The sequence below is a fragment of the Papio anubis genome, chromosome 11 (genome assembly GCF_008728515.1).
Source record: "Papio anubis isolate 15944 chromosome 11, Panubis1.0, whole genome shotgun sequence".
Classification (NCBI taxonomy): Eukaryota; Metazoa; Chordata; class Mammalia; order Primates; family Cercopithecidae; genus Papio; species Papio anubis.
The window spans coordinates 118,534,611-118,678,789 of NC_044986.1; the positions used below are offsets into that span (position 1 = coordinate 118,534,611).

A 144,179-nucleotide genomic window follows, 5' to 3' on the forward strand; every position below is an offset into this window, starting at 1 on the left:
AGGTTAAAGCCCAGAAAACTAGGATGCAACTTGTTGCTCTGGCATCTTCCCCGAAGAAAATAAAAAGGATTCTTGAGTTTGGACTAAGATTTTTTTTTTTTTTCAGTATTTAAGTATTTCTGTAGAAAGAAATCATCGCTCAGCTGATAAATATTTCTTCAGAACTGTTGGCCTGGCACTGAATTACACATTAATTCAGAACAGCAAAGGTGAACCCAAGTGCTGGCTTTGTGTGTGTGTGTGTGTGTGTGGGTGCACTTTTAGGAAATAAGACAAAATTAATGCTAATTGTGCCTTCTGATGACTTCAGGAATATAATAAACATATTAGTACATATTATGAACCTTAAATTTTTTCAAGGGAAAACTATTTTTAGTGTGTTTGGAGGATGGTTGTACCAGTTTTTAAGAGCAGACTTTTCAAAATGGGGAGAACCTTGAAGAGGCGAGGGTTTGGGATAGAGAAATAGAGAAGAGGAAGGGGAAATGCATGGATTGGAACTTGCTTCTTCTGCCACATAGAATTCAAGACCATGGGAATCCAGTACTCTAAGAAAAGATTGAGCATCAATATAGTATTATATCTAGTGTCTAAAATTCAGTTGCTTTTTTCCAGTTTTCGTAATTATAATTCCCTCTAAATGAATAAATAAAAAAGAGGGATGATTGTGTCCTAACATGTTTTTGGCAATGGAGGAGCCAATATTCTGCAGCTCTTTAAAAATACTCCCCTTTAGAGACGTACACACTTGGTCCAAGGTCTTGCATCCAGTCAATGCCTTTGCAGACTGATGCTACAGGAATTTCAAAGGAAATCCCAACATGAAAAGCATACTAAGTAAACTAAGCCTAAGTCTACCGTACTAACTAAGTTTCCTTTATTCATTCAACAAACATTTCCCAAGCTCAGGTACATGCCGAATGTGGACAAAGCACACAAAAGTGAAAAGAAGATAGCTAGGCGTATTGGCTCATGCTTGTAATCCCAGCACTTTGGGAGGCCAAGGCGGGTGGATCACGAGGTCACGAGATCGAGACCATCCTGGCTAACATAGTGAAACCCTGTCTTTACTAAAAATACAAAAATTAGCCGGGCTTGGTGGTAGGCGCCTGTAGTCCCAGCTACTCGGGAGGCTGAGGCAGGAGAATCACTTGAACCCAGCAGGTGGAGATGCAGTGAGCCGAGATCATGCCACTGCACTCCAGCCTGGGCGATGCAGCCAGACTCCGTCTCAAAAAAAATAAAATAAAATAAAATAAAGGGAAGAAGAAGAAGACAGAGCCCTCTGCTGGGTCTTGGTTTAGTGAGAGAGAGACACGCAAACAAACAGCTGGGTGCTCTATTGGAGGCGTGAGTGGCATTTATCAACCTGATGAGATCTGGGAGACACCCTGCTGGAGGAGGTGACATTTGCAGGGTGGGGTGGGAGATAGAGGCAGACATTCCAGAAAAGAGAAGAATCCATGCAAAACAAGGGGCAAGAAGGAATGGGGGTGCTGAGGAAACCAGAAAGAGTTGAGCATGGCTGGTGTGTGTGTGTGTGTGTGTGTGTGTGTGTGCGCGCGCGCACGCGCACACAAATGAGCCCAGGAGGGGAAGCTAGAAGAGGAGAGTGCAGTTCCTTCCCGCTGTGAGCCGCTGAGTTTTGTATCTACCCAGCAAACCCAGGAGAGATAAAGTCTTCAATAAGAGAGACCTGAGGGGTCAGCTGTTCTCCTCCTTCTCCTCCTCCTCCTCCTCCTCCGCCTCCTCCTCTTCCTCCTCTTTCTCCTCTTTCTCCCCTTCTTCCTCCTCGTCCTCCTCCTCCTCTTCTTTTGGCTGTAGTTTTAAATTAATTTATTAACCCTGAATATGTAGTACATTCACTGTGGTCAAAAATAAAGAATCAAATATTTTAAAAATACCGTAAACATATAATACAGTAACAAAGCAAAACCCATCCCTTCCTGAGATCAAATCTGTCCTGTTCCCATCCTCTTACCATCCCGTCCCCACAAATACTTTTCTTCATGGTTCATGTTTCCTAGAATTTCTTTATGCAAAACATGCAAGCAAATATGATTATGCTTTCTTATTTTCTTTTTCTTACACTAAAGGCAGCCTGCACTTTGCTCTTTCTTCCCTAATTGCATGATACTGGCTATCTTTCTGTAGCAAGACATAGAAGCTTTCCCCATTCTTTCGTACAGCTTCACAGTATCACATTGTATCTAATCAGATTTCAGAGTATCACGTTGTATCTAACCAGACTCTTGTTAATGAACTTTTTGGGTTGTTTCCAATCTCTGGACATTACTAACGAATTCATGCTGTAATGTGTAATCTCGTACCTACACCTTTCTGTACATGAGCAGGTTCGTTCATATGATAAATTCTCCAAAGTGGGTTTGGTGGATCAAACAGTAGATGCACGTGCAGTTTTGATGAGATCGCTGCCAGAGGCTAGGGTTCCTTTGGCATTTCATGTTAGGCATATCACATAATCGTATAGAGCTCTTGACGTATATGACTCTGGACAGGTGTCACAGTCTGGAAGAATACTGGAGAGCCAACAGCACTGATGTCATTGGAAAAGTACTCGTGTTCAACTCCTCACTTTATAGTATTGGCAGTGGCAACCAGCATGGGGAACAGAAATAGTAATAATTGTTATAAGTTGCATGTGTATGCTACTACATCTGTGGGATGTGTTAGCAGGATTTCTATATTATCAAGAACGTTATTCTTTTCTTTCTTTCCTGCTTTCTTTTCCTTCTTTCCTTACCTTCCTCCCCCTTTCTCTCTTTGTCTTTCTTTCCCTCCCTTTCCCCCTCCCCTCCCCTTCCTTCCTTCCTTTCTTCCTTCCTTCCTTCCTTCCTCCTTCCAACCTTCCTGCTTTCCTTCCCTCTCTCTCTTTCCCTCCCTCCCTCCCTTCCTTTTTTCTTTTCTTCCCTCCCTCCTTCTCTCTTTCTTTCTCTTTCCATCCCTCTCTCTCTCCCCCCCTCCTTCCTTCCCCCTCCCTCCCTCCCTTCCTTCCTTCCTTCCTTCTTTCCTTCCTTCCTTCCTTTTTTTCTTTCTTGACGGCGGTCTTGCTATGTTGCTCAGGCTGGTTTCAAACTCCTGGTCTCAAGTGATCCTCCTGCCTCAGACTCCTGAGTAGCTAGGATTACAGGAATGAGCCACCATGCCCAGCTAACCAGGTTTTCCACTGTCTTCCTGAGATCTTGGTTTACCATCCCCTTCCCAATATACATACCTCCCATGGGGACATACATTTTTCACTCTCCACCCCACAGGCTCACAGTGAGGCAGTGTTATCAATATTGTTATTGATGAAGGAGTAACAAAAACCTTAGAGCACAACAAAGGATAATTCTTTAAAGTAAGAAGTTGGTGGGGCATCGTGGCTCACACATGTAATCCCAGTACTTTGGGAGTACTTTGGGAGGCTGAGGTGGGCGGATCACCTGAGCTCAGGAGTTTGAGACCAGTAGACATGGTGAAACCCCATCTCTACTAAAAATACAAAAATTAGCCGGGCATGGTTGAGGCTGAGGTGGGAGAATAGGTGGGAGAATTGCTTGACCCCGTGAAGCAGAGTTTGCAGTGAGCTCAGATCGCACAACTGCATTCCAGCCTGGGAGACAGAGATCTTGTCTCCAAAAAAAAAAAAAAAAAAAGAAATACCACATGATGACTTCAGTTTTCTCCTTCCACAAGCAGATGGAGAAAATGGGGTCAGGAATCTGCACTGGCTGGCAGATTTGTGTTTGGGATCACTGTGTTACACTTTCCCATTTTTCAGCTCCCCCTTCCCCACCAAATTCCACAGGCAACTGCCCAGACTTGAACCTCAGAATTTTATATTGTTCTTTCCCCAATGTCAAAGTCTTTTCCTCTGGTGTTCCCCCTCCTTCTCTGTCTCCTTGATGTTTTCTCTTCTCCACTTGGCTTTCAAAATCAAATTCATGCAAATATTAACTTCCACGTCCTTCATGAAGCCTTCCAGACCACAACTACAATCACAATCTTGTCCCTTCTCCTCTTAGAAAATCACTATTGAGTTCCAATTTTGTCCATTTTGTTAGCTCCATCTTCATATCTGAATGGTAATTTCTTCAAGGTCATGGACTCTGTCTAAAACTTGTCATGTCATACACAACTAGCACAGGGTAACATAATGGCAGATATACATTTTTTCATTCATTCGTCAAACATACAGCATGTCTACTCTATTCCAGGCCATGTGTCAGAGCCTGAGGATGTCAAAACAAGAATGACATAATCCTTGACCATGAAGAAATCAGAGTCTAATTTGGGTCTCAAATCTGCAAGCCAATAATTAAAACATGGTAAGCGTTACATTTTGTGAACAGTTGATGAGTTCAGCAATCACCAATCATAAATTTGAAAACTGCATTCCCTATTTCTTCCTTCACAAATCTCTGTGGACAAAACTCAGTGCTTGGTGAAGCAGATGAAAAGTGGGTATAACTAGACTCCTGACAGGCCGTAACTGGGCTTCTGAGAAATCATCAAGTCAAAGTCAAAAGGAACCCATTTCCTCCCTAGTAGTCCCCTCTAATCAAGAAAAAAAAAAAAAAAAAAAAGGCAAGGTTGTAAAAAACTGTAGCCATTCTACATAGTTGTCAGGGGGCCAAGAGAAACACACAAGGCCATATAAGTAGATAAAAAAGGAGCAGACCAAGGATGGGGAGAAAGAGCTGGCCCAGAATAGAACAGTGGCCTTACAGAGGCTCAGAAGGGAGGATGGGAGAGGGAGAGGAGGTGGAGACCAAAGGACTGGGTGGTGGCTTGACTCTAACCATAGCTGGATTTAGGAGCTATGGGGTGTCAGGATGTAAAATCAAGGGAGAGGTTCAAAAGAAAACAAATATGCAGCCTGCTTTCAACTCTTTAATCTCTTTAAGTCATGGTTGTTTTGACCATGATTTTGGGCCCATCCGTTGGTAGTCTCCAGTAGGAGACCAGGATAAAGGGATAAAGCTCAGAAGTGTGATTCGACGATTCCGGAATACTTTGGCCCATCGTTCAGTTACTTGTGGGAATCATTTCCTAGAAGTGGCGTGGACAGAGCAGCATCTCTGGCCCAGGAGAAACAGCTCCTATTCATTTTTGGACTCTGAATTCCTTGTCACTGAGCTCTGCATCTAGATCCTGTCTGTGAACACCAGGTTCCTTCCCTGTGATGTGTCACTCATGGCACATGGTCCTGGTGAATGAATTGAGCTAGACATCCTGCAGGGTCTTTTCTAACTTTGAGACTTTATGTGTTCAGTAACCAGAAATTCAGCTCCTCCTGGAGGTAAAATGAGAAACGTGGAATCAAAGGACAAATGTATGTGGGGACACCTTGGCCCTTATTTATAAGGCTGATACAAATGACTGCCTTTGTTTGTTGGCAATCTTGGAAAACTTTCACTAGGTCTTATTTTTATCACACCTACCTAGATTTTAAAGATCATCATACAGATACACAAGTGTCACACAGAATACTGAACTATTACAGCTTGAAAATAATAGGAAGTTCAGAAACTCTAACAAGTCATACAGCTAGGTAGCGGTCAAGTTTGCACTCTAGCCCAGCCCCACCTCCCTGGCACAGCCTGGCTCTACCTTCCACACTCATTCCTGCCATCTACTAATCTCATTCATCAAAAGGCCGTTAAGTGCTAACAATATATTTAGCACAGTACTAGAAGTTGGGGGAGATGCTTGTCCTCAAAGAACTGATCCAATTGGAGAAACTGGCTTTTTATTAAACAAACAACACATTAGCACTGCAGTCTAGGGTAGAATCAGAGGGTCCGCCCAGATGAAGAAAATAAAACTCACTTTTCTTAACGTTAGACTGCTGTAAAACCCAGTTAGTATGAATTTGGGAAAAAAAAAAAAGAGAGAGAGATCAGCTATAAAGGCAAAAATAGTTTAATATGGGCGCCTTCAACATTTCAAGAGAGAGGGACTGTAGGGCAGGAAAGATGATGGAGTCTGTTCTGTTGCAATCATGGATTGAAATAATGGCAGCTGTATGGTTCCCCACTGCAAATAACCTGGCCTTGTCCATTCAACTTCCGGTTCACAAATAGTTACTTTCCTGGGAAAAATAACCAGCTACAGTTGTTTCCTATTGGTTGCGTGCTGACTAGTGGTTAGGCTACTAAAGGATTAACTGCTGATGACAATAATTTTCCTTCCATTTATTTCACAGTAGCAAGGTGTTTGTTTGTTTTTAACCTCTCCTAATTTGTTAAACAAACAGCATTTCAGCAAGAATAAACGTTTTCAAGGGTCTCACCACAAACTAACCTACCCACTGTTTTTATTTTTCATGTTTTTTTTCTAGTTATGTCCATTCATATGTATTTCTACCTAATTGCAATCATACTGTTGATACGATTTGGTGATGTGATTTTCTCTTTAGATCACACTGTCAACGTTCTCCATGTTTGTGGAGGCGTCGCAATGATTATTTAACGGCCCCATAGTTATCCTACATGGAATAATATTCTCTATTCCATGGTCCAAGGTTAGCCACTTCCCTGTTTTTGGTCCTTAAGGTCTGTCACTCACCTCATCCATTTAGATGAAAGTGTCACAGAGACATAAAAAACATCCTTTGCAAGATGAAATGAACAAGTAGCCCCAACTGCAATGTGTATCACCAGATAAAAAAGGCGCACTCAGCCTATAGAAGAAGGCCAGGTGCAGACGACTTGTGGGTAAGAATTCTTCCAAAGGCAGATGGAAGTATCACCAATAGTTTGTAACTAAGACACATAATGGCACTCACTTTCATGATTAATAACCAGAAACTCTGAAACACTACACGCTGCCAAGACACTTCCCTCGTCTCGTCTTTTTCTCCTTAGTCCAGAACATAAAGGCCGGCAGCCTTGCCAGTCCCTCCTGCGCTAGACTGCAGGTAGCATCCTTTGTCCTGCCTGCTAAGCGACCGTGGCCAGTGCAGAGGGGACGATCTGCTGGCTTCAGGCTGGCAGGTGCGGGGTGGGCTCTGTGCTGAGGGCCAGGCTGGCCTTCCCGCGTCCTCTGGCGACAGAAATTAAGCAAGTCCACAAAGAAGCATCTGCAACAGGGAGAGGATTGCAGGGCGGGGGAGGAGCAAGGCCAGATGGGGAGGCTCGACAGAGGAGACTGGTCCTTAGCAAAGTGTCACAGCTGCAGGATGGGAGGGTGTGTGGGGTGCGAGGGTTGGCAGGTGGCTGCGGCGCGGCGAAGGCAGGCGGGTGACAGGAACAGGCGGTGTTGGGGGCTGGGGGCGCGGCGCGGGTGGGACTGGGGCGGGGAAGGCGGCGCCGGGGGTGGGGGCTGGGGAGGCGGCAGGGGCCTGGGGTGGGGGCCGCACAGGGGGAGGTGGGGGTTTCGGGTTTAGGGTGGCAGTGGGGGATCCAGAGAGAAGATTAACCTCAATTAAAGGACAAATTTCTAGAGGTAGAACCAGGACAAGAGGTAGAGGCGATAGAGGCAGGAGCTTGAGGTTGGAACCACAAAGAAACTAAGGTCGAAGCCAGGGCAAGGGCAAACAGCAAAACAGAAATCGAGGTCAGGGAAGAGGTCGGGTCAGCAGGCAGGAAAATGAAGGGGCTGGATTGGAATGGGCGTGGAAGGCAAGGGCAGATTGAGGCAGGGAGGTGGGGAGTCTGGAGCTGAGGGAGTGGGAGGATTAGGTCAAGGGGACTGCAGGGTGAGTCCAGGAGGGGACTGCGGGGTGGGCGGGGTCCGGACTGGGACCGTGGGGTGGGCGGGGTCCAGGAGGGGACCGCGGGGTGGGCGGGGTCCGGACTGGGACCGGGGTAGGCGGGGTCCAGGAGGGGACCGCGGGGTGGGCGGGGTCCGGGCTGGGACAGTGGGGTGGGCGGCCCCGAGCGCGTCCCGCAGTGGCAGGAGCCCTGGGCGCTGCAAAGCGCGTCCCGCCGGGTCCCCGAGCGTCCCGCGCCCTCGCCCCGCCATGCTCCTGCTGCTGGGGCTGTGCCTGGGGCTGTCCCTGTGTGTGGGGTCGCAGGAAGAGGCGCAGAGCTGGGGCCACTCTACGGAGCAAGTAAGTGGAGCCGCAGGGAGCCGGGGCCCGGGCGCGGCCGCCCCCTTCCCTCCGCCGCCCCGGCCTCGGGGCTTCTGCCCGGGCCCCCTTCGACCGCAGCCCAGGCCCCCACCGGAGGCCCAGGGGTCCCCCTCTGTGGGTCACTTGTGGGTCACCTCTGTGTGAGCCGCGGTGCCTGATCTGGCCTGAGGCTTCCTGCAGAACTGTGCCCAGGACTTGTCCTGCGGAGCCGCGTTTTTCTTCTTGGCTCCTGTTCATTGTGCAGATTTCTGTTCGTCGTTGTTAATTTCTGAGGCAGCTCCAAAAGTTATTATAATTACAAGGTTTTTTCCTTACCACGCGTGGGGGGCAGTCTGCTGTTATCATCATTCCGGGTTGATCCAGGGAGAAAGGCAATCTGAGAGGAGTTCTAGCCTCCTGGCAACCTCAGCTTTTCCCATCTGAAAACGGGGAGAACACGACTTTCCCGTTTAGTGACTACGGGTGATTTAGCATTTAAAGGTGGCCAGCACCGAGAACCAAAGCGTCTGAGTTCCTTGAGTTGCTGGTCTGTGCGTTTGTCAGGATTTGTGTTTTAAATGTCTTAACCTCACAGGCGAATAAAACCTGCAAATATGAAACGTCAATAAAATGATGAATAGACAGGCAATTTGTCTTTAAAAAGTATGAAACGGGTTCACACAAATAGCATTGAGATATAATGCGCAACATGACCCTGTCATGAAGTAGAAGTGCTGTTCACACACATGCCATTGAAATATTTAGGCCGTTTAGCTTCCAGCGTGTTCGTGCATGGTGGGAGGAAGATACAAGTAGGCGGACCTTTTCTCCCTTTTCTAGGCCCTGTTTTGAAGAGCAGTTTTGAAGACCAACTGCCTAAGCATGAAGATAGTTATCTTCATGCTCTCTGTCTTGTGAATGTGCTTAACAGTAAAGTGGTAGTAATGATGCTTCCCTCTAGGGAGGGAATAGCTGATGAAAATCCCAGGAGGCATCGTAGTGGTGTTGGAAAAGTGCAGGCTTTGGATGCAAAGAGACAGGCTGGGCTCTACTTAGTTGTGTGTTCTGGGCAAGACCTTTAATCTCTCAGAGCCTTCATGTCCTTGTTGGTCAGGGCAGGGAATGCGGCTCTTTTTGAGCAAACTTGCAAGGACTCCGCTAGTTTGTGTTAAGCACCTGGTATACAGTGGGCACTCAATAACTGGGAGATGTTTTAGTAGATGGCTGAAGGCATGGGCTTGGTGCCAGGATGTCTGGGACCACTTGATTCTTGATCCTGTCACTTATCAGCTCTGGGACCCTGGGCAATGTCCTTTCGGCCTTACATTCCTCTTCTGTGAAATGTGGAGAAATGATAGGGTTGTGAGGACTGAATGAATTATGACACCCCAGTGCTTAAAACGTTGTCAGCACTTAATGCTGGCCATAGTCTTAGACTCCTGCTGCTGAAGTGCTGAGTGAAGGAATTTAGGGTAAAGATCTTGAAACTTTGTTGGGGGCGTGGAGATAGGAGAGTGTGGGACGGACTGAAACAAAGATTCTGTGTCTAAACTAGAAAGACCGTTTAAACTCTAACATCTACAAGCTCAAGTAGGCTTCACAGTCTCTGGGCTTTCCGTCATAGAAAAACATGGCTTGGACTTATTTTAGTGATTTCATGCTGTCTTCAACCCAGCACAATATCTATTTATCTTGGAAATGACTAAATCAGGAAAAAAAATCCAAGGTAGAAATTTCTATGAACTTGCAATTTTATCTTTTATCCCTAATCCATTCTTTTTTATATTTAGTTTTTGTGATATAGGGTTTGAGGGCATGGGCTTTGGCACCAGATTTCTGGGTTCAAATCTTGGGTCTGCACTTACTGAGGAGTCAACATTTGTAAGCCTCTTTCTCTGTATGGGGGTGATGCAATTACTTAGTTAGGATTTTGAAAGGTGAAACAATTAATATACTTACATCTTAGAACAGAACCTGAGAATGTAATGAGCGCTCTATTCTCAATCATTATGGTCTTTAAAATTGTATGTAAACTTAATTTTTAAAATGTAAGTCTATGCAAATCTTATGCAAATGTTCATATAGCTGAATATGACTATTAACTTGCATTGCAGTTATTTGTCATTCACCTGTAATTGGAAATATACCAGTAACACCTTAGATTCAAGTTCCTTCACCTCTCACGCTCCACCCCATCTGTAGACAATGGGCACTTAGTCACCCAATGGGCACTTAGTCACCCGTAGTGGAATGACTCCTAAAAGCAATGGTTTTCACCCTTCGGGGGGGAAAAAGTCACATGGGGTGTTCATTAAACATTCAGCTTCCTGAGTTCCACTTCCACTGGTTTAGATCCATTAGGTTTGGGATGGGACGCAGATGATTCTGATGCAGGTGGTCCATGGACCACACTTTATTTATTTATTTATTTTTGAGACAGAATCTTGCTGTGTCACCCAGGCTGGAGTGCAGTGGCGGGCTCTCTGCTCTCTGCAGCCTCTGGCTCCCGGATTCAAGTGATTCTCATGCCTCAACCTCCCAAGCAGATGGGATTACAGGTGCACTCTACCACGCCTGGCTAATTTTTGTATTTTTAACAGAGACGGGGTTTCATCACGTTGACCAGGCTGGTCTCAAACTCCTGAGCTCAAGTGATCTGCCTGCCCTGGCCTCTCAAAGTGCTGGGATTACAGGCATAAGCCATTGTGCCCAGCCGCACACTTTGAACAGTAGTATTTTTAAAGGATATTTTGGGAAATTAGTATTTAAAAGAAAGTCCCTTGTGTAAAAACTGTCTGCTACAGAGTCATCTGTTTTGTTAGCTGACATTTATATGGTGTATTAAAATAAAGATAGAGTTATATTCCCATTATTATCAAAGCAGTTTTAGATTGACAAAATAGCAAAAGCCACCAGTTATTGAGTATCTGTAACGTCCCAGTGTCTCAGGGAGCTTGCTAGGAGCATTATGTGAAAATAATAAGAGGCAATAATGTTTTCTGGTTGAGCACTCCATGTGGTGCCAGACTGCCTGGGTTCTAATCTGGGCCTCATCACTTACAGGCTGTGTGTACCTGGGCAAGTCACTTAACCTCTCTGGGCCTCAGTTTCATCATCTGCAAGACAGAATTGTTAATAATTCCTACTGCATAGGCAGGGATGGATGTAGGCTTTGGGAGGAGAGTAAAGCACACAATTTGCAGGACCCTCTTGAAGGAAAAAAGTATCAAATTATGACTACAAAATTAGGTGCTAAAAGGACCAGTCATTTAGAATGATAAAGCACAACAAATTACACATTTTGACAATCTGACAGGCACCACAAATACCACTCATTTTTAGAGGCTTGCACAAGTGAGGGGTCCTGGAGCTTATGTTTTATTAGCGTCTAAATAACAATTACATTTTTATAAAAATAACACACTTCTGCTTTTACAGTTGTTTGAGGATTAAATGAGTTAATTCAGCAAAGCATTTGCATATAGTAAACACTTAGGTAATATTAGCTGCATTTATGCACAGCCTAGTTAAGTCTCTGACTACCGCTGTAACGTCTCAATGTACTTATTTGACAAAGGACAACCAGGAAGTCCTTTCTGAGAAGTGACAACCTACTACGTGCAAAGCCTGGATTGGAGTGCAGGTGTGCCGAACACCAAAGCTGGTGCTCTCAGCAAATCCTTCAAAGAGCAAGCCACATTCACTTTTATAATTTAGTTGAACTTGTTTAAATGTGATTTATATTTGTAGCTCATGGCACAGAGGTGGGGTGCAAAACATGCTAGTTGTAATTCAAACATCTATTGTGGTGATACATTTCTCATTCCCTGAATTGGACATTTCCAGATTTTTAATTTCTTATAAATTCTCACTCAGAAGCAAATCTTTGCATTTTTTGGAGGGGGGGAAAGCAACAAAAATCAAGAGAGCTATTTTTTTTTTAACTCTTTAAAAAACAAAGCCAGTGAAAGATTTTGTAAGCTTCAGGCCACTCAATAATGCCTCCCTTATGTGCAGGGCTGGATTGTTGAAATGAGTTTGTAGGGCAGAGTGCGGAAGGAGTATGCTGTGGGAGAAATTCCAGAGATTTGGTCACTCCCAAAGCAGCCATTTGCCATTTCTTAAGGGCGGAAAGGAAGGGTGGGGAAGTCCTGAGAACTGGGTGATGAGCTGTGTGTGACTTGGTGTTCGTAACTAGCACTTTCCCCAGTCCTTGGATGCTCAAATATAAGGAGATCTCGCTCATCATGTCCTCAGGGTCGCTGCTGGGAATGCCAGGCAGGTGTTTCTGGATGTGAGGAACAGTAGAGTAGGTCGATTTAGGAAGATGGGGGCCAGAGGATGAAGACCTGAGGTTTTTTTTTAGGAGGAGGGTTCCAAACGACTTATTATTTTCCCACAAGCAACATCCAGTTCCCTGATTTTTCTTCTCTCTCTCTCTTTTTTTTTCTTTTTTTGAGACGGAGTCTCGCTCTGTCACCCAGGCTGGAGTGCAATGGCACGATCTCTGCTCACTGCAAGCTCCGCCGCCTCCTGGGTTCACGCCATTCTCCTGCCTCAGCCTCCCTAGAAGCTGGGACTACAGGCGCCCACCACCGTGCCCGGCTAATTTTTTTTGTATTTTTAGTAGAGACGGGATTTCACTGTGTTCGCCAGGATGGTCTCGATCTCCTGACCTCGTGATCCACCCTCCTCGGCCTCCCAAAGTGCTGGGATTACAGGCGTGAGCCACCGTGCCTGGCCTCTTTTTTTTTTTTTTTTAAGACAGTCTCACTTTGTTGCCCGGGCTGGAGTGCAGTGGTGTGATCTCGGCTCACTGCAACCTCTGCCTCCTGGGTTCAAGTGATTCTTCTGCCTCAGCCTCCCAAGTAGCTGGGACTCCAGGCATGCACCACCACGCCTGAATAATTTTTGTATTTTTGTAGAGACGGGGTTTTACCATGTTGGCCAGGTTGGTCTCGAACTCCTGATCTCAGATGATCAGCCTGCCTTGACCTCCCAAAGTGCTGGGTTTACAGGCATGAGCCACCACGCCCGGCTCCTGATATTTTATAGGTAAAGAAAACAAGCAGGGTGACTTGTCTAATGGCGGTTGCTTTTAAAAAATTTTAATCGGGCGGGCACAGTGGTTCACACCTGTAATCCCAGCAGTTTGGGAGGTTGAGGTGGGCAGATGGCTTGAGCCCAGGAGTTCAAGACCAGCCTGGACAACATGGTTGAAACCCCACATCTACTAAAAATACAAAAACATGGTGGTGTGCACCTGTCGTCCCAGGTACTTGGGAGGCTGAGGTGGGAGGATCACCTGAGCCTGGGTAGTCAAGGCTGCAGTGAGCCATGATCACACCACTGCACTCCAGCCTGGATGGTGTGAGTGGAAACTCTGTCTCAAAAAAAACTTAAAAAAAATCTTCCTGGAAATTGGAATTTTAGCTGGAATATCAAGTTTCTTCTTCCATTACCAAGGTGATAGGCACCCCAAATTGCAAATGGTTAATAGCTAAACAACTGACAGCAGCATTACTTTCAAGGAAGAAAAATTTTGGGTGGGTGATATAGAATTACCCAAACAGGAATATTCTCAGACTGACTGTTCTCAGCCCACATGATAAATGGCATCTCAGTGACTTTCCAACATCTAGCCCTTGGTTCCGTTCTAGGTCCTATAGCAGATCTCTAAGGTAATTGGCTCTTCAGTTTCTCGGTTTTGGTTTCAGCATTTCAGAATGCCCTCAGACGAATGGGGCCAGGTGGTGGATAAATTCCTCGTACAGATCCCTCTAGGAACTCGTGACTTCAGTCAGTTGAAGGTGTTTGGCTGAAGCTGGCCTCCGTGTAATGGCTCTTGAATCCATTATGGCAGCAGTCCCCAACCTTTTTAGCACCGGGGACCGGTTTCGTGGAAAACAAGTTTTCCGTGGACTGGGGGTGGGAGGGATGGTTTTAGGATGAAATTGTTCTGCCTAAAATCATCAGGCATTAGTAAGAATCTCATAAGGAGCACGCAACCTAGATCCCTTGCGTGCACAGTTCACATTAGGGTTTGCCTCCTATGAGAATTTAGTGCCTGAAGCATTAGGAGGCAGAGCTGAGGCGGTAATGCGGGCTCGCCCACTGCTCACCTGCTCTGTGGCCCGATTCCTAATGGGCCACCAGCCAGCACCTGTCCACACCCCGGGGACGCCTGTGTTATTGGACCCAGAGTCACAGATACAATGTTACAGCTCAAAAGGAAGAGTGGATGATGTGAACCTTGCCTTTACCTCTCTCTTTAAGTCAGCTGGGTCATTAAAGCATCCATACCAAAGGTGGAGTGTCTATACTCAAGAATTAGGTTTAGTTTCTCTCCTCCTGCCTCCCATTCTTTCCCATGGATGGACTCTTGAGATGACTCAAGTACCTATCTCTCTTCCTCCCTCAGTCATGATCTGATGCTCTGATGGATTCTGGGACGAAGAACAGAACCTCTCTCAGTCAAATTATAAACACTTAAGCAGCACTGGCAGGTTTCTTTTTTCCACCTATAGTTGCACTAGTTGATAACGGGATAGGTTTGGAGCTTCCACCCTCCACAGCTCTGTTGATGTTACTGCCACATGCTTGTGCCAAGGAAGCCTTTACCTCACCTTCTGTTTCCTGGTGGTGACGTTGCTGGGTCCATTTGTGGTAGAGGCAGGTGCAGGTCTATGAAGCTGATTTTCTGAGGATTGTTCCTGTGTTGAATCTGATTCTCTTTAACGTTCTTCTTCCTTTTCATCCCACTCCAAGACACATCTCCACAGCTAAGCTCTAGCCCTGTCTCCTTCATAAATCCTTCCATGGTCACTCAAGAGCATAGTGATCTCTTCTTTCATCTATTTCTTTTGTAACTTATAAAACTTACTTCGTCTATGGTGCTTTTGTGAGTATATATATTTTTGAAAATTAGATAGTATGGTCCCTGGTGGCAGAGATGGTGGCTTACGTTTTTCTTAATAAACGTTGTGGTCTGGATAGCTTCTGTTCTGATGCTGGAGAAATAACCACAGTTGGGTAGCACCATCTCTTAAGTCCGTGATTTGGGGCCTTCAGGAAGTCAGTGGAAGCTCTAAGATGACTATTTACGGTAGTTTTGCCCTGAAGCTGGGAGTCAGTTACTTTTCTGTACCCAGACTCCACCCCTAGTTTCTTAAAAGGCACCGGGAAAACACTCAAACAATAAAAAGGATCGGGAATTCTTAACTGAAAACAATGATGATATTAATGTCATTTGCATTTCCAATCCTAGCTTGCACCAGCAACATATGTGTACTGGGAAGTTTTGATTCTGGGTCAAGCTGAGTTGAAACTTGGACTGAAGTGTGGCCATAGTGATACCCTGAGACATCAGATAGTCGTCTCAAAAATGAAAAACCAGCTTCTCTTGTTCTCCTTGAAGCATGCTTATTTTCTTGGAAAACTTATTTTACAAAAGAGAAAACTTCAAAGAAAATACTTTAGATCAATCAGGGAACTTAATACCTGAGAGGGGCTGGGCTTTCCTTCTGACCATAGTTATTTTAAGTGGTCCCCAGGCTATTCCACAATTTAGGGAGGGAAGGGCCAAAGATGATCCTATAGGACTGATAAAGAACTTGCCCAGGGTCCCTATGACGGCCTTCCTTTCACAGTCTCTTGTACATCTCACCTCATTTTATTTTATTTTATTAATTAATTTACTTTTACTTTTTATTTATTTATTTTTTTGAGATGGACTCTCACACATTGTCACCCAGGCTGGAGTGCAGTGGCATGATCTCGGCTCACTGCAACCTCCACCTCCCGGGTTCAAACGATTATCCTGCCTCAGCCTCCTGAGTAGCTGGGACTACAGGCGTGCGCCACCATGCCCAGCTAATTTTTGTCTTTTTAAAGCAGAGATGTAGTTTCGCCATGTTGGCCAGGTTGGTTTTGAACTCCTGACTTCAGGTGATCCACTCGCCTCAGGCTCCCAGAGTGCTGGGATTACAGGCATGAGCCACCGCGCCCAGCCTCACCTCATTTTAGAATTCCAAAATCAATATACTCCTAGGAAGTGTTTGGTTTGTAAACCAAGAATAAAATTTGACGGCCCGATGACCATCTGGATGGACTTCCTCCTCTAGGCCAGGGCCCTCTAAGTTTAACCTGAAAGACTGGTTCAGACCAACACGGGAAGTAGGGGTCTGGGAAGTGGGGGTTCGACATGCCTCCTCGTACCCCGCCAGCATGAACATCAACACAGACCTTAAGTCTGATAAGAAACATTCACAGTCGACTCTCTCTGAAGCCTGCTACCTGGGGGCTTCATCTGCATGATAAAATTTTGGTCTCCACAATCTCTTCTTATAACCCAGAGATTCCTTTCTATTGATAATAACTCTTCTAACCAATTGCCAATCAGAAAACTTTTACATCTAAGTATAACCTGGAAGCCTCCACCACCTTCAAGATGTCCCGCCTTTCTGGACTGAACCAATGTATATCTTACATATATTTGATTGATGTCTCATGTCTCTCTAAAATGTATAAAACCAAGCAGCTGCGCCCTGACAGCTTGGGCATGTATTCTCGGGATCTTCTGAGGGCTGTGTCATGGGCTGTGGTCACTGCTATTTGGATCAGAAAAAATCTCTTCAAATATTTTACAGAGTTTGACTCTTTCATTGATAGGTTCTTACTTAGAGTCAGGGTGCATGTCAGCCTAAATCCTGTACTATTTTTCTCCATCCCATATTCTGTTGAAGAGTAGACTCTATAATGGCTTAGAATGGCAACTTACAATGTATGTATATTTTTGGGTGGGGAGATAAAGCAGGGAATGAGGTTAAAAGAGTTTCTCTTATAGTTTAGTCTTCAAGATGGAAATATCTGCATTTTGTTAAGACTTGAGGTAATACAGAAAAGTTTAAAGAACAAGATATCAATCAAAGGTAACAGCCATTGATTAGCACTTTGATGCACATTCTATGCATAAAAACACTTACACTTAACAAAAATGGGATCGTGTTACATATAGTGTTTTGTTACCTGATTTCGTCACTTAAAATTGTGTCAGGAACATATCTCTCAGAATAGACTAGGTTATGCTGTGGTACCCAACAATCCCCAATTCTCAGTGTCTTAAATAACAAACTCTATGTCTTGCTTATACACCTTGTCCATCTTGGGTCAGCAGTGGAGCAGCTCTGCACCTGTTGGTCACTGTGAACTTGGGCTTCATGGAGCAGCCATTACCCCAAACATTACTAATTACTGTGCTGAAGAAAAGGCAGTTCTGGAACGCTGAACATTAACTTAATGCTTGGCTCAGAAGGGACTAAAGTTACTTACATTCATAACTTATTGGCCAGAACTAGTCACATGACACTATCTAGCCACAAGGACTAATTCCTCTGGCAGAGAGCTAGGAAGATATTTGGAGAACAACATTGAAGTCCAGTAAAGTGAATGTTGACTCATGTTAATAAATGTAGGTGCAGGTCCTTATTTTCAGTAGCTGTGTGGTCATTAATCAATGTATCATAGTCTACTTAACTGAACCACATTTTCAGGGCATTTTAGGCTATTGGTAATTATGAGCAATTGTTTTAAAAGTTGCCAAGAATTTTCTTTTGTGTTCATTTTTTTTCTATCAGTATTTTCCTCCCCTATGATGCTTTTCTGTAAGCAGAATTTATAAATTAAAAGATTGCATACTGGTGGGAATGCAAAATGTTACAGCCACTTTGGAAAACAGTTTGGCAGTGTCGTAAAAGTTAAACTTGGCCGGGCACGGTGGCTCATGCCTGTAATTCCAGCACTTTGGGAGGCAGAGGCGGGTGGATCACAAGGTCAGAAATCTAGACCATCCTGGCCAACATGGTGACACTCCGTCTCTACTAAAATACAAAAATAAAATTAGCCGTGTGTGGTGGTGCGCATCTGTAGTCCAGCTACTCAGGAGGCTAAGGCAGGGGAATTGCTTGAACCTGGGAGGCGGAGATTGCAGTGAGCCGAGATGGTGTCACTGCACTCCAGCCTGGGCAACAGAGCAAGACTCCGTCTCAAAAAAAAGAAAAAAGAAAGAAAGAAAAAAAAAAGGCAGGGCACAGTGACTCACACCTGTAATCCCAGCGCTTTGGGAGGCCGAGGCAGGTGAATCACGAGGTCAAGAGTTCGAGATCAGCCTGGCCAAAATGGTGAAACCCCATCTCTACTAAAAATGCAAAAAATTAGTGGGGCATGGTGGCAGGCACCTGTAATCCCAGCTATATGGGAGGCTGAGACAGGAGAGTTGCTTGAACCTGGGAGGCAGAGGTTGCAGTGAGCCAAGACCGTGCCATAGCACTCCAGCCTGGGCAACAGAGGGAGACTCTGTCTCAAAAAACAAACAAAAAACATAGACATGAAGTCTAGGCATATTTCTTACGTTTTTGATCTACATTGTAAAACTGCTCTCCAGAAAGGAAGGAAAACTTATTACTCCCAGCAATATTAGTTTACACTTCTATTAGTTAATGAGATTTGCCATGAGTGACGTCCATATAACCAGCTAAGACCTTTAAATTAGTCCAGAGGGGCTAGTTAATTAATTATTAATGAGTTTTTTAAAATATAATTTTTGGCTGGGCACAGTGGCTCATGCCTGTAATCTCAGCACTTTGAGAGGCTAAGGTGAGAAGTTCGCTTGAACCCAGGAGTTTGAGACCAGCCTGTGCAACATAGTGAGACCCTGTCTCTACAAAAAATACAAAAGTGAGCCCGACATGGTGGCTCATGCCTGCAGTCCCAGCTGCTTGGAGTCGGGGGATGGCTTGAGCCAGGGAGGTTGGGGCTGCAGTGAGCTATGATTGCATCACTGCACTCCAACTTGAGCTGTAGAGCGAGGCCATGTCAAAAAAAAAAAAAAAAAAGATGATTTTATCACTTTCCCACATCCCTCCCCTGCATGCGGAAGAATATAAGAAATCATCCAGAAAAGACACAATGAAGAAAATTCAAGATAAGTTCAGTTTTGCTTCCAGAGTTTCCTGGAGTTTTAAGTTGAATAGTGAGCCCATTGGAATTAAGACTGAATACCTGTACTTATTGTAATAGACACAGTAGCAAAGAGTTTAACTTGAAGCCCCAAATAAAATGAAACAGAATACAAATACTCAATCTTTTTGTTCCTGTCATTTCATCCATCTCCTCTTACAGAGAGAAGAATGAGGTGACGAGGTAGAGTGATGTTATGGATTAAGAGTCAGCCAGATCTGACAGGGCTGAATTCTAATTCTGGCCTGGAAACAAACTCCCTGAAAAAAGTCAAAACTGCTTTTCAGGATAGATAGGGCTTTTGGTGAATTTGAATAGATTTTAACCCCCTCGAATAACTCATGTAAGAATGACCTCACAATCATATTTCATGTCTCTTCTCTTTTTTTTTTTTTAAAAATCACCTTTTTAACAGTCTCTTCTCTTTTATAGGATGGACTCAGGGTCCCGAGGCAAGTCAGACTGTTGCAGAGGCTGGTAGGTATATTCATGGTGCATCTTGAAAGCCCATTCCCTCATCCTTCTATTTATTTTGAACCAGGTATCCACTTTGCGTGCAGATCCTCCAAAACATATAAAGCTGCTTGTAGAAAAATTCTGAGATGAAGCAGCATAGCTGACTCTTTTATAAGGCTTTCTTTAAGGGGATTTTTTTTTCTTTTTTCTGGAAGGAGACCTGATTATTTCGGTAGGACTATAAACACAAAGGTCTTTGCAGGCTTATTTTTTTTAAAGCCTAAATATAACTTTTATTTATTTTTATGACATCCTTACCCAGGAAATAAGAGCTTTGTTGTGAAGTAAACAACTAAAGCAACCAAAGAATTCACATTTGTAGGCTAAAGCATCACGTGATGAAAGTTGGACAGGCTCTCAATGCATGCTGGAGGCTAAGAGATTGGGACTTGGGCAAAGGGTCAGTAACTCTAAGAGCTTATTTGAAACGACCTCAGTTCTTCCTTACTGCTGTGCATGGAGCGAAATATCAAAATGTAGAGACATGCCTTTAGACTCTGCTGAGGCATTTACCCTAGCCCTCCCTGCACCTGGCTGGTGTTTGAGTGAATTCAGATTTCTTGTCATTACCAATATCACGATCATGACCATCCTTGTTTGGATTGAGATTTTGGATTTAAAAAAAATTTTTTTTTGCTTGGCTTTCTTATCTCCTTTCCTTCTTCTGATCCTCCCAATCTTGCCTCCTGTTACCCCAAATTCATTAGCCTAGTATTCCTTCTTTCACGTTTTCTCCATGTTCACATAATCCTAGACAATCATATATGTACATAAACATGTCAAGAATTGTTGAGGGGCTGAGATTAAAGCTACTTACAAGCTAATAAGCTAGTTTGTTACCATTTCATGGATGCCAGCAGAAAACAGGAGACTCCTGGATCAGAGACAAAGGACAATTTATTACTCACAGTAACAGCAGTAGTCAAAGCATGTGTGCCATTGCCCCAGCCCAGTTCCCAGAAGGTGATGGAGATGGCCAGATGACATCTGCCATGCAGTTGGTTCTCATTGTGTGAAAGGAGCCCTTAACTTAGGGAACTTGACTCTTTAATAATGAGCACTAAGCCTGCCTGGGCTTTGCTCCTGGAGGGAGATATTTGCTTTATTATTCTGCACATTAAGCCAATCTGTCTTCTTTCCTGAAGGGGGAACCTGTCTTCTGAGGCTGTTCACTATACGTTTGTAAAGGTAGTTCCCAGCAAAGGCAGCTAGAGTCTCTGTTTGCAAATTGTGCAGAAACACCAGAGATTCATGGAGAATAGCCTCCCAGCAATATGTACATACGTGTAAATTGTAAGCATACTGATAATTGAGATGATGACAAGTACCACTGAGAAATAGAATGCAGCAGGGGAACCCGAGGTACATTTGCACACGAGAAACCTCTGATCATTGCTCTAAAACCATGGGTGCATGTGACAGCTCATGCCGACCGAATGCTTACGGAGTCTCACTCTTGTCGCCCAGGCTGGAGTGCAGTGGCGTGATCTCGGCTCACGGCAACCTCTGCCTCCTGGATTCAAGAGATCCTCCTGCCTCAGTCTCCCGAGTAGCTGGGATTACAACCATGCGCCACCACACTTGGCTGATTTTTGTATTTTTAGTAGAGACGGGGTTTCACCATGTTGGCCAGGTTGGTCTCGAACTCCTGACCTCAGATGATCCCCCTGCCTTGGCCTCTCAAAGTGCTGGGATTACAGGCGTGAGCCACTGTGCCTGCCCCTCAATTACTCTTATAACAAGTACTTGAGGCATTTTACAGATGAGAAAACAGAGTCAGAGAGAGTGAGTAACTTTCCCAAGATGACACAGCTGGGAAGAGGTGGTAGAGCCAGGATCTGAGTGCAGTTCAGTGTCTGAGTCCATGCTCTTAACTAATACACCAAATGGGCCTCTCAGTTGTATGTATTTAAATCTGTATTTATATTTATATGTATTATAATTTACTAAACATTCTGCTACTGATGAACTCTCAATTTTATTTCCAGGTTTTTTCACCCTGTATACAATGCTTCAAAAAACGCTTTCATTTCTTCTTTTATGCGGGTACTTTTAATTGTATGACTTTTATTTTCAATAGGAGGATTACTGATTCAAAGTGCGTATACATTTTAAATTTTACCGGGCTCAGTGGCTCACGCCTGTAATCTCAGCAGTTTGGGAGGCTGAGGGGGGTGAATCACCTGAGGTCTGGAGTTTGTTACCAGCCTGGCTAACATGGTGAAACCCCGTCTCTACTAAAAAATACACAAATGTGCCAAATGTGGTAGCGCATGCCTGTAATCTCAGATACTCGGGAGGCTGAGGCAGGAGGATTGCTTGAACCTGGGAGGCGTAGGTTGCAGTGAGTTGAGATCGCGCCACTGCACTCCAGCTTGGGCAACAGAGCAAGACTGTGTCTCAAAAACAAACTTTTTTTTTCTTTTTTGATAGATGTCAGATTAATTTTTGAATACAATTACTCTTAACACTATCTGTATTCATACCATATCTATGAGCAATGATGAATACACACATTTCTGTAAGCAATCGATATAATTACTCTTTTTTTTTTTTTGAGATGGAGTCTTGCTCTGCCACCCAGGCTGGAGTGCAGTGGTGCGATCTTGGCTCACTGCAAGCTCTGCCTCCCAGGTTCATGCCATTCTCTTGCTTCAGCCTCCTGAGTAGTTGGGACTACAGGTGCCCACCACCACGCCTGGCTAATTTTTTGTGTTTTTAGTAGAGATGGGGTTTCACTGTGTTAGCCAGGATGGTCTCGATCTCTTGACCTCATGATCCACCCGCCTCAGCCTCCCAAAGTGTTGGGATTACAGGCGTGAGCCATGGCGCCTGGCTGATATAATTACTCTTTTTAATTTGTCAGTCTCTTACTTAGGAAGTGATATCTCATTGTTCCTTTAACTTGCCTTTCCCTGACTATGTACGAATTTGGAATTTTTTTCTTTTATTGCTCAAACCATTCTCCATAACAAGGATTTGGACATTTTAAATTATATTTGTTAGCCATTCAGAGTTGTTCTGTGAATTGCTTTTTTTTTTTTTTTCAGGTCCTTTGCCCATGTTTCTATTGTGTTTTTTTATCTACCTCATTGTCAATTTATCAGAGACCTTTGTATGTTATAGATACCTTCCATCTTCTAAATTGGAAGATTTCCTCTCTAAATCTGTCATTTATTAACTTGCTTTCTGGTATGTTTGCCACGTAAAAGTGCTCAGTTCCTAAGTAATAAGCAGTTTATGTTTTCCTTTCAAAGGAAAGGAAAAAGAGGCTTTGTACATTTAGCCTCTAAGTGTACAAAGATTTTCTTAACTCCTTGGCTTAGACCATTTATACAACCTCTTAGGTTTTTCTTAGAAATTTCTTAGAATTTTGAAAGTGTTACTTTTACAAGTATCATGAATTTTTGACATGAACTTTATTGACCATCCAGTCGGTACTAGAATGATCTTTCCAGTGGTAGACCTGGCGCATCACTCTCTTGCGTGCACGTCTCCAGTGACTCCACATCACCCGTGGGATAAGCTCCAAGGACGTGTGTGACCCTGCGTGATGCTCCTCCTGTTTGCCTCTGGAGCTCAGTTCATCCTATGAGTCTCCTTCTAGCCTGCATTCTTGCCATCTCCCTCCAGTTGCCATTCTCTGAGTGTTCTGTGCTTGAATTAATGAATAGAATGTGGATGGCAACAGCCGGTACTCCCGTAACATTGCCAGGACCGCAGGAATTTGTTTGATTTTATTCTGAATTAATTAGATACCCTTTTTATGAAGCTCCCTGGCATCACATACACGCAAAATATTTACTCTTTGGAAAGCAGGGGCATCTTTGTGTGTGAGTTTCCACGGTGCTGAACGGATCCTGGCCTGGGTTTCCCAAGATGATTCTCTGCCATCATTTAACCTCCTGACTGCAGGGTCTGTCTTGGCGTCTGCTGTGCAGCGGGTGTTGTACAGTTTGTGCTCAGGGCTTGTTTCTGTCGAGTGTGGTAAGATACGCAGACACAGAAACGACTGACGTGAAGGAGGATTTTCACACTCACAGATCACTGGAGGCAGGGGCGACAGCGCACCATCCCAGGACGCATGGGGAGGCGCCAGGGTGGGCCAGGAGCAGAAGGTGCAGAGGAAAGTATGTGTCTCAGAGCCTACATTGGGGTTTTCATGGGAAGAAATGGGCAAGGCGGGGTAGTAGGTAGGCTGAGGAGGTTTAGGATTGGCTGTAGGGATGATCCCTAGTTGTCAGGTACTTCATCCTGGAGAGATTTAGGAAAGGAGGAGTATTGGCTTTGTACATAAGTTTTATTTATTATTATTATTTTTTTTTTTGAGACAGAGGCTCACTCTGTGACCCAGGCTGGAGTGCAGTGGCACGATCTCGGTTCACTGCAACCTCCACCTCCCGGGTTCAAGTGAGTCTCGTGCCTCAGTCTCCCGAGCACCTGGGATTAGAGGCCTCCTGAGTACCTGGGATTACAGGTGCACATCACTGCGCTGGGCTAATTTTCATATTTTTAGTAGAGACGGGTTTTGCCATGTTGGCCAGGCTGGTCTCAAACTCCTGACCTCGGGTGATTCACCTGCCCTACCCTCCCAAAGTGCTGGGATTACAGGCGTGAGCCACCGCGCCCAGCCGAGGTGCGTGAGTTTGCTATGGGAGATGGTTGGATGTGTGGCTCTGGATTGGTCGGTTTATGTATCAAAGGTGTGCTTGCAGCAGGGTTGTCTGCTGTTCCTAGGAAGGAGCCAGCCCTGGGAGGGACGGTCTTTCCAGGATCAAAGTTCCAAATGCCAGAGCGTCAAGAATATCGACAACAAGAAAATATGGTCAGTACAGCAGGTAGCATGACTCTGGGCGTCATACCTCACTGAGGACTAGTCATATGTGTGTCTGTGCCTGTGCCCAACTCTGACCATTGTGGGGCATCCTGTTCAGGAAGTGTATGGAATGGGGTGGCGGGGGGGGGCGCCTTTCTTATACAAAAATAAAAATGGCATTTTGTTTTCCTTCTCCTCTAAATATAATGAAACATCACTAAGTAGACTATATTAGCACAAGTAGGTGATTCAGAACCGATGCCATTTCCTGTCTACAGAGGGGTAAAATGATTTCCCCGAGGTGGTAAATCCAGCAGTCAGGAAAGTACCTTTGTCTTCTGTTTCATTCAAAAACAACATGGGCTGTATTTTTTTTTTTTGAAATGGAGTTTTGCCCCTGTCACCCTCACCCAGGCTGGAGTACAATGGCATGATCTCGGCTCACTGCAACCTCCTCTTCCCGGGTTCAAGTGAGTCTCCTGCCTTAGCCTCCTGAGTAGCTGGGATTACGGGTTCCTGTCACCACACCCAGCTAATTTTTTGCATTTTTAGTAGAGATGGGATTTCACCATGTTGGCCAGGCTAATCTCAAACTCCTGACCTCAGGTGATCCACCAACCTCAGTCTCCCAAACTGCTGGGATTACAGGTGTGAGCCACCACGCCTGGCCCTGTATTGTTTTTCTTAGAAAGGAGAAGCATTAAGGGTTAGTAGAGATTTGGTGTATGGAGTCAGCCAACTGCCACGCTCCAGCCTTCTGAGTTCTCTCCCACCTCCATAACGACTTCTAATGGTTGCTAAAGAATGGTTAGACTGAAAGAAAACAATGAAAGGTTAATATTCTAGGAAGAGGCACTGTGGCCTGAGTGCTAGCAAAGGCTGTCCCAACCGTTCCTCCACCACATTTCCAGATGGCATCTTGGGTGACTCAGGACGTCCTCGGGTGGCTTGATTTTAAGTGCCTCACATGAGTCATACCCAAAGCTTGGATCCCTTGAGCAATTAAGACACTCCCTGCCTCAAATGACTTTTCCATCTGTGTTGCCTTTGTAGGAAAAAATAATGAAGAAATTATCTTATGTCACAGGAAGATTTTTTTTGCCACTATTTTCCAGCGGACATCCCAAAACAAAGTTATGACTGAAATAGAAATATGGAAAGCCTGTTGGATTTTTAAGAACCGTGTACTGGGAAAAAGTGAGGCCACTGTTTTATATCCTTCCTTTCATGACACATTTTCATGAGCCTCTGCCATGCAAAGGCCTTGCTTGTTTTTTAGTGTTGTCCATGTCCTGTGTTACCTGCCTGTCCAATATTCTTCTCACAGCATGCTCTCCTTTCTAGTCATTGATTTGGGAATGTGCTGTGATTCATTTCCATTTCCATGTCTTCCGTGTTCTTAGAATGTTCTTTCTGTTCTTTCACCACATGTAAATACTACGTCTGTTTTAAAACCTTTTCTTACTTTTGCAGACTTCACTGATTTATCTTTCTTCTCAACACTGGAAGGTCTTACAGTCAAGGTATTTATCTATCTATCTATCTATCTATCTATCTATCTATCTATCTATCCATCCATCCATCTATCCATTCACCCGTTCCTATATCCCCTATCTCTTTAGACATAAAAGATTAAATTTCATATATAGTTTTCCTCTATCTTGAGAGCTGTAGGTAAAAAGAGAACACCGTGTTAAGCACTATTATATCTCATGATCTAAATAGAAACTCCTTCTAATGCAAAGAAGAAGAAGGAGGAGGAGGAGAGGAAGGGAAAGAAGAAGAAGGAAGGAAGAAGAAAGAAGAAGAAGAAGAAGGAGAAGGAGGAAGAAGAAAGGAGGAAGAATAAAGAAGAAAGATGGAAGAAGAAGAAAGAGAAGGAGGAGAAGAAGGTGGAAGGAGAAGGGAAGGGGAAGGGGAAGGGGAAGGGCAACAGGAAAAAGTAGTAATCATGGCTTCTGTTCTCTGTGTTTATAATCCCATAATCTACCAGGGCAGGGGTAAGGGTTGGTAACTGGGAGGGGGATAGACTTGTGCCTAATTGAATCTAGTAGATTCTGCACCAAGGGAACTGTAACAGAAGGGCCAGGCTGTGGTATGTCAGTAACAGCAGGGGCTCCTGGGAGAATTGTAGCTGGGCAGAAGCACAAAAACTAAAATAGTTTCTTGAACCTTTTTTCAGCCTGTCTCTTGGGCCCATAAACTAAGTTTCATATTCTTGATGTAATATTGTGGAAAATTCTACTAAATCTATACACTTAATTTAAGGTATAAGAAGATACCGTAATAAACTTAATATTGTCAGGTGTCTTCTAATTTTCACATTTTAAATTTAATGAAATTATTTCTTATCTCATAAATAAGAACAAATCACCACGACATTAAAAATAGTCTCAAGCATAATCAGCGAAGAAGATTTTGATCTATTTTAAAAACGCTACTGAGCAAGAACTATTAGCAGAAGGAGCTGAATTTTACTTGGAACACTGTGCAGCTAGAGCTGTAAACTTCTGCTTATTTAAGATGTGAACTTAATACTCTCCCCCGACTAGTATTCTACTTTTATGTAAAAGAATTACATGATAGGCCAGGCGTGGTGGCTCACACTTGTAATCCCAGCACTTTGGGAGGCCGAGACGGGCGGATCACGAGGTCAAGAGATCGAAACCATCCTGGCAAACACGGTGAAACCCCGTCTCTACTAAAAATACAAAAAAAACTAGCCAGGCGTGGTGGCGGGCGCCTGTAGTCCCAGCTTCTGGGGAGGCTGAGGCAGGAGAATGGCGTGAACCTGGGAGGCGGAGCTTGCAGGGAGCCGAGATCGCGCCACTGCACTCCAGCCTGGGCGACAGAGCCAGACTCTGTCTCAAAAAAAAAAAAAAAAAAAAAAAAAAAAAAAAAGAATTACATGATAAGTTGACCAGAAGAATTTTTGAAGTGTCAGAATATGACTACAGTTCAGAGAATACATTCAGTTTAATGTCCTCTATCTTCAATGTGTACAATTTAATGGATGGTAACTGAGGCTCACAAGTAACTTTTGAATTAGCACCAAAGACTGAATTATATTTAGTATACCTTTGGAGTTCTATATTTTATGGGTTATCAAACAATTATCACTGTGAAAAGCCTTGTCATTAGCCAAGTGGTCTCTGTGTTCTTTTTTGAAAGAGGGAGGACTGGGAATCGGGGCTTTGAATGGCTACTGGGGATTGACTACCTTTTACCTGTGTGATCTGGCAAAGTCACACAGTAAATGACTTTGGCCTAGACTGGAAAAGTGAAGAGTTTAGATTTCAGAAGCTCTTTTTCTTTACAGCTTATCTTCATAATTTAACTTTTCCAAAAAATTTTCAAGGATATTTTTAATATGCTGAAAGTCTAGTTTACAAAACATAACAAAGTGTGTAAAGATCAGAAATGACATAGAGTTGGAAATAACGAATAAAATAACTAAATATCACTCACCAGCAAATCACACTGAAGTGGGGTTGCAAACTCAAATGTCTTCAGAGACTAGACAGGTGTTCCAGTTTTCTATTGCTGCACAAAAATTTTCCGCAAAGTTCAGTGGCTTAGAGCAACAACCATTTTATCACATCATTTGGTGGGGAAGAATTTGGATAGGGCTCAGCTTGGTGAATCTTCTGGCCTGTGGTGTTGCTGGAGGTTGCTCTGGGCTGTTCAGGTGGCAGATGGCTGCTCTGGAGTGGGCAGTGCAGCTTCCTTCATGAGCTGGGCTCCTTGGCAGGAGCAGCTGGGCTCAGCTGAGTTATTCTCCATGTTTTTCCTGCGATTGTAGCAGAAAAGCAGCCATAGACAGTATGTAAATGAATGGATGTGGCTGTGTTTCAGTAAAACTTTATTTACAAAACAGTGTGGCCTGCCTGACATAGCTTGCCTACTCCTGCTACAGATGAATGAGAGCAGGGACATCTGAAAGGACTTTCCAAAAATGATGAAAAATGATTACAAATGGATGATGGATGATGGGGGAACTGGTTAACTAAAATTTAATGCATCCACAAAATGTAATACTATGCAGCTATTTTTAAAAAGGAAGGAGGTAGATATTTTTTGTTCAGTGGCAGATTGCATTTTCCAAAGATGGCAACTTGGATGTGCCATTCCTCCCGTGGAGATGGGGGCCTGTGCCCTCCGCCTTTGAAACTGAGTGTGCCTTTGTGCCTGCTTTGACCAGTAGAGTATGATAGAAGTAATGCATTGTGATTTTTGAGGTCAGTGTGTGACAGGGCATCTAGCTTCCACCTTGCTGTTGAGAAAGCTACCAGGTGACCAGTAGAGCCTGTGGCTACCAGGTGACCAGCCTGACTCATGTGCAGTGGCCCATGCTGTGAGTTCATCTACACTCGCCCATTTGGAAGGACTATATAGAGGAGATTGAGGGACAGCATGGGATGGAGAGATGCCAGCCTTGGCTGCCTCAGCAACTCACAATTCCAGCTTCAGCCACCCTTTGTAGAGAAGCCAGACCTCCCAGCCAAGCCCTTCTGGAATTCGTGACCCACAGAAACCCTGAGAGAAAACACAAGGATTGCTGCTGTTTTAAACCACTGAGTTTTAGAGTGACTTGTTAAGCAGCATGAGATAGCTAAAACACAGAAAAGGAAAGATGAACTAACTATATCACTAGGTGAGATTAAGCAAATTAGTACAGTATATATTTATAGAAGGATATACAAAAGTTGTCAAACATTGTCTCTGAGAAATGGAACTGTGAATCTGGGGTGGGAGGGAGACTGCTATTTTCATTTTATATTCAGCATAATTAGAAGTTTTTACCATGTGCATATGTTACTAGATAATTTTTAAAACACTAGTTTAAATTTTAAATAAAGCAGAGAATGATAAAGCTAGAATATACCGAGTTCATAGGATTTTTTTTTTTTATAATGCATTGATTCCTATTTACTTTCCAATGCATCTATAGAAATCAGAGCTGTGTGCAATGGTATTTTAGATGCTTTGCAAAATCACAAGATCACAGCCATGGGGCATTTCTTATACACCAGCTCAGATTTGGAGATAAAAGAATATATTTAATCATGGATAATTTAGAAAGAAAAACTCTTTCCAGAAATAACACAGATCAAAGTAAACACTTCATCTCAATTCATGGTCTTATTAACCTTGGGGTTCTTTTTTTTGAAAGATAATGAGATACAAATTTTAACTTTAAAAAATACCCCTACAGGTTGTCATGTTGTTAAGATCATTATCATTACCATCCCCAGCCTAATCCTCATTGCCTTTACTGAAATGTAAGAAATGTTTTTAATGAGATCATTTAACAGAAACATTTGGTAAAGCTACATGCTGGAGTCTCTTTTCTAATCCTAATTGCTTTGGAGGAGAGAGACAGATTTTGTCCTGAAGAGACTAGATTTCCATAAAATGATACCGTATAGTCCACCTTCTCAATTCAGACATGATTTCCTAAACCCGAAGGTTTTATTCCTCAGTTTTAGCTTTGCCTTAAATCTGTGGATCACAGATGTGGATGTAATTTTGGTGATTTATTCAAGCCCTCTTCACTTGCAGATGAAGAAATATATATTTTAAAGTTCAATTACTTAAAAGAGTCATTCTCAAACTTGATCAGGCATTAGAATGACCTGAAGGGCTTGTTAAGCCACAGCTTGCCGGGCCCACCCTCTGAGTTTCAGATTCTGTGGATTTGGATGGAGTCTGAGACTCTCTAGCAAGTTTCCACCTGATGGTGATGCTGCTGGTCCGAGGACCACACTTTCGAGAAGCACTAATTTGAAATAATTCCTTCTCAAACTAAACTGGAAGGTTTCTTTTCCTCTTTTAGGCAAACATCTTTCAACTATGCTCAGATTTTTTTTAAACTTAATCATTACTTAAATGAACTGTAAATGTTTATCCCCTGTATCTCTTTAAGAAAGATGCACATCCCCCTAACATTTTCCTTAAGCTGTTCCATTTGTCTTTGGCTTTTTTGAGTTACCAAGACTGGAAGTTCTTGCACAATCTGCCACGAAGATGAACGGCCCTGACACCTTTGCATGGAGTGCTTGCCCATTCTCTCCTCTTGCTCATGTGCTTGGCTCCGACCCTTGCAGCTCCCTGTCTTGTGGGTGTTCGAGTCCATCCTCAGGTGTGCTTGAGATATATATATATATATATATAAATAAATGTGTGTGTGTATATATATTATGTATATATAATATGTATATATACACACATATATATGTACATATATATATATTTTTTTCCTGTGACAGGGTCTTGCTCTGTCACCCAGGCTGTAGTGCAGTGGCACAATCTTGGCTCACTGCAACCTTTGCCTCCCTGCTTCAAGCAATTCTCCTGCCTCAGCCACCTGTGTAGCTGGGACTACAGTCATGCACCACCACATGCAGCTAATTTTTGTATTTTTAGTAAAGATGTGGTTTCACCATATTGGCCAGACTGGTCTTGAACTCCTGAACTCAGGTGATCTGTCCACCTTGGCACATCAAAGTGCTTGGCCTCCCAAAGTGCTGGGACTACAGGTGTGAGCAACTGCACCCAGTCAGTGTGTTTGATATTTATAGCCACTTCTCTAATACATCATAGAAAATATCTCTCAAGGTTTTGGTGGTTTGCATGCAGATCATGATTTGACACAAACATTTTGAGTACGTATTTGTTTAAATAGAATAACCCTCTGTAGTAACCTTTTTGAAGCAGGGTTTATGATGACCTTTGTATGTCACAGCAGGAATATGTCTTTGATAGCAATAGGTCACAACCTTATATCTGTTTTGCAAACAGGCCTAGGACTGTAAATAAATTAATAAAGCACGTGAGGGTTGAAAAAACTTTGCCCAGTTAGGTCACAGTTCCTGAAGGAGAGAGTAGAATCTTATCAGAGTAAGCCAGTTGCATTCAACATGTTCTGAGAGCCATTGTGTGCCCAGGACCAGGATAGGGGTTGAGCACACAATGATGAGTAGGACGTGTCTGCAGAGGGCAGCCAGACAGTCTCGCATAAGAGTGGCCACTGCAGACTTTGAAGTAAGTGGGATTGGGTTCAAATTCCACATCCATTACTTGCTGGCATGGACCAATATGTGCCCTCATGAAGCTTGACTTCCCTCCATCTATGAAATGGGAATAAAACACCTACTGCATATGTCTTCCAACACCGTCATGGGGTATTGTCTTGTTTTAGCTTGCTCGGGCTTCCATAACAAAATTCTATAGACCATGTGGCTTAAACAACATACATTTATTTTCTCACAGTTCTAGAGGCTGGAAGTCCAAGACCCAGGTTCTGTAGGGTTTGGTTTTTGATGAGGGCTCTTGTCCTGGCTTGTAGACGGCTGCCTTCTTAATGTGTGCCCACATGGTCTTTCTTGGTGTATGCACATGGAGAGAGAGAGACAGAGAGAGCTCTCTTATGTCTCCTCTCTTAAGGGCATTAATCCCATCATAGAGACCCCACCTTCATTACCTCATCTAAATCTAATTTCCCCCAAAGGCACTCATCTCCAAATACTGCCTTCCCCCCAACCCCACCACCTCCCATAGTGGGTTAGGGCTTCAACATGTGCATTCTAGGAGGACACAGCCCATAACATGCTTATCAATTGCTTGGCCAGTTCCTGGAGTTAGATAATCACTCTGTTAGTAGTGGCTTGTGGCTTTCCTTACAAATGTTGTCTTCCTTCTTCAGGCCTCTGCTACCAGCTATCACCAGATGTAGCTCTGTTGTGAGGACTAGAAAAAACCCTGAAGAGTTTTAACAGGCTTTTCATTTGCACCTTCTAGTTACTGCTCTCATCAGAGGCTTTTGGGATAAATTTAGTTAGCACAGACTTAGGCGTTTCTTTTTCTGGGTTCTAAATTCTCCAGATACTCTTCTGAGTTCAGTATTGATTCCTATTTCACAGTAATGTGCCTGTAATACAGATAGGGAAGCTCTGGTGTATTGTTTCTCTAGGTGGACATTGAAAGTAATTTTAAAATATGAGATTTTTGTTAGTCATGTTCCGGTTTTTGGAACATTTCAGTAGTCCTGTAAATGTGAAAACAGAAGAGTATTATATACAGCACATACTTTACTTTTAAAATTCCAATAATTGATTGAACTATTTAAGGAATGTGTATTTTCTGCAAAATTGGACATCTTCACTGTGTTCTCTTGTTAAAGTTAGGTTAAAAGATTTGTTTATGTGTTACTAATTGTTTATGCAAAACAATCAAGGTTGTTTTAGAAATGAAGGGAGTTAAAAATGGGGAAATCAGGACAAGATGAAGAAAGGAGATAGGAATCACATGCCAAAGGCTCCCAAACTGAAGATTACTTCCCTTGTAGAAAAAAAGACGTTCCCCTACCACCAAAATGCTTTCATGCATCACCGATAATACTGTGTGTTTTCATTCCTACAGAAAACCAAACCTTTGATGACAGAATTCTCGGTGAAGTCTACCATCATTTCCCGTTATGCCTTCACTACCGTTTCCTGCAGAATGCTGAACAGAGCTTCTGAGGACCAGGACATTGAGTTCCAGATGCAGATTCCAGCTGCAGCTTTCATCACCAACTTCACTATGTAGGTGACATGCTGGTCAGGGTCGAAGATTTCTGTGTTGGGTGGTCAGGTTGAGCCTGAGATGATGTGAGGTCCACAGCCTTGTAGCTGGGAGGATTTATATTCCAGTAGGTGGTATATGGATTAGAAGGTCAATTCTTTTGTTCAAATTCATTGGTTGGTTCATTTATTCATTCATTCCTTTTCTTCTTCTCTTTTTCCCTCCCTCCCTCCCTCCCTCCCTCCCTCCCTCCCTCCCTTCCTTCCTTCCTTCCTTCCTTCCTTCCTTCCTTCCTTCTTTCCTTCCTTCCTTCCTTCTTCTATCCCTCCCTCCTTCTCTCTCTCCCTTCCTTCTATTTTCTTTTTATTCAATTTTTTTTCTTTCTTTCTTTCCTCTTTCTTTTCCTCTTTCTTTCTTTCCTTCCTCCCCTCCAACAAATGAATGACCATTATGGGCCAGGTACTTTTCATGGGAACTGGTGCACTTCTCTGAGAAAGACAGCGTCACTTTGCTGCACAAATTCCAGTGGGGAGAAACAGTCAATAGATAAATGAACAAAGAATAAATGAGATGAATTTCAGACAGTTGCAAATATGATAAAGATGGCAGGTCAGACCGAGAGGGCCTTCCTCAGTTAGGGAGATCTGGGAAGAACTTTCAGGAGGCTCTTCCTCCTCCATGGTGAAATTGAGGGCTGAAAGACGAGGCAGCATAGAACCTTTGATATGCTAGATTGGATATCTTTCCTCCTTCTCTGAGCCAAGAAGTAAAGATATGTAAAACGGAGTAGGTGTTGGGTTTAATTTTTGGCCCAGGTCAGATGATAGTTGGTTAGTCTTCATGGAAGTGTGAGCAGATCTTGTGATTTTTCTCCTAGAGAATCACAGAGGCACCATGGGTTGGGTCTTGCTATTTGGACCTGTTGAAAATTGCCCTAGAATAAAATGAATGATTCAAAGGTAGTGCCCTAGTCTGGAATGTGTTCTTTATACACATCCAAGAGGCAAATAAAAATATTTCCTGGGGTTGTCATGGTTATAAGATCCATGTCTGAATTTGTCTTGGAACTGCAAGCTGGTAGCACAGCTGTCTCTTGTGTTTCAGGCTTATTGGAGACAAGGTGTATCAGGGCGAAATTACAGAGAGAGCAAAGAAGAGTGGTGATAGGGTAAAAGAGAAAAGGAATAAAACCACAGAAGAAAATGGGTAAGTATTGGTTAATCAAGGAATTAAAAACCCATTTTAGCAAAGTGTCAGGTTTTCTATGCCTTTGCCTACTCCTCTTGTTGTCTTACTTTCCTCCAAGTATTTTTCTTTCTTTTTATTTTTTATCAAAATAATAAATATATCTGGTGAGTAACATAGTCGATAAGTGTTTGTAATAAAAAGGAAAATTTTACCTTACCTATCCCTCATTCTCACTTCCTACACATATCCCTTTCTAATATTTCTATATGTAGTTTGTAGTTTTCCTTTTTTTTTTTTTTTTGAATGAGTTCTCACTCTGTTGCCCAGGCTGGAGTGCAGTAGTGCAATCATGGCTCACTGCAATCTCAACCTCCTGGGCTCAAGTGATTCTCCCACCTCAGCCTCCCAAGTGGCTGGGATTACAGATGTGCACCACCACATGCAGGTTATTTTTATTTATTTATTTATTTATTTATTTATTTTGTAGAGATGGGGTCTTGCTATATTGCCCAGGCTGATCTTGAACTTCTGGGCTCAAGCAGTTCTCCCACGTTAGCCTCTCAAAGTACTGGGATTACAGGTGTGAGCCACTATGCCTGGCCTGTACATAGTTATTTTGTGTGTGTGTAGTTACCTCCCAAACTCTAAATATTATGATAGTCATACTTCAAACATTTTTTTTGATAAAAATAAAACATTATCTGTTGACTCTTTGCTATAAATAAATGGTATATGGCAAATTAACAATATTCCTACTTTTACTCTGCATTCAGATTTTTATATTATTATTTTATTTCTTCTTCCATCAATCCAACAGTGTTTAGACTATCTTGGACTATCCCTACTATCTTAAATGATGATATTCCCTCTCTCAACCTCCACTGTCTCTCTCCTTTCTCATTTCATAATGTTACCTAATCATTGTTTGAGTTATTAGCATCTTGATTCTGACTTGTAATACTTTTATTCTTTCTTTTGTCTATAAATTGAATCTAAACATTGAAACCAATACATAGCAATTGCTTTTTAATGACTATAGAAATAACATGAACTGCATGCAGAGCCACCTAGTACACTAAGATTATTTTTTCCTCTCCACCAGCCCAATGTGTAGGCCTTCATCCCCTTGGCAGAAAAATGATCTTTGTATCTAGATAAAATGGTGTGAACCTGGTAACCTGGTTTTCCTCATGAATAAAAAGACACCGTTTTGAGAAATTTAGTTCTCTAAAATCATAGACTGCCAGAAACTTTGCTGTTGGAAATTTTATTAGTGACAAGGGAATGCCTCACTCTTGTCTGGAAGACATGAGCCATGGGTTCACTTTGATACAGAAAAGCAACCAAGGTCCAGAGCTTCAGATAAGGGATTTTCAGGCACAAAATTCCCAGTTTATCTTAATGTCATAGTTTCTAAGGACACAGTGAATCTTTAGTCTGCTTGTCAGTCCAGGCTGAAATGATGGTTTTACACACAGCCTTTGCTTTGAGACTGTCCAAACCCTGCTCTATTTAAATTTAACCTATACTCCATCCTTCCCGTAATTCTGTAATAGTCCTGTCTCTTCTTTGATGAGTCACCTCATGGTGCCTCTGGTACGTGGTTTCCCTTGCTGTGACAAGTTATTCAAACCTCACTCTGTTAGACTGTAGATTTATCCCAAGTGGTCTTTATCACAATTGTTCAGAGTCACGCTACAGATTAGTTTAGTTGAATCATGACATATGTTTCTGTTTTTCCTGGAGTTTCTAATTGCTTTTGTTTTTTCTTATGATATAAAATGATATAACATCTAGCAACACACATAACTCATTTCAAATCATAACAAAATGAACAGCTATGACCAAGTTTCTGCAAGCAGTGACATCCTTATCACCCTTGATATCTGGCCAACAGCAGTTGAAAGACATCACTGATTGGGAGACATTCTGATTTTCAGAGCTGTTGAAACACGGATGTCTTTATATCCATGAAATACTTTCATTGCTTTTCAGCCTTGATGCAGAACTTTTACCCTGGTATCTCTTTTCATTTTCTTCTGGGTTGATTTTTTTATTTCATGTATTCCACATTTTCTTCTTTTTTGACTCTCACTTTTACTTTGCAGAAGTTATATTCTGAAGTAACTTTCTCAGAATGGGTGCATGAGAAGTAAATTTTCTGAGACCTTGATTAATATTTTGGCTGTGTATGACTTTAAGGTCAAAATACTTTTCCTTTAGAACTTTGAGGCATTGTTCCAATGTCTTATAACATCCAGTATTATTGATGATACATCTAATGGGATCAGGTAACGTCCCTTTCACGTTTTCTCTACGTGATGTTCTGAAGTTTTACTACGGTGGGTTTCAGTGTCAGGCTCTTTTCATTCATTCTGCTCAGTGCTCGAACTTTTCCATTTCAATACTTGTGTCTCTTTCCAGTTCTGGGAAGGAGGAGTATAGAAAGCCTATCAGCTTAGTCATTCATTCACATTGGACTTGGAATTACCCTCTCTATACTGGGTCCCGCTTCTTCCTTCCATCTTGTGGTGTCCTGAATTCAGAGCCTTCACTCTCTCTCAGATTCTACCACAGAGCTGGGTTCTCTTTGCTGCACCCCTTCGCTGCATGTTCTGAGCTATAAAATTCTTGCTCTACTGAATATCCCAAGCCTTCTGGAAACTCCTTGAAATGTCTTACCTACTAACGGTTGCCACTCCCACTTATTCCTCTGGTGATGAGTCTACCATTTGGAATAAGAGAACCCTCACTCCAAGTACTGAAAGCATCTGGAGTGTGTTTTTATCACCTTTGGAGTCCTTTATTCCCTACCTTTCCTGCTAAACATATCCACCAAACTTTACCAAGATGTGAAAACCTAGTATGTCAGCTATTTTAAAGTTATGTAAAATGCCAAGATTCATTGGCCATCCTTGTAAAGGGAGAGCACAATTTACAGCTTCACTCCAAAGCTCTCTCTTCAAGCAGTTCACCCACTCCACGTCTTTTCCCATTGCTCCCTTGGGTCTGTCTCAGTGAGAGGTAGGACAGTATTCTTAGAATCCTCTCCTGGTCGGTATTCTTTGAACCTTGGTGACCTACCTCTAGCACGGGGTTTCACTTCTTCTAATATTAATTTTTATTTTTCCTTTCTCAGGACCCACACTCACACCCACTGGTCTCCCTGGCAGGCTGGTTGGGAGGGTATGACTGGTGCCCTGTGGGGACTGAGGGAACCCGGCTCTATCCTCTTCTGAACCTCCCTGGGGTCCTTTTCCTTTTTCCTGACAGAGAGAAGGGGACTGAAATATTCAGAGCTTCTGCAGTGATTCCCAGCAAGGACAAAGCCGCGTTCTTCCTGAGTTACGAGGAGCTTCTGCAGAGGCGCCTGGGCAAGTACCAGCACAGCATCAGCGTGCGGCCCCAACAGCTGTCCGGGAGGCTGAGCGTGGACGTGAATATCCTGGAGAGCGCGGGCATCGCATCCCTGGAGGTGCTGCCGCTTCACAACAGCAGGCAGAGGGGCAGCGGGCGCGGGGAAGGTGAGTCCTGCGTGCTGGCTTCACGCAGATCAGTGGTGAAAACGCCCAGCTGGTACTTGGCTTCAGAGAAATCTACGAGAAATGGCACCCCTTCCTTTCAGCGAAGCCTTTACATTTTTGTAGAAATTGGAATGATAGCAATGAAGCTAAGACAGCACCTGGTACTTTTTTTTTTTTTCTTTTTTTTTTTTTTGAGACGAAGTCTGTCTGTCGCTCAGGCTGGAGTGCAGTGGCGAGATCTCGACTCGTTGCAACCTCTGCCTCCCGGGTTCAAGCGATTCTGCTGCCTCAGCCTCCTGAGTAGCTGGGATTACAGGCATGCGCAACCACGCCTGGCTAATTTTGTATTTTTAGTTGAGACGGGGTTTCAACATGTTGGTCAGGCTGGTCTCGAACCCCTGACCTCGTGATCCACCCGTCTGGGCCTCCCAACGTGCTGAGATTACAGGTGTGAGCCACTGCACCCGGCCCATATTTTTTATTAAAGCCATGCTCTATTAAAAATGTATGAGTTATTGACGCAGTAATACCACTTCTGGAAATCTATCTTAGGTAAAACATCTAACATATTGGGAATGTCATATGCACAAGCTCGTTTGATAATGTTTGTGGTAGCAAAACCATTCCATCAGCCTAAAGATTCAATTCTATGGAAGAGATTAGTAAATTACTATTATAAGACAATTCAGCGTGTGGCAGAGAAGAAAAGGCAAATTGTATATGTACTGTAATGTTAAATATGAAGCTGATAAAATACTAGAAAGTTATAGAAAATAATCATTTTGTATCAGGGGTATGAGATTGTGAGACCATTTTCTAAAAATCTGTTTTTTAACGTTCAGCAATATGTTATATTCTTTCTAAATTTAAATAATGAAAAATGCTTAGTATAGATGTAAGATACAGGCAACCTGATTCATTAGCAGAATCATTCTGATTTTTAAATTTTCTCAAATTCTGATTTTTAAAATAGCTCTTCATTTATTGAAATGAAAAATTACAGTGTAATCTAGTTTTAATCACCGTATTTTTTTTCCCCTTTTTTGGGAGGGAACTTTCTGGTTTTCACAAAGTCTAAAAGAGCGACTTTAGTTACTATATGAATTTCAACTAATAGTATATGTTAAATATTTCCTTGTGTTGGGCTGTATACTTAATATACCAGTAAGCCTGGTCAGTGTTGAATTGGATGAGACAGGAGAATGTTCAAAAGTTGCACCAGGGTTAGAATTTCAAGATGTCAGAGAATCGTGATATTGAGGGTGGAGAAATGGTAAATGACGAGCAGAGAATGTCGGAATCTGTATTCAGTGCCTGTGGCTGCACAATCACAGAGTGACCCAGGAAGGCTTCTTGGACCAGGATATTTAGGGATGAGATCGGCGGGAGAAGAGAGATGCCTCGACAAGTGGAATCAGAGAATGTTGGTATTTAACAGAATACAAAAATAGCCAAGGCCTAGAGCTGGTCTGTGGAAGGGCAAACAGTGTGGAAAATACGCTTCCTCCCCCAGCATGCAGTTGAGTTAATGACTTCGTGAGAGGCGGTTCACTCTCACAGACTGAGGGTTTCCTGGCTCTGCGAGAGACCCAGGTCCTTTGTTATGTGTTGGACTCAAGTCCTTTGTTATGTGTTGACTCCAAACAATGAGCTTGACATTCTTAATCCAGATCTAGCTGGTATCTAGAAAAAGCGAAAATATTGTCAAGGTACCTGGCATTTAGAAATGGCGTGAGATCCAATACACCATTCTTAGGTCATGCAGGTGGTAGTTATATGGTTAATGGATTTTAGTTCAGTTGTTAATTGTAACCTTGTAAAAAACGCAAGGCTGTAAGACTTAGCTTGCACATCTGGGAAATGGGGGTAATAACTAGTTCATGGGTCATTGTGAAGTGCTCATGTATGTAAAGGGCTGGCCGCAGAATGAGAGCTTAAAAATTATTATTACTAGTTATCACATTATATTGACTTTTTTTTCCTGTGCAAAACTTATCTCTGTAATAAGATCATCAGGGCCTTTGAAAGCACTGTGTCTGATTAACCTGCATCTCCTTAGCACTTAACACAATGTTAGGTAGGTAGCTAATTGAGTGTCTTCGAACTGCAGAAGAAAAGCAGGCCAGGGATAGTGGCTAACACCTGTAATCCCAGAACTTTGGGAGGCCAAGGTGGGAAGATCCCTGGAGCTCAGGAGTTCGAAACCTGCCTGGGCTACATAGTAAGACGTCGTGTCTATGAGAAAATAAATAAATAAATAAAAAGAAAAGCAGACACAAATGACTAAGAATGTTTTAAAATTTCATTTCTCTCTAACAATACCTCGGAAGAAAATTTTCTCATGTGCAACTGTGGGAAAGAAGTATTTTCTCAGGGGGCAGAGTTGTCAGGATCTGGTAAGGAGGGTAGAGTCTCTGTTAAGTGTGTCTGAAATGAGAACACATTCAGTAGCTGTGTCGGTAGAAGGTTCAGAGGGGAGTCCTGTTGCAGTAATGAAATGTGTTTTGCCCGATTTTCAGAATCATAATGACTCTTCAGAGATGCGTACGTGTTGTGGGGTGTGTATGTGTTTTGTTTGGAGGCAGTATGAATTATGACTGTTAGCTAAAAAAGTTGCTTACTGTTTATATTTAGGGCCTGTTAGTATCTCAGAGGAATTTTTCCAAACAGTTGATCTCTTGGGATCTGTTTGTTTTTAAGGAAATTGTTTTCCTAGCTCCTTGTACCAAAGCAGATACTTTGCCGTCCAGAACATCAAGCTTTTACAAACACGTCCCAGAGCCAGGTGCAGTGGACGGATTCCCTTTTTGCTGCTCCCCACTCCCGTCTTTCAGAGCTCAGTGGTTATTATTCCTGCAAAATGGCAGCCTTAGCAGCTTGAAGCACAGGATGTTGTGATTTTGTCTGGACATCGCTGCGTGTTTCCAGAAGAAATCCAGGCTAGAGATCAAACTGGAACTGGGCTTGTACCAGAACTATGATTGTGCGAATGAGGTCCAAGCCAGTACATTCCACTGACAGATCTGGCTGTGTTAAGAAACCTAACTTCTGGAATTTGTCTAAGTAAATCTCTCACCATGGACCCATTTTCATCTTTAAAGATGCGATTCTAGATAAGGATTACTACCGTGTGCTAGATACTAGACTAAGTACTTACAGAGTGTATTATCTCATGCAATTTTTCTAACAACCCTCTTAGCTTGTATTTTTCAATCCCCATTTGAATTATGAAGAAGTTAAGAAACCTTACTTACTTATGGAAACAGAGGTTCAGTAATATGGACAAGGTCTCATATTTAATTATGGATAGAAATAGAACTTAAGCATAGGTCTATTTTATTCCAAGTTATACCCTTAACCACTGCACTATCTACCTCCTCATTAAACAGACTGTACATTACTGTGGGTGGAGTTCAAATTCCAACTCTCTCCCTAAGTATAAAAATAAAAAGAAAGACTAAGAGCAATACAATCCACCTTTGCCTCAGTTTACTTTCTGGTGTATCAGGATGGAACCCACATCAGTTGAATTATAAATTAATGGGATCTTTCCCAGTGGAAAAAGCAGTCCTGTGAGATGTATTTTGGAAGATGAAACATTATAATTTCTGTTTATTAAAATAATTAACACAGGTACGTGGTTCAAAATCTTAAGCATTACAACTTGGTATACAGTGAAATACAAGACCCCCTCTCCCTCTGTCTCTCCGTTCTCCACTTCCCCAGTTCTTATCCTCTGCAATATTCTCATGCTTTACGAGCTCAGTGGAACAGAGTATTTGAAATGAACGCTTTCCTGTAACATGCCTGGGATGTGTGATTTCTGAAGGTATATTCTGACTGATATTCCGAGACAGATATTCCCACTGTGTGATTGTTTTAAGGCTGGTTACTCTACTCTCTTTGTTAAACTCATAAGTTTCCTACTCTCTCACTTATGGCACCTAAATTGCTACCCTTGCCATGATTCTAATACTTTTTTTTTTTGGCAGAAAATTTTCATTTATGACAAGATCCCCAATGACTAGGGGTAAAATAAAATGAGATAAATCAAGTGATAAAAAGGATACCTTACTTATTTTATTATCATTGTGGTTTTACCTCAATGGCTCTCAATCCTGACTATACTCTCTAGTAACCTAGAGGGTTTTAGAAAGAATTCCAGGCAACCTATTCTAGACAAGTCCTACCCTGGCCTAGAGAAGTGATTTTAAATTTATTAGGGTGGGGCTAGGGAGCTGTACACTTGGGTGTGATATTCTATAAATGTATATTAAACACTTAAAAATCTATGAGTGATTAAAAATTTTTAGTTATTTGTAAAGTTAAGAATGATGCTGACTATTTTTTCTGCCACTTGACAGGGGTGGTCGTATGATTTTTCATGGTTTATCCTTTCTATTCCTTGCTTTTTAAAAAGTTTTAGGGAAGTTTAATTTACACACCATAACATTTGCTCATGTTAAGTGTAAAATTTAGTGATTTTTAGGACATTGGCAGAGTTGTACAGCCATCATCATGATCCAATTTTGGAACACTTCTACCACCCCAAAAGAATCCTTGTACCCATTTGCAGTCACATCCTGTTCCTACCCCAGCCCCAGACAACCACTGATCCACTCTCCATCCCTGTAGACTTCAGCTATATTTAAAAAATCACCACAGATAATTCAGATGCTCAGTAAAAGTTGAGATCTATTCCCTTGGATTTTCCAGCAGACCTTAGGAATATTAACTATGTCAAAATTTTGACCTACAGAAGCAACTTTTAAATTAAACAAGATTGGTCCGGGTGCAGTGGCTCATGCCTGTAATCCCAGCATTTTGGAAGGCCAAGGCGGGTGGATCACCTGAGGTCAGGAGTTTGAGACCAGCCTGGCCAACATGGCGAAACCCTATTTCTACTAAAAGACAAACAAACAAACAAACAAAAAAACCCAAAAATACAAAAATTAGGCATGGTGGCATATACCTGTAATCCCAGGCACTTGGAAGGCTGAGGCAGGAGAATTGCTTGAACCAGGGAGGCAGAGGCTGCAGTGAGCTGAGATGGTGCCATTGCACTCCAGCCTGGGCGACAGAGTCAGACTTGGTCTCAAAAAAAAAAAAAAAAAAAAAAAATTAAACAAGGTTGTTTCTCAATTTCATGGGGCCCTCAGATTACTCTGACTTTGGATCCCTGTTAAAATGTATTTTGTTCCTCTTTCCACCGACAAGTTTTCACTCTCAGATACAGGCCAACATAGAATTATGTGGTTGGTTGAAACAACCTCTTCCCATCTCCTGCTTCTCCTCTTCCACATGGAGACCTGAGATGGAGAAATCCCAACAGGCAAACTCAATGGGCCGATGCAGTCTTTGTAATACAGTCCAAGCTCATTAAATTAGGTATCTCATCTTCTTTCGGAGAAAAGCATGATCGTTTAGGACATTTGGGTGTCAAAAAAGAGCTTCTCAAATGTACTCGATTCCCTCTCTGGCTTCTTGGACTTGTGGGACTTGCCCCTCCTGCAGTCCTCCTGCTCCAACCCCCACCCCACGTTGAGAAAAGAGGCTCCAAGTCTGGCTTAGCGTCAGCCTTCATCCCTGTGGTTTGACGACTCCATTGCCAATCTCAGTGGCTCCCAAACTTTGCTGCCCGTTAGAATCCACAGGGAGCTTTTATAAATCCATTGCTCAAGTCTCACCCATGCCAATGAAATCAAATAGCTGCGGATGGAAACTAGGTGTCAGTATTTTTATTAAAAAGATCCCCTTGTGATTGCAACGGGTAATAAAGTTTGGGATCTAGACTGTGATGTTCTGTTTTCTAGCCATATTCTGCTTTAGTTCCTAGCCCTTTGTTTTCTAAACTCTTTTTTTCCCCCCTGGGCTGCTTGACCCCGTTTCCAAGCTGTCACCTGGGGTTCCTGGGTAACCTCAATTCCTCATGTCTGTCAAAACTGAGGGATTTACGAGACGTTGCGCTAACCTAACATTAAAAGGAAATCTTAACTCTAGGAATGGGGAGACCTTTGTAACTGTTTTCATGTTCTCCTGCCATCTGGTTCATCACCAAGAAGTGTTTGGCACTTAAGGACATGAAAGAAAGAGATAAAGTATCAGGTTATGCTCTTAAAAAAATACATTCTAAAAAGACAATCTACAGAATAGGAGAAAATATTTGCAAATCATATATTTGATAGAAGTCTAGTGTCCAGAATATACAAAGAATCCTTACAACTCAACCACAAAAGGATAAACAACCCAATTAAAATATGAGCAAAGGGCTTGACCAGACGTCCTTCCAAAGAAGACATACAAATGGCCAAAAAGCATCAGAAAAGGTACTCAACACAATTAGTCATTAGGAAAATGCAAACCAAAACCACTTCACACACATTATAGGATGGCTATAATGAAACAAACAAAGGAAAGTGACAAGCGTTAGGGAAGACGTGGAAAAATTAGAATCCTTGTACATTGCTGGTAGGAATGTAAAATGGAGCAGGAAAACATTTGAAGGTTCCTCAAAAAGTTAAAACGAGCAAGAGATCTAGCAAGACCTGAGATCGGGCAAAATTTCCCAATGTAAGTCAAGAAAATGCTGAAAACCTGATAGCACTGTCACCACCAACAGCGATTTCCCCCTCAGTTCCTTCAACAAACACGTACTGAGCACCTATGCCAGGTACACTGTAAACTGTACACTTAAAATAAGTACATGTTATGGTGTGTAAATTAAACTTCCATAAAACTGTTTTTTTTAAATGCAAGGAACAGAAAGAATAAACCATGAAAGTCATATGACCATACGTGTTGAGTGCCAGAAAAAGTAGTCAGCATTATTCTTAACTTTACAAATAACTAAAATTTAAAAAATTACTTATAGATTTTTAAGTGTTTAATATACATTTATAGAATATCACACCCAAAAGTACAGCTCCCTAGTCCCACCCTAATAAATTCACATTCACTTGTCTAGGGTAGGACTTGTCTAGAGTGGGTTGTCTGGAATTCTTTCTAAACCCTTCGAGGTTACTAGAGAGTATAGTCAGGATTGAGTGTCATTGATGTAAAGATGGAGCAAGTCCTCTGGGTATATATTCAAAATACCTGAAAGCAAGTACTTAAATACTTGTGCAGGAATGTCTACAGTAGCAGTATTCACAGTAGCCCCAAAGTGGAAACAGCACAAATGCTCCTGAACAGGTGGATGGAAAAACAAAATGTGGTCTGTGCATACAATGGAATATTATCCAGGCATGAAAAGGAATGAAACAGGGATACATGTTACAACATGGACACATGCTACAACATGGATGCATGTTACAATACGGACATGTGCTGCAAGATGGACACATGCTACAACACAGACACATGCTACAACATGGATACATGGTACAACATGGATATATGCTACAATATGGACACATGCTGCAATATGGACACATGCTACAACATGGACACATGCTACAACATGGACAAACTCTACAACATGGATGCATGTTACAATACGGACACGTGCTGCAAGATGGACACATGCTGCAACACAGACACATGCTACAACATGGATACATGGTACAACATGGATACATGCAACAATATGGACACATGCTACAACATGGACACATGCTACAACATGGACAAACTCTACAACATGGATACATGGTACAACATGGATACATGCTACAACATGAACACATGCTACAACATGGATGCATGTGACAACCCGGGCAACATGGACACATCCCACAACATGGATGCATGCGAGAACATAGATACATGGTACAACATGGACACATGCCACAACATGGATATGTGCCATAACACGGATATATGGTATAACATGGACACATGCCACAACGTAGATACATGCTACAACATGGATACATGTTATAATACAGACACATGCTACAGCATGGATACATGCGACAACACGGATACATGCTACAACATGAAGGAGCCTTGAAAACATTACGCTAAATGAAAGAAGCCAGACTGAAAAGGTCACATGTATATGATTCCATTTAGCTGAAATGTCCAGAACACACAAATCTATGGAGACAGAAAGCAGATTGGTGGTTGCCTGGGGCTGGCAGGAGGGAGAAATGGAAAGTGGCTGCTGGATGGTTGCAGAGTTTCTTTGGGGTGATGAAGATGTTTTGGAACTTGATAGAGGTGGTGTTTGCACAACATTGTGGATATACTAAATGCTATTTGTTTGTATACTTTAAAATGGTTAATTATGGCTGGATGCGGTGGCTCAGGCCTGTAATCCCAGCACTTTAGAAGGCCGAGGTGGGTGGATAACTTGAGGCCAGAGTTTGAGACTGGCCTGGCCAACATCGCGAAACCCCATCTCTATTAAAAATACAAAAATGAGCTGGGCGTGGTGGCGTGCCTGTAATCCCAGCTACTTGGGAGGCTGAGGCAGGAGAATCGCTTGAACCTGGGAGGCGGAGGTTGCAGTGAGCTGAGACTGCATCACTGTACTCCAGCCTGGGTGACACAGCAGCGAGACTCTGTCTCAAAAAAAAAAAAAAAAAAAAAAAAGGTAATTTCATGTTCTATGAGATTCACCTGGACTTTTGTTAAAAATGAAAAAATTACATTCTTGGTTGTCAGAATCCCACTCCCTCCACATGCCCTGGAAGCCAGTTTGCTGTGTTCTCTGGCAGTTACCTGTGGGTCCTTCACATGCATGGGAAAGCAAACAGCAGGACTGGGTGCCACCCAATTTATGGCTTGCTTTTTAATCATATCACTCCTATGTTAGTGTCCAATAAAATGTCAATCTTCAAATAATCCTAAGAACTGCGGAAGCGTCATTGGAAAGAAGAGAACCTCTGGAAATACAGCTTTATGACCTTTTATTTGGAAGACCTGGTGGCTGACACTGCAGCTGTCTTTGCGGACAGGTTACTGACCAGCCACATATCCCGTAAGACCAAGTCCCCTCAACCACAGACTAGCACAGTGTCCTCCATTTCACTTGATGCCCAAGAACGGCTTGAATTGCATCCGTTTAAATTTTTTTTTTCGCTTTTTTTTTTTTTTTTTAACTTTATGTTCTTATTTTCTTTCTTTCTTTTTTTTTCTTTTACTATAAGTTCTGGGATACACGTGAGAACATGCAGGTTTTTTACACAGGTGGACATGTGCCATGGTGGTTTGCTGCACCTGTCAACCCGCCATGTAGGTTTTAAGCCCCGCATGCATTAGCTATTTGTCCTAATGCTCTCCCTCCCCTTGCCCCCCACCTCCTGTTTTTAAAATTATTCTGATGTCTTTCTTTGCTCTGTGAGCATCATGACTCTGCCTTTGCTGTGAAGGCTTCGGTTGTCTTCGCAGCCACTTGATGTGGCTCCTGGCATGGAATGGGTGCTCAGGACGTGTTTGTTGAAGGAACTGAGGGGAAATAGCTGTTGGTGGTGACAGTGCTATCAGGTTTTCCGCCCTTTCTTGGCTTACGTTGGTAAATTTTGCCAGCTCTTAGGTGTAGCACTTATGTTGTCATGAAGCAGGGATTCAGAGACAAAAGTAATAACTAACTTTGGTTCCAGAAGACTCTGGTTACAGAAAAATCTAGATAAATCCCCCTTAGCTAGGGTTTCCAGATGAGATATAAGATGCCCAGTTTCATTTGAATTCAGAGAAACACTATGTCCTGTGCAATATTTAGGATATGCTTGTACTAGGAAATTATTCATTGTTTATCTGAAATTCAAATGTAACCAGGCATTCTGTATTGTAATTTGCTAAATGGGACAACTCTACCCGTTAAAGGGCTGCATTGTGACTGGCTGTGAAACCCCCGGCTCCAGGGTCCCGGCCAGGGTTCAGTCTCTGCTCTGCGGCTGGAAGGGCAAGCCCCTGTTTGGCCTCTGCAAAATCTCTGTACCTTTGCCAGGAAACAATCTGGTTGTTATGTGAGGGTTTCCAGCATTGTTCACACAGAAATTACTCAGGTATGAATCATTTGACCTCATAGTTGGTTGTGTTTTGGTTTTTAGTCCAATATGAAAATCCATGTTATCTTGTTTTGATGTTGGCTGTGGCTCGGTCAACCCAAGAGTATGGCACGGAGGCTTTGGCTTTTCTCTGTAGCCCAATTACCGGTGAGCCATCCTCCTCTTTACTGTGAGGTTTCACTCCTTTTCTTCCTTTTTCCTGCTGCCTTGGCTTGCTGTGGGAGGTGGATGTTGTCAGTGTGTATGACCCGGGCCACCACAGCTGTGGCTGAACCAGAGGTGGGTCGGGGGACGTGATGCAGATCACCAAGAGCATCGGGCACACCCCTGAACCCTTTCGGGAAGAGAAACATCAGTTCCCTTGAAGCGCTCCTCCCTCCATCTGCCCAGCTACGTGCTAATGCGTTTCATCATTTTCATCCTCAACGTTCCGCAAGCTGGAAGTGAACTCTCACATGTTTCTGGCGCTGTGCGAGGTTCCTGGAATCTACAGACGTCTAAGATGTTGTCGCTGCCTTTGCAGAACTTAGAATTGGCAATTAAAAAATGGCAACCTGTCTCCTGGGTTCAAGCGATTCTTCTGCCTCAGTTTCCCCACTAGCTGGGGCTACAGGCTCACGCCACCAGGCCCGGCTAATTTTTGTATTTTTAGTAGAGACAAGGTTTCACCCTGTTGGCCAGGCCGGCCTTGAACTCCTGACATCAAGTGATCCACCTGCCTTGGCCTCCCAGAGTGCTGGGATTACAGGTGTGATCCACCATGCCCGGCCCATCTTAGTCATTTCTAAGTGTTTGGCAGTGTTGAGTCTATTCACACTGGTGTATTGCCAATCTCCTGAACTTTTTCATCTCCCAGACTGAAACTCTGTACCCATTAAACACTGACTCCCCATCTCTCCTTCCCCCTGGAGTCCCAGATAACCACTGTTCTCCTTTGTGTCTCATCTATGAGTTGGACAACTTTGCATACCTCATGTAAGTGGACTCATACAGTATCTGTTCTTTTGTGTCTGGCTTATTTCACCTGACCTAATGTCCTCAAAGTTTATCCCTGTTGTATCACATGTCAACATTTCTCTTCTTTTTAAGGCTGAATTATATTGCACTATGTGTCTGTACCAAGTGCCACTCCACTTTTCTCGGTTATTAGCCCCTGCTCTGCCTGCGGGCCAGAGAACACTGTAAAGGCGTTTAACAAAAGTCTCTCAGTCTCATATTCCTTGGCTGCTGTACCATTGTTTCCGGTGGGCTTCCATTTGGTTGAGTTTCAAATGCTTGGAGCAGCTAGTATTTGAGGTCTCCAATGGACACAACGTGATGGCAGAAAGGGATAATGCATACATATATATATATATATATATATATATATTTTTTTTTTTTTTTTTTTTTTTTGAGGCAGAGTCTCACTCTGTTGCCCAGACTGGAGTACAGTGACACAATCTTGGCTCACTGCAACCTCTGCCTCCTGGGTTCAAGCGATTCTCCTGCCTCAGCCTCCCTGGTAGCTGGGATTACAGACATGCGCCACCATGTCCAGCTAATTTTGTATTTTTAGTAGAGATGGGGTTTCTCCATGTTGGTCAGGTTGGTCTTGGACTCCCGACCTCAGGTGATCTGCCTACCTCGGTGTCCCAAAGTGCTGGGATTACAGGCATAAGCCACTGTGCCTGGCCTGAGAATGCATGTTTTTAAGGATTCACTTTTAGAATGTGTGCTTGCTGGGTGAGGTAGGTGGACTTGTTTTCATGCATAGTCTCTCTTGGGAAGTTTTTCAAACATGGAAACTGAGAGTTGGGAATCTATTGTTTTAGGAAGGAAGAGCATTGAATAAGCAGTGAAGAAAGCTGATTTGCTAAGAAACCTGGGCAAACATCTACTTAACTATAGAATACTAGAGTTGAGTTTGAATCCCTTCAGCTATAAATTTGAATTAGTAGTCTGTGCTATGTGTTGCTATCATATCTATATGACACTGTTTTCCAAAAGGATTTAAAATAGCAAACATTCATGTAAGGGGAAGAAAAATCCTTTCCCAAAAGAAAACTGTGGATAGTGAGAGACTTATGAAGGCATTTAACCAAATTCCTTCTTGTCATCATTGCCTCTGTGTTACCAGTTTTTCTTTCAATCCTCTGCTGATTTGCTTGAATTTTGTCTTTATTTGCTACCCTCAGAGCGTAGTGCTCCAATTATTCACAGTATTTTTGACCTCCATATATTTAAGAAATTGCCTCGTTGGATCCCAGGTGAGCAGGGCTCAGAAACAAACATAGACAATTTAAGGTTCTTTCTAAAGAGGAAATGAGCAGGCAGTGTGTGTTGGGAAATCCTTTTGTCAATGCACCAGGTGTTGGCTGCTTTTCTCCCACAGCAGCCAAAACCCAGACCCTCAGGAAACAGAGGCCAGGAAATCCCTCTGCCCGTCGACCCAGAGGGTGGCGCTTCCAGCCCATGGTTGTAAGCATGGGGCTCTGCTCCTCAATCTTTCACCTTTAGACATTTTACACAGCCGTTGGCTGCCAATTTTCCCCACGTGATAATTGTCTGGGAAAACATTGTATGTTTGTGACCAACATCTGTGTATCAGGACATCACTAAGGACATATGTTTTGTTCTCAACTTTCTCTTCAGCTCTGATGCACAAGCTATAAATTACTTTGTCATCACCCAATAGGATCAGTCAGAGGAATATTTAATGGCACTTATAGGCATGGTTCTTAACTTTCTTTAGAGTCCTTGGAGAATGTGGCAAAATTAATGCATCCTTTCTTCAGAAAAAAATGTACATTTACGCTTACGTGCAAAATTCTGTATATGATTTTAGGGGACTTTCAGACAGCTACTGACTTCATTATACTTTGTAAAGATTTTTTTTTAAAGATTATTCTTTATGTAAGTATATTGACATATGTATAATGTGTATATCTATTGAATTTCCTGTTATGAATGTTTATTATGTGTCTGTCCTTTTGAAATATGATTTGTTTTTATCAAGCTTTCAGTGGTATAGAGAAAACTCTCATGACAAAATGTGAACTGTATGTTATCAAAGAGCATTTTTTTCTTTATAAATTGCCTTTCATAATGGACAAAGAGTACAAGAAACTACTTCTGAAGGGGAAGAGGATGGAGCTAGTATGTATTGAGCACCTGCTGTCTGCCAGGTACCACGCCGGGCACCTTACATATGAGATCTCACTTCATCTCAACAATGATTCTATGACTGTGGAATTGTTCCCATGTAACAGACATGGCACTGAAGCTCAGGAATAGTAAGTCAGTCGTTTTGATTCAGTCACACTCTAGAGCCCACTAGTTTGCAAAGATAACACAAAGCTTCTTGCTCAAAAATACTGGGTTTTAGAAAAGAAGAGCGCCCCCTGGGAACCCTGGTGGCCTGAGAGGCAGGGAAGAGTCGGTGAGTGGAGGAAGAGCGTGAGTGAATTTTCCCAAGGGCAGGAGGGGCAGTTGTTTATCCCTGGGGTTTTCTTGTATGGGACCACCAATGCCTGCATGAAGACAGGAAGATGGCATTAGAAGACTCTGCCTTCCCCAAATTGGGGCAGCTGTTCCAGCTCGCCCTAGACGTCGGCAGGAAGGAGAGAACACGAAGGAGGAAAGAGACATGGGTTCTCATTAGACAAGTGTGTCAGATTCTTCCTCTTTTTTGGTCTGCACCAATCTCTTTCCTTGTGGTCTTCATTAACCTGCGACTCTGAGGACCCTGCGGGTGACACTCATTTTTGTGCTTAGGAAATATCTGTGGCGGTCAGCAGGGTGAGCCCCCATTCACAGCAAGGAAAAACGGAGTCATGTTCTTCTGCTCTGGAATTTTGGTCAGTAACGGTGGAACAGCCCATACGAACCTACTTAACAGATTTTTTTCCCCCTTAATAAAAAGATGATTCTATTTTCCAGAGATGCTCCTCTGGCATTGCTCCCAGTAAACTTTAAAAAAACAAAAACAAACAAACAAAAAAACAACGTAGTGAAAAATTTTTTGGGTCACATTTACTGTCTGATTCTTACTGGGCGGTGGTTGGCCTCAGGAAGCAGGCTCCTTGGTGAGTAACCAAACTGAGAATCAACCCACTCTTTGGGTGTGTAAAATAAGCCCATTTAGTTGAATCTCATGAATTTTCATCATGAACTAGTAAAACCAGAGGTCACTAGGAAACCAACATAATCATACAGTATCCTTCCTCATGGTCCACATCAAAGAGCCTAGTCAAGTGAATGATGAAGAGAGAAATTATACTTTCTAATCCCCAGTGCTTTTACTCAGCCATGAATGGTATTGATTCAGGGAGCTTGTGAAAAGCATTTTCACGAGACAGATTGGAAGCAAGACTAAGTAGGTACATGCTGGCAGCATAGAGTCTAATCTAATTATTGTAGAATCTTAGAGATAATCTAAGTGCTGCCTAATTGCATATAACACATTTTATTGACTCTTTTCTATGAGTAAGGCACACAGACTGTGTGTGGGGTACATACCTATTTTCTGTGGGCAAAAACCAGAATTACCCAGAGGGCTCGTTAAAACACAAATGGCGGAGTCCCATCCCCAGAGTTTCTGACTTCGAGTTTCTGGAGTGGGCCTGAGAACTGGCATTTCTAGCAAGTTCCCAGGAGCTGCTGCTGATGCTGCTGGTTCAAGATCACACTGTGAGAACTGCTCTACACCCTCATGGGGGGGATTATTCCAGGGTTCGCTTGAGCCCTTCTAATGGGATGGGTTGTGAAAGCGGCCGATCCCAACAGGACAACTTTCTTAGAGTTTACCAACACTGCGCTGAAAAGTGCCTCCCGGAAACTCTCTCCCTGGTCCTAACTCTGCCGGCCGGAATTGCTCTGGACACACCTAATCCTCATTTAACAAATGCCCATGCACGTTCCTCCTAAGGAGGGCAGAGAGGGGTCGGTTTGGCCAATAACATTGTTATGTTCCATGCCTGTTTAATCTACTTTGCTAACAATAAATTTAAATGTTAATAACTGGGGTGTACATACACCATAAAGGGTACAAATGTCATGTGTACAGCTTGATAAAATTTTACATAGGTATACACTCATACAACTGCCTTCCACATCAAGACATGAAATATTTTCACCCTTCCTCAAAATTACCCTGTCCTGTTTCCCGGTCCGTAGCTGGCCCTCAAAAGCCAGCACTGTTCTATTCCAGTTGCCATGGATATTTCCTGCTCCTCTTGAACTTTATGCAGACGGAAGCAGAGAGAACATGCCCTTTTGTATCTGATATTTTCAAGAAGACTGTGAGGTTTAACCATGTTCTAAATAGCAATATTAGTTCTTTTGTTTTAATTGCCTTGTGGTATCCCAAGTTTGGCTTGTGTTTATAGTTGTATATTTAATTGCTCTTTCTATTTTTTTTTGCGGGGGTGGGGGTGTTGTGGGATGGAATTTTGCTCTTGTTGCTCAGGCTAGAGGGCAATGGTGCAATCTCAGCTCACTGCAACCTCCGCCTCCCTGGTTCAAGTGATATTCTCCTGCCTCAGCTTCCTTAGTAGCTGGGATTACAGCCACCACACCCACCTATTTTTTTGTATTTTTAGTAGAGACGAGGTTTCTCCATGTTGGCCAGGCTGATCTCGAACTCCTGACCTCAGGTGATCCACCCGCCTCAGCCTCCCAAAGTGCTGGGATTACAGGCATGAGCCACCGCGCGTGGCCCCTCCTTCTATTCTATATAGTTAAGGTTGGAAATTGATATGGTTTGGCTCTGTGTCCCCACCGAAATCGCGTTTGGAATTGTAATCCCCATGTGCCAGAGGAGTGGCCTGGTGGGAGGTGATTGGACCATGGAGGTGAATTTCCCCGTTGCTGTTCTCGTGATAGTGAGTGAGTTCTCACGAGATCTGATGGTTTAAAAGTCTGGCGCTGCCCGTTTCTTTCTCTCTCTCTCCTGCCGCCGTAGCGAGGTGGTCGCTTCCTTTTTGCCTTCCGCCATGATGGTAAGTTTCCCGAGGCCTCCCCAGCCATACGGAACTGTCCATGCACTGTCTGGATTTTCCCACCTCCTTCAGATGAGCAGATCTGTGGATGCATGTTCTCTCTTATGTAACTGTCTCCCTACAAAAATAAACTTTTTTCTTTGCTGGCTCTCTGATCACTTCCAAAATCCCTGTCCTTGATAAGTGCGAATAATAGAAGAATCGGTTGTACGTTGTGGTTCCTGTTAAGGTTACACCAAAATTGTCTCTGAAAAATAATTGTCTGTTTTGTTAAAGGAAATGTTTAAACTTCCTTTGACTTGTGTCTAATAAACCCTCAGCAGAAGGAAGTTTATTTTTAAATACAAATTACTGTGGCCACTTAACGCCTCATTTCCTTTTTCATTCTGCTAATTGGAGATGGGAAATTGCTGGTCAGCCTATTTCATGCTATCAACTTGAGTACGTTTAAAAAGATAATCAGAGGCTTTGCAGCAGTTTTAAGTCTGGCTTTGATTCAATATCTGGATAAAAAGCCTCCATATGCCCTTATGATTAAGAATTCTTGTTTATGTTTTCATATTTTCCATGGTGCATGCAGACTTCATCCTTTGGGTTTTTATTGCTAAGTACGTAGATATAGTGTTGTTTGGGTTTATAATAATTCTCTGGATTCTAACAGGAAATGAAGGTCAGGAGTAAAAGATGGGATGCCCTTTGCTTAATCTGTCATCACACTAGGTTTTCATAAATTACATAACATCCATTTATCTGTTTATCTTTCTGTAATTCGAATTTATATCCTAAATTTCATGTTAAAAAGCTTTGAGGTTTTTTTTTTTGTTTTTTTTTTTGTTTTTTTTAACTGAGCCACAGGCTGGGCATGGTGGCTCACGCCTGTACTCGTAGAACTTTGGGAGTCCAAGGCAGGAGGATAGCTTGAGCCTAGGAGTTCAAGACCAGTCTGAGCAACATAGCAAGACCTTGTCTCTACAAAAAACGACAACAAAAAATTATCGAGGTATGCTGGTACGTGCCTGTAATCCCAGCTACTGGGGAGGCTGAAGTGAGAATCACTTGAGTCCAAAAGTTTGAGGCTGCAATGAGCTGTGATTGCACCATTGCACTCTGGGTGACAGAGTGAGACTCTGTCTCAAAAAAAAAAAAAAAGGAATACAGAAAAAGAGAAATCCTGTAGGACAAATGACCAGCGAGTTATCACATATATGTAGCATCAGAAAACAGGTGGAGGCAGACACTGGAGATTAAAAGAAGCAAGAAACAAAAATGGAATGTGATTGGGGACTCTGTTCTAATCTTGATTCAAACAAATCAACCATACCAAGACCCTTTCTTTAGGGAATCAGACAAATTTAAATACAAACTGAGAATTAGATAATAGGGCATTGAGCATTAATTTTGTCACTTGTGATAATGGTTTTGTGGTTATGTTAGTAAAAGAGTTCCTACAGGTAAAGGCATACTGCAGTATTTATGGATGAAATAATGGTGTCTGGAATTTGTTTTTAAAATACTCTAGGAAAAAATGGTCAGGGAATAGATAAAAACAGATACTAAAGATTGGTAACATGCTGATGCTTGTTAAAGCTGGGTGATGGATACAGGGAATCATTTTACTATTCTCTCTACTTTTGTGTGTTTTAAAAATTTTCATAAGAAAAGGTTCAAAAATAGGCATAAGAGGGAAGCTACATGATGACATATTTGTCACATTGTGATATATGAGTACAGTCTTAGGAGTTCCTGTGAAATACAAGCCTGTAATAAAATGAAATCTAAAACTCTGTGTCTGCCAAACAGTTCTTATTTCTTTTTGGAAAAAAATAAGTTATTAATTATGTTTCTGCTTTGTTTGCAGATGATTCTGGGCCTCCCCCATCTACTGTCATCAACCAAAATGAAACGTTTGCCAACATCATTTTTAAACCTAGTGTAGTACAACAGGCCAAGATTGCCCAGAATGGAGTTTTGGGAGACTTTATCATTAGATATGATGTCAATAGAGAACAGAGCATTGGGGACATCCAGGTAATGAGATTGTTGTTGCTATTTCACATTGGTTGGTCGATACTTTGGATAGACTCAGACTGTAGATTCCAGTGTTTACCTAAGGGAGAGAGAACTTTCTGCTTCTTAGTAAATTTGTTGTAACCTAAAATATTTCTTCAAAGAGACTAGTGGTATTTTTTTGCTGAGCGTACCTATTTCTGGCTTCAGTAATCTGCAGAGCAAGTGAAATCTGTAATGTCAAGCTCCCTGTGGTGTTTTAGATGAAATTAGAATTTTAGTTCATGCTCCATTTGATTTTATTTTTGAGACCGAGTCTCGCTCTGTCACTGAGGCTGGAGTGCAGTGGCCGATCTTGGCTCACTGCAACCTTTGTCTCCCAGGTTCAAGCGATTCTCCTGCCTCAACCTCCCAAGTAGCTGGGATTACAGGCACCCACCACCACGCCCCGGTAATTTTTGTATATTTAGTAGTGATGGGGTTTTGCCATGGTGACCAGGCTGGTCTCGAACTCCTGACCTCAAGTGATCTGACCGTCTCAGCCTCCCAAAGCTCTGGGATTACTGGCATGAGCCACTGCAATTGGTCCATGTTCCATTTTAATTAAAAGAGTCTGCTTATTTTCCTTTAGGTCTTACTGTTCCAGAGACAGGGTGGGGATATTAAAACCTATTAATTGCATCCAGAATGTAGAGAATCTTCATGTCTCAGCTTGTAAGATGCTTGGTAAAAAAACAGATAGCGAAGGAAGCCGAATTCTCAAGTAGCAAAGGTCCAGGGGATGGATAATTAAACTTGAACTGGTAGTCATCATTGATCAATTTTAAAGGGAAGAGTCTACCCTTATACAGATTAAATTAGCAATTAGTTCTCTTGGAGGGATCAGGGGCTTAGATAATTTTACTCCAGGTGTGGAATCTGACCCTCAGCTCTGTGTCATGCTTTAACTTTTAGAAATTCCATAGAATACGCACTTCAGGTATTTTTCCTCCCTACTCTAGTTACTACCGTTTTTACTTTCTTTTCTCTCCACCAGGTTCTAAACGGCTATTTTGTGCACTACTTTGCTCCTAAAGACCTTCCTCCTTTACCCAAGAATGTGGTATTCGTGCTTGACAGCAGTGCTTCTATGGTGGGAACCAAACTCCGGCAGGTGAGCGAGTGCCAACTGCCCATTTATTCCTCTCTCGCTTTTGCCTGGGACAAAGACTTGCTTTGCGAATAAAGTTCAGTAGATGCCAAACATCAGCTTTACCATCCAACGATTCCTGCCTATGGAGAGCCTTCCTGAGCAGATTCAGTGAAGTCATTGACATAAACTGTCATTTCAGCTTGGTGGTTTTAAGAGAGCAGAGGGATGTGCTAGAGAAATCCCTTGAAATAAAGGACACTGGCAGAGTGGATAATGTAAGTGAGACAGGAATACATCGACAGGGCCAGTCCTCAGCACGACCATTGATGGAATAATTCTGTTCAGTGATGAGTCCTCTGAGAACAGTGGAATAGAATCACTGGAAGCCTCCTTAGAATAAAGAACTCAGGTCTCAGTAAATCAGGACTGATGTTGTCACAAAATTTAGGATGAATCTTAAAATTTCCGGGTGGTGGGGAGACATTCAGGGCTCATGTAGTTTATGTTGAAAAATTAGATTCCTGAAAATATGACTATTTATACTTTTCTTGCAAACCGCTGGAAAAGACTGTTTCTTATCTTATTTTGGTATCATAAATGTCAGAATCTTGCATTTACAATACATTTCAAACTCACATAATAGAAAACAGAGCTACTGGTTGCCAGACCAGCTAATATCTTTACATTCTTCGAAAACATAAATCTCTTAGTTTGTCTTTTAAAATTCATCATCTGTTTTATTTATTTTTTTGAGATGGAGTTATGCTCTTGTTGCCCAAGCAGGAGGACAATGGTGCGATCTCAGCTCACTGCATGCAACCTCTGCCTTCTGGGTTCAAGGGATTCTCCTGCCTCAGCCTCCTGAGTAGCTGGGATTACAGGTGTCCACCACCACATCTGGCTGATTTTTGTATTTTTAGTAGAGACAGGGTTTCATCATGTTGGCCAGGCTGTTCTCAAACTCCTGACCTTAGGTGATCCACCTGTCTCAGCCTCCCAAAGTGCTGAGATTATAGGTATGAGCCACCACGCCTGGCCTATTTCATTTTTTTAATCAATTCACAATGCTTTTATGATTTAATGAGTGAGATACTATCTTAAATCTCATAAAAACTCTCTATCCCACCTGCGTCCACCTCTAGGTCCCACCTCACATGCTGTTGAACCTACTCCTATCTGATAAACTATTGCAACTATTTTTTTTCTCAATCTACTACTTTATAAATGGCTTCTTTGGCTATTTATGTTTTACAAATCCAGCAGTGAAATCTGTATCTTCTACATGGCATCTGGTTTTCCTACACTCCGATAGAGCAAAAACATATTCCAAAATATAATGTGAGACTAGGGTTTAACTGTTTTCTTTCGGAGCAGGGGTATCCAATCTTCCGGCTTCCCTGGGCCACACTGGAAGAAGAAGAATTGTCTTGAGCCACACATAAAATACACTCACACTAACAATAGCTAATGAGGTAAAAAAAAAAAAAAAAAAATCACACAAAAAACCTCACAATGTTTTAAGAAAGTTTATGAAATTGTGTTGGACTGCATTCAAAGCCGCCCTGGGCTGCATGTGGCCCGCGGGCCGGGGGTTGGACAAGCTTGTTTTAGAGGATAGCCAAATATAATGTCTAATTAATGTAGGGGGAAAATAAAATAACCTTGCTCTGTGAATCAGCTTTTAGTGGTTCTTTAACGTCATGTGCTTGTCCAGAGCGCAACGGGAAAACGGCTCCATTTTTGACATTTTCTTCCTTCTGCTTTCTTGACTTTCCACCCCGGAGTTCCTTTTTTTGCATGAGGAGCGTCATCCATGAGCATATTTTTTTTTTTTTTTTTTTTTTTTTTTTTGAGACGGAGTCTCGCTCTGCCGCCCAGGCTGGAGTGCAGTGGCCGGATCTCGGCTCACTGCAAGCTCCGCCTCCCAGGTTCACGCCATTCTCCTGCCTCAGCCTCCTGAGTAGCTGGGACTACAGGCGCCCGCCACCTCGCCCGGCTAGCTTTTTGTATTTTTTAGTAGAGACGGGGTTTCACTGTGTCAGCCAGGATGGTCTTGATCTCCTGACCTCGTGATCCGCCCGTCTCGGCCTCTCAAAGTGCTGGGATTACAGGCTTGAGCCACCGCGCCCGGCCCCCATGAGCATATTTTTAAAAAGAATTCTCTATCTTTGTCTGAAAATGATTTATTTTACTTTTATCCTTTAAGGATAGTTTTTACCAGGTACGGTATTTTACATTGGCAATGATCGAATGATGAATATAATATATGAAAATCTGCTTGTAGAAATAGTTTGAGGCCTAGGATGATGGTCTGTTCCTCTAGAGAAGGTCTGGGCTTGTTTCTGTCAGGTCCCTGGGAACCTGGGGGGGGGATTAAAATCTGGAATTACTTTAGTCCAGTTTCAGGGGTGGAGGTGTTTGGGCAGCCCAGATGGCTCGAAGCTGGACCGCAGTCCTTTTAGGAGCTGGTGTATTTCTGCTTTGCACACAGTGTAGAAGGTTTGCTAGAGCATCCCTAAACTGCAAAGGGGATGCGCAGCCTCTCAGGTAGCTCTTTGGCCGTGACAAACATCCTTTAGACACAAGTGGTCCCAAATGCTGAGCTTACCTCTTAAAATTTGCATCTTCTCTCAGATATTTTTTTCTCACGGTTTTGTTTGCTGTCTGCTCCTTTAAAGATTTTTTTAAAACCCCGTTTGTTTAGCTTTTTTAGTTCTTACTGGGAAGCTAAAGAAATTGTTTGTTTAAGTTGTTTTTCAAATCTCCTCTGTGATGTTTTAGGATTTTCAGTTTTTTGTCTGTGTCTGCGAAATCCAAACTGTAGAGTCCCTAGGGCTCAAGTTACTTGTAGGTTTCCCAAAGATTTTCCCAAAGTTTTCGTTACACCAAAGTGAAGCTTTCTTTTATAGTGGCTGATATTTATTGACGTTTTAGAGGCCACACAGCCTTTCCTTATTTACCAAATACCCTGTGAAGTTATTTGCATTATGTGCTACAAGTTCTTTTTTTTTTTGAGACGAAGTCTCACTCTGTCACCTAGGCTGGAGTGCGATGGCACGATATCGGCTCACTGCAACCTCCACCTCCCGGGTTCAAGCAGTTCTCCTGCCTCAGTTCCCCCAAGTAGCTGAGATTACAGGTGCTCGCCACTATGCCCAGCTAATTTTTGTATTTTTAGTAGAGGTGGGATTTCGCTGTGTTGGCCAGGCTGGTCTCGAACTCCTGACCTCAGGTGATCTGCCCGCCTCGGCTTTCCAAAGTGCTGGGATTACAGGCTTGAGTCACCGCGTCCGGCCCTAGGTACTTACAAGTTCTTAAGTGCCATTTGTTGATCAAGTTGTTTTGTGACATTGATGACTGTATGATAGATGCTGACAGAAGAATAATCATGGCTTCTTTTAAGACCATTGTAGGCCACAGAATACAGTGTTAATTAGGCTGACATATGATCAGTATGATAATTCTCATTTGGATTTTGAATCACTAAACAGTTACTGAGTGGGTGCCCTGTACTAGGTTTCCCCAGGCATCTCATTTAATTCCTAGGTACCTATGGATCTTCAGATGTTCTTTCTTTTGCTTTCTAAAAAAAAAAAAAAAAAAAGCTTTTTTCGGGCGGCGGGGTTTGTATTTCCTCTGAACAAACATACCTTGCTGAAGATATTTATGATTAAATTAACCAGTCTGAATTCCTGTGACTACCGAATAGTTTGTATTCTGATGTTTTTATTCACCCCCATATCATGAATATATCTTATGGAGTTAAATATTCTTTAAAAACCTGATTCTAATGGCCATAAAGCAATACTGTTCACTAGAAGCTTCTGTGAGAATGGGAATGTTCTACACCTGTGCTGTCCAATGCAATAGCCACTAGTCACATATGGGTGTTGAGCTAGTGAAGTATGGTTAATGCAAGTGAGGAACTGAATTTTTAATTTTATTTAATTTTAATAAATTTAAATTTGGATAGTTATATGTGGCTAATAGTTACCATATGGGAGTGTGTAGCTGCAGAACATTTATTCACCCTACCACCCATTAGAGACTTTTCAGCCGTTTCCATTTTTTGCGATTATAAACCCCATTGGGATGACTATCTTCATGTAGAAATCTCTGACGCATGCCATGTCAGTTTCTTAAATTAGATTCTTAGAATTGGAATTACTGGGGCAAAGAATACCAGCTAATTTGTGGGTTTGGTACATTTTCCAAAAACATTTTCTAAAAAGTCTGTGCCAATTTATAACATTTAAAACTGTTACCAGGCTAAGAATTCCAAATGGATTACGAGGCTAAAGGTAATCAATGAGCCACATCCAAAAATATGTTAAAAAAAAAAATACAGGTGCATATTTAGCTGATTTTCAAGTGGGAAGAAACTTTCTAAGCCTAAAAGCAGTATAATCACTTTTAAGCCTAAAAGTAATTACAAAGGGGAAAATCAGCAACTTTAGCTACATAAAAATTTTAAATTTTTGTTGTAAACAAAAAAAAAGTAAGCAAAAGACTAGAAAATTGCATGCAGGAAAGAGACAGAAGTGTATCATTAATATGTAAAGAACTGTTCCAGATTAATGAAAATTAATCCTGTATAAGAAAATGAGCAAAGGTTATAAAACAAACTACTAGAAAGAAATAAGAAGATTCAATAAACTTATGAAAAAATCATCAAGCATATTAGTAACTAAAGAAATGCATCTCAGGTACCAGAGTCACTTCAGGGTTTGACCCCAAACCTAGTCCAATCCACTGCCCCAGGGTTGTCTTCCACTTCCTGTGGGAGAATGATCAAGAATCTTCTTGCCAAATAACCCTCAGAAAAATAAACCCTGCCCCAAATTGTCCAGAGAAAAACTAATGAACGAAATCAGGGTCTCCTAAATGTACCTTTAATCATAAAATAATTCGGGCACTTCTTAAAAATATGGCATGGGAGATTTCCAAAATAGCTAAGAGTATTATGTGAATGATCTAATACAAGAATCTTTAGTCTTTAAAATAATTTGGTTGTTATCCCCATTTTACTGATGGAGAAACTGAGGCTTTGCAAAAGTAGATGAGTTGGCTAATAAATGGTGTCGGCAGCCTTTAGTCCCGGGTCTGAAGCCTGAGAACCAAGCCGTGCACCGTGCGAGTAACAGTGTGGTTGCGGTAAGAAGGCACACATGTGTGCAGCTGGCAGAAGTGCAAATGGATATAAGGTTAAGGCAGTCTTACATTTCAAGACCCAGTTGAGAAGGCTGCATTGCAGAAGGCAGGGATTTCCTTGCATGATGCAAGAGCAATGTAATAACAGATGTCAGATCATTTGTTATTCTCCCCTCTTCCTTCATTCCTGGATATTAAAATTCCATTCCTTGCTAGCCGCTGAAAGTCTGGCATGCACTCTGCTGGCTTCGAAGCTTCAGCGTGGCCTCTTTCCAGGAGAGCCACCCTAGACCTGCCAAACACGTGTCTGAGCAATTTCGAAAGCCCCTCGCTGCCTTGAGTGGTTTTGAAAACTGCCGACTATTTTTGCAATTCTCAGCTTCTCCAAGGCCACAGTACTAAGTGAAAAGCTTAGCTGGCTCTTCTAAGAGTCTTGTATATGATGTTATGTCTGTTGGTGAAGAGGACAATTATCCCAAGCACAGGGCTTTCATATTGTGTCAACAGGCTTGGCAATGTGGGACATTTGTCATGCATCCACATGGATTCTATTAAGAATCATTTGCTGTTATTCCTGATGTTCTTGACTCCTCTCATGTTGGACGGGCCTGAAAGACCTCGCTGCATTTATTGCAATGTAGGACACATAGTTGGCATTTAATAATTACTTGAACCATTGGTTTAGAAAAATTTGTAAACACCATTCAACCTTAAAAATATATACTCGGTAAGGGGTATATTGGCACCTTGGGAGCCCCCAAAGCTGTGTGCCTCTGGCATTTTCTGGTTCTTGCTGTAATCCCAGTGGGAACGTGATCCTGGAAGCCAGGACCTGCCCGGCTTGGGAACAGCAACAGGGCTGCCTGAGGTTTGCTAGCACGTGGCTTTGCTGTTTTCCCTCCCGGGTGCTTTTGCAGACAAGTTTGTTGAGAGATGGCTCTGGTGTCGGGTCAGGCAGGGTTTCTGCCTCCCAATTTGAGCTAAAACTTCTTGGTGAGAATGGGAGCTGAGAAGAGCCAAACAGACAAACAAAAAAAAAAAAAATAGGGGGAGAAAAATGTAATCAGGGAAGGCTTCTTTTTTTCTTGTTAGTTGCATGCTTAAAGCATTGACATTTGCAGACAGACATGTAGTCCTTGGGAGCATTAGAGTATGTTTTTCCTTGACCATGGTGTCCACTTTCTTGTCTTTCCTTTTCCTAATCTGTAGAATTCGATCTACTACTTTCACATTCATTTTAAAGAACTTGGCTAACGGACCTTCTTTGGCAACCAAGCAGTGACGAATGGATCACTTACCAGATGTTTTCCATACTTTAATGGTCTCCAAACCTGTTCCCACACTCTGTGTCCCTCTGTGCCAATTCTGGGTTCCCACATAGCCTTGGAAGCTTGTTTTCGTTTCTCCATTTTATTTGGTTGACAATTTTAGAGGGTAAAGAACAAGCATGTTTCTTATCTGTAATTGTCAAGTTAAAACGAGGGCAAACATGAATTAGTCCAGTTAAAATGAGGGCAAACGTGAATTAACAAGTAGGAGAACTGGGAGCTGCATGTCGATTTTGCTTCACTCACAGGCTTGCTTTCTGCTCTAGGACGTCGGTTTCTCCCTCACTGTCCGAAATTGGGTTCCCAAGAGCTATTTGGATATTTCATATGTAACCTTATGGGTGAATAATTTGTAAGCTCCATGGACTTGGGGAGCATCTTGTGTTTGATCATTACAATATGCATTCCCAACTCTTCACACATAGTGGGTAATGACATTTGCTGCCAAATTACCAGCCCACAAACAATAAATGTATCCTGCATTTTTCTGAGGCATAGTAGTTACCATTGAGCGATCAGTGCGTATCAAATGCTGTGAGGGTTTTACGTACATTTCTTCATTTAATCTTTCAGCCATCCGGTGAAATAGATATTGCTATCCCCATTTTATACATGGGAGGGTGGAGGCCAGGAAGATGATGTCATTAGGCTGAAATACACAACATTATAAGTAGGAAAGTCAGGATTCAAGCCCAGGTCAGCCTTACCTAAAGCACTTCACCATAACATCGTATGTGGACCATAACACAGTGGTGGTCTGTAGACCACTTCTCAAGCTTTGAGGCTCTGTTTTTGTCACCAAGTAATGTGAAGGACAGTGCTGCCCATCTCAGGTGAGTGCACACAGATGTCACCTACTCAAAGAGGTGCCAGCCAGCAGGCTGGTATTGTGAAAAACTCACGAAGCTATTCTGCTTTGATTCATAGAATTACTGAGCAACATTTTATTATTTAACATTAAGCACACCTTAGGCGTGTGTAGGGAGGCAGACTTCTTGCCCTTTTATGATGTGGATTGGGCAGGTGCTGTCCGAGTGTGCGTGCAGAAGGCAGAAATGTAGACTGAGGCAAGGTGGCTCGGGCAAGCTGGGTGACTGTCAAGTCCAATGATGTCCAACAGTGTGTCATTGTAGCTGCCCTCTTCAAACTATGTGGATCTGCCACATTTCAAAAGAGAGGATCCAGGTCAGGTGTGGTGGCTCATGCCTGTAATCCCAGCACTTTGAGAGGCTGAGGCGGGAGGATGGCTCGAGCCCAGGAGTTCGAGACGAGACTGGGCAGCATAGTGAGACCTCATCTGTACCAAAAAGAACAAAATTAGCCAGGCATGATGGCCCACACCTGTAGTCCCAGCTACTTAGGAGACTGAGGCAGGAAGATGGCTTGAGCCCAGGAGGTCGAGACTGCAGTGAGCTATGATGGCGCCATTGCACTCCAGCCTGGGCAACAGGGCAGGACCTTGTCTCAAACAAACAAACAAACAAAAATTAAATGATGGAGATCAAAGAAGGCAGTCAGGTTCACTGAGCAGCCTGGAGGAAAGCTCAGCATGAGCTGCGGGACCCAGAGGGCCTCTGAGGGCTTGCCGTCTGGTTAGAGGAGAGAACTCCCCGCACAAATGGAGGCACTCAGAAAGCAGGAGGATGCAAGCTTGCCCCATGAGAGCCTGCCTGAAAGACTGGGGGAAGGGGTCTCAGAAGGCAAGTGCTATGTGGCTATCATGCAACTAAAAGTCGACAACAGAGAACATTGGGTCCACTGCTTTGCCTGTTCAGGTCTAGGCCTTGTTTAAGCACCTGAAAGCAAGGCCCCAGGAAATATCAGAACAGCCTAGCTTCCCTTTTTGTCTTTCTGGAGCCAGTGTCGTCAAAACTCTTTTGTAAAGGGGCAGATGATAAACATCTTAAGTTTCACACACCAGATGGTTTTTTTTTTTCTTCTTTTGAGACTGAGTTTCGCTCTTGTTGCACAGGCTGGAGTGCAGTGGCGCGATCTCAGCTCACTGCAACCTCCGCCTCCCGGGTTCAAGCAATTCTCCTGCCTCAGCCTTCCAAGTAGGCTGGGATTACAGGCATGCGCCATCACACCTGGCTAATTTTGTATTTTTAGTAGAGATGGGGTTTCACTATGTTGGCCAGGCTGATCTCAAACCCCTGACCTTGGGTGATCCACCCGCTTCAGCCTCTCAAAGACAGGCGTGAGCCACGGCGCCAGGCTGAGGATTCATTTTTCTCCCCTCTCCCCCTCTTTCTTTCTGTAGAGACAGGGTCTCACTATGTTACCCAGGCTGGTTTTGAACTCCTGGACTCAAGCGATCCTCCTACTTTGGCGTCCAAAGTGCTGGGATTATAGGAACGAGCCACCGCGCCTGCCCGGCCCCAGATGGTTTCTGTTGTAACCACTCAACTCTGCTGTTGGAGATCAAGATCTGCTGTCTTCCTTGTGAAAAGAGCGCAGCCACAGGCAATATGCAAAGAAATGGGTGTGGTTGTGTTCCAGTGAAACCTTATTTACTAAAAAAGCAGGCGGCAGCAGAGGCCCCTGAGCCACGGTTTGCTGACACCTGTCTAGAGCGAGGACTCATCAAAATGACCTTGAGTTACATGCCAGTTGATTGTGTTTATTCTCATCTACTGGGCTGCCCTTGTCAAGACATTGCTACCAACAGATGTGTGTTTCAGGAAAACATTGCAAAACGGAGATTTGAGACTTGAGGCAGGAAGCAGGAGACAGTGGGGAAAACTGGTTTTTGTCCCTGACTCACAATATGAGGTAATAAATGATGGACAGAGGGCAAAATATTTTTTTCCTAGGCCATGAGTGAAAGCTTGAATTTTTAATTTCAGGAAAAAAATTGCTCCCCAACAATAATAATACAGATAATTTAAAATAAATTAGAGGCACCCATTTAAAAATGTATTGCTGTTGTTGAGGTAGTTAAGATTTACCCAGATGAAGTAGATCTTAAAGGTAAAATGAGGTCATATTTTATTTATTTTTCCTTTAAACTTTTATTGTAGGTTTAAGAGGCACATATACAGGTTTGCTAGATGGATAAATTGTGTGTTGAGGGGGTTTGGTGTACAGATTATTTCATCATCCAGCTAATAAGCATAGTACCTGATAGGTTGTTTTTTGACCCTCACCCTCCTCCCACCCTCCACCCAAGGCCCCAGTGTCCATTCCCTTCTTTGTGTCCATGTGTACTCAGTGTTTAGCTCCCACTTATAAGTGAGAGTATACAGTATTTGGTTTTCTGTTCCTGGGTTAATTTGCTTAGGATAATGGCTCCCAGTTCCATCCATGTTGCTCCAAAGGACATGATCTTGTTCTTTTTTATGGCTGCGTAGTATTCCATGGTATATTTGTCCCACATTTTCTTTGAGTCCACCACTGATGGTCATTTAGGTTGAGTCCGTGTCTTTGGTCTTGGGAATAGTGCTGTGATGAACATATGCGTGTACGTCTTTATGGTAGAATGATTTCTATTCCTTTGGGTATATACCCAATAATGGGCTGGCTGGATTGATTGGGAGCTCTGTTTCCAGTTCTTTGAGAAATCGCCAGACTGCTGTCCACAGTGACCGAAGTGTTTACATTCCTACCGGCAGTGTATAAGCATTCCCTTTTCTCTGCAACCTTGCCCGCGTCTGTTATAAAATGAGGTCATGTTTTTGAAATGTGGGGTATCTCTGAATGTGGGCACTCTGTGGCTGTCATACAAAGAGACACTTGTCAGTATAGAGCTCGGGGTGCTCCTGCATCACCTGCTCAGATCGCAGCCTTGCTGTGAGCATCGGAAAGTGTGGCGCCAGGAAATCACAGAAAGGCCTAGTTTCCCCCTTTCTGGTTTCCCAGTTTTTAAGTCCCAAATTGGAATTGGCAGACTTTTGCTGTAAAGGGCTAGATAGGGGCTGAAACGAAACTTTGCTACAAGTAACAGCGAGATAAACACTACAAGTCAGAGAGAATTAAATGAGAGAACAAACGTGGAAGTGCTTATCAGAGGGTCAGAACGCATTGTCACTCAGGGATTGTGTAATCTTGGCTGGCTGATTGAAATTGCAACTGGGTAAAATTCCTAAGCGCTGGTGTTGCCTGATAGCACAGCCACCCACTTCTCGGGTTCAGGACGCCTGACTCTCACTCAGCTTTCCACTTTGGCTTTAACTCTAGAGTTCAGATTCTCCAAATATGAAACAAATATGGGTTAGAGGCTGTGGGGGAGGCGCTAGGTATGGGGGACACAGAGATAAATGAGACACAGCCTTTCCTCACGAGAAGCTCAGAGAAGAAGAGAAAGTCAGGCAACAATTATATAGGGAGTGCTCCGTGTAATAGGGCATAGGTCAGAGCCAGTAGTTGCGCGATAGGGTGGTGATCAGTTCTTTTTAGTGGTGGGAGAGTAGGGGATGGTGGATGATTCTCAGAGGAAGGCATAGCTGGGTGAGTCTCAAAGGCCTCTTAGAAGTTAACTGAGTGGCTGGCATGAGAAGAGGGGGATTGGATCCAAGCAGAATGAGAGAGATGCATGACATGTACAAAGCATGGAGGCAGGAGAAAGCGTGTCTCCAAGGGCATCAGCCCTAAGTCACTTTCACCGAGAACTTTAGAATTTTGCTGGTGAAAAGAAACACGGAATAGACAAAGCCCGGTGGCTCCCGCCTATAATCCCAGCACTTTGGGAGGCCAAGAGGGGCAGATCATCTGAGGTCAGGAGTTCAAGACCAGCCTGGGCAACTTGGCAAAATCTCGTTTCTACTAAAAGTACAAAAATTGGCTGGGTGTGGTGGTGGGCACCTATCATCCCAGCTACTCGGTAGGCTGAGGCAGGAGAATAGCTTGAACCTGGGAGGCGGGGGTTGCAGTGAGCCATGATCACACCACTGCACTCCAGCCTGGTGACAGAGAGAGACTCCATTTCAAAAAAGAAAAAAAAAAAAGGAACAATTCATACGTTATTCAAAACTAACATAGATAGTGGAAAGGATTGTAGGGGAAAGAAAGAACTTGAGATAGTCAGGGAAAGATTAATGATGGAGAGGGAAAAGGAACTGGTTCTTGAAGATGGGATACAATTTTCTTGGCAGGAAAAGAATGAGTGAATTCTTGGTTGGGGAAAACCACGAAGCATGAAAGAAGGCTGAATATGCTATAGTGTGAAGGTTTGGGTTATGTTTTGGACTGGTTAACTTGAAAATCTTCCTGATACAAACATTTAGAAAAGGAGGTGAATTGGAACAGGTCTTTTAAGTGCATAGCTGAGCTGGTAAGCAAGACACAGTCTAAGAGTCTCAGAATGAAAAGAGAACGGGGAAGGAAAATGCTGAGCACGTGAGTTAAGTGATATCCCCCTGGAGAGTTACCAGTTGCTGGGTCCTCGGGCCTGAGGCTTTAATGACCCTGTGGGAACAGCAGATGAGAGCTTGGGCACTCTGAGGTGGGGGTTGAACCTGAGACCCCCGATAAAGCTGGTTCCATCAAAGGACTGCACCCTTAGGGGAGTAGTAGGCAGAGGAAACCTCCACCTGCTGATGCGGGAGGACAACATAGAAGATTGCCCAACGCTGTTTGACTTTGGGGGTTGTGGGGCAAGGGAAGACTTCCCTTATAACCATGGGACCCAAATCAGATAGCCTGGAAGCATGTGAGCAGGTGACTGAATGTCAACTACCATGGAATCAAGGAACTCTCTGATAATCCACCCATCAAGGGGTTCTGGGCCAGGGGGAACCTGGAGGTGCCTGGGAAGCTCCTGCGGGGCTGTGGCACCAACTTATGCTGCAGGGAATTTCCCCAGATAAAGCCCCTCTGAGAAGACGCTCCTGACACAACAGCACAAAACACACAAGGAGGCAGTCCACGCAGACCAAGGGACAGCCATGCAACGCACTTTAAAAATACCAGTATCAGGCTGGGCGCGGTGGCTCACGCCTGTAATCTTAGTGCTTTGGGTGGCCGAGGCGGGTGGATCATGAGGTCAGGAGATCGAGAGCATCCTAGCTAACATGGTGAAACCCTCTGTCTCTACTAAAAATACAAAAAAATTAGCCGGGCTGGTGGCGGGCACCTGTAGTCCCACCTACTCGGGAGGCTGAGGCAGGAGAATGGTGTGAACCCGGGAGGCAGAGCTTGCAGTGAGCCGAGATCTGCACTCCAGCCTGGACTACAGAGCGAGACTCCGTCTCAAAAAACAAAAAACAAAAAACAAAACCATATCAGCGTTGTTGAGATAGAATTCACAGACCATAAAAGCCACGCTTTCAAAGCATACCAGTCAGTGGCTTTTAGTATTTTCGGAGAGTTGTGAAACCGTCACCACTATCTAATTTTAGAACATCTCATCATCCCCCAAAGAACCCCCATACTTATTAGCAGTCATTGCTCGTTCACCCCTTTTGCTAGCCCCTGACTACTACTAGTCTCCTTTCTGTCTCTATGGATTTGTCTATTCTAGACATTTCGTATTAATAGAGTTATACAGTGTGCAGCCTTTTGTGCCTGGCTGCTTTCACGTAGCATGATACCTCCCAGGTTCAGCCATGTCATAGCTTGCATCTGTACTTCATTCTTTTTTACTGCTGAATAGTATTTCATTAGATGGATATACCATGCATTTTTTAGCAGAGATTCTGAGAGCGTGAAGTGAGTTAGAGCTTGCACAGAACTATGTGCTAGAGCTGCAGCTAAGCTCAGAGATGGGATTTAGTTGTTTACACCATGCTGAGGTGTAGGATTTCTTCAGTGGCTGATGGAAGGAGCCATGCAGCTGGAAGTGCTGTAGGAATGTAATTTGTGGGCCACAGCTGTTGATAAGACAAATAGGACACAGAAGTTATGAGACACGGGGAGCCTGCATGGAATGACAGCATATGCCCCACAAAAAGGAACTTCAGCCAGAGTGGTGACTATGAATGTGGAAGAAAGAAGAACTATGGAGCTGTTACTAAAGAAGAATCAGCGTGGCATGGTAATTAGCTGGATAGAGTTAAAAAAAAAAGATTCTTGAGACTTTGGAACCATGAGTGGAAGTAGGATATCCTAGAGGAGGAGCTGATTTGAGAGAAAAACATTTTGTGAGTTTGTTCTCACACTGCTATGAAGAAATACCCGAGACTGAGTAATTTCTGAAGGAAAGAGGTTTAATTGACTCTCAGTTCCACATGTCTGGGGAGGCCTCAGAAAACTTACAATCATGGCAGAAGGCAAAGGAAAAGCAGGCAGCAGGACAGAGTGAGTGCAAGCAGGGGAAATGCCAGATGCTCATAAAACCAGCAGATCTCATGAGACTCACTCATTATCACGAGAACAGCATGGGGGAAACTGCCTCCATGATTCAGTTACCTCCACCTGGTCCTGCCCTTGACATATAGGGATTGTGGGGATTAAAATTCAAGGTGAGATTTGGGTGGGGACACAGGCAAACCATACCAAATATTATGTATTGAGTTTTCAGCAGATTAAGACTGAAATGACAGTGGGGTGGTGAAGGTATTCAGATGGAGAGCCTGGAGGTGTGGACTTGAGAGACCCCAAAACAGATGTGGTAGCTGAAAAATGGATAAAACTCCTTCAGGGAAGAGTAGAGAGGGAGGGAGGATAGAAGGCCAAAAACTGAGCCTTAGGCCAGGCGCGGTGGCTCATGCCTGTAATCCCAGCACTTTGGGAGGCTGAGGCAGGCTGAGGCAGGCAGATCACCTGAGGTCAGGAGTTCGAGACCAGCCTGGCGAACATGGTGAAACCCTGTCTCTACTAAAAAGGCAAAAAATTCGCCCCGCGTAGTGGCACGCAGCTGTAGTCCCAGCTATTCAGGAGGCTGAGGCAGGAGAATCGCTTGAACCCGGGAGGTGGAGGTTGCAGTGAGCTGAGATTGAGCCACTGTACTCCAGCCTGGGTGACAGAGGGAGATTCCCTCTCAAAAACAAAACAAAGCAAAAACTGAACCTTAGAGGGTATCAGATTTGGTAGGACGAAGAGAGGGTGATGTGCATGTGATCAACAATTCTACAATCAATGAAGAGAAATTGTGGTGAGCGATTCAGTATCTTAAGGGTAGCCCTTGTCCTGAGCAAAGCTGCTGTTCAGGGATGGCTGTCGGCCCTGTGTGGTGGCGTTCCCCATCACGGGGTGTTCACACGCATTCCTGGGGCCACCTGGAAGGAGATCAGATCAGATCTCCTTCTCTAGAAGCAGATCACACAGAGGTTGGAGATGTGACCTGCTTGATGCTGGCTACTGGATACCAGGAGGGAGGCTGATGCTGCTAAGAGTGTCAGACTTGAGACACTGCGACTAAGAGTCTCAATGCAGACTTGTGTCATTGAGAGAGAGACAGGCCTGGCAAAGCAAAGCCTCAGCTAGTCCTCACTGCAGTAGTGTTTATGATTTAAATGGCCTGGCAAACTCTCCTTGAATTTGGCTCTGGAAGATCTGCTTCTGTGAGGACAAAGCAGTCACCCTCCCCAGATATGAACACTTGGCATTTGGCATTCTTGACCTCCAAGAACCCAGTTGGGCCGGCCCTGTCTCTGAATTGGGGTAAAGAAGAGGAAGTTCTCACAGTGACTGGTTGAGACACTGTTCCTTTGATTCTCTGAAATCTCCCACTTTTGCTTAGATGTGGTCATCGTGCACATTTCTACAGTTTGCCAAATGACATCAGTTGCTGATGTTTCAAGAGTGGTTAGAAAGATGGATAAGTAAAATTTGTCGGGAGTGGGGAGCCAAATTAAAATTAATAACAATTAAGAGCTCTTTCCCCACTGGTAGCAAAAAATATCATATTTAGTGGTGCCATAGTCTGTGTGTTAGTCCATTCAGGCCACTATAACAATCTGCCATAGACTGAGTAGCTTATAAACAACAGAAATCCGTTTCACACAGTTCTAGAAGTTGGAAAGCCCAACATCAAGATGCCAGCAGACTCTGTGTCTGGAGAGGGCCCACCTTCTGGTTCATAGACGCAACTTCTCCCCATGTCCTCCCATGGTGGAAGGGAGTAGCTAGCTAGCTCGCTGGGGTCTTTCATAAAGGCACTGATCCCAACCATGAGGGCTCTAATTTCATGACCTAATTACCTCCCAAAGTCCCCACCTCCTGGTACCATTACCTTGGGGGTTAGGATTTCAATCTTTGAATTTAGGGGGACCCAAACCATCCCTCGTGTACCCCTAGGCTATGCCAAATTCTTAGCTTGAAGAAGGATGTTCCAGTGAGCCAAATGTAAAGTCAGATAGTGATTTCCCTATCACCTCTCCTAGGTGCACGTGTAACTCGAAAGGGAAGGCAAAGGCCGAGGTAACAGGACAACCATCCAGGAGGAGAGACCGCACTCATGTCTGGTGGGCTGGGCAGAGCTGGGTTGATGGCAGCAGTGGGCTGGAGGGACCTAGTGCTCAGAGATGTTCAGGAGACAGTTGTGGTCATTTTGAGAATGTGCTAGACTGAAGGAGAATACCTAGAAGAAGAGAGAAGCATGTTTCGAGGGGCCAGGTGGGAAAATGGGGTTTCAGAGGTCAGATGAAGTCACAGCATTGGAATTGTTCTCCCCCCAGCATCCTGTCCACTGGCTCATATGTCTGAGACATGGAGCACATCTGAAACTTCAGCCAACCTCCACCCTTTATGACTGGCTAGAACTTAGTTCTGAGGCCATTTTGCTTTTCTTCCCCAGGTAACCGAGCCAGACAGAGTAGGAAGAGATGTGAGGTTTCTACTTCACCCTCCTTCCCCATAGATCTAAGAAGCCTCTACTGCCTTCTCTGCTCTGGACTGTCTAGCTATCCACATCCAATCTAGCACAAATAAGGAAGACAAGAAAAAGTAACCAGAGCACCTCTCAATCCCGAACAGTTAAGTTCACCGGTTCTTATAATGTCTTCCCTCTTGCGACAGAAATCTCCCTTTCCAGTCTCATTGGTGACCCTAACTAAGAGTCTGGGAAGATGGAAAGAGACCCAGGAGCAGTGTCACTCTCCCTGCCTAGTGGAGGGGGCTCCACTTCCTCTAAATATTTTCTTGTATATACAATCTACGTTTGTGGATATGCTGTGTTTACTTCTTACCTAATTGTTCCATGATTTTACGTGGAGCATGGCTTTTTCCCAGCCTCTCCGTATCTTTGTGTTTCATGTTCTTGATGTTTGTGAAGACACATCTCTGAGAATTTATAGTGAGAGGCATAGGATGGACCAAAGCCAAGCAGAAAGGAATTGTGAGAACTTAAGGGAAAGGGAAAGGTGATCAGGTCAAAGGCAGATGGAGAGTCCGACACCAAAACACCTGTAGAATGAAACATGCAGGGATCTAGAATCCAGACCCGCAGTTGGACAACATAAACTTCAGATTTAGACCAGGAGTGAGAAAGCAAGAACTCAATCATTTTATCAGTTAGCGTGTCAGAACGACGGATGGGAGACACCATTTACACAGAGAGCTGAACCTCTCTTGGTCAGCATCATCCTCTTACTTCCTATTAGAGCAGGCAGCCGCGCCTGGGGTTCATCTGGAGCCTACAGTTAGAGGTAGGCTGGGTTCTTGTTAAGGCTATCAAGCCTGTGTGCTAAGGCTGTATTCTTCGCTAGAATGAGAAGTATGGAATTGACAACGAATGTAAATCCTCCAAAGTACTGACCTTCCACATGAAGAGAAGTGGGGGAAAAAAATCTGTTTCTAGCCCTGAGTTACTTACACATCAAGTATAAAAAATGGATTTGCCTACTGTGTCGTAAAGAATAGCAGAAACATTATTGGCAAAGAGCTTTTCAGAAAAACGTACAATGACATGGTTAGGTAAATGTTTGGTACACTTGTCAAAGCAAAGTCAAAACATTAGGTAACTAATCTTAACATAAGCAGAGGGTTAAGATGAGACATAGTTCGCTTCTCAAGTTAGAATCGTGTTATGCAAACACAAAGATTAATGGAATTAGTTTTGTTTGTATTGCAAAAAATGTTTTAATATCTAAACCTATTCAGCCTTTTTAAAAAAAAGTTAAGGCTGACGTTAGCCAGAATTTAGTCTGTAACAGTCTTTCCATTTTAGAACCAGTCTTGAAGTGGTATTGGTATTTAGAAACGTTACAATAAAAGTGCTTTTTATCTTGCTATGAAGAAATAATTTGTTTATATTTTTACATAGATCAGGTAAACATATATGCAAATAAGTATTTCAAATCAGAGTTGCGATATTATCTAGCACCATACTGCATTCAAAGAGCATTTGAAAGGAGAATTTAAGCAGTAAATGAAAGTATAGTAGCTTAAAATAATATATTTTAAAATATAGGAGCCCTGTGACTTTGCTTAATTGAAGAAATATGCTTTTCTTGGCAGTGTGAACGTTAAAATGTTGAGACCAAAGAAAAATGTCTTCTACTTTTACTTCTAAGTGAAATTTCATTAAACTGTTTTAAAGTGTTGGAAGATGTATGACTTCTATCCCAAATTTTCCATTTATATGAAGAAAGCTAATTAGTTTCTGCCATTTCTCCAAAAAATATTTTGGCCAGTAGAAAAATCCTTCTAATTTCTTGCAACAGGATTTCCCAAATTTGACAGAGACACCTTTTTTGGTTATCTTCTGTTTGTCATAATTAAACATTTTTATTTTTAATATGAATAATATAATGTGGTTCATTTCAGGAGGTATTTATAGCAGAGGAGCAAAAAAAGGAACTTGGCATTGCACGATGGCTGATTTCCTTTAGGCGTTTTCATAACCTCCTGAAGTGTTACTGACACTCTTACACTATAGTCAATGGAGTAGCATTCTTTTGTAATGTTTTGATTTTTTCTTGGGAGCGAATCTGTTGCTAGATTTTTAAGAAGTACAACAATGATATGGACCTAAATACATTATGGAGAACTGGTTCTTCTTATTCAATTTATTGCCTTACTCCTAAGACTGGGATTTTTTTTTTTTTTTTTTTAAATCTGATTATTTGGTGGGTCAGTCACAGTAAGATTTCAGAAAATCTTCCTTCAAATTACTGAATGACCTGCAGAGGGTAACGTAAGTTTATGCTACCTTTTATAAAATAAATTTTTGTAATCTTGTAATACTGTGGACTTTGAATACCGCCACTGAGGCTTAGTGGACACCTACGGCCTGGGGACATCCCTTGGCAAGTCATGGCTACTCTGGTCTCAGCCATGACAGTGACTCCAAGGTGACTTGGGACCATGCTGTGTACGGGTGTCTGTGGGGAATGGAGGGGGTGACCTGGGACCATGCTGTGTACGGGTGTCTGTGGGGTACGGAGGGGGTGACCTGGGACCATGCCGTGTACGGGTGTCTGTGGGGTACGGAGGGGGTGACCTGGGACCATGACGCGGTAACGGGTGTCTGGCACCTGAGATCTGATTTCCATGCCCAGAAACAGGGATGAGAGACTGATTTGAGTCAGGACAGTCTGTGAAATGAGGGGTGACCTGTGGACCATGCCGTGCACGGGGTGTCTGTGGGTATGGAGGGGGTGACCAAGGGCATTCAGGACCATTCTGTGCTCCAGGTGTCTGTGAGCACAGAGAGGGTTTTACGTAGATCTGAGACTGGAAGGCTGGACATCTACTCTCCCCTCACCTCGGGCTTAGGCAAGAAGTTGCAGGTTGCAATAAGAATCTGTTGTGAACTTTGATGAAGTCACAGATGGTTTTTTATTTTGGTTGGTTCCTTCAGATGGCATGATGACAGGGCCATCTGCCACCCACCAAGGGGCACTGAGGATCTCCTGCCTGCTGGGTTAGGAAGGCCTAAGGACAGTATAGACACCTGCCCCCTCCCCACTGGTGTCCATGGCCTCTGCCCACCTTAGAAAGGACAAAGGCTGACCTGCCACTACAGCTTCTCTTGGGCATGTTTCATTTTCCAAAATTACCTTTCAGAAACTTAGGGCTGTTTTCATTTGCTGATTATGATTCTCTTCCATGGCTTAAATCAGGCTTTCAGAAGGTCTTTGATTTCTTTGGTGGATTTTTTTTTTTTTTTTTTTTTTTTTAGTATGGAGTCTCACTCTGCGCCCAGCCTGGAGTGCAATGGTGCAGTCTCTGCTCACTGCAACCTCTGCCTCCTGGGTTCATGGGATTCTCCTGCCTCCGTCTCCCAAGTAGCTGGGATTACAGGCATGCACCGCCATGCTCGGCTAATTTTTGTATTTTTAGTAGAGTTAGGGTTTCGCCACGTTGGCCAGGCTGGTCTCAAACTCCTGACCTCAGGTGATCGTCCTGCCTCTACTTCCCAAAGTGCTGGGATTACAGGCGTGAGCCACTGCACCCGGCCTTTACTGGATTATATTAATCCAGTCTTTAGTCTCTCTTAGGCTCATTCAAAAGAACTGTGTGGATCAATGGGAAGGAAAATGTCAACTCCCTGGTAAACATTTTAGACTGAGGCAAGGGATGGTGCCACTCAGGAGAACAGCACAATCATTGTGCAGGAGGCGTGGAATGACTGATGCTGAGTTCCCTTGAACTTGGATTCATCTGTGATGTCGTGGGTTCTCCTTGTCTTATACCCAAAAACCTAGGGTTTGTGGCACAAGAGCCTTTTGTGTCAGGGTTAGTTCCCATCGAATATGGTTTGAGAAAAGCTGCATCGTGGGCACCGGATGGAAGTGGGAGGAAGCTGTGGGCCGCAGCTGGCTCTTCCATGGGCTCCCTTGACTTCCCCTCTTAGGGTCTTATTGGACGCGCTTCTCTACTTGGGAAATGTTTATTGGTCATTCATGGCATGGTAGTTAACGCAATGGAATGCTTATCCCTTTGAGGGTTGGGCCAAGAGCCTGAAGCTCCTTGGGCTCAGCTTTATAGGAAAGAGGGAGAGGAAGAGAAGGGAAGGCCCCATCTCTTGTTCCCAGCGCAGCTGCATGCAGGGCCCGTGGTGCACAGGACAGACACCATTAAAGAAACTCTGTAATCCTTCCCAAAGATCGCTAGAACAAGCAAGACCATTGCCAACTGTACTGAAGGGCTGGAGAATCTGAAATAGAGTTTCCTTTTATTTATTTATTTATTTATTTAGGTGGAGTCTCGCTCTGTTGCCTAGGTTGGAATGCAGTGGCATGATCTTGGCTCACTGCAACCTGTACCTCACGGGTTCAAGCGATTCTCCTGCTTCAGCCTCCTGAGTAGCTGGGACTACAGGCAAATATCACCATGCCTGGCTAATTTTTTGTGTTTTTAGTAGAGATGGGGTTTCACCATGTTGGCCAGGATAGTCTCGATCTCCTGACCTCATGATCTGCCTGCCTTGGCCTCCCAAAGTGCTGGGATTACAGGCGTGAGCCACCACACCCGGCCAGAGTTTACTTATGTTTATTTATAACATAAGCCTTCTTGTGCCTGGAGAATTTAAATAGAAAGAGATTAAAGGACTTACTTATAGTAAACCTAAGACAGAGCTGGAATGGACTTCTAAGATAGTGTTTTTAAAGCAATAGGTTTTTGTTCTTTTAATCCAAGTGAAGTACGTATAAGAAGAGGAATTCATCACCATAAAATAGTTTTAAACAGAGTAATCTCTATCCTTTGTGACTCTAGATAACTAGGGTTAGAAGGAATCTCGTGTAATGCCTGCATCCAGGCCAGGGTATATCTTCAGTACCCAAATAGTAAGAAGTATATTCTTTCCATTTACTAAGTGTATCCAGGTGCGATTTTCAAAATCTCCCTTCAGTCCAAACATAATCTGGTCTTTAGTTTTTCAATTTTAAATTTATTATTTATTTATTTACGTTTTAGAGATAGGGTCTCGCTCTGTTGCCCAGGCTGAAGAGTAGTGGCATGATTATAGCTCACTGCAGTCTCAAACTCCTGGGCTCAAGCCATCCTCCTGCCTCAGCCTCCTGAATAGCTGGGACCACAGCCATTGCTCCTAACCTGGAATTTTTAAAAGATCTCTTCTGATGACATGTGGACCCATGTCTGCAGCTTGTCCTCTTGTGTTAGCAGAGATGACGCCCGTTAACTATGGATTGTGCTTTTAGGAACTGGCACGGACCCCCCCCAGGGAAACCCGAAGGGCCTCTTGCGGGTTGACCTCTGTAAGAACCCCGTTTTCCTCCTCAGGCCCCACAGGTGCCCCTTATTTTTTTCCTCTAGGCATGGGGGTTTGGTGTTCCTGCCTCTTCCCGATGCCCCACTCTCTCTAAGACTTGCTAACTCCTCCCCACTGGCTTCCTAGCCAGTAGTTGTCAGGCAGTGACCTGAGCCCCGTCCCCTTGGTTTCCACCCCAAATAAGCCCTTGTCCAAGAGCATAAAGACAACGAGTTGGAAACTTTTATGGCCCCAGAGAGCAAGTGTGGCTTTCTAAAGCCAGACACTTAATCCCCTCGCGAATCAGGCCTGTACACCGATTGTATTCATCTCCATGAAAACTGCGATACATATCATCATACATTTTATATGCCTGTTTTAAAAGATCTCCAGGGAAGACATTTCCACAGTCCCCTGTGGTCATCTTTTAAGGAATTAATTTCATGACTCCAACATGTATGTTTTGGGGGTCCCTGTCTCAAGCAGGTTAGCCCCTTTCTAGCATGGAGGCCCCTAGAGGGAGCTTAGAGGACAGGAGTGTGGCTTCCTGGGGTGCCCAGTGTCTCTTCCTTCAGGCCTAGTTAGTTAGAAAGGGCGTTGAGGGTGAGTGGTGACCAGCTTTGTCCATCACCTGCACTGGAAGAGTCTACAGCTTTTCCTAGCCATGATCATGCAGTCTCAGGATTGGGAGGGACCCTGAACGGGGGTCTTGGCTGCTCAGCCCTTTGGAGGTGGGAAGGCAAGTCAAGGGTTAACAGAGCCAGTGGCTGCAGTCTGCAGGGGTGAATGAGGTTCGGTGGCTGCTGCAGTCTGCAGGGGTTGGTGGGGCTGGGTGGCTGCAGTCTGTGGGGGTGAATGAGGTTGGGTGGCTGCAGTCTGCAGGGGTTAGTGGAGTGAGTGGCTGCAGTCTGCGGGGGTGAGTGGAGCTGGGTGGCTGGAGTCCGCAGGGGTGGGTGGTGCTGGGTGGCTGCAGTCCGCAGGGGTGAGTGGGGCTGGGTGGCTTCAGTCTGCAGGGGTGAGTGGGGTTGGGTGGTTGCAGTCTGCAGGGGTGAGTGGGGTTGGGTGACTGCAGTCTGCAGGGATGAGTGTGGGGTTGGGTGACTGCAGTCTGCAGGGATGAGTGGGGCTGGGTGGCTGCAGTCTGCAGGGATGAGTGGGGCTGGGTGGCTGCAGTCTGCAAGGGATGAGTGGGGCTGGGTGGCTCTATATGCCTGGCCCCTCTGGAACGAGGGCAGGAGTCCATCCACACGGCCCTCCTCTGAGTGGGAATGGAGCCACCGGGAGGTGCCTGGGCTGCCTTCCCTGGTGCACGCAAGGACAAGTTGCAGCTGAGGCCTTACAAGGTCATAAGGAGCCTGTAGCTGCTGAACTGAGGGAAGGAGGGTAGAGAGATTGAATAACTCTTCCTAAAGCAGAATATCCGTCATGTGGGAAAAAAAAAAATGCCAGCTTAAGAGTGAGGCGGGTCCCTCTGGAGGTTCTTGGCACACTGTGAAGGTTCCCTGAGGATGTCAGCAGCTAAAGCAGCAGCTCCGCCACAGGTGGCCTTCCTGGCAGGCCCCCGTGCAGCCTGACCATGTTGGGCCCAGCAGTGTGCAGCGTGGAGACTCTCAGGAGGGCCTGAGAACTGGGCCCAGCACTGCCCTACCACTGCCACTGCATGCTGCTGTCCCTCCCATCCCAGCCAGCACCTTCAGTCCTTCCTGGGTGGGGACTACCTGGACTGTGAGTGCGCAGGGGTCCGGTCCGTCTGATGCTCACATAGGCTGTGCTGGCTCTAAGTGAGAGGAGGGGCAGGGATGAACCAGGGTGAGAAGGGCCCAGTGCCCTGGCTGAGGCCGCCCCTGCCTGTGGAGTGCAGTTCTCTGAGTTATTGATCATCACTGCAGCTTGTCCATCAGGCAGCTCGGAGCTTCCTGCACATCCTCTTTCTCAGTAGTGTCTGTCTTAGGTTCTCAGGGGCTGGGTTGTGTCTCATGTCCCTTGCATTCACCAACAGGACCTCTCTGTCTGTCTTTCTCCTCCCCTCTGTTTTCCTCTTTCTCCCTCACTCTTTCTGTCTCTTTCTCTGTGTTCCTGAGTATTCTGTCTGTCTCTGTCTCCTCTATCTCTGTTCTTCTCTGTCTGTCTCTGTCTCCTCTATCTCTGTTCTTCTCTGTCTGTCTCTGTCTTATTTGTTTAATAATACAACAGATATTTCCTAAAAGCCTGCAATGTACAAAATGCCACCACGTTGGGAGGGTGGGGCAGGGCAAGGGGATGGCTGTTTTGAGGAACTCCCTGTCCAGTGTGACAGATGGATCATTTATTCACTGCTTACTTAGTCAGGACACATTTGTCAAGCATCTCCTATGCGCCAGGCACTGCTGGGTATTAAATATAGAACGATAAATATACAATAATAAACCAGAAAAAGTGGCTGGGTGCGGTGGCTCACGCCTGTAATCCTAATGCTTTGGGAGGCTGAGTTGGGTGGATTACCAGGTCGAGAGATCGAGACCATCCTGGCCAACATAGTGAAACCCCATCTCTACTAAAAATACAAAAATTAGCTGGGCATGGTGGCGTATGACTATAGTCCCAGCTACTCAGGAGGCTGAGGCAGGAGAATTACTTGAACCCAGGAGACGGAGGTTGCAGTGAGCTGAGATCACACCACTGCAGCCTGGTGATAAAGTGAGACTCTGTCTCAAAAATAAATAAATAAAATAATAAATAAATAAATAAAACAGAGAAAGCTCCTGCACACAAAAGCATAGACTGGAGATGGACAGACCAGTCAATGCACAGAGAGAGAAGGACATTCTGTCTATCAACGTGAAAGGAGAGAGCAGGGGTCCATGCTTTGGGGAATGGTGGTCAGGGCTGGGAGGCAGGGAAGGGCTCTCTTGGAAGATCATGTGTAAACCCAGGATTGCAGGACAAGAAGGGACCTGCAGCAGCAAAGACCGAGAGGAAGAGGAAGGGAGCTCCAAGGAAAGGAAACAGCAGGTGCAAGGGTCCTGGGGAGGGAAGGAGCTTGCAGGAGTCATGGCGGCACAGTGTGGACATCCCGTAGCTGGGGTACGTGTCAGCCGGTGCAGCATCAGGGATGGAGCTGTCACCTGTCTTCACCGTTGAGTTAGGAATGGCCTCACCAAGGAGGGGACATATCAAGTGAGTTCTGAAGGGTGGCCGTAGCTCAACATGTAGGGAAGGTGGGGAAGGAAGGCAGCCCCTGGCGCCACCGCAGGAAGTAATGAGAAAGCAGGGTGGGTTTAGGGAAGCTGGGTGTGGGCGAATCAGACCTTAGAGTTGGTAGCCGGAGCAGACTAGCAGGAAATAAAGACAGGAATTTGAACCGGGACCATTTATTTTAATGAGGATTTTGTATCCAAAAGGAGACATTAGGCCAGGTGCAGTGGCTCACACCTATAATCCCAGCATTTTGGGAGGCCGAGACGGGCAGATCATGAGGTCAGGTGATTGAGACCATCCTGGCCAACATGGTGAAACCCCATACAAAAAATTAGCTGAGCGTGGTGGTGTGAGCCTGTAATCCCAGCTACTCGGGAGGCTGAGGCAGGGGAATTGCTTGAACCCGGGAGGTGGAGGTTGCAGTGAGTGGATACCGCGCCACCGCACTCCAGCCTGGTGACAGAGCAAGACTCTAAGATAAGATGATAAGATAAGATACATTAGACTTTATGCTGAGGGCAGTGAGGGGCCATGGAAGGCTTTGAAGAGAGGAGGGTTGAAAATCTACGTTGCAGTAATGCAGGGCCATGCTAGGTCCTTCCTAAAGTGCAAGCCCTTTGTCGCTCCACTTCCGCATATGGAAATTTATCCTAAGGGAAGAGTCACGGGCACAAAGACTTAGGGATAATGAGCTTCCCAGCAGCGCTGCTCAAATATTCCAAAATATTAAAACATGGTGGATGCGTGCAGGAGGATGTTGGGTTGCTGTTAAAATGATGTGGCAAACATTTCTCCATTGATATGAAAACCATATGTGATACGTTACAGTAAAGAGAAACTTTACAGCACGATATGTGTATTACATGATCCCACTTCCTTTAAAATCACACGTGCACACGCGTACACTCGATGTTTCTGAAGTGGTATATGGCACACCAGCGTTTTAGTAGTGGTGGTCTCTAGGTAGGCGTGATGATGTGAGTTGTATATGTTTTTCTTCTTATCTTTCAAAAAATGAGTAATATTTTTGTGTTAAGAAAAAATACAAAGGAAGAAAAGGAATGTCAGTTTATGGTCACAGGGATATTTAGGGAGAGGAGTTGGAATTCCAGGGTGGTGGCGAAGGATGTGAGGGTTACAGATTCAACATGACGTCCAGGCTTCTGCCCTGGACCACGGGTGAAGGTTCCAGTGGCCTCTGTCCCGGGACAGAGAGCAGCAAAGGAGAGGGAGATTTAAAAAGATGAAGGTTCCATTCTCCACCGAGTCGATTCTGAGCTACCCGTGGGACACGCAGGGAAAAACGGTTGGCAGGTTGGTCTGGATGGAACAACAGAGGCCAGCTCCAGAGATGAGCCTGGAAATTCACAGATGACGATGGTAGTTGGCACGGTGGGGGATGGATGATGTCACCTGGAGCAGTGTCTGGTGTGAGAGTGGAGCTGAGAACCTCAGCTGAGAAAAGGACCGTGTGACTCACCCTGAAGGGCCAGCAGAGAGGGAGACACCAGCAAAGCCCCGGGGAGGGGCCGGGGAAGCCAGAGCAGGAGGAGTTTCAAGAAGGGAACAGCATAGACTTGACAATGCCTTCTGGAGGGTGCTGGCACGTCTTGGGTGTGGGTTCTGTTTATTTGCATGGGATACGTTGACATTTTTCCTGGGGGTGGGAGCCAGGCATGGGAGAGGACAGGAAACTGCTGCGGAGAGCCCCTCTGAACAAGCGGGGTGTAGGGGGATAGGAGGAGGGAATAGCAGAGGAGAGAACAGAGAATAGTGGAGGTCTCCGAGCCCCGGGAATGAAAAGGAGCATTCCATTGCTGTTCTTTTCTCCCAGAAGAACTTGTTGCATTCTTCAGTAGGATGAGAAGGTAGATTTAATGAAATATGTTCATTGTTCTTGTCCCCGGGCAGGTGCAAAAATCCTGCAGTGCCTTCCTTTTTTTTTTTTTTTTTCTGTTTTGAGATAGAGTCTCGCTCTATTGCCCAGGCTGAAGTGCAGTGGCGTGATCCCAGCTCACTGCAACTTCCACCTCCTGGGTTCAAGTGATTCTCCTGCCTCAGCCTCCCAAGTAGCTGGATTACAGGCGTGTGCCACCATGCCCAGCTAATTTTTATATTTTTTTACTAGAGGCAAGGTTTTACCACATGGGCCAGGCTGGTCTTGAACTTCTGACCTCAAGTGATTTGCTGGCCTCAGCCTCCCCGAGTGCTGGGATTACAGGCGTAAGCCAGTGTGCCTGGCACCTGAGTGCCTTCTGCGAGGATGTTACAGGAGATGAATACACTAATGATGCCAGAAATGAAGCAAAAGAAACAAAGAAATAAACAGAGCGCATCAACATACAGGGACTTGGAAGAGATCACCAGATTTGCTGCACATTAAAAGGGTGACAGCTCCGAGTAACCTCGCCTCCAGTCGTCCTGGGGCTGCAGATTCTGTTGCTGTTTGTGCACGTGCTGCCCCTGAAGTCAGACTCCCTGCATTTTAATCCAGGCTCCCATGGGGCATGATGCTCAGCCCCTCCATGCCTCAGTTGCCCCATCTGTTAAATGGGAATACTAATAGTTACTTTCTCTCAGTTGGCTTGTAAGAATTAGAATTCATCACCTCAACATAGGAAGAGCCTGTCCACTCAGCATATGCTTGGGGAGTAGAAAGCTCCCAGGAAATGCAAGCTGTTAATATCATCCGCGTCGTCATCATCATCCTTCTAATGATACCATCAACTCCATTGCTTTCTCAACCTGGGAATGAAGAAGTGCTGGGAAGTGGAGGAACATTACTTTAGCAAAAACCCAGGGGGAGCGAGTTAGGCGAACATTTGCTCAGCCTAGAAACTCTTAGTTCACTAGCCCTACAGAAAAAAATATAATGTACAGTTGTGTTTTATTTATTTTTTTGAGACACAGTTTCACTCTGTCACCCAGGCTGGAGTTCAGTGGCACGATCTCGGCTCACTGCCATCTCCGCCTCCCAGGTTCAAGTGATTCTCCTGCCTCAGCCTCCTGAGTAGCTGGGATTACAGGTGGGCCACCACGTCCAGCTAATTTTTGTATTATTAGTAGAGACGAGGTTTCACCATGTTGGCCAGGCTGGTCTCAAACTCCTGACCTCAGGTGATCTACCCACCTCAGCCTCCCAAAGTGCTGGGATTACAGGTATGCACCACCATGCCTGGCTAATTTTTGTATTATTAGTAGAGACGAGGTTTTGCGATGTTGGCCAGGCTGATCTCTATCTCCTGACCTCAAGTGATCCACCTGCCTCGGCCTCCCAAAGTGTTGGGATTAGAGGCGTGAGCTACCGCACCTGGCCTAATGTGCAGATTTAAAAATAGATGCATTGAGAATAGTTTTCTGGAGCAGAATTTGAGGTTCCTATAAAATTCAAGTTGGACAGTTTGATATGGGATGAGCAGTTGGATCCAGGATTGAGAGGAGGCTGAGGAGTGAGGAAGAGGGAAAATTCCAGAGGGAAAGGATACAAAAGCAGTGGTTATTTCACCTAGCCAGAGAGGCCGACGGAGCCATCTGTCTGAACCTGGGGAAGGAGGAAAGGCAAAGAGTCATGAACCAGGGAAGAGACCCACAGCTTGTTTTGAGAATGTTCCGGAACTCCTTAGCACATGTCCTTCTGGAACTCACCATTCCCGACGTCACTGTTTTCTCTTAAGCTCTGCTGGGGCTTTCCACCAGCAAGTTACAGCCACCAGCAAGTAACAGCAAACCCATCTAGAACTCTGATTGTATGCCTGGCCCTGCTCGGAGCCCTTTTCATCTCAATCCTGATTTAATCCTCATGACAACCTGATGAGGCAGGTACTATTACTGTCCTGATTTTATGGATGGGGTAACTTGAGCGCAGTGATATCAGAGAGCGAGTAAGTGAGGGAGCTTACTGCTCAGGGCCTCACAGAGAGTTGGGGGGGGAACCCAGCCTCAAGGGTGACAGCTGGCCCTGAAGCCTGTGCTCTTCACCTTCGTAAAGGTGCCAGATGTCCTTTCGTGGTCATTATGCAATGAAAGTCCCTGACCGCCTATGCTGTGCCTCTTTAAGTGTCTAACAACAGTGCTACTTGGGAAGACAGTGTTTGCTCACAGTGTCTGCAGATTACTCTAGAAACCTTTTCTAAGCCCCTAGCGTATTTCTGGTTTCAGGTCATATGGCTTCTTTCTTCCTTCCATGCGTCACAGCTGACTTTAGTGCATACCTGTTATCACTTAGCATCCGCGATCTCACCTGTGTTACTTCCCGGCTTTGCTTAAACCGCCTGCCTTCTCTTCAGAATGCCCTTCGAAGCTGGGTGCAGTGGCTCACACCGGTAATCCCAGCACTTTGGGAGGCTGAGGCAAGTGGATTGCCTGAGCTCAGGAGTTCGAGGCCACCCTGGGCAACATGGTGAAACCCCGTCTCTACTAAAATACAGAAATTAACCGGATGTGGTGGCTTGCACCTGTGATCCCAGCTACTCAGGAAGCTGAGGCAGGAGAATCGCTTGAACCTGGGAGGCAGAGGTTGCAGTGAGCTGAGATTGCACCACTGCACCCCAGCCTGGGTGACAGAGCGAGAGTCTGTCTAAAATAATAAGAAGAATGTCCTTCCAGTTCTTTCAAGGTATTCTTTAAACCTCATCCTCAAATTCCTCTTTTCTTTAAAGCCTCATGTCACTCCAGTCCATAGTAATAATCTTTTTAATTCCTATGGTATTTATCATTTGGGCCTTTAATTTTATAATTCATTAAATGTTCATTCATTCACCTGCCTCACCTTTGTCTAGCACCTCCTTCTTGTCACTAGGTGGTAGGAAGATGAAGGAGACCCACCTGCAGAGAACTCACAACCGAGTAAGGGAAGGAGATGAACAATCATCATGGTGTGATGCGTGCTTTCTCATAGGAGTGCGTTGAGGGCTTTGCCAGCCTAAGGGAGAGAATGATCAGCTCTCTTCAGAGAAGTTAGAAATATTTCGAACAGAGAATTTGCACACTTGCCTGGCTCTTAAGAATGAGGAGGGGCTTGTCAAGTGAAAGATGGAGGTAGGGCGGTGGGGAAGAACATTCAGGGTCAAGAGAACAGCAGTGGTGGAGATGTGGGGGCCCAAAGCACCGTGGCGGGATGCAGCTTTCGTAATGATTCACTCATGTCTACAACCGTAACATCTTTATACCATTCTTTCCAGTCAGGTAACCAATTCCTTGACATTCAGCCAAGTGCCCTTTACATAGTTGACACTGAATTTGAACCCTGACATTGTTCCCGGGGGTGACGGTTTCCTGAACAGGGGATAAGTGGACTCACGTGAGTGGCTGTGACTGGTTTTGTTTTTGTGTTTGCCTAGACCAAGGATGCCCTCTTCACGATTCTCCATGACCTCCGACCCCAGGACCGTTTCAGTATCATTGGATTTTCCAACCGGATCAAAGTATGGAAGGACCACTTGATATCAGTCACTCCAGACAGCATCAGGGATGGCAAAGTGTACATTCACCATATGTCACCTACTGGAGGTAAAGATGACACCTTCTTTTCACATTGGCTTGGCTTTGACATAATAAGTTTTCTTTTTTCCTTTTGGCTGAGAGACAAAGATTTGAAAGCTGGGGTTGATGGCAGGAAAGGAGACTGCGGGTGAGAGCTTTCTCAGCAGCCTAGGTTGCTCCGAATACCAAATCCGTGCTCTCAGTCTCCAAGTGAGGCTGGTGAAGTTCTGGGGGAAAATAACCTGATAGGTGTTTGGAGGCTTTCCTGGTTCATCTCATGGATCCTGTTACAAAAAGTCTTGCTGATACAAAAACAATACTGTTTTTGTAAAGGTTTGGGGGTGGAGAATTAAAGCCACACAGACCAGCCAGTGGTTCATGCACAGGGGCAGGTGGAACTGCTTTGCAAAACAAGGCGGGGCAGGGGCAGGGGCAGGTGGAACTGCTTTGCAAGACCAGGAGCCCTGTTGGTAGACCTGCAGCAGAGTGAGTGAAACCTGTATCCGGGTGGCCTGGGAGGGTTGCGGAGGTAAAATGTGATGGGGAGGATGTGGGCTCTCAGCCACTGCACACTTGTCTTGGGTGGTGCCCAGGTAAGGGTGCAGAATGTTAAGAAAGGAAAGACCATAAAGAATTCTGAGAAGAGTGGACAATCAGAGCAGTGTGTTACCCAGCTGTCCTAGATGTTAAGTTCTCCCAACTCAGGACCTGCGCCGTGCTCTTGCTGTTCTCTGTATAAACAGTGCAGTGGACACAGAAGAGGTGCTCAGTATTGGAGCATTTAGAACAACTGGACCTACTCCCTCCCTGCCCCCTGCCTTACAGGCTCTGTATAGAGACACCACCTCCTGGTTAATTCCACTTCAGTTATCTGGAAACCTACAAAACACTCTTCAGTCTTTTCCCATCTGGAATTTTCCATCTTTAATATATTCATGGTTTCCCAATCCAAGACAAAGCCCTCATTTCCCAAATGAACTTAATTTGGAACTTGATCTTGCTGGGCTGGTACTTTCATTTACACTGGGATTTCCTACTAGCCTCCAAAACAGTATAATCTCGGAACTGTTTTGATGTTTGATGAGAGAAATAGAAGATTGGATTTAATATGATAGTGATAATCTACGGCAGGAAATCCAAATCCACAACACCGTAAAATTCTTGAAGGAACAGATTTCTCTTCATGTTAACATAGCTCCCACCTCCATGCATGGTTCCTGACACAGAGGGCATGCTCAATGGATATTTGTAGATTGGATGTATTTTAATGGTCCTGCTTACTAGAAGAATGATGTGTGTGTGCTGGTAGAGTGGGGTCCATGGAGTAATAAACAGCTTTAGAAAATAGCTGGGCCGGGCGGGGTGGCTCACGCTTGTAATCCCAGCACTTTGGGAGGCCACGGCAGGTGAATCACCTGAGGTCAGGAGTTCAAAACCAGCCTGGCCAGCATGGCGAAACCCCGTCTCTACTAAAAATACAAAAAGTTAGCCAGGCGTGGTGGCAAGTGCCTGTAATCCCAGCTACTTGGGAGGCTAAGGCAGGAGAATTGCTTGAATCTGGGAGGCAGAGGTTGCAGTGAGCCAAGATCACATCACTCCAGCCTGGGCGACAGCAAGGCTCTGTCTCAAAATAAAAAGAAAAAAAAAAAAAGAAAGAAAATGGCTGATGTATGCTAGCGTCTTTTGGACTCCAAGCCTTAGAAACCCCATGGATTTCCTTTATTTTTCTTGACACCGCCTTGCCCTAGCCTCTGCAGGTGAACAGTAGATCAGCCTGCTTCTCTCTAAGATGTGTAGCGTCAGGACTGAGAGCATGGATTTGGAAGCCAGGCTGCCTGGGTTTGAATCCAGCTCCACCTTCTCTGTGCCTCAGTTTCCTCATCTGTAGAATGAAGATAACAATGGAGTCGTTATCAGGATGGAGTGAGCTAAAGCATTTCAAGTGGTTAGAATGGTCCTGGCACATAGAAGGTCCTCTTTAAGCATCGATGTGGCCATTATTTTCGGGTAACCCCTCTCACTGGTGCTTGTGAGTCCTTTGATGACAGCTCCTCTCTGTGTTCAGTGGGCAGGAGGCGCCCCCCTTAACATGGGCTTGATGCCAATCCCTGCAGGGCCTCTGGTGGCTGTGTGCCATCGGGAAAGCTAATCCATCCCTCTGCCTGGGCTCTCCTTGGCTTTAAAGTGGAGTGAGAGATTTGGCACCATTGCTGAATACAGACACGAAAAAAAAACAAATGCCAGTTCATCCTTGCCCACACATCCAGGGGCACTAAGAAATTAGACTGGGCCTTAAGAAAGGCAAATTAGGCCAGGCACAGTGGCTCATGCCTGTAATCCTAGCACTTTGGGAGGCCAAGACGGGCGGATTGCCTGAGCTCGGGAGCTTGAGACCAGCCTGGGCAACACGGTGAAACCCCATCTCTACTGAAATACAAAAAACTAGCTGGGCGTGGTGGCTTGCACCTGTAGTCTCAGCTACTGGGAAGGCTGAGGCAGGAGAATTGCATGAATCTGGGAGGCAGAGGTTGCAGTGAGCCGAGATCGCGCCACTGCACTCCAGCCCGGGTGACAAAGTGAGATTCCATTTGAAAAGCAAACAAACAAAAGAAAGGCAAATTAGTGATTCCAATAAAATGTTAAATAACTTTCCTTCCATTTGGACTCTGCATCTTAGCAAGAATTACGAACATCTGGTCATGGACGTAGCCTTATCTACTTTTTTAGCTAGAAAATCTGGAGGATGTAAAGCCATGGGGGAGATGATCTGGTTCTCCCAGATGTGGTACATTTTAATTTTAAATTTTAATTTTTGTGGGTCCAGAGTAGGTATATGTATTTATGGGGTATATGAGGTATTTTGATACAGGCATACATTGTGTGATAATTACATCAGATAAATGAAATATCTGTCACCTCAAGCATTTGTCCTTTGTGTTACAAACAATCCAATTATACTCTTAGTTATTTTTAAATGTATCTTGAAATTATTATTGAATATAATCACCCTGTTGCACTATCAAATGCTAGATCTTCTTCATTCTTTCTAACTACTTTTTGTACCCATTAACTATCCTTCTGCCCCACCCTCTACTACCCTTCCCAGCCTCTGGGAACCATTGTTCTCCTCTTTATCTCCGTGAGTTCAATTGTTTTAATTTTTAGTTCCCGCAAATAAGCAAGAACATGGGAAGTTGGTCTTTCTGCGCCTGGCTTAATTCACTTAATATAATGAGCTCCAGTTCCATCCATCGTGTTGCAAATGACAGGATCTCATTCTTTTTTATGGCTGAATAGTGCCCCATGGTATATATGTACCACAAATGTGGTAAAATTTGCAGGTAGAGAAAAGTGCCTCCAGTCAGGATGATGGATGGTGGTGATGGTCATCAAACTCTTAAGTTTACCACAGATCATGAATTGGACACTTAGAATGGGTGATCTTTTGGTATATAGATTTTATCTTAAGCCATTTAAAAAAAAAAAAAAAAACCAAAGGAAATAGGTGTTCACACTACAGTAAAGTCTCTGCTTTACTTGGTAATGGTGGGATGCTGGTAGCTTAGTTCAGTGGAATTCTTAGCTAACCCAGAAACCTCACTGTAGCTGGGATTTCAACCTCAACCATCCAACCACCTGTCTCTCCATCCACCAAACAAATACTTGTACAGCTCCTATCAAAGACACAGGCCCCAACTTTATTTATTCATTTTGCTCCCAAACTTAAATTGTGTGATTTATTTTAATCATAAAGTAGTAAATTTAAGAATACATGGGGCCAGGTGCGGTGGCCCACACCAGTAATCCCAGCACTTTGAAGGCCAAGGTGGGCAGATCACAAAGTCAGATCAAGACCAGCCTGGCCAACATGGTGAAACCCCATCTGTACTAAAAAAATAGAAAAATTAGCTGGGCGTGGTGGCATGTGCCTGTAATCCCAGCTACCCAGGAGGCTGAGGCAGGAGAATTGCTTGCTTTAACCAGGGAGGCAGAGGTTGCAGTGAGCCAAGATCACGCCACTGCACTCCAGCTCGGGCAAGAGAGCAAGACTATGTCTTAAAAAAAAGAAAAAGAAAAAGAAAAAAAATACATCGGTGGCTGGGCATGGTGGCTCACACCTGTAGTCCCAGCACTTTGGGAGGTTGAGGTGGGAGAATTGCTTGAGCCCAGGAGTTTGAGACCAGCCTGGGCAACATATTGAGACCCTGTCTCTAAATAAAAAAAGAAGGAAAAGAAAACATGGGAACATTCTTTTTTAAGGAAGCAGTAACCTGTAGTGTAACATACATGCAGAGAAATGCACATGTAGTAAGTGTACAACCTGATATGTTTTCATAAATTGAACAGAACCCGGACCCAGATCAAGAAACAGAACATTTAGAACTCATGTTCTCACCCCATGTTTTCCATGGAAGTGTCTATTCTAAGACATTTGAGGAGTAAAGAAAATCATCCAAAGAAAAGCAGGAGAGTAAAACCTCCTGCTGTCCACAGATACCTGCTAATGTCATTGGTGTTTATTCTTCCACCGTTTCTCAGAGTTGAGATTTGTTTTCTATTTTGTAGAGGTTTTCTAAGCCACATATTCCTGATAAAAGTTTTCTTCCCTGTCGTCCCCAACTTCATTTTATTTATAAATTTATTTATTTTATTTTTATTTTTTCTGTTGAGACAGCATCTCACTTTGTTGCCCAGGCTGGAGTGCAATGGCACAATCTTGTCTCACTGCAACTTCCGCCTTCTGGGTTCAAGTGATTTTCTGACCTTAGCCACCCGAGTAGCTGGGATTACAGGCATGTGCCACCATGCCTGGCTAATTTTTGTATTTTTGGTAGAGACAGGGTTTTGCCATGTTGGCCAGGCTGGTCTCGAACTCCTGACCTCAGGTGATCTGCCCACCTTGGCCTTCCAAAGTTCTGGGATTACAGGCATGAGACACCGTGCCTGGCCGGCCCTCAACTTTAATCAGAGCTGTTTTTGACAAGGGCGTCTGAAGGAAAAAGGGTGGCTAAGAGAAATATTTCATGCCCCTTCCTCTGTGGGGTTCTGACAAGCTGAGGTGATCTGAAGGGACAGGAAGCCAGGAAAGGAGGGACGATGAAGGCAACAAATTCATTCTTTCATCAGCTCCACCCAGCCCTGGACAACGCTGGGAGGCATCTGAGATGTCAGCAGCTACCCTCCTCCTCTTCATTCCGTGCCCCTCCTCCCCTCTGCAGCTGTTTCTCCCTGCTCATTCCTGCTGTCCTCTACGCTCAACACCTTCCTGCTCTTTTCTTTTCTTTTTTTTTTTTTTTTGAGACGGAGTCTCGCTCTGCCGCCCAGGCTGGAGTGCAGTGGCCGGATCTCAGCTCGCTGCAAGCTCCGCCTCCCGGGTTCACGCATTCTCCTGCCTCAGCCTCCCGAGTAGTTGGGACTACAGGCGCCCGTCACCTCGCCCGGCTAGTTTTTTGTATTTTTTAGTAGAGATGGGGTTTCACCATGTTAGCCAGGAAGGTCTCGATCTGCTGACCTCGTGATCCGCCCGTGTCGGCCTCCTGAAGTGCTGGGATTACAGGCTTGAGCCACCGCGCCCGGCCCTTCCTGCTCTTTTCAAAACCATTCTCAGAAAAGGGCACAGAAGTCACTGAAGCTCAGGTAGTGGAGACTGTTAAACTAAGGTGTCGCCACACGCCTTCTGGAGAAGGTTTGTTACAGCGGGATAGTCCCCGGTCACTTATATGCATCTAGTAAACGATTTGCATTTAGCAAGTTTCTGGATGGCCCCCTGACATCTCACTCCTATGAGCACTTGGGTGGTTGAGCGTGAACTGCAGCTATGAAAGTGCATTCAGGCTGGGCGCGGTGGCTCACGCCTGTAGTCCCAGCACTTTGGGAGGCCAAGGTGGGCAGATCACTTGAGGTCAGGAGTTTGAGACCAACCTGGCCAACATGGTCAATCCCATCTGTACTAAAAATACAAAAATTAGCCAGATGTGGTGGTGTGTGCCTGTAATCCCAGCTACTTGGGAGGCTGAGGTGGGAGAATTGCTTGAACCTGGAAGGTGGGGTTGCAATGAGTGGAGATTGCGCCATTGCACTCCAGCCTGGGTGACAGAGCGAGACTCCATCTCAAAAAAAAAAGAAAGTACATTCAGGGTGGGGAGGTGAGTGTAGAGGCTTGAGCTGTCCCGTGTTGGTGTCCTGCAGGCACAGACATCAATGGGGCCCTGCAGAGGGCCATCAGGCTCCTCAACAAGTACGTGGCCCACAATGACATTGGAGACCGGAGCGTGTCCCTCATCATTTTCCTGACGGATGGGAAGCCCACAGTCGGGGAGACGCACACCCTCAAGATCCTCAACAACACCCGAGAGGCCGCCCGAGGCCAAGTCTGCATCTTCACCATTGGCATCGGCAACGATGTGGACTTCAGGCTGCTGGAGAAACTGTCGCTGGAGAACTGCGGCCTCACACGGCGTGTGCACGAGGAGGAGGATGCGGGCTCGCAGCTCATCGGGTCTGTGGTCTGTCTGCGTAGGCATGCGAGGCTGGTCGAGGGGCTGAGGGGTGGCTGCGGTGGGAACTCAGAGAGGACTGTGTTGCTGCACCCCAGACTTGCATCCGCTGACAGCGATCACAGCTCATTGCAATGGGAGGTATCACAATGTGTTTTGAAGCCCGGCAGATCAGAGTTCAAATTCGGATCCTCCTTTGTGACTTTAGGCAAGATTTTTTTTTTTCTTGTGATGGAGTTTCACTCTTGTTGCTCAGGCTGGAGTGCAATGGTGTGATCTCAGCTCACTGCAACCTCCACCTCCCGGGTTCAAACGATTCTCCTGCCTCAGCCTCCCGAGTAGCTGGGATTACAGGCATGTGCCACCATGCCAGGCTAATTTTGTATTTTTAGTAGAGATGAGGTTTCTTTCTCCCTGTTGGTCAGGCTGGTCTCAAACTCCTGACCTCAGGTGATCTGCCCGCCTCAGTCTCCCAAAGTGCTGGGATTACGGGCGTGAGCCACTGCACCCAGCCCTAAGCAAGATTTTAAGACAGGCTGTACCTCCGTTTTCTCATCTGTAAAATGAGGATTATGGTTGGTTGCAGAATTTAATGAGAAAATCGCTATATAAAAACACCATGTAAAGCATTGGCACAGTGGCCATCCCATATTAAGTATTTAATGAGCTCTCGTGGATCATTGACATCCTGATACTTCAAAGCACTTTCTAGTCAGTGTACTTTTATCCTACCCTGTGAGTAGTAGAGTACTGTTATCTCCATTTTGAGTACTAGTTAAAAGATACTTTTATTTAGAAGCAAAACCACCAGATAAAACTGGTAAATAATCAGATTATTTTGAGGTGGAGAATAAATGAGATCTTTTAAATGAGAGGTTGGAGAAAACTTAGATCTTTTAAAACAGAAATAGCTTCCCTCGGATATTATGTTGCCACACACAGTCTGCCACGTTGCTGTTGACTGAGCGAAATGCCAACTCCCAGTTCAGCGTGAGGCCCTTGAATCTGCACCGTGGCATATGTGGTATCTACTTAAAAGCAAAGGGGAGGTTTGGGTAGAAATACGGGTGTTTAATAGCCATAATCAAAGGACATTTATTAATGATAAATGGAAGTAGAGGTCCCTAAGGTGTGCAGTAAAGACAGGTCCTCGGTTTGGGATTCGCCACCATTTCCTCCCATGCTTAATGAAAGATGTAAATGAAAACACAGATTTGCTTCCCACATTTTAAAAATTATTCAAAGCTAGAGTCAAAGGGGAGAATCTGATGCACTGGATGATAGAATTGAGATTCAATAAGGCATTCAGAAGCAAAAGCAATTATGCTGCAACAAGTCAGCTGCACTGCCATTCCACTGAAACTGTGATCAATACCCTGCATTTATGAGAACTTATGATACACCAGGAATTTCTATGTGCATTATCCCGGATGATCCTTACAGAAATCCTAGGAGATAGGTGTATTAGGGTAAAGGCTACGCTGCAGTACAGAGATGATGAGAGGCAAAGGCTGAAATAAGATAGCCATTTACTTCCCTCTTCTGTAATGGTAACAGGCTAGATCCTGCTCCAGAAAGTCATTCAGGGACCTAAGCTCCTTCTGTTTTATTGCTCTGCTTCCCTCAGGTGTTGTCCTTAATGCTATAGGATTGAAATTCGGTCACTATCACTCTAGTTTTCTAGCCACAAAAAGGTAGAGAGAAAAGAAAGCCAGCATGAATTTTAAGCAAATATTAAGAAGTTGCACATCTCACGCCTACCCATATTCCATTGGGAGGACATAATCACATGGCCATTTGTGGCCTTGATGGAGGCTGGGAAATGTAGTTTGCAGCTCGACGGCCAGAGCTCAATTCTCATGAAAGAAGGGGAAAATGGACTTTCGGGGACAGCTAGCAGGTGACCAAAGAAGTACTGTTAACATCCTGATTTTATAGATAAGGAAACTGAAGTTCAGAGAGGTTAAGTCACATGTCCCAAGACACACAGCCAGGAAGCGACAGAGATGGAAGTCTAATTCCACAGCCTATACTTTGTAGGTCTTTTGAAAGGGAATTTTAATTGTCTCCTGACTTAACAAGAAGCAGCCATGTAACTTAACTACAAGAAAAGCAAATGCAAGCAAATGTTATACGCACAAACTCACACAAATCAGGTTTCTCAAGTAGGATGTGCTGCTTAAAGCATATCTGGAATTTGTATTTGGTTCTAAGAAAAAGGTTTTTTAAGAGATCCTTTGAGAAATGTAAGTGTGCACAAAGGAAATTTACAAAGAATAGTGAGGGAATCTCAAAACTGTATCACAGGAAGAATAGTTCATGAAACTGGGGATTGATCAGGCTTAAAGGAATCACAGCATTGGTTTGTAAGCATCCAAATGTCTGTTGAAATGGATTAGACTAATTCTGTATTGTTCCAGAGGCAACACTGAAACCAGTGGGTGGGAATTTCAGGGAGGAAGATTTTAATCTACTAGAAGGAGGTTCTTTCTCATCATGAGAGCAGTTGAAAACCAGCTCAGAAGCCATGTGAGAGAATGCATTCCCTCTCATCAGTGTGTTCAACCTGCTGCCTCGTGACCTCCTGGCAGAAATATTGTGTGGGGTGCCATGTTGGACTTGATCGCTTCTAAAATCAGACTCATCCCCCTGAGAGTCTGCATTTTCCTTTAGGACTGTCCTGCCTGCTGTTGGAGCAGGGCCCTGATCTCCCTCTTTCCCTGTGCTTCCACCGCAGGTTCTACGATGAAATCAGGACCCCTCTCCTCTCTGATATCCGCATCGATTATCCCCCCAGCTCAGTGGTGCAGGCCACCAAGACCCTGTTCCCCAACTACTTCAACGGCTCAGAGATCATCATTGCAGGGAAGCTGGTGGACAGGAAGCTGGATCACCTGCACGTGGAGGTCACCGCCAGCAACAGTAAGAAATTCGTCATCCTGAAGACGGATGTGCCTGTGGGACCTCAGAAGGCAGGGAAAGATGTCACAGGAAGCCCCAGGCCTGAAGGCGATGGAGAGGGGGACTCCAACCACATTGAGCGTCTCTGGAGCTACCTCACCACAAAGGAGCTGCTGAGCTCCTGGCTGCAAAGTGACGATGAGCCGGAGAAGGAGCGGCTGCGGCAGCAGGCCCAGGACCTGGCCCTAAGCTACCGCTTCCTCACTCCCTTCACTTCCATGAAGCTGAGGGGGCCGGTCCCGCGCAAGGACGGCCTGGAGGAGGCCCACGGCATGTCGGCCGCCATGGGACCCGAACCGGTGGTGCAGAGCGTGCGAGGAGCTGGCACGCAGCCAGGTACGAGGCACCTGTGCCAGCCAGGTGTGGGGGACGCAGGCCTGAGAAGCCACTCACCTCCTCCACAGGGAGCCCCAGCAGGAAGCTGTGTTAGTCCATCTTGCTATAATACTTACAAATAATAACCCAGACTGGGTATAGTAGCTCACGCCTGTAATCCCAGCACTTTGGGAAGCTGAGGTGGGATCACTTGAGGCCATGAGTTCAACACCAGCTTGGGCAACACAGAGAGACCCTGTCTCTACCAAAGAAAAAGAAAATTTAATTATCTATGTATGGTGGAATGCCTGTAGTCTCAGCTACTCAGGAGGCTGAGGAAGGAGGATCAATGGAGCCCGGGAGTTTAAGGCTGCAGTGAGCCATGATGGTACCACTGCTCTCCAACCTGGGTGACAGAGCAAGACCCCGTCTCCAAAAAACAACGAACCAAAAAGCAGTAACGCTGTATAGAGCTCATAGTCTTCAGAGAGTATTGTACACTGTTGTACGCACATTGCTGTACACTGTGGCTGTCTAGAGAAATGAGAAAAAGGTGGCATTTGAGTCAGAAATATAGCCTAGTGAGGTCAGTCCATCAATAAACCATCAATAACTGAGTGCTTGCCAGGTTTCAGGCATGGGCAGAAGCACTGAAATGAACATACCAATGCCCATTTTTCAGTACCTTTCTGTATTTTCAAGCACTTCAGAGTTATGTAGTATAATTTAATTGTATGCTTGATTTTATTTCCCCGAGAGCACGTGGGAAGGACCAAGGTACCGATTCTTGCAAGAATCCGATCTTTACATGTCAGTCTCTGAGAATCCGAACAGATGCAGGCACGGTCAGTCTTGGTGCCATTCTGCTGGGGGTAAGAGTAGAGACCAGAACAAGAGAAAGGAAACACAGTGAAACCAAAGCAGGGCATTGTATTCCTGGCAGATCTGCTTGTGGAAAATCGTGTTTCATATGCATCACATTTTTTTGGGTTCCTGTCAAGTTCTGTCTCCTAGGAGAGGAAACAGGTTGATCAGGCCCTACTCCGCACCCCACCAATGCTGTCCCATTTATTCCTCACACTCTAAAGTCTTAGAAAGACCTGGGTGTGGAGAAAGCATGCAGTTAGGATTCACCAACCTTCCTGAGCAGCTGTGAGGCCTGAGGCAGGTGTCTCAACTTCTCTGAGCTTCCGTTCCCACTCCCCAGCCCTGAACACGGAGATGATAATAATTTCCCTGCAGGGCTGTTGTAAGGACTACATATGGAATGCCATGGGCACACAGTGAGTTTTGCACAAATGTCAGACACACCTTCCATGGAGGCACGGAATACCAGAAATTTACTGATAAGTTCTGTCCCCGATAGTGAGGTTACAGTTGACGCGGCTATTTCAGAAAGGATGGAGCTTGTCTTGGCAAAACTTACACAATTTTTGCTGTGATTAAAAGCATGTGGCAGGATGCCATCACTTTCTACTCATGAGATCCATGCCACATCCAGGAAAAATGGCTTTCTGAATAAGATCTTGATGACAGGTCATCAGCGCAAATCTCCACAGCTTCAGGAGAGATCAGATCCAGGTGATCTCTGTCCAGAAAGACAGAGGAGATAACCAACTGATTACTCAAAAGGGTTTTTTTTTTTTTTTGAAAGAAAATTCTTCCTTTCCTTAAAGCTCTGATGGTTTTTAAATTTAAATTTAAATTTTTTTTGAGAGTTGGTGGCAGCTGCCACTCCTCAAAGCAGTCATCCAGTCATCCATCCTCTTTCCTGGCAAATCTGCGTTCTGCCCAGATCATGCTGGTCAAGACCAGTCTTGAGAAGCGGGTGCTTCAAGAACGTTTCGAGACCTCACTCGTTAATTTCTGGGAGCAGTAAAAACCAGAGAAGAGGAGCACAATTTTGCTAGTACTAACAATTTGACATAAGTTATTGATTTTATTTATAGATATTAATTACTTTTAGGTTATTCTTTCATTGAATATTCAGAGCGCCAGTACTTTGAAATACAAAGTGTTTCAAAATCTTCTGCTTTGTGAATTCTGCCGCACACGTAGCTACAGACACTGGATTATAACTGTACCTCTTTTTTTACATTGTTGTTTGTTTTTATCATGAACGTAAAATTTACCACCTTACCCATTTTTAAGCGTACAGTTCAATGCTGGTAAGTGATGTTAAGTATATTGACACTGTGATGAAACAGATCTCTAGAACTTTTCCATCTTGCACATCCAAAATTCTACAGGCCCACTGAACAACTCATTTCTCCCTTCCCCTATAAATATATCTCAAGTGTGATAAAATATTTTCCCCTATAATATACACAAAAATAACAGAAAAGAATAGTATCTAATTCGTAGAAGAATAAAATAATCCTGCACACTTTACACTCCACTTGTGTAGCTTCTATTATTTTCTTTTCTTTTCTTGTCTTTTCTTTTTTGAGACAGTCTCACTCTGTTAACCAGGCTGGAGTGCAGTGGTGCAATCATGGCTCACTGCAGCCTCAATCTCCTGGGCTCAAGTGATCCTCCCACCTCGGCCTCCCAAGAAGCTGGGACTACAGACGTGTACCACCTTGTTGGGCTTATTTTTTTTTTTTTTTTTTTGGTGAGACAGGGTGTCACTATATTGCCCAGGCTGGTCTCGAACTCCTGGGTTCCAGTGATCCTCCCACCTTGGCCTCCCAAAGCACTGGGATTATGGACATGAGCCACCATGCCTGGCTTTACTTTTGTGTTTTGAGACCAAGCTGCCTTTTTAAGACTGATGATGTTTTAAAGGGTTTTTTGATTCTTTAAGCTATTACAAATGTACCTAAAAGCTGTATTTTAGTCATTTCTACTCTCTCCCTTTGTACCTCTCTCTTCATCATCTTTAATGAATGACCGTGATATTCTCTTCCTTCTCCTTTTTAGGACCTTTTCTGGAGAAGCCATACCAGCCAAGAATTAAAATCTCTAAAACATCAGGTAAAGAAAAGGATGCGGTTGTGTGTGAATTGAGAGTAAGAGATGTTTAAAAAGTCTGAAACCAGGCCAGGTGTGGTGACTCACGCCTGTAATCCCAGCACTGTGGGAGGCCATGGTGGGTGTATTGCTTGAGGTCAGGAGTTCAAGACCAGCCTGGCCAACATGGTGAAACCTCCTCTTTACTAAAAATACAAAAATTAGCCAGGTGTGGTGGCAGGGGCCTGTAGGGGAGGCCGAGACAGGAGAATTGCTGGAACCTGGGAAGTTGAGGGTTCAGTGAGCCAAGATCACGCCACTGCACTCCAGCCTGGACTACAAGAGTGAAACTCTGTCTTAAAAAAAAAAAAAAAAAGAGTGTAAAACCAAGAATTCCATGAAGTCAGTTAAAAATACCAGCTCATTCAGCAGTGTATCAAGCCCACAATGTGAGGCAGAGCCTGAGAATTGCAGCTGTCATGAAACCATCGCATAAACTCTGTGGAGATAGCACAGTCCCCAGGAATCCTGGCAGGAAACCCGATGGAAGAGTAGATGGGTGGCAGAGGCACATTCTGACCCTTACTGAGTTTGGAAGACATTGTTTTAGAGATCCGGAACGTGCATCCTTCCAGCCTCTGCTATGACAAACATAAAATGGTGCTACCAAAATAAAAACGTCTGGTGTGACAGGCAGGCTTTGTTTTTGTTTGCATTTTTTTCAGTTCGTGGTTTCGGAAGGGAAGAACAGATTTTTTTCAAATGTCATGAAATGTCCTTTTGCCAGCTTCCTGGGACTGTAATAAAAATTCAGAGGGAACAACCTATGACTCGGTTTTGTTCTGCTGTGTCCACGTCATCCTCTGGATGTCTCGATTATGGCCTTTCTGCTGCTGTGCTGTACGTGCAAGCTCCTAAAACCAGGGACATCCCAGAGATTAGCCGTGGATATAGAGTCTGCACAGTCTCCAGGAGACGGACTGTAATTCCTTTGAACACACACGTAGGCTTTATGGAATGCCAGAAAAGCTTCCTCTTGGATGCTGGCTGGAGTAATGCCTTTTTGACCCCTCCCTACTTTTTTGGATCAAGCACTATCTTTCCTTGTAAAGAGATTTGGACGATTTGAGTAGAAATGGTGTGGTATGTGCACACAGAAACTCTCAGAAAACTGTCAGATGAGCTAGACGGTTGCCCTCTGTCTCCATGGGTCCTGCATCCCGAGGATCAAAGCAAGAGCAGATCGGAAATACGTGAAAAAGGAATTGCATCTGTATTGAATGTGCACGGACTTTTTTTCTTGTCTTTTTTCCTTAAACGATATAGTGTAACAACTGTTTACATCGCATTCCCTTTGTATTAGTTGTTATAAGTAACCTAGAGATGATTTAAAGTGTATGGAAAGGCTGCGCGCAGTGGCTAAAGTCTGTAATTCCAGCACTTTGGGAGGCCAATGTAGGTGGATCATCTGAGGTCAGGAGTTTGAGACCAGCCTGGCCAACATGGTGAAACCCCATCTCTACTAAAAATACAATAATAAGCTGGGCATGGTGGTGCATGCCTGTAATCCCAGCTACTCGGGAGGCTGAGGCAGGAGAATCGCTTGAACCCAGGAGGCAGAGATCGCAGTGAGCCGAGATTGCACCATTGCACGCCAGCCTGGGTGACAGAGTGAGCCTCTGTCTCAATAAATAAATAAAAATAAATTAAAAATAAAGTGTATGGAAGGCTCTGTGAAGGTTATATACAGATACTACACCATTGTATGTCAGGGACCTGAGTATACATGGATTTTAGTATCCGCGGGGGTCCTGGAACTAATCCCCCATGGACACCAAAAGACAACTGTGTGCATGCCTGAAAAAATGCCAGCAATGCGGGTGAGAACTTTGATCTCCTCTGGGGGCCAGTTTTTCCCCATCAGCAAAAGACCAGCACCTTGAATTTCTTCATACCTTGCAATTTTCCGGGAAGTTGAGGTGCTTCCCAGGGAGAGCAGCCAGATCCTCTCAAGGGCCCTTCTCAGGGATGCTGGGGCAGAAAGGGTTTCTCAGCAGTGAATGCAGGGATGTTAGTTTGTTGCAGCGTGAAAGCCGACTCTGTCTGGCTCGTGCCTATACTGTGCACAGCATGCATGCAGACACATCCACGTGCACGGAAAGCAGAGGGGCATTCAAGAAACAAGTTGTAGGCTGGTGTGGTGGCTCACGCCAGTAATCCCAGCACTTTGGGAGGCTGAGGTGGGTGGAATGCTTGAACCCAGGAGTTTGAGACCAGCCTAGGCAACATAGTGAGACCCTGTCCCTACAAAAAATAAAAAATTAGCCCAGCATGGTGGCACCTGCCTGTAGTCCCAGCTACTCAGGAGGCTGAGGTGGGAGGACCATTTGAGCCCAGGAGTTTGAGGCTGCAGTGAGCTATGATTGCAGCACTGTGCTCCAGTCTGGTCAGCAGAGTGGGACCCTGTCTCAATAAAATAAAAATAAAATAAATTGCACTTGGAATATAAATTAGAAGGTAAATCTCCAATCTAGTAAGAGAATTGATATAGATTCTCAAGAAATCTTTTATCTATATAATAAAAGGCAAGACTGTTCACCTTTAACAGGTGAAAATGAGGACAGACAAGAACTGTCAGCTGAACTTTGTGGTGTCATCTGTGGACAGAAACTTCAGAGCAGTGAAGTCGGTGTGACCCAAAGGAGGGGTTTCCGCCAGTACCCTGACTGTGTGCCTGGCCACCTACTCACTTTTTGCTTCGCTTGCCCCTGCATCTAAGCTGGGCATGGCTCTCAGTGCCTGCGTGCAGGGGTGGCATACAGCTGACGCTGCGAATGAGCCTGGGATAGCCTATGGCTTCCTGGGAGAAGCAGCACGGTAGATCTCCCGTCATAGGCGAGGAAAGTCCTCTGCATCCGTGCCAGTAAAGGAAAAAGCAAATAGCAAGGGATGTCTGCCTGGGGAATGGAAGCATGGGGACTGAGTACCAGCAGAGGGTGTGTAGGGATCTCTCTTTCCTTCTCCTCTCACCTCTGGAAGCTTAGGTGTCTGTGCTGAGCTTAGGTGTGATGAAAGGAGCATTATATTGGAATTTAGAAAACCTGAAGTCAAATGTTTACTGCGAACTCACTGGGTAATTTTGGGGAATTGTTTCCCTCTCACTCATCTTCCTCATCTGGAAATTGAGGACACTTCCTTCCAGTATCGTTTTCAGGATTCAATAAAATCATTGATTGGCGTGAACCTGGGAGGCGGAGCTTGCAGTGAGCTGAGATCGTGCCACTGTACTCGAGCCTGCAACCTGGGTGACAGAGCGAGACTCCGTCTCAAAAATAAAATAAAATAACATCATTCATGAGGAAATAGAGAGTAGCATCTCTACAAGGAAGGTACTTAATAAGTGTCTTTCTTTTTCTCTCCTTTTTCTTCTGCTCTGGCAGTGGATGGCGATCCCCACTTTGTTGTGGATTTCCCCCTGAGCAAACTCACTGTGTGCTTCAATATTGATGGGCAGCCTGGGGACATCCTCAGGCTGGTCTCTGATCACATGGACTCTGGTAAGTTCTACCTTCCACTGTAGCATCTGGGCAAGGAGAGGTAGGTACTGCATCCGCCTCTGTTCTTCAGATGGATGTCCAGTGATCTGAGGGCCACCTGATAGATGCTCAGTGAGTGTTGTCGGTGGTTAAGGGAAGTGCACGGCGCTCCTGGACTTAAGCATCTGACTCCCTGCTTTATGACAAGTGCCGCCTGGCCTTGGGCTCGTGCCTTCGGAGTTGTTTCCCTTGTGAAATGGAAATAGGGACACTCTGTTGGCCTAACAAAGCCATATAAAGTGGATCAAATGAAACTGGATGTGAAGTTGTTTTGTAAATGCTTAAGTGCTTTAGAAATCCACTGTGTAGGCTGGGCGCGGTGGCTCACGCCTGTAATCCCAGTATTTTGGGAGGCTGAGGCGGGCGGATCACCTGAGGTCAGGAGTTCAAGACCAGCTTGGCCAACATGGTAAAACCCCGTCTGTACTAAAAAATACAAAATAATTAGCCGGGCATAGTGGTGGGCACCTGAGATCCCAGCTACTCGGGAGGCTGAGGCAGGAGAATCTCTTGAACCCGGGAGGCGGAGGTTGCAGTGAGCTGAGATCACTCCAGCCTGGTGACAAGAGCAAAACTCTATCTCAAAAAAAAAAAAAAAAAAATCCATTATGTATTATTGTGTATTATTGTCATAGTGTCTATCCATTCAAAAGCTGTGATGCCAGGGAGGCCAGGGTTCTAAACTCATGTCAGTTTCTTGGTGACTTACACAGGGCGCTCAGCTGTGAATCCACAGCTCTGTCTGTGTGCTGTGAACGTGTATGGTCAAAGGGGCTCTATGGACCCTGTCGGTCTGTAGAGGGCCTGGGTGAAAGAGATTAGCACAGAGAAGGCTTTTCAAGTTCAATGCAGGTAACCAGCCATGTCCAGCTCTGTGAGGACAAGCTTTGGAGTGGGTACCCTGGCACTTCTTACTGCCAAGAACGTGAGTGTCTTGGAATGTTGGGTTGCACAGAGTCCCCCGGCAGGTGACATGTGTGATGCGATTATGTAGAGTTTGATCCTGGGGTTCGTTCAACACATTGTTTTCTTGCGGGACTTTATAGCCTCAGAGCTAAATCTCTACTGTTTCTTACTTCGAAGGGCTCAGGAGCAAGATAGGACCTAATTGTATATGTCCTTGGAAATACCTCCTATTCTAGGAGCAGTTCCCATGGTTTCTGTCTTCCGCGAGATGTCCGTGATGGGAACTCAGCCCAAAAATGCTTAGGACTTTGAGGCTGGAAGAGCATAGGCTCTTCTCGTGCTGGGATTTCTCCCCTCCCCTGACCCCTTGCCCCAGAGAAGGCCCTTTTTTCCTTGAATGTCTAAGAAGTTTTATTCGGAAGATTATTCTCAAAGCAGAGAAAACAAGAGTTAATTATATAGCAATCTTTTCTTATTGCAAATTGCTGCTTTGCCTGAGAGCAAAACGCATTTAACATGCATCGCCTAATTCAGCCCCAAACATCTCTAGTGCAGTTGCCATCTGTTTGCTATTCAGCCAGACAGCACGGAACCCTGGGGCTTGGTTCACAGGCCTTGCTCAAGTCCAGAAAAGCCCCAGTGGTGTTCAGAATGATGAAGAAAAAAAGAAATGAGTTGATTTGATAGCAGTTTACAATTTACACAAATGCTACCTCCTGGGATCCTCACAAAAATTCTCTTAGGTTTTATATCTGTCCATCCATTTTACAGATAAGGAAATGGAGGCAGGTTTTTTTTTTTCTTTTTTGAGATGGGGTTTCACTCTGTCGCCCAGGCTGCAGTGAAGTGGTGCCATCTGGGCTCACTGCAGTCTCCACCTCCTGGGTTCAAGTAGTGATTCTCCTGCCTCAGCCTCCCCAGAAACTGGGATTACAGGTGTTTTTTTTTTTTTTTCCTGACTTGTCTAAGGATGAACACCTAAGTGGAGGAAGAACTTGAGTTTTTGGACTAAAAACAAAACAAAAAGCTAACTTTGCAGTCTCCCACACTGCTCAGTGGCATCGTAAGATGTCCGAATTAGGATCAGCAGCCTCTGGTGGATACGAAATACACATCAGGGTCATACAAGGGCTCTTATCACTACAGCCACACTGGAAGGAAACCAGACGAACATGGTAAGCTGTGTGTAGATGCACAAATACTTAGCTTCGTGCCTCCTTCTACGGTATCTTGACCCAAACCTACATCCTCCCGCCTCTATCCCAAGATATTGGTCAGACAACAGTAAAAAATCCACACATAACTTTACGCTTTCCCTCATCCATTCACTCAGTAACCACTGAGTGGCTTCTGTGTGTAAGTCCGACAATGTTTGTGGTACTAGAGATACAAAGATAAGCCCAAAGGAGGAGGGAAATTCTAACTTGATGTGTTGGGCAGGGATAGATTTTTTCTTCCTTTTTTTTGTTTTTGTGAGAGAGGATCTTACTCTCGAGCCCAGGATGGAGTGCAGTGGTGTACTCACAGCTCACGGCAGCCTTGAGCTCCTGGGCTCCTGGGAACGCCTGGGCTCAAGCGAACTAGCTGGGACTACAGGCATGCACCACTATGTCCAGCTAATTTTTTATTTTTAGTAGAGACAGGGTCTCTCTGTGTTGCCCAGGCTGGTCTTGAACTCCTGGCCTCAAGCAGTCCACCTGCCCTGGCCTCCCAAGTGCTGGGATGACAGGCGTGAGCCACCGCTCCCGGCCAGATTTTCTAACCTTGTTCTTTTCCCCTTGGCCTTTGAGGTGTGACAGTGAATGGAGAGTTAATCGGGGCACCCGCCCCTCCAAATGGCCATAAGAAACAGCGCACTTACTTCCGCACCATCACCATCCTCGTCAACAAACCAGAGAGATCTTACCTCGAGATCACACCGAGCAGAGTCATCCTGGATGGTGGGGACAGGCTGGTGCTCCCCTGCAACCAGAGTGTGGTGGTGGGGAGCCGGGGGCTGGAGGTATCCGTGTCTGCCAATGCCAATGTCACGGTCACCATCCAGGGCTCCATAGCCTTTGTCATCCTCATCCACCTCTACAAAAAGCCGGCGCCCTTCCAGCGACACCACCTGGGCTTCTACATCGCCAACAGCGAAGGCCTCTCCAGCAACTGCCACGGACTGCTAGGTGGGAGGCTGTCCTCTCCTCACGCTGGGTGTAGAGGACAGAGTTAAATTTCCCAAGCAAAGCCGGTATTGCCAGCACCTTTAGTTCGATTGAGAAATTCAATAGGAATGTGGTTTTTATTATATATACAGTCAGCGTATGTATGTATGTGTGTGCGCGCATACAGTCTATACATATACATAATATACATATATAATATATATGTATACACAGACTGCATATGTGTGTATGTATATATAGTCTCTAAATACATAATATATATACAATCCGTATGTTTGTATGTAGGTGTGTAGTCTGTATATGTGTGTGTGTATATATAGTCTACATAATGTATTATACATATACATGTATATATGTATTATATATACAGTCTATGTATGTGTGTATATATGTATACACAGACTTATGTGTATGTATATATACAGTGTATATATACATATACATTATATATCAGTCTATATACGTGTATATATATACACAGTCTGTGTATATGTGTATATATATGTATATAGCGTGTATGTATGGTATGTATATATACATATAGTCTGTGTGTGTGTGTGTATATACAGTCTGTATGGTGTGTGTATATATACACAGTCTGTATATGTGTGTATATATACAGTCTGTATGTATATATATGTATATGTATATATGTATGTATACAGTATGAATGTGTATATATGTATATATGTATACAGTCTGTATTTATGGTGCATGTGTGTGTATATACGCAGTCTGTATATGTGTGTGTGTATATATGCAGTCTGTAGGTGTGTATATATACAGTCTGTATGTATGTATATATGTGTACAGTCTATGTATGTACATATTATATATATTCACACACACACACAGAGTCATGCCTTGCTTAATGACAGGGATACATTCTGAGAAATGCATCGTTACGTGATTTGGTCGCTATATGACCATCTAGAATATCCTTACACAAACCTCTCTAGATAGTGTAGTCTACTACCCACCCAGCTAGGCTCTGTGGTGTCTCCTATTGCTCCCAGGCTACAAACCTGTACAGCATGTGACTGCATGGAATACTGCAGGCAATTGCAACATGTTGATAAGTATTTGTTCATCTAAACATATCTAGACATAGAAAAGGTACACTAAAAATATACTATTATAATCCTATGGGACTACCATCATATTTTCAGTCCATCATTGATTGAAATGTCATGATGTGGTGCATGACTGTATATATAATATGAAAATTACATATGTAATATGAAAATTAGATCACTACATATGTAATATGAAAATTAGATTTCTTCCTGGGCTTTCTGGGCTAAGAATGGGCTTTATAAACCAAGTAGTTCTCTTTAGCCTTCTGGGAAAATGAATGAGGAATTGGAGTGTAGTCACCTGAGGGTCCAGTTCCTTTGCTCTCAGCAAGAAGACACAGACACGAGGCAGCTCTGCCCAGCGCCCAGCCTAAGCAACACCCCCACCAGGGGAGGTACCCACATGGCCGTGCACAGCAGGCGGGCCATTCTACCCAGCTTTCTTCAACGAGCAATTTCGCATGGGCCCCTTGCCCAAAAATAAAGAGCAAGCCATTGTCAGGGCTCAGTTTAGTAGGCAGGATTTCCTGACTCTTGAGCTGGCTGTATTTCGTGGGGCCTGGCGGCCCAGTGTGAGCTCCCTTTATAGACACAGCTCTTTATTCCTGTGGCCTGAGCAGTGCTGCCATCGGACCCGGAGAGTCCTGAGGATGAGGGTCAGAGACGAGCTGAGCTGACTGCTTTCCATCCTGCACCCAACACAGACCTGAGGCTGATAGAAGGGAGGCAGGCCTGTGACTGGGGAGAGGACAGAGGGAAGACGGAACACTACTTCCCTCTTTTATCTGCCCCATGCTGTCCTCTGGACTCAGTAGGAGACCATGGTTATCGCTATTTGTAGGTTAGGCAACTTTCTAGTGTTAGCAACTGGGAAGCTTCCAGCAGTCGTGGGTAAATCCCATGGTGTGGATAAATCCTCAGCTCTCTCCTCCCTGCCCCCAGAACACATGTTCTTCCATGACACCAGAAAATGTCTCCGCTCCTGCTGGGAGAGTCCAGTCTCGGGCTGTGGCCAATTGTAAGGCTTGCCGCCACTGATAGCACTGAAGCTGGATTTCAGCACGAGGTTTCTGCATTTGACTGAGACCCGATGCTTTGCTTTGTCCTCCCAGGTCAGTTCCTGAACCAGGATGCCAGACTCACGGAAGACCCTGCGGGGCCCAGCCAGAGCCCCACTCACCTTCTGCTCCTTCAGGCGGGAGAGGGGCCTGAGGCCGTCCTAAAGGTGAAAGGCCACCAAGTCCCAGTGGTCTGGAAGCAAAGGAAGATCTACAATGGGGAAGAGCAGATAGACTGCTGGTTTGCCAGGAACAACGCCGCCAAACTGATTGACGGGGAGTACAAGGATTACCTGGCCTCCCATCCGTTTGACACAGGGATGACGCTTGGCCGGGGAACGTCCAGGGAGCTCTGAAGCTGGCAGCCTTAATGATGCAAGTGCATGAAGGACCGTGATGTGGGGAGGCCATGGGGCAGCTCTTTTCATGGCTTGTACATGCTTCAGCTCCTGGCAATTAGCTGGACTCCGTGACCCACCCCTGGTGCGGCGTAGATCCGACGTCTGTCTGGGCAAAGGGTAGGGGCGGGAAGCCTGAGTGCAAATGTCATTTCTCTCTACTCCCTCTTCCTGCCTCTCCCCACCCTGCCCACATCCACGGAGGGGAGAAAGGTCATAGCTAAATGCAACAAAGTCTGTATCTTGTCCCAACCTGCTTATCTGTTCTGTTAGCCTGTCATAAAGTAAGCCTTTCTGGCGAAGGAAGGTTGCTATGAAACTTGTTTTCTTGGTGGAAATGGCCAAGTTTGGGGACTGTGCTTTTTGCCTTACACTAATGCTTAGAAAGCTGTCTTTTCAGTGGTGTTGCAGCCCCCAGATGTGTGGCCAACCTCTGCTACAAAGGAATCTCTCACTGAGTCCAGGCCACCAATCATGCAAATAGCCCATACGTTTGATCGCTGTAAACCATGAAGTCTTTTCTTATGAGAGGTTTTTCTTCTGCTGTGGTATCTTGCCCTTAAAAATTAATTTTCATTAAAAGGAAATTTGATTGAAAATAGAAACATCTACAGCTCAGATACTGATCTCTTTCTAATGGGCTTTGTAAACCACGTGACTTTGTTAATGGCTTTTCTCCAGTTTGTTCCAATAAGCTAAAGGCTTTTAACACACAGGACAACTCCATGTGGTTGATTTTACTGGCGTGTCTTGGTGCTGAAGAGTTGGCCAAGTGAATGTGATGCATCTTTTACTTGGAGCTCTCCTGCCTTTGTCATAGTTCCCAGACCTTGTTTCCTTGTGGTCCTCCAGGAGGTAATCAGTTACATGTGCACAGTGCTAGGACGGGAGGCAGAGCCGGCTCGGAGAAGGTCCACCGGCCCACCTATCACAGGAAGCGTGTCAGTGCTTAGAAAATCGAGGACTTCCAGCTTCCTTCATGTCAGATAGAAAAAAAGCCAGGAAACCAGCATGAACAGGGGCTCTGGTTCCAAAACTTGGACAAACCTGATGCCCTAAGGAAAAGGTTAAGATCAGAGGGGGCTTCCAGAGCCAATGAACGTCACTCTTCAGCAGACAGATACTGGGAGCGCTTGGGCAGAGAAAGACTGTGGTCAGGGAAGTGGAATGTTTCTATGCGGGCCAGAGTTCAAGGCTCGGGCTGGCCTCACAAGAGGCTTCTTCCATGGGGCTTGACACCAGAGCAGCCCCCGCGTGAAATGCGAAGGCATGCTTAGCACTGGGAGGGATACCTGAGTTAAGAAATTGTTTATCATGTTTGCCTTCCCTGGGGAAAGATTCTGGCAGTAAAATGACATCCACATGTTCCTGTTGGACGCAGCGGCTTCGGAACGAGTTAGCGCTGGGGGACTCTCCGGGCTTGTCTCTCTTGCTTTGTGAACCCTCCACACCAGGGCCTGTCTGCTGTGCTATTTATTTGCCTTCCGTCTTCCCAAACTCAGCTGCCTGTATTCATGCCAGAGGTGCAGAGGCTGCCAGCCAGTGCTGCTGACAGATGCTTTCAGACTGTAGAGCTCAGAGAAAGGGAGCGGGAGCTAGAGGTAGCCAGGGGCTGGCCAGGCTCCCTGGGGCCTTCCTATTATGTAAATCCCAGCCGGACAGACAGCCCTGGAGCCAGGTGGCCCCGTCCCCTGTGGAGCACTTGGAGCAGTGATCTGTTGTTCCAGGTGTTTAAGTCTTGACACTGCAGAAAAGAGGACGTTATTAGGAAAGAGCAGTTCTACTGCCTCTGCTCCTACTTTAAGAGCTGAGAAAAACATTGCAATGAGATACCCATAGCTAACTCGCCTGCTCAGACAAAAAATTAAAAAGTATCAAAGTTGAGCTTTTATTTTTAAAAATTATATTTTACTTTAGACAAATATCACCTTTTTTCCTCTTCCTCTTTAGGTGTAGATTTTTTTTTTTTTTCCTGCAAATGGGGTCAGTACCTGAAAGCCCCAAACCCCATACCGAGGTTACAGTTAGGAACTTTGCATTTGATTAAAAAAAATAGTATTTTCTGTTGTCCACATGTGTTGTAACAAGCTCTTTAAATGCAGGGGAAGGGAGAAATTCTCAGGGAAACTGAGGCAGAGAGTGCCACGGAGTGGTTTTTGGCAGGTTATACAACATACTTAATGCAGGGCTACACTGAACCTCCAGAATCGTTTTGTTTGCTTTGACACTGTTTCACCATCTGGGCAATCATTTATTTTCCTTGAGCATTTATAAACCAGGGTGAGGGTTGTTCCTAAATGAGAGATTGAATGAGATGAAGAAGTATGTCATAATTATAGGAGATAAATCTCCTTGTTATCACAATATTTAATGTGTCATAATCACTGACTAACTGGGACCTTGAACAAGTCAGCATCTCTGCCTTTCAGTCCCCTCCCTTGTCTAAAAATGAGAGGCATCTGGATGAGTCGTCTTGAAGGATCTTCTCGTTTAAAGTTTCACATTCCTAAAATGAAATGGACTGAAAATGAAGGAACACTGTTCTTTATCCTCCCCTGACCCCCCACAGCCCCATGCTAGATGCACCATCTTCCTCCATTTGACTTTTTAATGCTTTACAACTTCAGGCTAAAGGGAGGGGATGTTGGGAGGAGAAACCGTCAGAAGATTCCCTCGGTGCTGCAGCTGTGCTGAGGAGGCCAGGGACTGGGAATCGGAGTGAGCGCCTCTGTGTTTCTTTAGGGAGTAACATTCAACATTTAATTGAATCGTGTATCCTCATAGGTGGATTAGGAACAGGATTCATTCCTTTACATTTATGTTTTGGCTAAACTACATGCCTTGAATTGAGTGTATATGTCTTCCCCAAATCCATATGTTGAAGCTTAAATCCTGAATGTGATGGTTCTTGGAATTGGGACCTCTGGAAAGTTATTAGGTCTTGAGGGCAGAGCCCTCACAAATGGGATTAAGGCCCTTATAGGAAGAGACTTGGGGCCAGGTGCAGTGGCTCATGCCTGTAATCCCAGCATTTTGGGAGGCCGAGGCAGGCAGATCATGAAGTCAGGAGATCAAGACCATCTTGGCCAACATGGTGAAACCCTGTCTCCACTAAAAGCACAAAAATTAGCTGGGCGTGGTGGTGCATGCCTGTAGTCCCAGCTGCTCGGGAGGCTGAGGCAGGAGAATCGCTTGAACCAGGGAGTCGGAGGTTGCAGTGAGCCAAGATCACACTGCACTCCAGCCTGAGTGACAGAGCAAAACTCCGCCCAAAAAAAAAAAAAAAAAAAGACATGGGAGAGATGGTCTTTTTCCCCTTCACTGTGTGGGGGATACAATGAGAAGATGGTTCTCACCAGACACCACGTCTGCTGGTGCCTTGATCTTGGACTTCCCAGCCTCCAGAACTATGAGAAATAAATGTGTTTTGTTTAAGCCACTCAAGTCTGTGGTACTCTTGTTAAGGCAGCCCAAACTGACTAAGACATCAAATCATTCAAAACATTAATTCTTTTTATGTTCTTTAAGCTTCCTAGAACATACACAAACAATGCCATTATTAAAATTTAAAGGACTCTTGGAACCGTAGGACATGATCCAGCTAAAATAAACAAAATAACACAGCTAAGCAAATACTTAGAAACGTAACTTTAAATATTTATTTTAGTCAGTTTTAAATAGTGGGGTACCAGACAGTTCACATTCAAGAGACATTTTACTTACACAACAATTTGTAAGAGAATGATGCGTAAAAACAACATATTGGTCTGTTTATTTTTTTAAGGGAAAATGGAATCAGGGCTGTTGAGAATAAAACTTGATGAATCTAACTGCACTGCTTGTTTGTAGGCATTTCTGAATTACACATGATGATATATAAATGGGGTAGCGACACTGGAAGAATAATGTTAAAGTAACACAAATTATTGTAGAGAACAACAAATTCACAGCAGTCATTCCTGTGCTCTTCTGAAACTGTCGGATACACCGGAGGATCTTAAACCTCTCAGTCCATTCCCGCCTGGGGACTCGGGCATTTCAAACTTTGATCATTATTGGGACCAGTACATTATTGGGTACTCTTTTGCACACGCTATGCCCACTATCTGGACTGGTGCTGCTTCCACTGGGCTCAGGGTCATTTCCTTCCTAGGTGCCATTTCTAACTCATGGTTCTGGCATTCCTACCTCCAGTTCTGAGTGGTTTCACTGGATCGCGTTTAGATTTCAATTGAGCTATATTACAAGCTGAGTGGGACAACAGCTGCTTAGAACCAAAACAGACATAGGACATAAAGGAGGCATCACTGGCGGGCTGTGTTAAAGAGAGAACAAGTGAGCAACTGATGTCAAGGACTCAAGTTGACTTATCTCCGCTTTTGGCATCTTCTGTGGCTTTAAAATGAAGGGACTGGCATGGTGGCTCACACCTCTAATTCCAGCAGTTTGAGAGGCAAAGGCGGGTGGATCATTTGAGCTCAGGAGTTCGAGACCAGCCTGGGCAACATGACAAAACCCTGTCTCTACAAAAAAAAAAAAAAAAAAAAAAAAGCCAGATGTGGCAGCATGCACCTGTAGTCCCAGTTACCCAGGAGGCTGAGAGGGGAGGGTCACCTGAGCCCTGGAGGCTGAGGTTGCAGGCAGCTGTGATCATGCCACTGCACTCCAGCCTGGGTGATCAAGTGAAACCCTATCCAGTGGTCACTGCCTTCAAGGTCCACTGAGTGACTCTGTTGAGTAGTTCGACTTTGTCTCTTTTGTTTCTTCTGTTTCTCTTGTAGAGTGACTTTGTTTCTCTTTGATGAGATGCTGGATCCCTTTGCTGCTTTGGTGTGAATCTTACTTTTTTCATTTTTTTTTTTGAGGCAGAGTCTTGCTGTGTCGCCCAGGCTGGAGTGTAGTGGTGTGATCTTGGCTCACTGCAAACTCCGCCTCCTGAGCTCAAGTGATTCTCATGCCTCAGCCTCCTGAGTAGCTGGGATTACAGGCATCTGCCACCACTACACCTGGCTAATGTTGTGTTTTTAGTAGAGACGGTCACCATGTTGACCAGGCTGGTCTCAAACTCCTGACCTCAGGTGATCCTCCCACCTTGGTTTTTAAAAATCTTTCCTAGTCTGTTTTGATGAATTTCTTTCTTCCTACCAACCTATAGGCATACCCTAAGGTTTTTTCTTTGGTACTCTGCACTTTGCCCCTTAGTGATCTCATCCATGTCTTGGTTTCCACATCTGCCTCTGCACACACTGGTGGCTCTGAACATGCATTTGCAGTCCTGACTTCTTTCAAAGTCATTTCCCTTTAGCTATTCTGGAATCATCCCAAAGTTAGGAGTTAAAGCAAACTTTCTATCTTCAAAGTGACTATATTTATATTATAGGTATGTGAGGTTGGGGATCTGGGTGCCAAAAGGAAGGAGACATTCCAGCACCATCCTTTTCTACTTTGGATGTTGCAAATAAAGGTGAAAAAAATGCCTCTAATATAAATATATATACACACACATATATATGTATATTTATATATGTGTGTGTGTGTATATATGTGTGTGTGTGTGTATATATGTATATTGGGTATATTTCATAGGAAGCCAACCCAAATTAATTTTTATTGACACAGTGTTCTTCCTGAAAATTCTGTTAATCGTATTATGTCCTCAAAACAACAGCTGTGTTTGTGCAAGAGAAGACCCAGTGTTCTGATGGCTCCCTGGGAATTTCTGGTTATATAAGTTGAAAAATCACATGTACTAAGTTCATTGACATGCCCATGAAATAACTTCATTGAACTATGAGTACAAAATTCATTGTACTTGCTTTTTTTTTTGCTTTTTAAAAAAATAACAAATCATATTAGAAGTGAGTAAGGGCAATGTAGAAAATACAGCACTGCAGATATTTGAGTGTGAATGAAGATCTCAATGCTACATTCTTTATTTGGTTCAATTTTCCACTGGAAGTCTGCCCCCGTTTCTTGAATCTTTCAGCCACAAAATTAACATAAGCCCTATAAATGTTAGAAAGTAAAATGTCACACAAGGCCAAAGTCCGGCTTCTATTCTGAAGGTTCACAGGGAAAGTTACAGAAGAAAACAAACCTTTCCATGGGAAGGCAAAAGCAATTTAAGGCTCAGCTCAACACTGAAGAGGGCTGGAGCCTAGGAGTATTCTAGAAACTGAAAGTTCTAGAACTTGTAGGCAACTGCTTATCCTTTCAATTTCTTTATCTGTCTGTCCGGGAAACTAAAATGGAGCACTTTGGAAATTAAATGATGAAAACAACAGAGACTAAAACTGTGTGTGTTATTGAATGACAATAGCATTCTAAATTGTTCATGCAATTTTCCCAGCAGAGTAAATACTTCAAAACAAACACATTCACTTATTCATTCATTCAACTAATCTTCAGTGGGCACTGACGATGTAGAGGGGACAGAGCACACCTCCTGTCCTTCCCTGGAGATAATGTTTTGTGTCATTAGTTATGATAAGAGGTGGACAGCTGCCTGTCTTAGAGAGGTTCTGATAAAAGGATGGGGGTTTCAAAAGGAAGAGATCGTGCTCATCTGGGGTGTGAGAGGAGCTGGCCTTGGATCTGGGTCTTACAGCAGCAGCCAGCGTTGGAGAGGAAGCATGTCTAGGACCATTTAATCTAATAACTTATTTCTTTATCATAAAAATTCTTGGCCGTGCGCAGTGGCTCACGCCTGTAATCCAAGCACTTTGGGAGGCCGAGGTGGGTGGATCATGAGGTCAAGAGATGGAGACCAGCCTGGACAACATGGTGAAACCCCATCTCTACTAAAAATACAAAAAAATTAGCTGGGCGTGGTGGCGCGTACCTGTAATCCCAGCTACTTGGGAGGCTGAGGGAGGAGAATTGCTTGAACCCGGGAGGCAGAGGTTGCAGTGAACTGAGATCATGCCACTGCACTCCAGCCTGGAGACAGAGTGAGACTCTGTCTCAAACAACAACAACAACAAATCTCTCCAAGGAAAAGGAAAATAAATTGTAGAGGGGAAGAGCCATCCCCTGCCCTCATCACAGCGCTAACGTGCAGGATGGGATCAGGCTGGCCTGGCTGCGAGGCCCTTCCTCTTTTCATGACTCTGGGAGGCTCTGGACTAAACAAGAGCAGCTTCTACAGTGACTGCCATGGGCTGCTGCACCCGAGTCCAGGATCCCACCTGTGTCTACCCCGTGTGCATCCCAGGCCTTTCTTCACCTCCAGAAGCTGTGGTTTCGGAGCTGCTTGTTTCCGTCTAAAAGTGGCGTCTGTGGTAGCCCATGTGCTGCTGCTGCTGCGAATGGCCGGGATGGGCGTGGGCAGGGACTCCTGATGGGTGGACTTGACGGGGCCACCTTAGGAAATCCACCACCCCCTTCCAAGTGTTCATTGTGGGACAAGGCTTTTTTTTTTTTTAAAGAAACCTGGCTAGAGAAGGGGAGAGTGTGGGGCCCACAGTGGAAAAGCCTTGGCCGGGCAGCCAGGGCTCTTTGCTGGGCCCGCGTTTGCTGTCTTGGTGCCTCAGACCCCAGGAAGCCCGGAGACCACAGCATGGCTCCAATTTCACGTTTCTCCCTTTTCCTTAGACATGACATCCTCGGAAACATCTCGTAGTCAGCAGCTTTCTGAAGCAAATCTCTGTGAGTTGGAAGGACGGAAAACACATGTGGGGAGCTGGGGTCAGGGGTGGAGAGCCTCTGGGGGGCCGCGGTGGGGTGGGTGCCACCCCCCAGCTGGGAGTGAAATAGAGAGAGAGAAATCACATGCAAATGAGTGGCTTTTCAATGTCACTCGTCTTCTTGGGAGAGACGGAGACAATGCAGCTATGGATGTGATTAATGAGCTGCCGGCCACACCTGGCACGGCAGCACACGTGGAAGCCAGACAACTTCCCTTTCTCCTTATCACTTACCCCGTGCTGTGCTGGGAACACGCCCTGGTTTCTGCAGAGGAGATAAGCGAGTCCTGGGGAGAACATGGACGTTCTGCAGCCAGCGAGAAAGGAGGGGAAGGTAGACTGGAGATGGGGCCTGGGCACGGGGGATGAGCTCCTGCGGGTTGGAGAGAAGGGGAGCGGTGAGGGTGCCGCAGAGAACCCAGGACCCAGAGGGGATGTCGTTTTGGAAAAGTTTCCCAAGTCATTGCCCTTCCTCCTCGGCAACATCCTCGGTCAGCCGCGTCACTCAGATGAACGAAGCCACATCGAATCCGGCACTGCCCGTCCTTGGGCAGGGTCGTTAGTTTCTGAGGTTTGCTGAAGCCTCCTGAGCTGAGTTTCCCCTGCGAGGCGGGTACCCCCCACCCCGTGCCCTACTTGTTCGTTCTTTTGTGTCCATTGTCTGGGAGATGGTGTAGATCCCATATCTTTGGCCTGCTGGCTCATGTCCACCAGGGCACCTGGTACTGGAGGGCAGAAAGCAGGGCAAAGGGTGATGGGAGGAAGGAGTGGCAAGTTACAGATCACCAGGGAGCAGGAGCGGAAGGGACCCTGGCAGATGAGAGGCTTAGCCCCTTTGGGTCCTGGACACTTTGAGCATCCGATGAAATATCAAATCGAGGGACTCCTCTCTCAATCTCTCACTCTTTGAGATAGGCCCTTCGTCTGTTGCCCATGCTGGAGTGCAATGGTGTGAGCATGGCTCACTGCAGCCTTGACTTCTGGGACTCAGTGGATCCTCGTGTCTTAGTCTCCAAGGTGGCTGCGACCCCAGGTGTGTGCTATCATACCCAGTTAATTTTTGTTTTGTTTGTTTTGTGTGTTTTTTGTAGAGACGGGGTCTTACTATGTTGCTCAGGCTGGTCTTGAACTCCTGGCCTTAAGTGATCCGCCTGCCTTGGCCTCCCAAAGTGCTGGGATTACAGGTGTGAGCCACTGTGCCCGGCCAACTCTCTTTCTTAAAAAAAGAAAAAGACTAACTCCCAGGCAGAGGTCCTGAGCCACGTGATCTCCTTCTAAAGCTTTTACCACGGAGCGTGCTTTGCTGCTTTGTCCCCGGGCAGCCAGGCTGTCTCACCAAGCCTCCGGCCCTCCGGCTGTGACTTAGGCCTAATTCATCCAGCTGGGGGCCTGGAATGACCCGCGCTCCCGGATGACTCCCAACGGCCCCCCCCTCCCCCCCACCTTGCAGTGAGCAGAGTTTTGGGCACGATATCCAGGATTGTTTTTTGGTTGTTGACCTCCTGTGGCCACAACTCTTCAATTACTTTCCCCTGCAGGACTTTAGCATTTAGGCCAAAGCAGTTCTCAAGACCTCCCTGTGAGGTCGGGGAGAGGTGAGCCTATTCCTTCTTGCTTAGGGGGTCACAGGGAAGCTCACACCCAGTGACCCGCCGCCGACCACACGGTCAGCACAGAGCCAGGCCTGAGTGATTGGCTCCCAGCTGGGCTCGGTCCTCCCTGAAGCAAACACCTTGGCGCCCCTCTTTGGCGGGGCCTGCTAGGGTTACAGCCGAACAGACTGGTAAGAAAGGGAGAGAGAAACCCAGCAGGTTAAGTACAGCCAATTCCTGTCCCCATGCGGTAGGGCTTGGCTGCTGTCGCCACCGAGAGTGGGGAAAGAATGGAGCTTATTATGTGGGGGATGGAGGGGCGGCCCAGGGAGGTGTTAAGCAGAGAAAACGGGTTGAAATTCAAGTCGAGGCGATGCTGCCAGCCCGGCGCCTGCTGTGAGACAGTCCGATGAACTCTGATAAACCCGGAGGCACCTTTTCCACAGCCCCGTCCAGCCTGGAAACTTTAGCACGCTGTGGAGAGGGAAGGGCACGCAGGGAGGGGATGCGGGGAAATGGGGTGGCGGGCCGTGTTGCTGGAGAGGCAGGAGAAGAGGGAGGCCCAATTTGCTCAGGACCCCCAAGGTTGGGCCGCTCAGCTTCTGGCTCTGGGGACTTGGGGGGGTTTGTAGGGGGAGGCTACAGCATGCAGGGCCCTGATGCAGGGGTGAGAAGAGGAGGGAAGGAGTGGGCATGGCAGCGGGGAGGGCCCGGGTCCAGGATGCCGCCAATCGAACTGCTGTGGCCATGAGCAGAGCCCTGGGATTGGTCCCTGTGCTGGGACATTGCCGGCTGCCAACCACCCCTGAGACAAGCTGGTGAGAAACGTCCTCTTGGGAGATCACAGCCAGCCTCACAGATGCCCCACATTTCCCTTTCTAGGCCTGGAGATTGGGGTTACAGCCCTTCTTGGTGTCACTGAAATGCGTGTGGTTAATCTCAGTCCTTGGGGTCCACATACAACCACATGAATGTGCTTCTCATCTATAATAAATTATCTACTAAGGATGCAGAAAGCAGGCCCTTGGAGAGAGATGTGTATACCCGTGCTCATAGCAGCATTCTTCCAGTTACCAAGAGGTGGATGCAACCCAAAGCCCATTGATGGAAAAATGATAAGCAGATACAGTATTAATAGATACAGACGGTGGGATAGTATTGTGCTTTAGAAAGGAAGGAAATTCCGAAACCTGACACCACATGGATGCACCTTGAGGACATTATGCCGAGTGAAATAAGCCAGCCACAAAAGACAAATATTGCATGATTCCACGTACGTGAGGTCCCTAGAGTAGTAACGGAGACAGAAAGTGCAATGGTGGTGGCCAGTGATTTCAAGGAGCGCGAAAAGGAGAGTTACTGTTTAATGGGTGCAGAGTTTCCATTTTAAATGACAAAAGGTTCTAGAGATATGTTGCACAAAGAGTGTGAATGTGCTCAATGCTACTGAACTGTACACTTAAAAACGGTTCAGATGGGCCAGGCGTGTACACGCTCACGCCTGTCATCCCAGAACTTTAGGAGGCCCAGGTGGGCAGATCACCTGAGGTCAGGAGCTCAAGACCAGCCTGGCCAACAGGGTGAAACCCCCATTTCTACAAAAATAGAAAAATTAGCTGGGCATGATGGTGGGTGCTTGTAATCCCAGCTACTTGGGAGGCTGAGGCGGGAGAATTGCTCGAACCTGGTAGGCGGAGTTTGCAGTGAGTCGAGATCACACCACTGCATTCCACAGAGTGAGACTCTTTCTCAAAAAAAAAAAAAAAAAGGTTAAGATGGTAAATTCTATGTTATCTGGTTATGAAAAAGCACAAATGGATAACAGAACCAAAAATAAAAATTCTGAAGGGCAATATCTAGTTTCTCTGATGGATGGGGCAAAGTAGGTTTTCTCTTTTCCTTCCTCTCCTCCTAATGAGATTCCCCTTATGAAATCCTTGCAAACTGCACCTGCTCCCATCCTTCTTAATAAGTCACCCAAATGCTTGCACAGTAGCCATGCAGCATAATTTTTCAAATCTCTGCTTTTCTGATCCAGCTTAAAGGGCATGACTGGGTCGACACTCCAGTGAAGGCAAAGGTTCCACGACATGTGTCCCTGGGACTTCCCGTTCTCATCTATAAACCCAGAACACTAGGACCCCCTCGCCCACAGCAAGAAGTTCAACCTTGATGAAAAAATGTCTTAATAACTGGTCTTTGTCATCATTCAAAATAATCAAAATGGACCAAATGATGACCTGAACATCAGATCATTGTATCAACAATTTTACATTTTTTCTTTTTTAAAAAAGTTTTTAATTTTAAGTTCTGGGATACATGTACTGAATGTGCAGGTTTGTTACATAGGTATACATGTGCCATGGTGGTTTGCTGCACCTGTCAACCCGTGATCTAGGTTTTAACCCCTGCATGCATTAGGTATTTGTCCTAATGCTCTTCCTCCCCTTTCCCCTGATACAGAACAACAACAACAAAAGAGCCCTTATAGCCAAGATAATCCTAAGCAAAAAGAGCAAAGCTGGAGGTATCATGCTACCTGACTATACTACATCAAACTATACTACAAGCCTACAGTAACTGGTAGGTATGGTACTGGTACCAAAACAGACATATAGACCAATGGAACAGAACAGAGCCCTCAGAAATAACATCACGCATCTATAAGCATCTGATCTTTGACAAACCTGACATCTTTTCTTTTAAAAGAAAGATAGGAAGGTCCTGGATGGACACAGGTCTATAAGATGAGACCCAAAAAATGTTTCTACTTCCAAAGTTGCTTCTAAAATTACAGTGCGAATATATCCAGCTTTCTATTCTAATATTTCAACAATGAAACGGACTTTGAAAAATGTGAAAGTGCTTTGTTCCTTGTGTGGAAGACCTTGAATGAGCATCCCTCATTAGGGGAACCTCTGGGTGGGCATTACATGAAGCAGACGCCCCAAAGGTGGTGGGGAGAGAGAACAAATTCTGAAATACCACTCTGCTTTCAGTGGTAGCTGGGCTGATAGCCCTCTGTTGTCAGTTACAAACAAAGCACAACTTGCATCTGATTGCAAAATAATACATATTCATTGTTAAAAAAATGAAACCTTGGAAAATACAGATGACCACAAAGAGTCTATTTCTTTTTAATTCAGTGTTTTATTTCCAGATTATCAATAAGGAATAAAACACCTCTTCCGACAGTTTCAGGAAGCTACGCCAGGACGCAGCAAGAAAGATATTCTCAGAGGTGAGATTCAGGACATTTCACCAAAATAGAAAAAGACTGGGCCTCCATAGTGCAATATGAATGGATTTTCTGCTTACTACGAAGGGAGCAGGATCCTATCCTCACAAGCGAATGTCTGTCTGATCCTCAGGAAAGACAACACGATGTTCTATTGCCAGTCACACCAGAAAACTGGGAAAGGTATGTGCCTCCCAGAGAACACTCCGAAAAACAAGTAGGGCCAGACCTCTGCCTGGAGCCTCGGAGATGCAGACCTCGTGCGGCCCACCCTCTGCCTTGCAGACACAGTCAGTGTTCTCAGTCCGAAGGACATATTATTTTATTGCTCTGAGGGCTCCTTGAGGAAATCCAGATCTCTGAGAGAACCTTCTTTGTGAAGGATGACGCACAATTCTGTTTGCCTCCACCCCATCCTGAGTGGAGGTGGATCCAAGGCCAGTTTCCTGCCCCGGCCTGCGTGCCTGGCTGGGCAACTCTGTACTGTTTTCAGGAACCCTTTTGGAGACACTTCAGTTGACCAGGACAGGCACGCTCCGTATCCCAGGACCAGCTCCAGCTCCGGATCTGGGATGAAGTCCAAGAAAACCTCCTGAGGCTGTTGGGGGAAGAGTCACAGTCACCATTTGACGAGAGTAGCCTCGATCGCGGGGTCTTAGGCACGGGGAAACCGTCTCTCTTGGGAGCTGAAATTCCCTTGCACTTCTCCCCATTACCAGGCAACACAAAGGAACCTGGATATTAACGATATAGCTCAAAGTCGTGTATGGGAGAGGGCGGAACGGGGCTTTGAGGACAGAGAGTGCAAGTGCAGGGGAGGCAACACTTAAGGATTCGTGGCCACAGAGCACGGGGCAGAGCCTCCAAGTCCACAAAATTCCTCCAGCCTCCTGGTGCAAAGGGAGCTCTAGTGAGGTTTCATTTTCTGCCCTAATACATGTTTTGCCAAAACTGCTTCAAGATGAGTAACATGGACAGGTTTATGTTCCTCTGGAGGACCAGAAAAATGGCGCCACTGTCAATGGCAGCTTAAATCCATGTAGTCGGTGCGTGGACAGCCAAGAGCTGGCTACACAGTCTTCCAGCATGGTCCCCACATAATTAATTACACATGGATGATACCATTGTTTCCAAAAGAGAGGGACACACGCCTCCATTCTTTTAGGTTGTATACAGACACAAAAATCAATAACATGGGCTCTCGCTGTAAAGAAGTTATTCCCCATTGAATTATTTTTCAAGAGAAGTCCCAGATTTTCTGACTGTGCGTTTCACACTTCTTGAATGTCTACTTCCATCAGGAAATCTCTGGACCTGGGCTCCCAAACCATCAGCAGGCCACGATATCCATCTGCAACTGAGAAACATTTCCTTTTGCAAATCAGTGAGGCTAACAGGCTTACAGGAGTGATTTAAGTCTTCTTTGCATCACAAACTTATAAAGTTTACTAAATCCACTTCGAGGAAAATATTGTCAATGATTGTCACGGTAGTAAAGTTTATGGCAATAAAACCTCAAGGGTGGTAGAGGGATGACTTCAGACTGGGAAATACTTGGGCGAGAGCTTTTCCTTCCCGACACCACCCGCTGCTCTCCCATGCTGGCCTCCCTCTCCAGGACTTGCCTGACCATTTCAGAAAGGTCAAGACACCCGCGGAAGATCAAGCCAGGGGTGGGCATGGCTCAAACGGATGCTTTCCCCATCAACACATCGTTTCTGCTCTACATCCTTGCACTGATGAGGCCAGTCTGTGGGCCACAGTGAAAACCTCAACCCCTCATTAGTTTTCCCTGGGGTTCCCTCACTTCGCAATAAAACTCTGAGCCAGGCTTAGCTCTGTGGAATCTCATTCATCAGCCATCATTCTAAGCCTAAGCAGGCCTCTGCCTGGGCTGCATGTGGGCAGATCAGATGTCCGGTGGCTGCTGATGTGGTGAGCATTGGCACAGAGAGACATGTGGTGACTTAAGGCCTCAGGAAAGAACTGAGGGTTTCCATTATCCTGGGCTTCCTGGGTAATGCAATCTGAAAATCAATTCTCATTAAACACAAGTGATACTAATACCTCTGACAGGTTACATCTTAAATGATAATTAAAAGCATATTTCCTGACACTTGGCTGCTATGAAATGCAGCCCTCCTTATGCCACCGAGGAGGCCTCACACTGAGGCCCTGTGGACTGCTCCCCCAGGAAGCCTCTGAGGTCCTGGATTGTCACTCATTATTTTAATCTGATTTTCTTTACTTAAGTGAAATAGAACCTGGCATTGGTGCTTTCTTTCACCACTTCCACCAGTGGTCCTTAAAAAACAATTAACGTTGTAAGCCGAGGAATGAGGACTTCATCTTCCACTAACACAGTCTTTGGTTCTAGCCATGGATAGCACTTATTCATAAGTGCAACTGCATCCCACTAAGTTTTATAAACCTTTACAATTCATGACAGCCATGGCAGCTGAGATGTTACATCCTTATTTGAGTGTCACGGTGGAAAGCGTCTCAGTGTCTGGGGCCATGGAGTGAGAAGTGGAGCTGCCAGGGGCCTCGTGGACACAGACTTTCAGGAAAGTGTCAGAGTTTTTACAGTGACCAGTCACAGTTACTGATTTGGCACTTTTGGTATCAAAATGTCAAATTTTATCCAAAAACTTTCTATTGGGAATAACGGAAAGGTTCAATGTCTCCTACATTTGAAGTGGACTTATCGATCATTGCAACATATCATTAAGACAGAGGAATAGGCAACCAGACCCAAACAAGAAAACACACATCCATTCTATGTTACATTAGCTTCCCTGGGCTGCCCAAACAAAGTACCAGAAACGCAGAGGCTGAAAAGAGCAGAAATTGATCATCTCACAGTCTGGAGGCCAGAAGTCTGCAATCGAGGTGTTGGTAAGGTCGTGCTTTCTCCGAGGCCTCCAGAGAGGATCCTTCCTGCCTCCTCCAGCTCCTGGTTGCCCCACACATGTGGCTTGTGGCTACATCGCTCCAGTCTCTGCCTTTGTTTTAACCTGGCTATCTTCCTTGTGCTTTTTCTTCTTCTTAAAAGACATCAGTCATCTTGGATTACAGGCCCACCCTACTCTAGTATGACTTCGTCTTAACTAATCACTTTTCTTTTTTAAGATGAAGTCCCACTCTGTCACCCAGGCTGGAGTACAGTGGTGCAATCTCAGCTCACTGCAACCTCCGCCTCCCAGGTTCAAGCGATGCTCATGCCTCAGCCTCGTGAGTAGCTGGGATTACAGGTGTCAGCCACCGCACCCGGCCAACTAATTCCGTCTTTAACCACCCTATTTCTAAATAAGGTCACATTCCCAGCTGGGCGCCGTGGCTCATGCCTGTAATCCCAGCATGCTGGGAGGCCGAGATCGGTGGATCACTTGAGGCCAGGAGTTCAAGACCAGCCTGGCTAACACAGTGAAACCCCATCTCTACTAAAAATACAAAAAATTAGCTGGGCATGGTGGTGCCTGTAGTCCCAGCTACTGGGGAAGCTGAGGCCTGAGAATCTCTTGAACCCAGGAGAGGGAGGTTGCAGTGAGCCAAGATCATGCCACTATACTCCAGCCTGGATGACAGAGTGAGACTCTGTCTCTAAATAAATAAATAAATACATAAATAAATATAAGGTCACATTGTGAGTTACTGGAGGTAAGGACATTAACATATATTTTTAGGTGACACAACTCAACCCGTAAGACAGGTGGAAAGAGAGATTAGTTGATAAATGACGTTGGGACAACTAGATAACCATTTAACCGCTGGAGGAGGGGGACAGATCCGTAATTCTTTACCCCGCTCCTTACACTGAAATGCCAAATAGATCCAAGTTTTAAATGTGAAAAATCATGAAAGTATTAGAATGAGAACAGCCAACTCATAAGACTGACGGGCTGCCATGGTGTGAAAGCGCTTTACACACGTCAAAGCTGAACCCTCACAACAACCCTGCTCTTATCTCCAGCTGAGGAAATGGAGGCAGGGAGAAGTTAAATAATTTGCCTGAGATCACACAGCTGGGGAGTGCTACAGCTGGGTTCAAACAATGGCAGTCTGTGCTCTTAATCAATTCCATACGATGAGTACAATCTCGGAGGAAGGCAACTCTCAAGTCTGGTGCTTACTTTATGCTCTTACAGAGTGCCTGGAAATCTTATAATGCGTAGAGGTTACTTGAAAATTTATAAGAAGATAATTTGCACCCTCTCTTTCCTCTTCCTCCTGCCCACCACGGCCTTCCTTCCCAGGCACCCTCTTGGCAGGGCCTAATTAGATGGTTGATCTGCCCCAGATCTGCAGCTGAAGGAGCCTGGTAGCTTCTATGGTGAAACTTGCATTGGAACTACACACCCTATTTCCATATGCTTCTGGAATTTTCCATTGATATGGTTTGGCTTTGTGTCCCCACCCTAATCTCATCTTGAACTGTACTCCCATAATTCCCACATGTTGTGTTGTGGGAGGGACCCGGTGGGAGACAATTTGAATCAGGGGGGTGGTTTCACCCATACTGTTCTTGTAGTAGCAAATAAGTCTCAGGAGATCTGATGGGTTTATCAGGGGTTTCTGCTTCTGCATTTTCCTCATTTTCTCTTGCCGCCACCATGTGTGAAGTGCCTTTCGCCTCCCACCATGATTCTGAGTCCTCCCCAGTTATGTGGAACTGTAAGTCCAATGAAACCTCTTTTTCTTCCCAGTCTTGGGCATGTCTTTATGAGCAGCGTGAAAACGGACTAATCTGTTTTCTGTGGTGCTGAGCCAAACGACGGCCTCTGATTGGGGCACATGCACACCTCCTTTCCAGGCTTTGCAGACAGCTTTCTGGGCTTTTGTCTTCATCAGTCTTCCTAAAGGTGGAAGTGCTTGTGAGTCACGTGGAGTATGTGGTGCCATGTCAGTTCTGGTGTTTGGGGGTGGGGCGTGAATCTGAGATCCTCTCTTTTCAACACTCCCCCAAGGGAGGCCCACGCAGATGCCTGTGGACTGTGCTTGGAGTAGCACATGTCTAAATCTCTTTTCTCTGTGAGCTGTAGCTGGCACATCTATGTCCTTCTGAAACTCAGGGCCGCGGACGTTTGTCTAAAAAGACCAAAGGACCAACGCTGAAATGCTCTCCTAAAAATCTGCCTTTCCTAATGTGCTCATAGGAGCATGCCCCAGGGAAGAAGAAAAAGAAGCTTAGGGCCGCCAAGCTTTCTTATTCAACTTGTTGAGACTTGGCCCCAAGAAGGAAACCCTGCCAAAGCTTCCACGTACAGACAGGGCTTGTAAAGTGGGGGGAGTCTCCACAGTTAGGCATTTGCCCAAAAAGACCAAGTGGCCAAAAAATGACGCACCACTACACTGATAGTTTGGGAGTTATCTGCTAAGTGTAAGTCCTTGTGCCAGACACACATTAATTTTGTTAATAACAGTAGAGAAATGGGGTCTTAGAGTACGCTTTTCTTCTGGGGTCGCAAAGTGCTTTAAAGACAGTATCTTATTCCTGTGCAAAAACAGCCATCTCTCTCTCTTGCCAGAGGAAAGAAACTATCAAATGATGTCTCAATGATCACCTAAGCGTGATGGCAGAGTCACAGCCAATAACCAAGGCTCCAGACTCTCCCTTCTGGGAGTGCTTATTGCTAGGTTCTCATTAGCAGGGAAAGAAAAGGTACTGGCACATACTGAACCCCATTCACCAGGCCCTTTGTCAGGTCCTTCGTATAGGGGATTGCATCAGAGTAAACAAGGGACCAGAATCAAACAACTAACTCAACCTACTGACATTCAAAGTAAATATTGATTACGGATGTAGAAAGTCATTATTCCGTATAGCATATGAGGAGAGTGGGGCATTACGGGGAAAACGCCATCTATGTGGTCACCAAAAAGTTGCTGGAAGGTTAAGGAATTCTGAAGTGGCACCCTTGATACTTTATTGGTATATGTTCACTACTGCAAACACTGAGACATTTGTTTTATGCAATTTAAACAGATACGTGCCACATACTTGTTAGGTAAGCACAAAGCCTGTTAGTTAGGGGACATGAACATAAGCAGGAATGATAATGATGTCTGTCCTCAAGGAACTTACTGTTTGGTAGAAAGAGAAGAAAGGCAAGTACATAATAATTGCATCATTTACCAGCTAGGGAAGTTTGAAAAATATTTAGATATCCTCTCTGGTATAGGAAGTAGGACGGATCAAGGAGTCAGCGGGAGGAATGGGGGAGGGAAGTTGAGATGGGGTTGGTTTGGGGCCGAGGATGCTTCCTGCACTCAGAGGAGTAGCACGCCCACTCCAGCAGCTGGGCAAACCCAGCAGCACTCGCTTGCTCTGACCCTGTCTCCCTGGAAGCCCCGTCTCTGCTACAGGTGGAGTTTGCAGCCAGCAGGAGGACTCCCATCAGCCCTGCCAAGGTTATTACCAGTTCAGAGTAAGGAGCAGTGGTGAGCTTTGTCCCCTGGGTCACTGGAACTCCAGTAGAATTGCTGACTAAAACGGGCTGTGAGGCCACCTGGGGATTCCAGGCCACATCTACCGCACTCTGCTCTTGTCAGAGGGGACTCTTTTTTCAATGACACACACAGGTCCCAGATGGTGGGTCGCCTACCACTGCCAAGAAATCAAAGATTCCCAAAAACTCCACTTCAAATTAAGTTTCTACATTCCTTTGTGTTCTTTTGTAGACAGAGTAGAGTAGAGACATTTGCAAATCTCTTCCTGAACCCTTGAACCGTAAGAGTTAGCCCATGCGGGTCCACTGGTCGTTACTCACCGCTCCTCCTACTCGCATGTCACCCCCTACAGCTCCTGGAATCTCCCGGACGCGAGAATCCCTGTGGCCCAAACACTCAGGACACCCCGCAAACTCTCAAAGCCCCGCCGAAAAGACAGGGGGAAGAGAGCGTTCAGGACTTTCCCTTTTCGATCTTGGGCCTGCGCTCACGTACTGGCCTGGTCTTAGCTGAGTTAAACTCTCACACGCAAAACCCAGAATTCCAATCCCAAAGGGTCCTTGATCCCTCTCCAGCCTGCCTCGCATCATGCAGGGCAAACCGTCCAAGCTGGCCTGCTGGGGACGTGGGCCGGCTGTGTTATGGAAACACTGCACGGGGCCATGGCAACAGCTCTGGCAGCCTCATCCTCCCCGCCTGGCAGACGCAAGCCCCGGATGACTGCATACAGGACCAGCTGCCTGCACAGGCAACCTTATTCTAACAAGGAATGGGCCTCCGTGGCCTTTGGACAGTGAGTGACTCTGCAGGTCCCAAGAGCTGTACCTATGGTTACAGTCGTGGGATACAAAGAAGGAAAGATACATACTTGTTTCAGCTCCACCTTCCTCTGCATAGGATAGTTTCGCTTTTTGGATGAGGAAGAGAATTTATGTTAGGCTTTCACTCCTTTCTTTGTATGTGACACTACTGAGGCCTCCCCACCCACGTACCTACTGTTTGCACGCTGTTTGGTGACAAGCCATGGGGTTTCTCCCAGGAAACCAACTGCCTGTGTCCTCAGGGAGTTTACCATCAGACGTGAAAAATACCAAATGAGACTTCCTTTTGAACTTCAATCTTTGCTTTAAAAATACAAAGGGAGTGAAATGGTGCAACTAACACGCTCCAGTAAATTTATTTATTTATTTATTTATTTTTAAAATTTATTTATTATTATTATACTTTAAGTTGTAGGGTACATGTGCATAATGTGCAGGTTTGTTACATATGTATACTTGTGCCATTACTGGGTATATACCCAAAGGATTATAAATTATGCTGCTATAAAGACACATGCACACGTATGTTTATTGCAGCACTATTCACAATAGCAAAGACTTGGAATCAACCCAAATGTCCATCAGTGACAGATTGGATTAAGAAAATGTGGCACATATACACCATGGAATACTATGCAGCCATAAAAAAGGATGAGTTTGTGTCCTTTGTGGGGACATGGATGCAGCTGTAAATTTATTTTTCACCCGATCAATCACATAGCTGTTATTTGTCAGCTGATGATGGAAACAAAAATCTGTCATCTGTGAATGGAGACCTGGTGGCCAGTGGCCGGTGGTATCAACTTGCATCTCTCCCAAACCTAACATCCTTCCACGGTGCATTTTACTGTCGCAAACTGGGGAGGGCTTTAGACAATCAATACAAAGTAATCATAAGATTAAATTAATAGAACACGATTTGGGAACGACAGCTTGGCATGAAGACATGTCATGTTCTAAACCAAAAAGTGGATTGTCCCCTTTTTGGATGTGTAAAATAATGGTTCCATTCCTCTACATTCTCTCTCTCTCTCTCTTTTTTTTTTGTTTGAGACAGAGTCTTGCTCTGTTGCTCAGGCTGGAGAGCAGTAGCACGATCTCAGCTCACTGCAACATCCGCCTCCTGGGTTCAAGCGATTCTCCTGCCTCAGCCTCCCAAGTAGCTGGGACTATAGGTGCCACCACCACGCCTGGCTAATTTTTTGTATTTTTAGTAGAGACGGGGTTTCGCCATGTTGGCCAGGCTGGTCTCAAACTCCTGACCTCTAGTGATCTTCCTGCCTTGGCCTCCCAAACTGCTGGCATTACAGGCACCGGCCCCCTCTCCTTTGTATCTCCAGCGTGTCCACAGCTGCTGAATACATCTTGAGGTCTGCTTTGTGCTTCTAATCAAGGCACATTCTTTATTTAAGTTTTTGGGGGTGGAGGGAGGGTCCACTACCCCCTCTGCCGAGGGTGTTCCTGAAGCCAGCTGGGAGCAGGAGTTGTAAACAAGGAGATGGGAGGGGAGCAAACACAAATTCTCTCCCCACTGGGCTATGCAGATTAAGAGAGATACAGAAACTCCAGTCCACTGGGAAAACAGCCTAAGTTCATAGAAATTGCCTGTGACAAATCAGAGGCATTGCATTAAATGGAACTGGAGTACTTTGTGGGAAGGACTTTTAAACTTCTTCCACAAAATAAACCCCAAGGCTCACTCTCAGTCACTTTGCTAATTCTAACCAGTATTAACTTGACCTGATAGTGACTTAATTCCCGCCCACTCGCAGTTTTTGGAGCAACTTGAAATAGCCCTTCCTTTTACCCTCCCACCATCTGCTCTTCTCCCACACAAAGGCACAAAATGAGGATCACCCAACCAGATTCCATGAATTCTCACCCTTCCCAGCTTCTCTTTTTCACCGCACCCCGAGTTCAATGCCTTAGTGCGTTTTATGCTTACTTCTAAGCAATTATGAAACAGTCCAGTTCTTTCCACCCCCAGAGGTATGAAGCCATGATTGCGTGGAGATCGGAGAAACAAGACCAAATCTGACATTTATTTTCCTGTCTTTGAAGGGCAACTGAGCCCTCCCGTGAGATGTCACAGTTTTCTAATAGGTCAGGGGGCTGCAGCTTTCTTCCATGTTGATATGTAGCCCAGGGAGACAAACTCTACAGTGATGTCATGAATGTATAATCGAATCAAGAACCATTCACTGAATGCCCACTCTGTGTATGACATAGGGAGAGGTGCCAAGGGCCTCTTATCCGGTTTTGAGGCAAACAGGCACACAAGGAAATTAACTCATGAGAGGAGGAAGTATATCAAGGCTCTGTCAGTGCTATAGGAAGTAAAAGTTCAGAGAGGAGAAAGAATATTGTGAACTAGAGCAGCTAGAGGAGGCATAGGGTTGAGGGTGTGGTTGGGCAGAAGCCAAAAGGGGAAGCAGAAATACCCAACACCCACTGTGGGAAGATAGCCCTTCCTGGGACAGATGGAAGGTCGGCATCGGAGAGGGGTGGGACATCATATCATGGTGACAAAGGCCATCTGCTCTTCAGAGGGTCCAACTTCCATAAAGAATAATTCATATGGCTTTCTGGGGCAATCCCACACAATGGATTCTGAGGCCAATTGTATTTTCCAAAAAGGGACTCTGCGCTATTTCTAGTCCCACATGTTCTTCCGTACCTTGCCACTATGACCAGCAAGAGGTAGAGTCTATTTCCCCATTCCATTGAATTCAGGTGGGCCTTTGTGGTCATCTCAATGAATAGATGGCAATGGAAGTGAGGCTGTGTGGTTCTTGAGACAGGTCATGAGCAGTGATAATGGCTGCTGTCCTCTGTCTCAGGACACTCATCATTGAAATCCAGCCGCCATGTTGTGAGGAAGCACATGGCGCTTCCGTGTGGTGAGGCCACATGGTGAGGCCACGTGTAGCTATCCGGCAGACAAGCCTACCTCAGGCCTAGCCAAAAGTCAGTATGAATCACCGGGCATGTGAATGACTGAGATTCAGATGATTTTAGCCTCCTGCCTTTGAACTGTCCCGGCTGACAGCGTGCAGAGCAGAGACAAGCTTTCCCTGTGAAGCCCTGCCTGAATTGCAGATTCAAGAGCGAAATAAGTGTTTTTGTTGTTTCACCCCTCTACACTTGGGGATAGTTTGTTACACAGTACTTGATAAATGGAACAGATTCCATGTCAACCCCTTCCTTAGTTCTACTAAACTCCAGCAGGAAATCAGAATATCTGAAAATTCAACCACGTTGAAGTGACGCTGTGATTGAATCTATATTGCCTTTTTGTTTCAATGATGCTGATAAACTTGTTTTTTGAGTTCAATTTTCTACTTAGGCTGCATTAGGAGAATGCTTTACTTCTCTTTATCTAAACTTTTCTTTTTGTTCCTGTAGCTCAGTGATGAGTAGGGGCTTAGAGCTTTGTCTACGTTACTGTGGTGGCTTCTCCAGCAAGCCAGTTCCTAAGACTTTGGAGGCAGAGTCACCTAGCTTCGTTTAAAAGCAAACAAACAAAAAATTCTTCCAGTTGCGAGTCTCTGTGATCTTCCACGTTCTGAGGTGCTGATGCCTGACCAGTTGCAAACATTCATTATCCCTTGTCATTTAAGTAAGGTGAGCATAAAACAGCAGCAAGGTCAAATGTCAGCATGGCGTTGGCAAGTGTCATGGAGCCATCCTGATTGATAAGGTCTGTGTGGGCAGCTGGAAATTGACTCATACTCAGTCCCCACCTAAAATAACAGGAGGTGCCAGAATCCCCTTCCATCCAAGGTTTCCCAGCATGGAATTCACTGCTGGGCCTGTAAAGTTTCCCGTTATCCACTCCCTAGAGCTCTATAAATTTTCTTCTTGTTTGGCTATTTGACCCTCTTGATTTAACAACTACCAAAAAAGGCAACAAACTCCAAAGGAAAGTTCAAGAAAGCTTGAATTAATATTTTTCAAATGGAGCTACAAATAGGAAATAGGATGGCACCATGGTTAAGGACTTTGGAGTTAGGGCCCCAGGTGCCCTGAGCCCTGGTGACTTAGCCCTGGCCAAATTATGTAGCCTGGGAGAGCCTGGCTTCCTTCATCTTTAAGATGGGGATAAGACAACCTCACTCCATTGGATTGCTGTGGGGCTTGAATGAGAACATACCACGTGAAAACACCAGGCCTGGCTTCCATGAGGAGCTCAGCGGATGTGAGTGACTGTTGCGTTGAATCAAAGAGGAATCACTAGGATTCTTCAGGTCTTTTGTAACTTTCTAGAAGTCCACTTTAATATCCAGTAAAACCAGGGTGACGCAGGGTAAGTAGGCATCAGTGTATTTCAGGGACGCCATCACGATTTAGCCGAGCCCCAACTAGATGATAGAGTTGGGAAAACTCTCTGAAAGATCTCCCCAGGGTAGTTATGGTGGAGGTGATCCCTTCGTAGGGATGATATTAAACACAGACTCATTTTTCTGTCTTAGCGCAAAGTTTCTCACAAAGGGAAACAAAAGTAAAAATACTTTCACACCCTCGAAAATTGCAACAGAGTGAACTCTTTGGTCCTGTACCTTGGACCGCGGCTCTCATTGTTTGGTGGGCATCAGGTTCATCCTGGAACCCACAGACCCACTGCCCTGCTCCAGACCCGCCGAATCAGATTCTCCAGGCGTCAACAGTTTCTAACGTTCCAGAGGCGATTCACACCGCAGGCTACTAACTATCCGCTGTGCCAGGATCTCCAAGGAATTTGAGTGAGGTATTGAGAAAGGAACAAGATGTGTGATCATTCTCAAAGGGAAAGGCAAGGCTTGGAGGGATGGGCATTGCTTTCAGGGATGAGAAATCCTTTGGCAGAAATGGGCCTAGGCTCAAGAGCTCATGATCTTTCTGTTCCATCTCACTGTTAGAGCATCATTGACTCACTTACTGATTCACTTTCATTCTTGTGCACATTCAACAAGGGCTCGAGTGACTACTTCATTTCAAGGACAGCTGCTCTATCACGCAGGCACTAGGATGGCCCCATTTGACAGCCCTTGTGTAAAATGCAAAGAAATGCATGGCGTGGTCCCTTCCTCTGAGGAGCTTACAACATTAAATCAACAGCATTATGATCTTAGGGTCGTTCTACCTGGGAAACCACGAGGCCTATGTGTGAGGCATGTTAGGAGGCTGGGAGAAGCTGATAGGCATTTAAAGGACTGAATTATTTTAAAATAGCAGAAAATACCAGCACAAACTCAAATAGGACAGAGACAAGAAAAAGAAGATGAGAGAATAAAGCTTCCATTTAGCATAGACATCTAATAAGGAAACTGTTCAAACTAGTAAGTTAACACAGTTTTGTGTTTTTTTTTTTTTTGACAGAGCTTCTCTCTGTCGCCCAGGCTGGAGTGCAGTGGTGTAATCTCGGCTCACTGCAACCTCCACCTCGTAGGTTCAAGTGATTCTTCTGCCTCAGAATCCCATATAGCTGGGATTACAGGCACCCGCCACCACACCCGGCTAATTTTTGTATTTTTAGTAGAGATGGGGTTTCACCATGTTGGCCAGGCTGGTCTCGAACTCCTGACCTCAGGTGATCTGCACACCTCGGCCTCCCAAAGTGCTGGGATTACAGGCATTAGCCACAGTGCCCGGCCAGTTAACACAGAATTTTTACAAAGTGAGCTACAGCAAATTTTCTTGAACTTATGCTAAGTTTTGTGGTCTGGTTATAAATAAAGAATGTCTAACAAACAATCCAGGAACGGCTGTTCCTAGAGTTTTTGGCCACTCTAAGAACTCTTGTTGCCCCCTTGTGGGACGGTGAGAAAAATATTAAAACAGACGCACTAATAGACCCCAAATATATTTTCAATGACAGCAAGTTAAAATGAACTTTTGACAAACTGCACAACCCATCTGAGCTACCTCAAAGGGGGTACCATGAACCGAGGCTGAGAATCAAAACACAGTTTTGTGGGGTTTTTTTTGACAGAGTTTCTCTCTGTCGCCCAGGCTGGAGTGCAGTGGTGTAATCTCGGCTCACTGCAACCTCCACCTCGTAGGTTCAAGTGATTCTTCTGCCTCAGAATCCCATATAGCTGGGATTACAGGCACCCGCCTGTAATTGGGTGCCTTATTGATAGGCTGGTGTCTTATTGATAATCTCACAGCCCAGAGTTAAGCAACCGATGCTAGGACAAAACTTTGGGCATGGGAGCTGCAGGACAAGGAAATCAGACTAGAGTTGAGTGAGGGAAGTAGGCTTCTGACTCTGGTACTAACCACCGGGCTACATAGAGAAAGTCACTTAATGTACCTGGGTGCAGACACAGTGGTGCACACCTATAATCCCAGCACTTTGGGAGGCAGAGGCAGGTAAGTAGCTTGAGCCCAGGAGTTCTAGAGCAGCCTGGGCAACATAGTGAGACTCCGTCTCTACAAAAAAATTTAAAAATTAGCTGGGTGTGGTGTTTTGCGTCTATAGTCCCAGCTACTCGGGAGGCTGAGGCAGGAGGATCAATTGAGCCTGGGAGGTTGAGGCTACAGTGAGCTGTTATCAGGCCACTGCACTCCAGCCTGGGTCATAGAGTCAGGAGTTCGAGACCAGCCTGAGCAACATGGCAAACCCCATCTCTACTAAAAATACAAACATAAGCTGGATGTGGTGGTGTGCTCCTGTAGTCCCAGATACTCAGGAAGCTGAGATGGGAGGATCTCTTGAGCCTGGGAGGTTGAGGCTGCAGTGAGCTGTGATCATACCACTGTACTCTAGCCAGGGTGACACAGTGAGATGCTATCTCTAATACAAAAAAGTACTTGAGCTTCTGTTTTCTCTGTCTGGGGAAAAACATAACTTCAAGATATTTTGTGAAGACCAAAGAACACAACAGATATGAAAATATTTCCAAATATAGAGCACCCTACAAATGTTAAAATGCTTATTATGTATTTTAATTACCACCTAAGGAGCCTGAAACTATTCAATGGTCAAGATAGCAGCTTCCAGAGTTGATCTGCTAAATTCTAGTGGGAGGACTTCAGGCCCTTCCTCTGAGGCATTTGGCTGAAATTTTGAGAGAAACTGAAAACCTTGGAAGTTGGTCACTTTATATTAATTCAGGGAAATGGACATACATCAGGAGCCTTAGGAGGAAAGGTAGGAACATAAAATCACCAGTTTCAGGAAGCTTCTGGGAATAGCTGTGGGCATGGCCAGGAGAATCTTTTCTCTAGTTTTCCTTTGGTAGCTTGCGACCCTACTTTTGTTTTTGTAACCCTCAATGGTCATGCTTAGCATAGAGATTTTTTTCCCCCACATCTAGGCTAGAACCTAAATAGAATTGTTCACCCTTCATTCAGACTCTGTCGTAATAGGGGAAACCAAAACCAACAGCGATGCTTTATCTTTGATCTTCCAAAAGATTCCGTAAATAAACTGAGAAGAGCTATTCTGATTTCGCAAGGATGTCTCCGTAGGCATCTGGCAGAGTCTGCAGACTGGCTCACATGGTGTCTGGTCCAGCCTCTCTCTGAGGCGCCTTCCTGTGCTGTAGAGGGTGGGGAGGGGAGGCATTTGTTAGAGTCCCGTGCAACAGGGCACACACGTGATGGTGAACTTTATGTATCAACTTGGCTGGGCCACAGTGCACACGTTTAGTCAAACACTATTCTGGATTTTTCCATGAGGGTGTTTTGGGATGAGATGAACATTTCAACCAGTGGGCTTTGAGTAAAGCAGACTGTCCTCCGTGAAGTGGGAGGGCCTCATCTTATCAGTTGCAGGCCTGAATAGAACAAAAGACTGACATCTTCCAAGCAAGAAAGAATTCTGTCAGCAGACAGCATTTGAACTGGAGCTCCACCATTAGCTCTCTTGGGTCTCCAACCTGCAGACCCACCCTTGTGGATTTTAGACTTGTCAAGCCTCCATCACTCTGTGAGCAGCTTCTTTGTAATAAATCTCTCTCTCCACGCACACACACACACACACACACACGTGCACATGTTGTTTCTCTGGATAACTGGAATACAAGGCACCTAATACCTAATTCAGGCCACTTAAAATGGAATTGCCATTCCACCATCAGGAGCGATTGCCTGGGACTCGAGTACTGAACTGACCTGGGGAGGGGAGGTGGGATGAAGGGCAGCACTGAGCGGGTGTGCACACGGCAGCAAGTCACTTGCAGGGCTGGCCTGCAGGCAGGCGGCTCTCTGGTGACAACAGAATCTCAGCTTCTTGGTGGCTCCTTTCTGCTGTGTGGCTTTGGGAGGCAGCCTAGAGTGTCTTCAATTTCTTCAGTGCCCCCCGTGATGCTCGGACTCATTGAACAGCCGGTAATCAATCCTCCTCTGTGTAACTAGCCAGGGCAGACTCTGCTCTCTGCAAGTGAACCCTGACCAGCACAGCACATTGGTCATTTTAGCTCCTGAAGCTCCCATTGTTATCTGAGCACAGGAGCTGCAGTGATCCAACAAAGAACCTTCTATGAAGGCCCACACTGTGAGAAATTAAGTGGAAGCTCTCAGCTCACAGAAATTGCACACCAGCGTCTCCTTCTATGACATGGAGGCTGAATTCCCCAGGCTGGATTTCCTCGGTCACTTTCCATACTCTGCACACTCCCCAGTAAGGAATCATCCCACACGCCACCATCCAGGAGGCTAATTTCACTCCCGACAGTACAGTGGCATCCCACCGTGGCATCCAAGACAAACGTCATCAGGGGACCCGGGCAAAGGGCAAGGGGACGAGCAGCTGCTACTCAAACACGGGCTTTGCCCATCGCGAAGGACTCACAAGCGTGTTTCCATGGTGGAAAACGTGGCATCTCCTTCTCTGGCTTCATCTCCTCCAAAGCCTGAAAAACTCAAGGCTTCAGAGTGGCTAGCGTTAATAATGACTTAATTTTACATTTTAAAATAATTAAAAAGATATAACTGGATTGTTTGTAACGAGATGGATAAATGCTTGAGGAGATGGAGACCCCATTCTCCACGATGTGGTTATTACACGTTGCATGCCTGGATCAAAACATCTCGTGCACTCCATAAATATATACACCTAGTATGTCCCCACAAAATTAAAATAAAAAATTACAAAAATGAAAAAATGTGGTAAGAAATACTAACATGAAAATTTTTTCAATAGTGAAAAAATGTTACAGATGGTATATTTTAGATAACCTTTAAAGATGTGTAAATATGAATAGAAAAACTTATTGGAAGAACGAATACCAAGATACTACTAGTAACTATCTCTGGATGAAAGATTAAATTACTCATTTCATTCTTCTTTTCAGTGTGTTCTTCAGTTAACAATTTGACTCTGAAGATAGAAGATGTTTATTTTAAAATGAATATGTATAATAATTCTACCACTGATTCTACTTGAAAGAAAAGGGCTTTATAAATTTATTATTATCATTTGTGAAAACTATTAAAAGCGTCCGTGAACCATTCTAAAACAAAGTGGGCATTTAAAAAAAATTCAAAGGTTTATATTGGTGGCCAGTCTGTAATGGGGACCCCATGTTATTAAATGAACGACTCTTTCCCCGTCAGTCTTTGGATAAAGAACAAGGGCGCCATCATTTCCAGGCAATGAAGACATCGTTTCAACCCTTGAGGAGAGAGCACTCGATAAAGTGATAAGAATTTTAGGAGCCTGCAATACTGTCATCTTCTACCATTTCACTCACTCTGCTGTTTTCATAGCTTCTTACCATAGAAAGATAAGGAACAAAACCCATATTATTTACTTGTGTGCCACTGGAATCACTTCCAGTGGGCTTCCTGGGGCTCTTGGTCTATTCTGTAAACCATGTTCCAAAGACCAGCCTGGCAATTCTAGACAGCTGGGATGGGTGCTGTCCCCTCAGAAAGGACGGGAGATTCCACAACATGGGGCACTTTGCTCAGGGGTTGAGGCAGGCACGTGCTTCCACTCTTACTCAGATACCAAAAATCCCGGGTGCCACGACCTCCAAGATGTCCTTCCATGCGTTCCTGTTCTGCAGCTGGGGGGATCTCCTCTAAATCCAAGTCTCAGCACGTCACTGCACCTTCCAGAATCATTCCTACCAGGCCTGCCATCGTTTGATTTCTGTCCCCTTTCTTTTCTAGTCTTGCCCCAAACCATGCCTCTCCTCTTCCTTCTCATCCTCTTTGCTCCCATCCACCATCTGGTTCTCAGTGGGGGTGGGGAAGGCTTCTGTCCCCTCTGTGTAGACTCAGCCCCTCCTTCACCCTCAGATCCCAGGCTCGTCGTCATCTCTGCCCTCCCCACTCTCCCAGAACTCACGGCGCTCGCCTGTGCCTCTCCTTCACAGCGCGTGTCACGAGTGTCAGTTCTGCATTTGGGCTCCTTTGGTTAATGCCTTCCCCCACTGAAGTACAAACTCCAGGAGCAGGAACCAGATCTGGTTCTGATCCTTGTTTTGACCCTAGAACGCAGCACGGCGCTTGGCACAGAGTAGATACTAAGAGAGACTTGTTGAATGAATGAATGAATGAATGAGTGAATGAATGAATGAATGAATGAATGAATGAATGAGTGAATGAATGAATTTAAAAGGGAAGAATGCTGAGAAATCCAGTAAGCTTAGAAAAAAACAGAAAAGGACAGAGCCTAGCCTACGGCAGAGGAGGAGAATCAGGGGTCTATATTTTTCACAAAACCTAAAGCAGACGGCAGAGATTAATCAATTTTTATGTGTCCCATGCCCAGCAGGGTATCTGGTATGTAGTGGTAGGTACCCATCAATATTTGTCAAATCAAACGCGATTGTACCAGCTGGTCTCATTTCTGATAACCACCCTCTCTCCAGTAGCTTTAAAAGAAACTGACCAATACGTTTTTACAGATCAAAGGCAAAATGCAATGCAGCGTGTCCAGTGAAAATGAATGGAGCTCTTTTCCCAAATACATCTTTATTTAATATTAAAGACTGTTAGTCAAATAAAGATTGAAGAAAAAACATCTTATCACCATGACATCAGGTTGTCCTGCTTAAAAATTTCCACGGTGGCAAAGGCTGGAATATCAGTTACGGATTCATTCAGCACTGCTAATTGCTACCTAGCTCCAGTTTTCAGCTGTCTAGCAATACATGAAAGCTAAATATATTATACATATTTACTTATATGGAAAATTCAATGAATTTTGTTCACAAGGACAATGGCATATTTCAGAGATGGAGTCTGTGTGCTGGACTGAAAGATCCGACAGCAAGATGTTGGAGAAATCTATGGAAAGACCTTGTATTGCTTGCTTTGGGGTTTCATAGGGCCTTAGAAATAGGTTGCTTTCAATGCCATAATTTTAGGTCTCTAGTCTACACTTACTATTTTGTATTAGACAACTGCAAATGCATTTGATTCTAGATCATCCACATGGGCAGACATTGAGAAATAAGAAAGATAAGCCTGGCACAGTGGCTCACGTTCGTCATCCCAACACTTTGAGAGGCTGAAGCAGAGGACTGCTTGAGGTCAGGAGTTCGAGACCAGCCTGGGAACACAGTGAGACCCCCTCACCTCTATAAAAATATTCAGAAGTATTAGCCAGCCATGGCGGCATGTTTCTGTGGTCTTAGCTACTCAGGAGGCTGAGGCAGGAGGATTGCTTGAGTCCAGGAGGTCAGGGCTGCGGTGAGCCGTGATGGCACCACTGCAGTCCAGCCTGGGTGATAGAGTGAGACCCTCCCTATCTCCAAAAAAAAAAAAAAAAGAAAAATGTAAAATATATATTATGGTTACCTATGTCACGGTCCCCAATTTCCAGGGCCTGTTAGGAACTGGGCTGCCTAGCGAGGGTGAGCAGCTGGCAAGTCAGCAATTAATTACACCTGAGCTCCCTCCCCCTCCTGTCAGATTGGCATTGGCACCACATTCTCATAGCAGCACCGACCCTATTGTAAAGGATCTAAGTTGCGTGCTCCTTATGAGAGGCAGAACAGCTTCGTCACAAAGCCACCCCCCCACTACTTCCTACCACCCTCCCCTTTCCTCTCCTCCCCCTCCCCCGCACCCCCAGGTCCATGGAAAAATTGTCTCCCATGAAACTGGTCCCTGGTGCCAAAAAAGTTAGGGACCGCTGACCTACATGTTACGATTTTTGCCTGCCCCAGTGACTTCAACAGATATTAAATTGCAAAATTGTATTTTAATTATTTTCATGGTAACTTTGATCATAAGTAATGCCATTTTATATCCACAAAATGAGGAAATTAAGAGAGAGGGAATTTTAGAAACATCTTCAGACTAAGCAGAACAGTGGGTAAACCAGAAATCTGGACAAAATTTATGTACCTAAACCAATGGTGTTTTAAAAATAAGCCAAAGTTAAAGAAAACTAAGTGTTTCTGAAACAGTTTTATGCTTTTTGTACATAGGTTTGTCTCATTTGACTTTCACGTGTGGTGTGTAACAGGAATAAGAACAATTTATTTTGTGTTAAGGGCTATTTCATAAACTAAGAAGAATTATACTCCACCGTGTGTCGTATTTGGAATATTCAGGAGTAAAAAGTCAGTATAAGCACAAGTCATGATTGGACAAAAAAATCTAGAAACTAGTAAAATCTTTTTATCTTCTTCCATTCCACATATTGAATGGAAGTGGTAAAAATCGAACCAGATTCTCCAAGGACATTGTCTTTCTTCCTTTGGTTCCTTAAGATGTTTTGCTAGAGGAGAAGGAAAAAAAAATCAGAATCCCACAGCAGAGTTTTCAGATTTATTGAGGAGGGAAAAGTCATGGACAGGGATGCAAAAAAGAAAGCTCAGAACCTGGAGTCCGTGCCATTGTAGAGTCTTTTTCTTCCTGTTATTAATCCCAAGACCAAAACCTTTGAAGCGAGCTCCGTTTTCCCCCACCCCGGGAGCACTTCCAGAGCCTCCCTTGTTACTGAGACTCTCCCAGAGGCCTGATCGGTTTCAGTAAAAATATCTGAAGCGTGTGGCATTGTAATCAAGTGAGCCCGTTGTCTCTAAACCAATCCGTAACACAACAAATCTGTTGTTCGGAGGATCCTTTTCAAAAAGCAGCAGGGCTAAGTGAAGCTGGTCTTAATTAATCGGTGTTATTTTTAAAGTGGCGTATTCAGGACAAGTCTGCAGACCTTAGGGATGCATTCATCACTGGATGGGTCTAAGATCGCTAGAGAAATTTACCGAGCCCATTTTCTAACGTGACCGCACGTTGAGTATTTTAATTTCCAAACAAATGAGCCCTCGCATCAAAGTAGCCTGCGTTCGTCCACAGCCCATTGCTAGGGAGAGGGCTCTTGGGGATACTCAACTTGCTCCTCAAGGAGTCCCTGGAAATGGGGATACACACAGCATCTCCGGGAGGTGTGTGAAGACAGATTCTGCCACTTACAGGCAGAATAAACACTGTCTTCACTGTTCTGTCTCTAAATCCCTTGTTCCCTGCCTTGTTGCCACAGTTTAGGGAGAAAGACCACTGTTCCCACAATGGCCACTGTCTCCCCGGGTCCCGGCGTTTCCACATTCCTGCAGCACCAGGGTAAGCTATCTCCGACTAGAGGAGGACGCAATAAGCTCATTTTACCGAAAACAGGCAAACAGCTCACCTGGGATTTCTCTACAAGGTAAACTAACAGATCATGCTTGTCTTTCTTTGGATTACCTTTATGAACAATAAACTGGAATATAAAGTCTAGCTATTCATCTATCCATCTCTATCTATCCATCTCTATCTATCTATCTCTATCTATCTATCGCTCTATCTATCTATATCTATCATCTTCTATAGATATACACATGGCATGCTGTGTGCGTCCCCATTTCCAGGGACCCCTTGAGGGGCAAGTTGAGTATCCCCAAGAATGCTCTGCCCAGCAATGGGTTGTCAAGGAACATAGGCTACTTTGATGGGAGGACTCTTCTGTTCAGAAATTTAAAAACTCAACAGGAGGTCACATTAGAAAATGCTCTCAGTTAATTTTTCTACCTATCATCTACCTATCAATCATCTATCTATGTATCTCTCTTCTATCATCTATCAGTCATCTATCTTTTATTATCTGTCAGCTACCTATCAATCTTCTATCATCTATCAATCATCTATCTTCTATTTTCATCTATCTATCTATCTATCTATCTATCTATCTATCTATCTAGTCTATCTATCTCGTCTTATCTGTCTTGCCATCATCTGTTTTGTCAAATAAAACTCCAGCCCATATCTCAGATGCCACACACACTCCTTCCTATCTCCCCACACCCTTCCCTCCTCTTCAACTTAAAAAAACAAAGCCAGTTCTGGAAGCAACCTGAATGAACTTTCTTAGAAAATGTGGGCCATGTCTGCCCAATGAATGGAACAAGTATCGTAAAGTGCCCTAAATAGCAGAAAGTGGGGAGCGCTGGGGAGATGGTTTCTGGAGGCCACCCAGGAAGGGGCGGGGTGTGCTCGTCTGACTTTCCATCTTCGGGGTCCCCTTTCCAGGAGCCAAGTGCCAACGCCATCATAACACTGATTTTAATGGAAGTGGACACGCATCAGGGTGGTCTGGGGAAAGTTGTCACCTGCATCTCATCAGCCTGGTGACAGCATGAGGGAGCACCCTTCCTTGGCCTCTGTGACCTCCTCTGACCCTCACTTCCAGGGTCAGAGGAGGTCACAGGCACTGGGGTCTCTGGCCAGTCACAGCACACGGGGAACAGGTTCCATTCTCTGTGAATCTGAGGTAACTGTTCCCTCTACACCCCCCACAATATAAACAAACCACACAATATATACATCCCCTTCCATACAATATATACATCCTTCCACAATACATACACTCCCCTACACAATATACACACTCCTCCACAACATATACAACTCACACAATATATACATCCCCTTCCACACAATATATACATCCTTCCACAATACATACACTCCCCCACACAATATATACACTCCTCCACAACATATATACTCCCCACAATATATACACACCCCACAATATATACACCCTCCACAATATATATACCCCCTTCCACACAATATATACACACCCCCACAATATATACAACTCACACAATATATATACATCCCCACAATCTAATATATATGCACTCAATATATATACACCATTAATATATAATATCTCCACACAATATATACATCCCCCACAATATATACACCCTCCACAATATATACAACCCCCACAATATATACATTCTCCACAATATGTACACACCCCACAATATGTACACTCTCCACAACATATACATCCCCCTCCACACAATATATACACTCTCTAATAATATATATAATAACTCAATAATACAATATATACAGCCTCCACAATATATACATCCCAATATATACATCTCCTCCAATAATAATATATACATCCTCCCACACAATATACACACTCCCCCACACAATATATACACTCACACAATATATACACTCCTCCACAATATATACAACCCACACAATATATACACCCCTCCACACAATATATACATCCTCCCACAATATATACACCCTCCACAATATATACATCCCACACAATATATACAACCCCCCACAATATATA

The 144,179-nt window shown here is 44.7% G+C and overlaps 1 protein-coding gene and 1 long non-coding RNA gene across 3 annotated transcripts; one reads left to right on the plus strand and one right to left on the minus strand.

Annotated features, from left to right (window-relative positions):
* The first annotated feature begins 7,869 nt into the window (after window positions 1-7,869).
* On the plus strand, window positions 7,870-109,472 carry ITIH5 (inter-alpha-trypsin inhibitor heavy chain 5). Of its 2 annotated transcripts, XM_003903369.5 has the most exons (14): window positions 7,870-8,059; window positions 19,508-19,552; window positions 32,829-32,992; window positions 34,077-34,178; window positions 37,434-37,684; window positions 55,474-55,643; window positions 56,659-56,775; window positions 86,784-86,952; window positions 93,115-93,424; window positions 96,160-96,719; window positions 99,621-99,674; window positions 103,091-103,207; window positions 105,943-106,320; window positions 108,509-109,472. In XM_003903369.5, the coding sequence occupies exons 1-14, from the start codon at window positions 7,970-7,972 to the stop codon at window positions 108,808-108,810; spliced, it is 2,829 nt and encodes a 942-aa protein (XP_003903418.4). In that variant the 5' UTR covers window positions 7,870-7,969; the 3' UTR covers window positions 108,811-109,472. The 2 variants fall into 2 exon arrangements, with proteins under 2 accessions (XP_003903418.4, XP_021798722.2); XM_021943030.2 differs by lacking the exon at window positions 103,091-103,207.
* A 6,903-nt stretch (window positions 109,473-116,375) lies between these two features.
* Window positions 116,376-128,978, minus strand: LOC103887279. The gene is made up of 3 exons (XR_651323.4): window positions 128,138-128,978; window positions 116,772-116,910; window positions 116,376-116,497 (listed from the first exon to the last, which is right to left on the minus strand). It is a non-coding gene; the product is annotated as an uncharacterized LOC103887279 (long non-coding RNA).
* Window positions 128,979-144,179: the final 15,201 nt, after the last annotated feature.

Excerpts from the sequence above, each read along its gene's own strand:
- ITIH5 (XM_003903369.5), top strand. The coding sequence starts at position 7,970 with ATGCTCCTGCTGCTGGGGCTGTGCCTGGGGCTGTCCCTGTGTGTGGGG. Across the intron at positions 86,953-93,114 it reads CCATATGTCACCTACTGGAG|GCACAGACATCAATGGGGCC; the intron begins GTAAAGATGACA and ends GGTGTCCTGCAG. Across the intron at positions 106,321-108,508 it reads CAACTGCCACGGACTGCTAG|GTCAGTTCCTGAACCAGGAT; the intron begins GTGGGAGGCTGT and ends TTGTCCTCCCAG.